Source organism: Urocitellus parryii, chromosome 4 (genome assembly GCF_045843805.1).
Source record: "Urocitellus parryii isolate mUroPar1 chromosome 4, mUroPar1.hap1, whole genome shotgun sequence".
NCBI lineage: Eukaryota > Metazoa > Chordata > Mammalia > Rodentia > Sciuridae > Urocitellus > Urocitellus parryii.
This window is the reverse complement of record NC_135534.1, coordinates 59,266,136-59,369,536: the sequence shown is the minus strand read 5'-3', so window position 1 is coordinate 59,369,536 and position 103,401 is coordinate 59,266,136. Positions and strand designations below refer to the sequence as shown.

The 103,401-nt window shown below is 40.2% G+C and overlaps 1 protein-coding gene across 1 annotated transcript; it reads left to right on the top strand.

Moving 5' to 3' along the window:
• The first annotated feature begins 1,578 nt into the window (after nt 1–1,578).
• Dnhd1 (dynein heavy chain domain 1) lies at nt 1,579–92,929 on the top strand. Its single transcript, XM_077797281.1, has 43 exons — nt 1,579–1,633; nt 1,877–2,711; nt 9,887–10,060; nt 11,927–12,130; nt 12,210–12,320; nt 14,023–14,179; nt 18,987–19,235; nt 19,330–19,470; nt 19,601–19,652; nt 23,068–23,336; nt 23,423–23,666; nt 36,691–36,848; nt 37,342–37,467; nt 37,558–37,834; nt 44,265–44,392; nt 44,493–44,691; nt 45,115–45,206; nt 45,710–45,917; nt 46,445–46,570; nt 46,950–47,047; nt 47,155–50,041; nt 50,250–50,427; nt 50,580–50,772; nt 51,335–51,623; nt 76,397–77,999; nt 78,192–78,400; nt 78,641–78,845; nt 78,924–79,026; nt 82,945–83,094; nt 83,331–83,513; nt 83,634–84,065; nt 84,215–84,686; nt 86,988–87,296; nt 87,523–87,675; nt 87,861–88,039; nt 88,169–89,134; nt 89,332–89,518; nt 89,729–89,851; nt 89,936–90,137; nt 90,980–91,071; nt 91,228–91,377; nt 91,596–92,398; nt 92,579–92,929. Exons 1-43 carry the CDS (start codon nt 1,579–1,581, stop codon nt 92,927–92,929), a joined length of 14,322 nt encoding a protein of 4,773 aa, XP_077653407.1.
• The last annotated feature ends 10,472 nt before the right edge of the window (nt 92,930–103,401 follow it).

Here is a 103,401-nt window from a genome sequence, read left to right as displayed (position 1 = left end):
ATCAGAAAAATGTGAAACATCAAAAGGTTTTGAGGCTCCGTTGCTGTCTTGAAGATGGAGGGATTGTGTAGTAAGGAAGGAAGGTGGCCTCTGGACCTGAGAGCTTCCCCTGGCTAATAGCCAATAAAGACTTTATTCTTAGAACTGTAAGAAAATGAGTCCAAATTAAGAAGAATGAGCTTGGAAGTGGATTCTTTCCTCAGATCATCCATGTGAAAACTCAGCCCAGTCAGTATCTTGATTTCAGATTTATGCTAGAGATCTGTGAGATACTACATGGGTCTTGTTTTTATGTTTTGTCTTGCATGTGGTACTGGAGATTGAGCCTAGGAACACTCTACCACTGAGCTACATCCCTAGTCCTTTTTATTATTTTTTAAAACTTTGAGACAGGGTCTCCCTAAATTCCTGAGGCTGGCTTTGAATTTGAATTCTTGAGCCCAGTCTCTAAATTGCTGAGATTACAGGCCTGCACCACCACACCCAGCGATATTTTATTAAGCTGCTTGTTTTGTGGTAATTTGATACATAGCCACAGAAAACTTGTATATTGGTGAGGGTTCTCCAGAGAAAAAGAACCACAGCCTGAGAAGTCCTACAATGTATTGTCCACCAGCCTGAGAACCAGGAAATTTTTTTTAAATCATTCAGTTGAATTTTTAAAATCAGCCACTGCTGTATTCCCAGCCCCCAACTAAATTTGGAGCACTTTAAGATGAAAGGTTTTGCTTAGTAGTGTTTCTCTTTGGGAGGTGGGATGGAGCAGATATTATGTAGTTGAAGGGATGAAGGGAGGAAGTCCCAAGGCATACCTTACTGGGACCTGACACTAATTTAGATGTTCAATAAAACGGCCACATGGATTACACCTGCGCTCCACACACTCAGGAATTTTAGTCCCCCAATCAATCGAGTCATTCTATTTCAAAGCGAAGCAGGTCCTCAGGCAAGTAGCCACGGGCAGGTTTGGCCCAGGTGCCGCCCTGGTTCAGCCCCTGGGCTCAGTCCGCCTTCTCCCAGGTTCTTCTTTCTGGCTCTGGCCTCTCGCGGTCCTCTAACGGTTCTAACAGCTGCGAGCGGAAGGAGCTGCGGGTGGGACCCTGGCTGTGGGATCCGTTTATCTTGGTTCTCCAAGAACAGAGCTGTTGCCTCTGTACCCGGTAGGACCCCCCTCCCACACATTCCCAGGAGTCCGACTTCCTCCGCCTTGGTCTTTTAGCCCACTTCTTGCTCCTTCTTCCTATGGGTTTCCCTACCGCATCCTGACGCAGCAGTTCACTGCTCCTTGGCTTTCTGTCCTCAGCATATTCTCAGCCTGTGGGCAAAGATATCTGGTGAATTAGGGCTTTGATGCCTCAAAGTGACGACTATTTCCTCCTTTCAGGAGATTACCAGCCTTCACTCTGCAAGAAGGTTCCTTGCTGTGATTGAAGTTCTCTGAAAGCTCTATCATCAGTTTGCCTCTTCAAGGGATTGCACGTGTGTGCGCCAGTCTATGTGGGAGTGGCTGTGGTTAGGGTGATCCCATGCCAGGGACCCAAGTCTAAGATCATCCATTTATGCAGCAGGTGCTCCCCAATGAAACCTCATCAGCAGATTTGGCACTCTTCCTTTCCTTCACCTCCTATACCAGGTGAGGGGACAAGGCACTTGGAGGTGGGGAGAAACTTGTACAGGGAGGGCTCCCACCTCTGACCTGGGTTTTCTTCTTAGCAATCTTTGGGGAAGCTGTATGGAGGAACTGAGGCTTAGGAATGACCTTCTACAGCTCCATCTTAGGGTCCTAGGTCCCTTCCTCCCTTTGCCCCCAGCTCCATTGATTATGCCAAGAGTCTCAGGTCCCTTTTCCTGCCCCTCTCCTGGCTGGGCTATTCAGGTAAGGGTCAGCAGCAGAGAGCCTGGAACTGGCAGTTGCCACCTGAGCTGTGGGCACGATCACTTCGACAGCAGTTGAATGCACAACTCCTCTTGGTCCTGGAAGAGAAGAAGGTAGGTGTCTCTCCTGATGAGGTAATATCAGATGCCCAAGAGTCTTGGCACTCTGTATGTGGCCTTACCAGCCAGTCTTCTGACTGGGCTGGTCAGAAGAAACAGAGGCAATTCTCGAAGGCAGTGAGGGATTCAGAGCAGCCTATGGTGCTGAAGCTCCTGCTAGCTGAGCTCCAAAGTCTCTTCTCAGCTGTGTTGCAGGACTGTAGCCCTGCAGCTTGGTGCTACCTGCATGGGGTACTGGAACTGCTGCCTCCATATCGTGAGTTGCTAGTTGGTCACCTTGATTTGTTACCCTTCCTGGAGCAGCTCTACTGCTGGGCACCCTGGGTGAAAGCCCAACTCCACCTGGACCTGTTAGATGCCATAACAAAGGCTTTTCCCCCAGACAGTTCTCTGTTAGATAGTGCCTCCCATGTTGACTGCCGTCCCCAGAAGAAGATCCATCAAAGGCTCCCATGCTCAGCCTGTCCTTTTGTGCTTGCCCAATGGGGTGGGCAGCAAGTAAAGGAGCAATTGGCCACATGGCTGCGACCAGTGACACTGCCTGAGTTACAGCGCTGTCTAGGTATTGTTGGTACTGAGGTGGCCCTAGAAGAGGCCAACTGGCTGGATGGTCTCAGTCTTCTGCCTTTGGCACTGGCAACAGACATTCCTGTACAGTATGAAACCTGTGATGCTGACATCTCAGAGGAAGAGCCTGATGGAAGAAGAGAGACTGAGTAAGTTAATCACCAAGTGGGGCTTTGGGCAGAGGAGGAGAAGAACTTAATTTATGGGTACCACTAAGTCCAGTCAATGTTACACTTTTTTTTTCTTGGTACTGAGGATTGAAGATTGAACCCTGGGGGGAGGGGGGGCTTAACCACTGAGCCGTATCCTCAGCACTTAAACATTTTTTTTTTTTAAATTTTTGAGACCAGGTCTCAGTAAGTTGCTCAGGGTCTTGCTAAATTGCTGAGGCTGGCCTTCAACTTGCAGTGCTCCCTCCTCAGCCTTTCATATCACTGGAATTACAGATATTTGCCCCCACACCCAGCTGGTCTACTTAATATCTATAGTCAGCATGTTATCAATTTTAGGGATTAGCCTGACCCCATGCTAGTGTGAGGGTTCTTCTTTTTCCTTTTTGATAGCAAAATAAACTCAGTGTCTCAATGTTAATCCTCACAGGGAAATGTAGAAATTAAAATCAGAAGTCTGCCATTTGGAAGCCAAAGCTTAAGAAAACAGTTTGACCTTCCAGTTTCCAGACTTTATTTCTCAGATGGTGCCAGAAACATCCTTAGTTCTTGTTCTCATTCATTAATAATCACTGAGCCTTGCTTCTGGGCATACCTTGTGTTGGGTTCTAGACCATAGGTTTAGGGTCCTTAGGATACTCCTAGGGAGTGCTTGTGGGAGTGGCCTTCCCCACAGATCTGTGTGAGCTAAATGCACTACAAGGCGGAGGGTGGAAGGAGGCCACTGGAGGGGATTTCATGCCAACTCTTCCAGAGTCTTCCTCCTGCCCTTCCAATCTGGATTTTCTAGCCCCTAGAATGATTTTTCCCACCAAAATCTGACTATGAGAGCTCTCTTTAGGATTTCAGAATATCTACAAAGACCTCTTCTGAGAGTTCTTTACCTTTAGTCTTGGAATTTCTCTTGGTCCTCTGGCTTAATTTTCTAGGTATTTTGTAGCTTGTCTATGACACCTTCGCTATCTAGGAAAAGGCTAGTTTTTACCTGTTTTTTTTTTCTTCAAATGAGTTAATTTCTTTTTTAAAATAATTTATTTATTCTAATTAGGTATATATGACAGAAGAACGCAAATTTTGAATCATTGTACACAATTGCAGCACAACTTTTCATTTCTCTGGTTTCACACAATGTAGCATTGCATCATATGTTCAGTCACACATGTACTTAGGGTAATGATGTCCATCTCATCTCACCTTCTTTCCTGCTCCCATGCCTCTTCCCCCGCTTTGGCTTGTCAATTTTTTTCCATTCCCCCACCCATTATGGATTAGCATCCACTTATCAGAGAGAACATTCAGGTTTGTTTGTTTTTAATTTTATTTATTTTAATTAGGTATATATGACAGAAGAATGCATTTTAATTCATTGTACACAATTGCAGCACAACTTTTCATTTCTCTGATTGCACATGATGTAGCATTGCACCACATGTGCAGTCATACATGTACCTAGGGCAATAATATCCATCACATTCCACCATCTTTCCTGCCACCATACCCCCTTCCTTCCCCTCCCTCCCCTTTGCCCAATCAAAGTTTCTCTATTTTTCCTATGCCTCCCCCCATTATGGATCAGCATCCACTTATCAGAGAGAACATTCAGCCTTTGTTTTTTTTGGGATTGGCTTACTTCACTTAGATGATGTTCTCCAACTCCATCCATTTATCTGCAAATGCCATAATTTTATTCTCTTTTAATGCTGAGCAATATTCCACTGTGTATATGTACCAAAGTTCATTATGTACAAAAGTTCATTATTATGTTCATATGTACCAATCATCTATTGAAGAGCATCTAGGTTGGTTCCACAGTTTAGCTACTGTGAATTGAGCTGCTATAGACATTGATGTGGCTCTGTTACTAAAATATGCTGTTTTAAGTCCTTTGGGTACAGACGGAGGAATGGGACAGCTGAGTCAAATGGTGGTTACATTCCAAGTTTTCTAAGGAATCTCCATACAACTTTCCAGATTAGTTGCACCTATTTTCAGTCTTACCAGCAATGTATGAGTGTGCCTTTCCCCCCCACATCCTCACTAACACTTATTGTTGTCTGTATTCTTGATAACTGCCATTCTTGATAACTGGCATGAGATGAAACCTTAGAGTAGTTTTGATTTGCAGTTCTCTAATTACTAGAGATGCTGAACATTTTTTCATATATTTGTTGATTGATTGTCTATCTTCTTCTGAGAAGTGTCTGTTCAGCTCCTTAACCCATTTATTGAGTGGGATGTTTGCTTTTTGGTGTTAAGTTTTTTGAGTTCTTTATATATCATAGAGATTAGTGTGCATCTATCTGATGTGCATGTGGCAAAAATTTGCTCCCAAAATGCAGGCTCTTTCTTCACCTCATTGATTGTTTCTTTTGCTGAGAAGAAGCTTTTTAGTTTGAATCTATCCTATTTATTGATTCTTGATTTTATTTTTTGCACTTTAGGAGTCTTGTTAAGGAAGTTGAGGCCTAATCTGACATGAAGGAGATTTGGGCCTACTTTTTCCTCTTTTAGGTGCAGGTCTCTGGTCTAATTCCTAGGTCCTTGATCCACTTTGAGTTGAGTTTTGTGCATGGTGAGAGATAGGGGCTTAGGATCATTTTGCTGCATATGGCTTTCCATATTTCCAAACAACAATTGTTGAAGAGGCTATCTTTTCTCCAATGTATGTTTTTGATGCCTTTGTCTAGTATGAGATAACTGTATTTATGTGGGTTTTTCTCTGTGTCTTCTAACCTGTACCATTGGTCTACATGCCTCTTTTGGTGCCAATACTATGCCATTTTTGTTACTATAGCCTTGTAGTATAGTTTAAGGTCTGGTATTGTAATACCTCCTGCTTCACTCTTCTTGTTAAGGATTGTTTTAGCTATTCTGGGTCTCTTATTTTTCCAAATGATTTTCATGATTGCTTTTTCTATTTATATAAAGAATGACATTGGGATTTTAATTGGAATCACATTGAATCTGTATAGTGCTTTGGGTAGTGTGGCCATTTTGGCAATATTAATTTTGCCTATCCAAGAGCTTGGGAGATCTTACCATCTTCTAAGATGTTATCCAATTTCTTTCTTTAGTGTTCTGTAGTTTTCATTATAGAGGTCTTTCACCTCTTTTGTTAAATTGATTCCCAAGTATTTTATTTATTTATTTATTTGTGGCTAATGTGAATGGAGTAGTTTTCCTAGTTTCTCTTTCAGAGGATTCACCACCAATGTATAAAAATGCATTTGATTTATTGGTATTGATTTTATATCCTGTTAATTTGCTGAATTCATTTATTAATTCTAGAAGTTTTCTGATGGAGTTTTTTGGATCCTCTAAGTACAGAATCATGTCATCAGCAAATAATGTTAGTCGAGTTATTCTTTTCCTATTTTTATCCCTTTAATTACTTTCATCTGTCTAATTACTCTAGCTGGAGTTTTACAGACTATGTGAATAGAAGTGTTGAAAGAGGGCATCCCTGTCTTGTTCCAGTTTTTAGAGGGAATGCTTCCAGTTTTTCTCCATTTAGAATAATGTTGGCCTTGGATTTAACAAGATAGCTTTTACAATGTTGAGGTATGTTCCTACTATACCTAGTTTTTCTAGTGTTTTGAACATGAAAGAGTGCTGTACTTTGTCAAATGCTTTCTCTGCATCAATTGATATAATCATATGATTCTTACTTCTAAGTTTATTGATGTGATGAATTGCATTTATTGATTTGCATATGTTGAACCATCCTTGCATCCTTGGAATGAACCCCACTCAATCATGGTGCACTGTTTTTTAAAATATGTTTTTGTCAGAAATAACATATGTATAAAATGTTTTTTTAAATACGTTTTGCCAGAATTTTATTGAGAATTTTTGCGTCTATATTCATCAGGGATATTGGTCTGAAATTTTCTTTCCTTGATGTGTCTCTGTCTTGTTTTAGTATCAGGATGATACTAGCTTTGTAGAATGAATTTGGAAGGGTTCTCTTCTATTTCATGGAATAATTTGAGAAGTATTGGTATTAATTCTTCTTTATAGGTCTTATAGAACTCAGCTATGAATTCGTCTGGTAAATGAGTTAATTTTAAGTGATACAGAATTCAGAGTAGAACAAAGACCAAAGAGCAGACTCTGGCAGGGTTCTAGGCTGGGTTTACTTTAAATTTAGAGTTGCTGAGGAATGGCTAAATGAAGACTATGACTTTTGGTTTTTTACATAAGTTTATTTTAAAATTTAACAACAGATTCCCAGACAACACTCAGCTAGCAATAAGTGACAAAAGATGTTATGGCAAGGGAGTCATAGTCATTAGAAAGGAATGGAATTTAGTATCACCATCATCTCAGGCATAAGGAACAGCTTACTTTTTGCCAGATTTCATAATTCAACCTGTGGCTAGGGGACTCTTCCCTGCAGCCTTCAACTTTAGCTCCTCAAATTTCTTTTGCTTCTCATTTATGTTTCTGCTTGAAAGCTTTTTACATCCATCTCTTTGGCCTGCTTCTTGCCTGTTTCAGAGATTTCTTTTTGCCACCTTCGTGGCCAGACCTGGAACCTATTGCCTTTTCCATATTCTCCTTCCCTAGTTTAATCTTTAATCAAGCTTGGATTCTTCAATTTTTGTCTTTTAAGTTTATGGCTAGGTCAAGTTTTTCCTGAAGTCTCAGAGCCCTAATGGTGGACAGATAGGCTGGCTCCTGGAACCCTGATGCAGGATAGCCAGTGACAATAATTTATGCCTTCAATAGCCCCAGTAGGCTCTTTAGCTTTTACAAAGAGCTTTCCTGTGCCATAAATATGAATTTTCTTTCCTTGGGGACCTTAACTGAAATGGCAGTAGTCTAAGATGTTGAGACGTGATCAGGTTCTTCTCCCTCTCTTGGAACCTGGTGGTAAACCTCTGTCTAGCTAATACATCTTAATTTACATTAAGTTTTGCAGGGCTGGCTTCCCATTCATTCATTCACTTTATAGTATTATTGGAGATATATATATATATATATATATATATATATATATATATATATCAGAAACTACTAGGTTGCTGGGCACATAAGAAGTAAACAAGACTTTCCCTTGGAGTCTTACAGTTTATTTAGGGAGATAGATATAGATATCTTTTTAAAATTTTTATATTTGATACTGGGGATTGAGCCCAGGAGCTGGGTGCCACTGAGCTACATCCCCAGACCTTTTAATTTTAAGACAAGGTTTCACTAAGTTGCTGAGGGTTTTGCTATATTGCTGAGATTGGCCTCGAACTTTAGATCCTTCAGCTGTAGCCTTGAGTCCCTGGGATTACAGGTGTGTGCCACTATGCCCAGTGTTATACATATAGACACTTTAATACAAATAAACTATAACTAAAAATTATAAATATAAAACAAAAAACCCACTGCTTTCATGTGGCTTCTCTGGGATGTGTGTTTGTATACACAGTTTGGGGAAAGCACCTCAGAGGAATTTGGTTAACAAAATAGATTAGGTTAGCAAAATATCTTGCAGGTTAGGAAGTGAAACAAAATTTCAAGGAGGCAGCAGTCAGTAGTAATAAATGCTATGGAGGCAAGAGTAAGAATCTGAAAAATATTGGGTTAATAGTAGGAATATGTTAGTGAGAAAAGTCTCAATGGAGTTTCGTGGGGAGGAAGGCAGATTGTAGTACATTTGGGAATGAATGAAAGATGAAGAAGTGGAAATCTTGATTTAGTATTTTTTCATGAAAAAATTCTTGAAGAATGAGATAGTAGAACAGCAACTTGAAAGAATTTTGGTGTCTACATAGATTCCTTTTGAAAAAGTAGAGAGTTTATAACCTTTAAGTGCTTCTTTAATAAGAAGAGGAACTTTAAAATATATCATAGAGGGGGTATAAGGGATCCAGAGCATTGATCAAGAAATTAACCTTGTAGAGAAGAAAGAGAAACTTTTTTTTATACTTGTAGATAGACAGAGTTGCCTTTATTTTATTTTTATGTGGTGCTAAGGATGGAACCCAGTGCCACACATATGCTAAGCAAGCACTTTGCCACTGAGCTACAGGCCCAGCCTAGAAAGAGAAACTTTTGTAGAGAAGAAAGAGTAACTCACTCTTTCAAACTGGGGGACAGATAAGTGTGTGGAAAGGCAACTGGCATTCAAGGTATTAGTTCATGGCTCAGAACCTGTTTCTCCAAATGGGGAAGGAAGTAAAGAATGGTGTGGGACTGGGGGTTGGCAGGGCTGGATATGGGGTTAGGTATAAGATTGAGCAACCCAAAAGAGGTGGCTGCTTATTGCTTGTACTAAGACAGCAAAGTAGAATGAGCCCACAGTCAAAACTGAATACTAGAGATTCATAGAGGAGTCAATATTTATGGTTCTTTGATCCTATCAATCTACTATATCATGTAAGACTTCAGCTGCTGAGGAAATAAAACTTGTGGAAGAGAATGAAACTTTAGTAGCAGTTATTCCATTTAAAATGTCCTGTTCTAACACAAAAGTCATAAACCCTATTTATTAATATAAACTTTAGATAGAATTGTACTTTTAACCATGGGATGACTTATCTCAGCAATTTTGTTGACCAGTATGGTAGGAGGGTAAGAAGATGAGAGTATCGGTGATGGCTTGAGGGGGTTGAAGAATACACCATAGATATTGGCTGGAAAGGAAAAGGTCTGAAGCTAGAGTTTGAGTGATGATGGGAGGAGCAAGAGTGAGCAAAAGTATGGAGACCAGGCAGGGTTGGAAAGCAGGTACAATGGGAGCAGAGGGAGGAGATAAGATCCAGAAGGTTAGCAAGGTTGACTGAAAGGAAGATATCCAGGACTGTAGGCTTATAGGGTGATGAGTTGGGAGAATAGTCTTCCCATTATTTGTACATAGTATTATGTAATACTGAGTTGACAGAAATCACACTTAAAGCAAAATGATTATTCATTTATCAGAAAGGAAGGGGTTGTCATGCACAAGTCTATGTGAATATAGCTCCATGACTGAGGTATAGAACAAACTGTATTTTCTCAGTATTTGACATCTGTATAGGTGATAGACAGGCTCTAATAGTGTCATATCACATCCCCTCTAGCTCCTCCTTTCACTGACCAAAGGTGGCAAGGCCCACCTCTAGGTATCTGACCTCTTTGCTCTGCATTTTTCCTCCTTTTTTTTTTTTTTTTAAACTCAGGTCTCAACTTGACTATGAAGTTCCTGTGGAGAAGGCCTTACCAAAGAGAAGTACTGCCTTCTTATCTGAGACTTCCTTCTTGGGTAGCCAGGTGATGACCATTCTGAATTCAGAGAAATACTTGAAGAGCATCCACTTCTTCTATCTCAATGTGGCTCCCAGTCGGCACTTTATGTAAGTCCCATATCCAGACCTTTTCTGCATTCCCAACTCCCTGATTTTCTCCCATGCTATCTAGTTCCCCTTTTTTCTCCCCATGTACATTCCTCTCCCTGTTCTTTATCCACATACTCTTCCTCTGTCTCCCAGTTTCCCTTTCTTCTGTTCAGCCTTCTCCTCTCCATTCTCTACCTCCTCTTTGCCCTTTTTCTTTTTCTTTTTTTTTTTTTACTGTTATGTGCACTTTAATTTAATTTCAAGAGACAAATCATGCCCAGATCTTTGCCCTCTTTTGCTCCTGTAGCATTTTGTCTTAGTTATCCTTTTCTTACTTTTTTCCTCTTTTTTATTCTATTCTACACTGGAGAAACATTTGGTCATAGCCTCAGAAGCAAATTTAATGATGATATCTTTCAACTCCAGTGCAAGAATCAGATGTTTAAATCTTAACAGTGTCTGGGAAGCTGTGTTTTTTCTAGGGGCATCCTACTCCTTAGACTGAATAAAAGTCTACTTTCTTAAAACTTTTATCTTTGGTGCTAGTTTTATCTCTGGGATGAAACAACTCTCCCCTTCCACATGACCTGAGGCAATCATTCTTTAATTTTCTCTCATTAAATCTTAATCTTAGTTATTTAAAAATATTTTTAAAATTTTTAAGTTTTTATCTTTTTATTTTGCAATGCTAGAGAGCAAACCTAGACCTTTGCATATAGTAGGCAAGCACTCTACCATGGAGCTATATTCCCAACTGAATATTTTTTTATTTTTATTTTTTAAAAAATATTTATTTTTTAGTTTTAGGTGAACACAATGTCTTTATTTTTTATTTTTATGTGGTGTTGAGGATCGAACTCAGCGTCCCACACATGCCAGGCAAGTGCACTACTGCTTGAGCCACATCCCCAGTCCCAATATTTTTTATTTTTTATTGCAATATAATAACTAGCTATTTATGGGGTAGAATGTGGTATTTCAATTTATGTATACACTGTGTGTAATGATCAGAGTAATTGGCATTTTTATCATTTATCAAATAATATTACTTATCATTTCTTTTCTTCTTTCTGTAACCCAGTGGTGTTCAACCACTGAGCCTTATCCCCAGCCCATTTTTAATTTATTTTGAGACAGGGACTCAGTAAGTTGTTTAGGGCCTTTCTAAATTGCTGAGGCTAGCTCTGAACTTGTGATCCTCCTGCCTTAGCCTCCCTCACCACAAGGATTATAGGCATGAGCTACCATGCCTGACATCATTTATCATTTTTTTTTGTGTTGAGAACATTCAAAATCCTCTCTTCTAGCTGTTTAGAAATAGTCAATTAATAGTTGTCACCCGTAGTTTTCCTACTGTGTTATAGAACTTTAGAAGTTATTCCTCCTATCTAGATGTATCCCTGTACCCATTAATCATCCTCTCTCTATCCTTTCCTCCCCCACACCCTCTCAGGCTCTGGTAACCACTGTTACGATGGACATTTTTTTCACATTTTAACATCTCTGAAATTGAAGTGCATCTTACAAATTGATAGGGTATCACATTGGAAGCATTTATTTTATCTTAGTGTCTCATAAAATAATGCTACAGATTACAACTGGTGGTGTCTTAAATTAGATATAAGATATCTGAGTTGGGATACACAAATGTCTTGCAACAAGCTACATGGTGTTTTTCTTCCTTTTCATCTCTCTTTGGCTTCAATTCCTTGATAATATTGTTCCATCTTTTTAGTTTAAAAACAATGTCATTCTCTTTTCCCCTCTTCCTGTCTTCTGCCTTCCTTCCTGCCTCCTTTCCCATCTTCCCCATCCTTCTCTTGTCTCTTCTTAAAATCTATACAAGTCCCTTTGGTTCCTACTAATCAGAGCTATTTTTTAAAGGCCCTACAATCTGATAGTGGTGCCACCAAACAAAGTGAATCCTGAGCACTACATCTTTTCTCCCTTTGGGATTCTGCATGTACATCCTGTGGAGGGCAGTGAAACGATGACATTGGGTACCTGGCACCACCACTCTGTTCTGTGGCAAAAACTTCAGTTCATTCCATTTTTTAAGAATTTCCTCTTGCGCAAAGCTTTAACCTGGTAGGTGGTGATGGGGCTGGGATTTGGAGGGGAAATGAATGAGAGCAATAGTAAATTATTACTGACCTGTAATTTGTAGTTGGAAGAAGAATGTGAAGTTGCAGGGGCTGTGTCGGCTCCGGACTCTCCTGGGGAATCAACTGCTTTTGGCTGTACCCCACTTTGGAGCTGGGCTGCTCCATATTAACAGGTAAAGTCTTAAAAACCCAACTTCAATGGATTTTTTAAAATTATTATTATTTGTTTGTGGTGCTGAGGATTGAACCCAGGATCTTACCCATGTGAGGCAAGCATTCTACCAACTGAGCTATATCCCCAGCCCCTTAAAAAAATATTTTGGCAAAAAATAACAACACGTTCATTGTTGAAAAAATGAAAACAAAAAAGCATGAAGGAAAAAATAAAGTTCTAATCCTACCACCCTTAAATAATCACTATGATGATTTTATTACATATCCTCCTAGTCTTTTTTCTATCACATATATAAAATGTGATCAAATGTGATCATATGTTACATAGTGTATATGTAACATGATCTGAACATATCTCCATGTAATTACATGTTCTATATTATCTTGTCCCAGATATTACACAACTATTAAATATCAAGTCTAGCAGTCTAATTCAGATGTTTGAATCCAAATTTTTTGTTCTTTCAGTGCTATTATTTCTATTCCTTTCATTTCGGGAAAATATTGGTTATCCTTATTTTTGGTACTTCTTTGCCTTCCCTTCATGATGCTTCAGCTTTTCACAAGCATATTCTGTAATAGGAGTTGGAGAATCAAAAAGCTATGGAGCCTAAGCAGGAGGTATTGAAGGAATGCCAAATGTAAAGAGGTTAGGTGAAGAAACTGGGAGTCTTGGGGGAACTGGAATCTGGAGATTGCATCTGAAGAGGACAATCACTACTCAGTTTCAACTAATTGTCATTTGGGAATATAGGTTCAGCATGATCAGCTATCTTATTTTTCAGGACTTCCTGAAGTCTACATTTTGTATTGAAATTTCTTAATTTTAACTCTCTGGCTCAAATTTTAATTAAAACACCATACTGGAGCACATTGAAAAACTTTCAGTATGAATCTGATCCATTGGTTATGAGTTTGCAACCTCTGTTCTAGGCAGTTTTCATCCTCTAGTCTTACCCAGTCCTCCTGATGTAATTGAAAGCATAAGGACTTTGGAGGGTAGAATTTAGATCCTCAATACTAGCAAGGGACTTTACTCTTTAAGCCTCAGTTTCCTGATCTGCAAACTGGGATAAAGATTTATGTTTGCACAGCTATAATGAGAATTAAATGAAATTGTGGTTATAAAGTACCAAGTTCCATGCCTTTTAGTAGGCACTGAATAAATGACACCTGTTATGATTATCCTGTCTACTTATTGAGGGCCTTTCATATTTTTCAAGGATGTTTAGAGATATGGAGTTCTCTGAGGAGAAGTGGGAAAAAGAAATGGGCTTCCTCAGAGGTGGTCAGCCTATAGAGAGGACTTGCAGTGTCATTACTTTTGATCCTAAAACTGATTTGTTGATGTAGACTTTTGGAGCCTTCAGCTTCCCTATTCCAAGGAAGAAGCCCCTTTGTCTCTTTCTGAGTTAAACCTTAGAACTTATCTGACCCTCTCTCCTGGTAGAGATGTCACTAGGTATAAACATTTTTACATACCCTGAGCCTCTTCCAAGTAATTTCCTAGCCAGAAACTCTCTAGGCTTGAACTCTTCCAGAGAACTCTGAAGAGGAAGCTGTCTCTGTTGCTTATTGGAAATACTACAATCTTTGTAAACATTTGCTCAGTCTGGGGTGAGTTGGGCTGGGAAGAAATCAAAGGTGTGTAAAGAGAGAGAGCTGGGATTCTATCCTAATTAGCTTATTCCTTGATTCTAGGCTTCTGCAAGAGTTCCACTCTGTGTCCTGGCTACCCCAGGAGCCAGATCGATGTTATGAACTCCAAGATCTGCAGAAGGCTCTAGCCAAGGAGAACTACAAGGCTCTACGGTTACTCAATCACTTTCTGAAGCTCTGTGCATCTATTCTTAAACTGGTAAGGAGCCCTAGTTTATTATAAAACTTTTCTCCCAGCTGCTCTCTGCAGAGTTCCAGTCTTCTTTTACGGGATCCTCTGTGTGACACGACTCTGTAATCAGATCAGAGCCGTTGTCCTGCCCAGCAAATCAGTCTCTGCAAATAGATGGATCAATAATAGGTGAGCAGACACTGGGACTCAACTTTTCCTGAGGGTTGGTCCTAGCCTAGGATCATGTCTGTTTTGTCAGTTGTTTGTGCTGACAATAGGGAATTAGAGTACTGAGGAGTTTAAAAACTGGAATCCTGATCTCTCATGCTGCTGGGATTATCTCTGAACCTATCTTGAATCTTTGATAGTCCACTTCAGATGCATGCAAGGATGGAATCCTTCCTAGCTATGACTTTGTTTGGCTTTTCTGACTCAAGATAGGACTACTCTATAGTATGATGTGCATTTCAAGGTTGCTTCCTCCTTGCCCCTCCACGTCAGACAAAAAGTAACCTTTAGCTGAGATCTTGCCAAGCACTTTCCTCTTCTCTGTTCTGCTTCCCTCACTCCCTTAGGGTGTTTTTTTCCTCCTTCAATAAATCATATTTTCCAAAATCTCATACTCAGGGTCTGCTTCTAGGAAAATCAACTTTAGAAAACATGCATTATTAGACCAAGCTCATTTATTACTTTATTCAAATATCTTTACAGGCACAATAATTTTTTGACCTATTTTATCTTTCAGCTTCTGAATAGTACATGTTAAATATCTCCCCTGTGACTATAGATTTGTTAATTTATTCCTTGCTGTTCTTTCAGTTTTTGTAACATGTATTTAAAAATCATGTTGTTATGTGCATAAAGATTCATAACATTATTTCTTGTGTGACTTATAAATAAAAAGTCTTCATTTTTTTTCTTTCTTTTCTTTTCTTTCTTTCTTTCTTTCTTTTTTTTGGTGTGTGTGTGTGTGTGTGTGTGTGGTCCCCGGTTAAACTCAGGGATGCTTTTCCACTGAGCTACATGCTCAGCCCTTTTTATTTTGACATGGAGTACTGGTAAGTTGCCCAGGTTGGCCTTGATCTTGCCACCTTCCTGCCTCAGTCTCCTGAGGATATTTTATATTTGTTTTTATTTTTTTCCATATTTTTATTGGCACATTATAGTTAGTACTTAATGGTGGGATTATTTGTTACATATTTGTACATGCACACAATTTAACAATACATTTAGCAATATCATTCCCCAGTTTTTTTCTTTCCCTGTCCTCCTCCCTCTCCCTAGTTCCTTATATCCCTTTTATTTTAAAGCACACTTTATTACTTTACTTTTTGTGTATCTCTCATAAATAGATGAGAAACATTTAGTCTGAGAATCTAAATCTTATAACAGGTTTATCTCATTTACTATGATTACTGATAGATTTAGACTCCATCTTGGTGTTTTCTGTTTCCTATTATTTCTAGTTGAGTCTTCATATGTTTCTGTTCTTGGATTGTTTACAGTTTTGTTGCTACCCACTGTCCTGCAGTGATTTGGATATTATATACTTTATTCTTATGATTGCTCAGGCACTATTCAGTGTCTTCTCATCTTTCTTAGTTTTTGACTGGTGATTTTGTTTCTTTTCATAGACTCTACTTGTTGATGAATGGTGGATATGTGACTCAGTTACAGGCAATGAAATCTAAGTGAAAGTAACTGGAAAAATTTTTAGAGGTAGATCCACCTGAAATGTATTTTTGGACCTTTCCTATCTTATTAGCTAACCCTTGGATGAAATTTCTGGTGATGGAAAAGCCATATCACTGTGATTAGGGTGAAAGTCATACTAAGGATGGAGAAATGGAGAAAACAAAATGATTTGACTGATATTGGGCCAAATCTATGGATTTCTTTTATTTTCTTTGGGCCATTCTGGGGACCAAACCCTGGGCCTTTGCACATGCTAGGTAAATGCTCTACCACTGAGATATATTTTCAGCCCTGGATTTCTTATTGCATTAAATAAATAAACTTTCTACTTGCTTAAGCCACATTTTTTCTAGTTTTCTGTTTCCTGCACTTGAATGCATATGTATAGCTGTTCCACTCAAATTTTTATAACAATCTCTTTCAAGTATTTTTCTAATAGTACCTTCTCAAGGAGACCCTTTCTGATCACCCTATTTAAAATTAGCACCAGGACTCCCAACCCTTCTTTCCCTTCCTTTTTTTGTGGCACTTACCACCTTTCCACATACAGTATAAACTATTCATTATGTTTTGGTCATTATTCATTATGCCCACAGAGGACAGGGATTTTTATCTATTTAATTCACTAAAATATCTCCAGTGCTTATTGCAGAATATGCCAAAAACAGGTGCTCAGTGAGTATTAGCTGAATGAATGACAAGTGTGAATTTGTATTCATTACTTTCCCCAAGCATAATAAGAACCTTAGTACTCTCCTAATTTTCTTTCTCTTCTCTCATTCTCTCCTCATTCTTTTTATTCCTCTTTTTGTCTGGCTTCCTATTATTCTTACCTTGCCATCTAGAATTTCAGTTTTGCATTGTTAAGAAGAGTATTGTTTTGTAACATATTCATATAAAATTAACAGTATTTTTCACCAATTTCTTTGCCCATTAAAGCTTCTTGAAGACAATGTTACTCTCTTGGATTCATTTTCTTTTTTCTGAAGTATCTTATTCCTTTTTTCAAAAAACATTTTTCCCTAGTTGTAGATGGACACAATACCTTTACCTTATTTATTTATATGTGGTGCTGAGGATTGAACCCAGGACCCCACACATGCTAGGCAAGTGCTCTACCACTGAGCCACAACCCCAGTCCAATTATTACTCATTTTTTTTCAGGAAGAATCTTTGGATGGTAAATTTTCTGAGTTTTTATATATCTAAGTATGTCTTTATTCATTCTTCAACTTCAATGATACTATGGCAAGGTATAGGATTTTAGGGTTAAAATTTTTTTTCTTATAATTTAGAAGTTAGTATGCCTAGTGCTGGTGTCTATCAACTATGTTCCATTATAGTAATAATTATTACTATAATTATTTACCAAGCCTGAGGACATGTTTGTGTATCATGTGCCTTGCTTAGGACTTAACTACAGTTCTGAAGACTGAGACTTGAGCACATGAATAGTGTAAACACAATCCACAGATTGAACCAATCAGTTCTAATCATGAGCTCTGTGCAGCATTGCAAGGAACAGGACAACATCAAGGGCAAAGGGTCTATCTGGACCAATATAACTTTATTATTTCTCCCTTATGTTCCTCAATAGAACTTGACAATCATCAATTCTCTGCATAGGCTTGAATCCTCCTAGATCTGTGAATAATTCCAAAGAGACTCGCAAACTTTGTCCCACATTTCCCCTCCTTCAATAGAAAGTCTGTTAGTGTCCAGAAATAGCTTCTACTAGAACATAAAACAATATTATGCTACTTAGCAGGCCACATTAGCCAGACCTAATGGTTAAGTCCATGTTCTGGAATTATTGCTGAGCTTTACTCACCTATTTTTTTTTGTCTGTTCTATGTATTGTGAAGTTCTTGGTGTTTTTTGTTTGTTTGCTTCTTTTTTGTTAAAAAAATGATATAATTAGTTATACATAACAGTAGAATGCATTTTGACACATCATATATAAATGGAGTATAACTTCTCATTTATCTGGTTGTACATGGTGCAGAGTTACACAGGCCATGTAATCATATATGCACATAGGGTAATAATGTCTGATTCATTCTACTATCATTCCTACTCCCTTGCCCCCTCCCCTCTCTTCACTCTCCTCTATTCCAACATACCTCTATTCTACCTGCTCCCCTTATTATGAATTATCATACCCATATTGGAGAAAACATTTAGCCTTTGATTATTTTTTTGGATTGGCTTGCTTTGCTTAGCATAATATTCTCCAGTTCCATCCATTTACTGGCAAATGCCATAATTTAATTCTTCTTTAAAGTTGAATAATACTCCATTGTATGTATATACCACAGTTTCTTTATCCATTCATCAGTCAAAGGGCACCTAGGTTGGTTCCATAATTTAGCAATGTGAATTTAGCTGCAATAAATATTAATGTGGCTATGTCACTGTAGTATGCTAATTTTAAGTCCTTTAGTATAAACCTAGGAGTGAATGACTGGGTCAAATGGTGGTACCATTACAAGTTTTCTGAGGAATCTCCATACTACTTTACAGAGTGGTTGCACCATTTGCAGTCCCACCAACAATGTATGAGTATACCTTTTCCCCCACATCCTCACCAACATTTATTGGTGCTTGTATTCTTGATGATTAGTGAAGTTCTATAGACACAAATTTTCTAAAGTTCCATCCTGAGGGCTTTGAATATATTCAAAATATGTGTGATAGGGCTGGCCTATTGCATTAGCACATTAGGCTTCCTCTTAAAAGATGTCCTGCATTTTGTATCTTCTCAGGTCACATAAAAATTTCTGGGCTAGGGCTGGGGATATAGCTCAGTTGATAGTGTTTCCCTCGCATGCACAAGGCCCTGGATTTAATCTGTAACACCACAAAAAAATAATAATAATTCTGGGGCTGGGGCTCAAAATGTAGCTCAGTGGTACATTTGTCCTGATTTTCAAGGCCTTAAATTTAGTCCCCAGTACTGCCAAAACAAGCAAACAAGTCAAAACAAACAAATTCTGGGGCTAATCTCAACTTAAAAGGAGCACCCTGTGTGCATATCTAGGTTCTGGGTTCTAGACCTGATTGTTTGCAGAGACCAGTGGGTGGCTATTTACTCTCCATACTTCTATCTCCAGTTAGTTTCCACTCTTTATGCTGACAGGTTCATGAGGATACATACTACATGCAACAGAAGCTGCAGGAGTATGTGCAAAACTGCAACAAGACAGGTCAAGGCTCCATATACACTCAGAGGGTACAGTGCCAGAAGCTAAAGCAGAAGCTGAAGCAAGCAGAGACATGGTTACTGCAACTGGGAAAGTTGGCCCGCCTGATCAACTACATGATTTGTCAGAGCCTTGTTTCAATCTTAGAAGATGAAATAACCTCTTTTGTCACCAACATCCTACAAGTGAGGTGGTGGGTGGAGGTGGGAAGGCATTCAAGGGCCAGGTGGTGAGAGATATATAATGACATGTAGCAACACAATCTTTCTTCTTTTACAGGCTCCAAGGCAAAAACCCTTTCTCGTATCACGGTTGGTCTTCAGTGATGATTGTGGCCAGCTATCACAAGTGCCCTGTATTGAAAATATGATCCAGATTGTAACTGGTGGCCTACAGTCTATCAAGAACTCTGCTCTGCAGGTATCTGAATTGGGCAGGGGAATGGCTATAAAAATCCCTGGTTCCTATGTCTGTTATTAGAAGTCCTCAGACAGGTTTGAATCCATTCTTTCCTCTGATTTCTTCCTCTTCTCCATATCCTAACATGAAGGTAATGCAGTCTGCAGACCTGAAGACCTCCAGGGATCTCCTGTATTCTGAAGGTATTCAAGGAGATTTAGGGAGTAGGAAGGCTGGGAAGAGGGGAAGGGAACATAAAGAGCATGAATGGTATGGGAAATGATCAGGAGGCCCAAGCTATAGGGGCAGGCCTTGGGCATGAATGGACCAGCTCTAACCTGGGAATTGCACATGTGTGTTGGGAGTTGGGAGAGTTGGGGGGTGTTCTTGCTTGCTAATTCATGTGCAGTGAGGGAGAATATAAAGAGTGTGAGTACACTGTTCTTCCCCTAGTTCATCTAAAACTCTAACATCATAGTTATATTTTATATCCTGTTGAATTAGATTGCTAGGTTAATTTGGACTTGTTTGAAGAGTTCTACTCATTCAATATTTAATTTATACAGTTCTTTTAATTTCCTATGGAATAATTCATTAGTATTATTGAGATATTCTCAAATTTGTTAACCCTCAGGGAAGGAATACATCTTTACATTTCCTTTATTTATAGTACTAATACTGTCACAAATAAAACCATGAAATGTATTCAAAATCATATCTGACATATAGATGCTTTTTAATTTTCCCATTTAATTGATAATGTCTTCGTTACAACGATTTAAAGAGGAAGTTAATTTAAGGAAAAGATGACAATGAAAAAAAAGTTCAATAAAAAGAGCCTTTTTTTTTTTCTTTTTACAAATCACAGTGGTTGGGGAACCCTTTTTCCAAAAATGAGTTTAGGTTAATTTATAGAGACTATTGATATTTGTTTTACATAGTGCATTGGAAAGGGGAAAGACTTTGGAATGAAACACATTAATTTACTGGTCTGGACAGTGGAAATAACAAAACTACCTAAGAAAAAGGATTGTTTTGAAGGTTAGAAGAGGTAATGTGTCTAGAATAGTGCTGAGTACTTAGTAATTCATGCTACAGATCTTCTACTATTATTAGTATTAAAGACTTAAATAAATCAGACTCTTCACTGTATTTTCTCATTATATGCTGCTTTAACTTCCTTGGAATTGTTTTTAAAAACTTAAATTTTTATTCTAAATTCTGAAATTTCAAATACCACCTTCAATGCCTAAGGTTATCCATTCCATTTTTTAAAGAGCAGCATAGACTGATGTTATTTAGGAGTAAAATGTCATGATATTTGTATTTTACTTTCAAATAGTTTAGGGGAGACTAAAACATAGAAGGAAAATTAGAACAATGTGACAAATGTTATTAAATCTAAGTGGATGGATAAGAGAGTTCATAGTGTCATTCTTGAAACTTTTGTATAAAACTTTAGGGGAGGGCTGGGGTTGTGACTCAGTGGTAGAGCCTAGCACGTGTGAATCCTGGGTTCAATCCTCAGCACCACATACATACATACATACATACATACATACATAAAGATATTGTGTCCAACTACAACTAAAAATATTCTTTAAAATAAATAAAATGTATTGTGTCCATCTACAACTAAAAATATACATATTAAAAAACTTCAGGGGAAAAAGATCTGCAAAATCAGATTAATATAATGGAGAAATAGAACCAAAGTTCTGATTTAAGATTGTCTCTAGATTCTTAAAAAAAATGGAGCAATTTTCAATAAAATAAATATGTAGCAGATAAAACATTACTAATAGTTTTTAAGAAACATACCTCCAACTGAGAAATCTATACTTAAATAAGACAAGATTTAATAAAAAGAACTGAAAATGTAACTCAGTGGTAAAGTGCCCCTAAGTTCCAAGCCCAGTACCAAAACAAAGACACCACCACAAATAAAAAGCCCGGTGTGGTGGCACACACCTGTAATCCCAATGAATAGAAAGGCTGAAGCAGGAGGATTATAAATTGGCGGTCAGCCTGGGCGATTTAGTGAGACTATGTCCCCCCAAAAGGACTGGGGATGTAGCTCAGGGCTAAAGCACCCGTGGGTTCTATCCCCAGGACTGCAAAATATTTGGGGGTTTTTCCTGTTTTCTGGTTTGTCTGTTGTCTTGTTATTCCCCTCTATCTCTTTACTCACAAATCCTGATACCATGTGGGTCTTGAGGCTGTGAGTGGTCTGTCCCTACTCACTTACACTTTGGAATTTGTAAGGATCCCTTGTCCCCATTTGTTAAAAATGTTAACCACTTTTGGTTTTGCTATTTAATTGCTCTATTATATTAATGTGGGGATTTTGAAACTATGTTGTTACTGTTATCTCAGAATCCCTTCTGGTGTTATTATTCTTGTTTTTATGTGGAATAGAAACTGTAAGGTGTTAGAGACAAGGGCCAAACCAGGGAGAAAAGTTAGAAGGGTATTGCAATAATGCAGTGAGAAAAGTGGTGATTTGGACTTCCCTGATAGGGCAGGTGATGGTAGATATGGTGAGAATTAGTTGGCTTTGGGTAGAAGAGTAAAAGATGACTAAAGATTTTGACTAGAAAATGTAGAAGAATGGAGTTCTCTTTACTGAAATTAGAAGACTATTGAAGAAAGAATTTTCTATGAAGTGGGGAAAAGAAATCAGAGCTCATTTTTGTCCCTGTTAAGTTTGAATGTATGTTAGATTATCTATAGAGATGTGGAGTAGGCAGTCATTTAAGTGGGATTAGAATTCAGGGAGAGATCTGGACTAGGGATAAATTTGGATACAACTAGATGGTACTTAAAAGCTATGAGGCTGGGTGAGACCTAGGGAGTGTATAAAATGGAGAAGAGATCTGAGGTCTGAGCCTCAGAAGCACTATATAGTTTAGATATGGGTGCAACAGATCTAATTTCTGAACATTTTGATGCTTTTTTGCCTTTTTTTGTTTTGGAAAAAAAAAGTTTTTACAGGAATCCTGATCTTGGCAATTAACCAGTTCCTAAAGTGTTAAGGGGGAGGCTAGGGTCAAGGATATTTGTTAGGGCAGACACTTGAGGACTGGCATGCTCAACATTCTTTCCCACTCCCCACTCTTTCTGTGGAAGCTGGAATGCTATAAACTACGCTTCCCAGACCCCCTTGCACCTAGGTGTCATATGTGATTTTGAATACATTAATTAGGTCTACATGAGATTTCAACCAGGAATTAAGTTGGGGAGAAAGGCATATATACCATCCACTCTGCAGATTGTACATAGCAGATGCAGTGTTTTATAGCTGGTTGGTGTGGCATCAACATCCCAATTTGCACATAGCACTGAATGCTTAGCAACCCATTTAACTTGTTGGAATAATTCCCTTCCTGTGACACTAGTTAGAGTAAATTCTACTCTCTGCACCTGAATTCTAACAAATTCCTTCCTGGGGTCTGATTTACTGTGTTTGTGATGTATATGTATTTATAAACTCATGGGCAGGGGATGGGGAATATGGTGTGATATAAGTGCACATACTCAGGGTGGGAAGATATGTGTAGGGGCTCTGGAAGGCACTCCAGATGTACTCCACTAAATATGCATGTGCTTTACTAGAAGATGATGAAGTCGAAGAGGAAGACTCAAACATAGAATTCCTGAAGCCCAAGTTCCTGGGTCAACCCAGCAATGCTGTTCGTATATTCTGTGGCCCTAGAATAGGATTGGTAAAGCCTTGGAAGTCTCAGCCAATTGCTGATCTCCTGGAGGTCCATGGGCACAGGCTACGGGGCCAGTACTTGCCCCCCAATTATGATCAGCTACAGGAAGACTTAGACAACAACCTTCGAATCCACCAGGCTTTAAATATACAACATGCACTGATGGAGGTGAGAACAGGTTTAAGGAATGGAATACTGCCCACCAATTTCCTCATAGCCACCCCTTCTGCTCTAATCACCTTGTCTACACTTAGGACATGCTGTGGGAGGTGCAGGATTTCTGCAGGGAACATCACTGGATAACAGATATTTATAAATTCCTGAAATCCTGGGGGCCCCAGAAGCTGGAAGACATGAGAGGCTGTCCCATCAAGAACTACGTACAGCTGGTGAGCTCCCTGAATGATTGGCAGACCCGTGTCTCCAATATGCCTATTGAGTTGCTGACAAGAGGAAAGTTGCTGCTGCTTAGCTGCCACAATATGAAGGCAGAGCTGGGTGAGTATTGCTTGTTTTCCCTCCTTTCCTCCTTATGTCTGTCCACATAGCTTGCTTTGTCCTTAGAATGTTCTTCAGGGACCTTTGGTACAGGCCCCTAATTGGACTTTTGAAGCCTCCCCAAGCTCCAGGACTTAGCCTGTTTCCTTTGGCATCAAATTTATGATCACTAGTGGCTCAGCTCATTCCCTATGCTCCCTAGAATTCACATTGCTATTGCCCCACATTTTTTTATTATTATGACATATAAGTAATTTAACTCAAATGTGACTTAATAGAAAGTTTAACTGCTCTTTGGGCTACTGAGTTCAGTTTCTTCACAGAAGTACTCAGGAATTTAGGGTACCCCTTCTCTGCATGTAACAGAGTTGGAATTTATGCCACAATATATATGTGTAAGCTGGGAGCAGTGGTGCATATCTGTAATCTAGTGGCCCCGGAGGCTGAGGCAGAAGGATGACAAGTTTAAGGGCAGCCTCAGCAATTTAGTGAGGCTCTATGCAAAATAGTGAGACCCTGTCTCAAAATTAAAAAAAAAATGGGTGGGGATGTGACTCAGTTAGCACCTCTGCGTTCTATCCCTGGTACCAAAAAATTTTGTATGTGTAAACATTTACTTTCTTTAACTGATCTTACCTCACTCTTCAGTCCTAACTTCTGTGGGTAGTGATAGAAGATCATTACCTTCCCAATTAAAGAAAGTTTTTTTCATTTAAAGCAGCCACTGATCTAATTCAGTCTGTTTTGGGTATTCGGTGAATTCAAAATTCATACCACAGTTCTGGGTTTGGGTTTTGTTGTTGTTCTTAAGTGTCCTCTGTTCAATTTTCCTTCCCTAGATGCCATCTGGCACTGAGGAGGGCTGCTGGGATGCATGCTCTTCTTTGTACAGTACTTTGTAAAGCCTGGGGGCCTCAGAAGCTGGAATGATCCCCCAAACCTGCTACATCCTTGCCTGGTCCTGACATTGATGTTTCTAGTGATGCTGTGTCCTGGTTGATGTAGCTGAGATGTGTCTTCTTGGCCTAATGGGGTCACAGAGTGATTACCCTTCCTATCTTGGCCCCTCCTTGGCTCCTTCTGGAATGGCAGATCTTTGGGGTTTTAGTAAAACCTTCATCCAGTCTCTGTCTTGAGCTAGCCATCACCATAGTATTTACTTCAGGGCCTCTAAACTCTCCATGCAGAAACCTCATCCAGGTCACTGGCTGTCACTTCTCTGCTACTTTCTGAATCTCCTGCCACTTAAGACTATCATGGACTTATAAGCTTTAGAGGTGGCTTCTTTTGCCACAACATATCATATCATGTTTTCTACTCTGTGATGGCTATTTCATGTTAGCACGAGGGCAACCCGAAAGGTGGTGGTCTCATCCCAAACTTCTATATAGAAAGTGGGACTCAACACTACTCTGCTCTCTGTTTCCTCCTCAGCTTGTCTCGGTTTCCCTCCTCTTGCTCCTTCTATCCTATTAGGTCAAAGCCCACTTGTTGATATCCCTCAGTCTCTGAGAAATTTGGTTTACCACATGATATTTCCCCTCTTTTTTCTTTTCTCCCATGGGAAGGATGTCTTATGCTATTGTGTACTAGATAAGTACCTCAGCCTAGGAGATGGTCTTGGAGAGGCTCATGATGTAAGCCATATATTTTTTTCCCTAGGAAATAGGGAGATTGTTCCCTCACTTACCCTCCAAGGATAGTGTGTAATCAATAGTATCTACTTCCTACAGAGACTAGATACTACTGGACCCATGATCCCCCAAATCTGCTTTTTTATGAAGGTGAAGAGGCCTTGGAATTAGGGCTGGGAAAGAGTGTGCCTGCCTAGCCCTCTGTGCCTGTGCTCCTTGGCAAATTGATGCACAGGCCTCATTAGGTATCTTATGGGCCACTAAAACTTGTTGCTCTTGTGCAGGGGGTTCAAGTTGGCAAGGCAGGAAAAGGGAGGGCCTGTAATTGGTCTGCTTTCTTTCTGGCCCTGTTTTGGGCGGGATTTGCTTCACCTTGATACAGAAGTCTATGCTTTCTTTCTAGTTTGTTAGCTTCTTTATCCTTAGTTCAGAATCAACTGGCCCTTTGAAAGGAGCAGGTGGGAAAGACAAGCACTGAATTTAGAATCCTGGCTCAGTTTTTCACTTGCTTTGTGACTTAAGATCTATGAGCTCCTGTTTCTTTGTTTGTAACCTGGGCATGCATTCAAGGTTACAGGAAGGAGATTTATCTGTAGTGCTTCTGGCATTCAATATGGCATGCAGTAGGAATTAGTGCATTTTAAAATTCATCTTCTTCTTTTCTGTCTACTTTCATCCTTCTTGCTGATCATATTTTATCTTCTTACCCTCTAACTCTATTCTTCTTGGACCTCCTTGCACAGTGAAGAACATACTTACACTCCAGTGAATTGGTCTTGCAGGAAACTTAGGGTGATCCTTTATTACTCCCCCCCCCTTAAATCTACCACATCCAAGGCCTCACAAAATCCTTTCCATTCTTCTGCCTCCCAAATATCTCTCAAATCTGTTTTCCTGTCCATCTCTAGCTCCCAATGCCAAGAAAACCTATTTTATCAAACCATTGCTCTTTTATCCCATAAGGTGTCACTGTTGCACTCCCTATTTGGGTTGCACTCCTATTTGCCTTTACCTGCCTGATACTATTGGTCCAAAATTAGAACCATTCTCATGGCCCAGCTGTCATGCACGAGGGGGATGCTTTGAAAAAGCATGAATGAGTTTAAATCCTGTGTTCTGTTAAATATAGAGTGTCCTTCAATAAGTTCCCTCTTGATAGGTTTTGTCAGTCTCAGCTATTGCTTATCTGTCCTCTTAACTACTACTTTCTCCAAGGCTCTGAAAGTGCCGTACCCATAATGTCTCAATTATCTGCTTTCTATATTCACTTTTATACTTTCTGGTTGCAGAGATGCTACTAGGAGATAGAATTTACTTTACATAAAATGTTTTAAATGTTTATGTGTATGTATTATATATGTACACACATATATAATGTATATGTACATTATATTTAACTATTTAATATATGTTTATAATTTGAGCAATAATAGAGTAAAGCCAGGATGCCTGAGTTTGAATTCTTGCTTTAAAACTGTATGTTTTTATTTTTAAAATTTAATTAATCAATTAATTTATTTTGGGAGGTATTGGGGATTGAACTCAGGGGCACTGGACCAACTGAGCCGCATCCCCAGCCCTATTTTGTATTTTATTTAGAGACAAGGTCTCACTGAGTTGTTTAGTGCCTCGCCATTGCTGAGGCTAACTTTGAACTCATGATCCTCCTGCCTCAGCCTCCCAAGCAACTGGGATTACAGGCGTGCACCACCACACCCAGCTTTATTTATTTTTCTAGAGCTTTATAGTTATAATATTAGTTGTGTTCATTCTGACAAACTCACCCATGCATAGATTACAATTTCAGTTCATAATTCCCCCTTTTCCCTCCCCTGTTCTCCTTCTTCTACTCTACAGATTTCCCTTTTGCTCATCTATTTATTTATATTGAATTGGTTCTTTTTATTTATACATAAAGGTGAAATTCCCTGTGGTATATTTATATATGCATATGACATTATTTTTTAAAGAAGTATTGCCTCCCCTTCTCATCCCTCCACTCTGCCTCTCAATCTTCTTTTTCTACACTACTGATCATCCCCTATATCTTCATGATACCTATCCTTCCCTCCTGTACCAAACTGTAGGCCCACCAACAAAGTACAGATGCCCCTTTTCCTGTACATCCTCACCAGCATTATTGTTATTTGTATTCTTTTGTTGTTTAAATTTTTATTTTTATATTTTAATTTAAAAACAGTTTTTAAAAATCTGTTCTAATTAGTTATATATGACAATAGAATGCATTTTGGCATATTGTACACAAATGGAGCACAACTTCTCATTCCTCTGGCTGTGCAGAGTCACTCCAGTAGTGTAATCATACATGTATATGGGGTAATAATATCTGTCTCATTCTCCCATCCTTCTCATCCCCACAAACCCTCCCCTCCCCTTGCTCCCCTCTGCACAATCCAAAATTCCTTCATTCATCGCTACTCTAAAACTGGATCAGTATCTGCTTATCAGAAAACATTTGGCCTTTGATTTTGGGGGGATTGGCTTATTTCACTTAGCATAATATTCTCTAGGTCCATCCATTTACCAGCAAACGACAGAATTTCATTCTTCTTTAAGGCTGAGTAATATTCCATTTCATATATACCACATTTTTTATCCATTCATATATTGAAGGGCATCCATAGTTTAGCTATTGTGAGTTGAACTCCTATCAACATTGATGTGGCTACATCACTGTAGTATGCTGATTTTAAGTCCTTTGTATATAAACAAAGGAGTAGGATAACTGGATCAAATGGCTGTACCATTCCAAGTTTTCTGAGGAATCTCCCATACTGCTTTCCAGAGTGGTTTCACCAAATTTTAGTCCCACCAGCAATGTATGAGTGTACCTTTTCCCCCACATCCTTGCCAACATTTATTATTGCTGTATTCTTGATAACTGCCATTCTGACTAGAGTGAGAGGAAATCTTAGAGTAGTTTTGATATGCATTTCTCTAATTGCTAGAGATGATGAACATGTTTTCACGTTTGCTGATCGATTGTATTTCTTCTTCTGAGAAGTGTCTGTTTAGTTCCTTAGCCCATTTATTGATGGCATTCTTTGCTTTTGGTATTCAGTTTTTTAAGTTCTTTATATATTATGGATATTAATCCCTTATGGAAGGAGTAGGTAGCTAATATTTTCTCCCAGTCTGTAGTCTCTATCCTCATGCTCTTAATCATTCTGTTGCTATGCAGAAGCTTTTTAGTTTGATGGTATCCAACTTATTGATTCTTGGTTTTATTTCTTGCACTTGAGGGTCTTGTTAAGAAAGTTGGTGCCAGCACTTATATGATGGAGTGTTGATACTGTTTTCTTCTAGCAGTTGCAAGGTTTCTGGTCTAATTCCTAAGTCTTTTATCAATATCTATTTGGATTTTCTGCAGGGTGAGAGATAGGGGTCTACTTTCCTTTTTCTACTAATAGCTATCCAGTATTCCCACATCTTTTGTTTAAGAGATTGTCTTTTCTCCAAAAACATTTTTGGAACCTTTGTCAAGTATCAGATGGCTGTAGGTAGGTGGATTTGTCTCTGTGTCTTCTATTCTGTTCCATTGGTCTTCACGTCTATTTTGATGCCAATATCATGCTGGTTTTGTTGTTATAGCTCTGTAGTATAATTTCAATCAGGTAATGTGATGCCTCCTGCTTTGCTATTCTTTCTCAGTATTGCTTTGGTTATTCTAGGTCTCTTATTCTTCCAAATGAATGTAAGAATTGTTAAAAACAAAAAACAAAAACAAAAAAAAAGAATTGTTTTTTTCTCATTCTGTGAAGAATTCATTGGTATTTTGATGGGGATTGCACTGAATCTATACATTTCTTTGGATACTATGGCCATTTTGACAATATTAATTCTGCCTATCCAAGAATGTGGAAGATCTTTCCCTCTTGTACAGTCTTCTTCAATTTCTTCCTTCAACATACTACAATTATCACTGTAGAGTTTTTTACCTCCTTAGTTAGATTAATTCCCAAGTATTTCATTATTATGTTTTTTAGGTTACTGTGAATAGGGTGGTTTTCCTGAGTTCTTCCTCAGCTGAATCAATGTTGGAATGTAGGAAAGCTATTGATTTTATGGGTGTTGATCTTGTATTTTGCTTGTATTTTGCTGAACTTCTAATCTCTAGAAGTCTACTGTTGGAGGGTTTTTTTTTTTTTTTTTTGGATCTTCTAGATACAGGATCATGTCATTGGCAAAGAAAGATAGTTGGACTTCTTTTCCTATTTGTATCCCTTTGATTTTCTTTTCTTGCCTCCTTGTCTTATGTTTTAAGGACTACATTGAATATAAATGGTGAGAGTGGACATCCTTGTCTTGGTCCTCATTTAAAAGAAAAAGTTTTTAGTGTTTTTCTATTCAGTATGATAATGGCTTTGGGTTTTTCATAAATAGCCTGGCCTGTACAATGTTGAGGAAGGTTCCTTCTCCAGCATATGAATGGGTACTTTTTAATATGAGTGGGTACTGGATTTGAGGTGATCATGTGATTCTTGTCCTAATTCTGTTTAAGTGGTGAATTACATTTATTGATTTACATATGTTGAACCGAACTTACATCTCTGGAATTAAACCTATTTGATTATGATGTGTTGTCTTCTGTATGTGTTTTTTAAACAGTTTGCTAATATCTTATTAAAGATATTTGTATCTATGTTCATCAGGGATACTGGTCTGTAGTTTTCTTTCCTTGATGCACTTTTGTGTGGTTTTGGTATCAGGGTTATACTGGTTTCATACAATGTATTTGGCCGTTCCCTTTCAATTTCATGCAATAATTTGAGAAAGACTGGTGTTAGTTCGTCTATAAAGGTCTGGTAGAACTCAGTTGAGAATCCATCTGGTCCTGGGCTTTTCTTTTTTGGAAGGTTTTAAATTTCTGTTTCAATTTCATTACTTGATAGTGGTCTGTTTAGGTTTTATTTTCCTGGTTCCATTTAGGCAGGTCATATGTGTCTATAAATTTGTCAATGTTGTCTAGATTTTCCAGTTCACTGAAGTATAAATTTTCAAATAGGTTCTAATTACCCTTGGAATTTCAGTAGAGTCTATGGTAATATCTCCTTTGTTATCTTTAATTTTATTGATTTGGGTCTTCTTTTGCCCTCTTTTGGGTTAGTCTGGCTAATGGTTTAACAATTTAATTTATCTTTTTGGAGCAACAACTCTTCATTGCATTGATCTGATGCATTGGTTTTATTTTATTCTCAATTTTGTTAATTTCTGCTCTGATCATAATTATTTTCTTATTTTACTGGTTTTGTAAACAGTTTGTTCTTTTTCTAAGGCCTAGAGGTGAAGCATAAGCTTATGTATTTGGGATCTCTCTATTTTTTTAATGTAGGCTCTTGGTTGTATAAATTTTCCTCTTAGAACTGCTTTCATATTGTCCCAGAGATTTTTTATATGTTGTTATTTCTGTTCACTTTCATTTCTAAGAATTTCTTGATTTCTATTCATTTCTTCTTTGGTCCATTATTATTTAATTATTTTTTGGTATCCATGTGTTTATGTTGTTTCTATTATCTTTATTCCTGATGATTTCTAGCTTCATACCATTATGATCTGATAGGATGCATGGGATTATATTGATTTTTTTTTTGCTAAAATTTTTTTTATGGCCCAGAAATGGTCTATTTTGGAAAAAGTTCCATGAGCTGCTGAGAAGATGGTAAAAGTGAGATATTCTGTAGATGTCTGTTAGGTTCATTTGCTTTATAGTATTATTTAGGTTGGAGATATCTTTATTGATGTTATGTTTTGATAACCTATTAGTGATAATAATATAGTATTATTGTGTTGAGTTCTATGTTAGATTTAATGACATGGAGGGTTTCTTTTTTTGGGGGGGGGGTAATTGGATGCATGCTTGATATCTGCTTTATCAGATGAGAAAATAGCTCCCCCCCTTATTATTCTGGGAATCTGTATGCACAGAATATTTTTTTTCCAACCTTTTACCTTCAGCCTGTGGTGTCTTTCCTTATGAGTCTCCTGTAAACAACTGTCATGTTCCTCATGACTAAAACCTTCAGGGTCACTCCAGGTGAACTGGGTTGCACGAAATAACCACACAGAGACAGAGATACCTTTTTCTTTGGGGTCCTGTGAAGGCTCCTCTGACGGTCCCCAGATAGAGAGTAAGCAAGTGCTGAACTCTTTTACTGAGGAGAAGCCATTCAAATGAGGCAAGGGGTCAGGTTTCAGGTGGTTGAGTCTTGCTTCATAATGTCTGCTGTCAACAGGTTGACTGACATCTAGGAAGTCCACACCCAAAGGCAGAGGGAGAGAAGGGGACACCAAAGTTTTTCCGTGGAACATTCTATCCCAAACAGGGCAAAGGGGTTAATATCACAAAGGAACAGGTAAGCGTAGCTCAATCCTTGAGGTGACACGCCCATGTCTGAAGATGCATCCTCAAACTTCCAAGACCAGGGCAATGTCCAGTTCACTATGAGATGTAGTGACAGTCAAAGCCTCTCCTCTATGGGAAGGAGAATGTGAATCATTCAGAGTGGCTCCCCACAAACAACATATAGTTTGATCCTGTTTTTTGATCCATTCTCCTAATTTATGTCTTTTAACTGGGGGGTTAAGACCCTTAACATTCAGTGTTAGTATGGATATGTGTTTGTGTTTTCCTACCATTTTCTTTTTTTGCTGTATTTAATACTGTCCTAATTCTCCTTTAAAAGATTATTAATTTCATTCCTACATTTGGGATCTTTGGGATTTGTTTTTGAGTTCCTCTGTGTGCAGTTTATCTCTGAGTATTCTTTGTAGTGTTAGCTTGGTGCTCATGAATACTTTGAGTCTTATCATGGAAAGTTTTTATTTCCCCCTCGAATTTGAAGCTGAGCTTTGCTGGTGTACTAACCTTGGCTGGTGTATTAACCTTGTTTCCTTTTATAACTTGGAATATCTCATTCCAGGCCATCCTTAATTTTTAGGATCTGATTTGAGGTATTAGAAGTGAGCCATATTGGTTTGCCTCTAAATGTGACCTTTTCTTCTTGTGGTCTTTAATATTCTTTCCTTATTTTCCATGTTAGGTATTTTGATTATGATATGTCTTCTAGAACTTCTTGTTTGAATAGGTCTATTTGGGGTCTTGCAAGCTTCCTGGATGTGTGCGTGTGTGCGCGCGCCTCTCATTTATGATATGGGATAAATTTTCTATAACTATCTCCTTGAAAATTTTCTTTATTCCTTTAGCTTGTATCTCCATGTTGTATTCTATCCCAGTGATTCTCAGGTTTTGTGTCTTGATGTTGTCCCAGATTTCTTTTATCTTCTGATTATGTTCTATTATTTTTTTCCCTTTATTATTTTGTGTACTCAAATTCATGTGTCCTGTCTTTAGGGCCTGAAGTTCTGTCTCAAGGGCTGAAGTTCTATTTTCTACATGATCTAATTTGTTAGTGATAATTTTAAGTAAATTTTTAATTTGGTTTATTGTATCATTTTTATGAGTTCTGATTGTTTTCTTTTTACTATTTCTATTTCTTTATTGAAGTGGTCTTTCCCCTCCCTTCATTGGGAAATTATGAATTTTGGGGGGAGATTTGTTTGCTATTTCCTTATGTTTTCAGAGTTCTTGTACTTGTGATCAATTGAGATGGATTTCCTTTCCTCTTTTTTATATGTGTCCTTTTGTTTGTAATTATCTTTTTGTCTTGGAGGTCTTTGTTTTTGATATATGAGGAGATGTCAAGGGGTCAGACCTGAGTTTCCTAATTGTTCTTCCTTGGGTCCTTGTTTTGGTTTGAAGCTTTTGTCTCCTCCATTCTTTGAGCTGGAGAATGTCAAAGCTCTGGTCAGGTTAAATTGTGTGTAGGGTGAGATTCACTGTTGCTTGTTTGAGATGTAGTTATTTCTCAGCTGCAGGATCTCTACTCTATGATCACAATCTCTTTCCAGGCCCGCTTAGAGGGGGACTCAGGAGTGGTACTAATGTCAGCAACAGATGTTCACCTTTAAGATAAATATCTGGTGTCTACTTTGACATCTGTAACACTAATTGCTGCATGTATAGGAATAATAGTGGGGTCAGCATTTGACCAAAGGACCAATAATTAAAAACCATGAATTACATTTGACAGTAGGTTGTCCAGTATATTAATAGTCACACCAACTTGAATGGGGTAGGAATTACATAGTCTAATCATTAGTTTGGTTTTTTTTTGGGGGGGGGGTACCAGGGATTGAACTCAGGGGAACTCAACTACTGAGCCACATCCCCAGCCCTGTTTTGTGTTTTATTAGAGACAGGGTCTCACTGAGTTGCTTAACACCTTGCTAAATTGCTGAGGTTGGCTTTGAATTCCTTATTCTTCTGCCTCCTGAGCTGCTTGGATTACAGGCATGTAGTTTGGGTTTTTATCACTTCTATTCTTTGTATTAAAATGTAGCTGGAGATTAATTTGTGCATGAAGCCAGGTGTGCTGTCTTTTGGTTAATTTAGTTTAGCAATAGAGTTTCTATCCGTAAACCTGTAGTATCCCTATAGTTTCCTAGCACCTCACAGAGTAGGGCAAAACAAACGATATTAAAAACTAATACAAATAGTATACAGCATTAAAATAAATATCCTGAAAAAAAATAAATACCCTGTCTCTACTATGACATCTACAACATTATTTACCACAAGCCCCAGGAATGGTGGGGTCAGTAATTGTCAACAATGAAAACAATAATCATGAACTAGATCTAGCATTAAAGCAAACAGCAGGTGTCAATTATGTCATCCATAGCAATAATGATTACATCAATGTTAATAGTGGAAGCAGGAGTTATAGAAGCCAATTAGTTCTGAAAAATGGTAAAAATACAGCTAAATAGGGGAAAAGAAAAAGTGCTAGGAAGGTAGAAAAGAATGTACAATTTGAAAATGTGAATAGAGAGAATGCAGAAGAGATGTAGCAGGTGATATTCATAAGGAAAGAGCGGAAAATTAGGAGAAGTATAGTAAAGGGAGCGTGGAAAAGAGAACAATAGAATTTGGCTGTTAGCAGAAGAGAGAAAGCCAAGAGAAATGAACAAATGAAAACCATATAAAACAAAGCAAAAATGTACACACCAAAAACCCTAACCCTCAAAATACAAGGCAAGGAAAAATGACTACATTAAAAAATGCTAAAAATGAGGGAAAAAAGTGTATATATTGCCACTAACCAAGATTTTTAATGAAAAATGAAGGAAATGTCTCCACTGAGGTAGTCAAAATGTTTGAACATGGATGGTCACTGACTGTACCCAACTGTCTTTCTTTCCATTTCTTCTTGAGCTGTATACTGAAAGAGAACAGGAGTAGGGGTTGTTAACCCCTTCCTGTTTTTGCTTTGTTCTCTGAGCTGCCAGTTGGAGTGACCTAAGACTGAAGCTGTTTGCTTCCCTTCTCAGTGGTATGAGATGGGATGGATTAGGAAGTACTGTCAGTGGAGTTTTGTCCATATAGACCAGGTCTGTGCACTCCCAGGCTTCTGCACAGTTCTGTGAGGGAAGTTCCATCAGGTGTGGCTTAGGTCTAAACAGGCCTCAGGGGCTTTGTTGGGTGGTTTCTGTTTCAACACACCCTGAGGGCTTGGTGGTGGCTGATCTCTGATGGCAGTCTGAATCTTGGAGCCTCTCAAGAATTCCATTCATGGGGCAGGGGAACTAATCCTCTACTCCCTGTGCTGCCCACAAACACAACCTTCCAGTACTTAATCCCTGAATGTATTCACACTCACCTGACTCACTTCAGCTAGTCACATGAATTACCAGACTCAAAGGAGAAGTGAGTTGGGCTTCTCTTTGGTTTTCCAACTTGACTGCCCCTGGGTACAGTCATTTTTTGTGCTTATTTCATGTACATTTTGCTAGGCCACTACATGGCAGTAATTGCAGTGATTGCTCTAATCTCTCGGCTGGCTCCTGCAGCAGCAGCTACCAGCAAGGCTGCCTCAAGATGGCTCCTGCCTCAGCTCTCCGTGACCAGTTGAGAAACAGTGATTTTCAAGCACCGGTGCATGGTGTAACCTCTGGATCTGCTAAGTTCTAGCTGCTTTTTTTTTTTTGATCCCAGGTTTTCCCATAGCAAATCTGTTTCTCCTTCCTTCCATGATGAATTAGATAGAGCCTCTATTGCTGCTGCACTGTGCTGGTGCTACAGGAGGCTCAACTTTAATTCTTTCCTTTTTGTTTGTTGTACCCAAACTTCTGAGCCCCTAAGACACTTTGAATGTTCAATATTTAATTTTAGTGAAATCCCTCCTTCGTCCACTTCTCTGAGAAGCAATACTCCTTTTGCTTGAATCCTGAGCCACAGAACTACTAGGAGTACAGCCTTCATCTACTCCCTGTATAATGTTGATCAAATTTCTTAACCTCTCTGAGTCTCAATTTGCTTATTTGAAAAATAAGAACAATAACAATATTTATCTCAAAGGGAATATGTGAGGATAAAATGGGTTAATGCAGGTAAAGTACTTGAAATGTTGTCTGGTACATAATGAGTACCCTATACTGAATTCGGTGGTATACTGTGTTTCTATATTTTATTTTGCTATTCTGTGCATATTTCAGCATCTCTGAACTTAAGTGTCTTATGATTGATGGCATGTCAGAGTTTAGATTGCATCTTTTTTCTTTTTTTAGTTATATATAAAATAATGTGTTGGGTTTTTTTTTTTTTTTGACAATTAGTGATACCTTAGATTTTGATGAAGTATCATATGGGGTATTATTCCTGCCTTCTGAGACAGTGAAGGGCAGCTTCCAAGATTATTTTCTGACCCCATGTCCTTTTTTCCTTTAATCCTTAAAGCAAAAGGCAGATTACACATTCTTTTTCATACTTCCTCTTCTAGAGCAGACAGACTCCAAAAGAGTACTGATAGGGCCCCTGCTATTCATGAACATGTCATCTCCATGACCTTGAAAATACTGTTTCATCTACTCAGAGCACACACTACACAACACATCCATCTCCAATGTTCTCCTCTCTGAGGAGGTCTTACCAAGTTCGTTCAGGCCCCCTCTCTTTTACTATGCCAGGTTGACGGTTTCTGGGCACTCACAGATGAATTATCTCCTTCCAAGTACCCACTTGTGATCATTCATTTACATATCTGTCTCTGCTATTATATTGTGAACAAACTTTCTGTCTTGCCCATTCACTTTCGTCTACCAATGTGGAACACTGCACTCCTTGCTCAGTGTCTAGCCAGTGAATAGCAGCTGGCTAGACACTGAGCAAGGAGTGCAGTAAGCATTCAGTGAGTGAGGAAACGAGTTCATGGTTTGGCCTCCCCTTCAGCCCACTCCCACTCGGGACCCGTGACACTCCCAATATGTTTCTTTTTCATGCATCCCCTAACACCAGACTCTCCTGTCTCCAGAATCCAAGCTGGACAGCATGAGGAAGGATATTCTTGCTCAGGTACAGAATGAAAGCCGGATCCGCAGTCAGAAACTAATGACAGAGCTCACAGATTTCGTGCGAGTGTTCCAAATCATCAACTCAGACATTCATGCCATTGCCCAGTGCTGCCAGAAGGTAGGTTCTTCCCATCTGTCTGTCCCAGCTTATCCAAGGCCCATCCTTCCCAGAAGCTCAGGAAACTCTTCAGGTCTCTGCTGAACTTCCTAAAGGGCTTGATGTTCTTATGTATTCACATAAATGATCTGTCTTTGCTAATTCTTGCCCTGTTCACATGGCACATAGTTTCCTGGTGTCGGGAGGAGATACTAGTGTAAGGAAAAAGGTAGGATCTTGCTTTCAGAGATACTGTTCTGCTCTCTGTGACAGCTAGTCAGATAGGACAATGTTGCCCAGTCATTAGGGTTATGATCTGGTGGGAGAGAAACTGCCTCAGAGAGACCTGGGTCAGAGGGGGATCTGATCCCCTATTGTCCCTGATTCCATTTGTTGAAAGGCAGCAGTTTGTCCTAAAGCCTCTACTCTAGAAGGCAGGAATGCTCCTTGAGGATGGGCCTAAAGAGTTTCACAGGGTTGTGGGGGTACTGGTCTCATACTGTAATCCCTGCAGTTGAATGAAGCCAATGAACAGTACATCCAGCTGGAGGAGAGAATGGAATATATCCAGTCACTCCTGGAACTCATCCGCAACCATTTTAGCTTCTATAGTGCTGAGAATGAGAAATTGGACATCTCGGTAAGAGGGGATTTCAGGGAGTCAGCCATCCTACCTGGTCCCCATCCTCCACAACCACGTCTATGCCACTTCCCTCTGCTTGTTCCACAGCTTCTGGATATGTGGGAGGCATTTCAGTTTGAGAGAAGCCAGGCCTCAGAGATCCTGCTCAGCAAGCAACATGCCATTGTGCCCAAGCTACAGCAGCTGATGGCAGCAGCATTGGCACAGTTAGAAGGTCTGCTGCAGAAAGCCCTGTCTGGTCCCTTCATGGACCCTGAACAAGAGCAAAGGAGCATTGAGAACCAGCTTATTGCTTTGGAGCATCAGTACCAGGACACAGTCAGCCACCTCAATGAACTACACCATGCTTATATGACCTTTACTGGTACTGAGGACCACCCCCCCCATTGTCCCATGATCAGTCTCTGAGATAAGGTTGGGACTCAGTCATGTGTCCTGTGTGATTCTAAGCAAGTCTTAGGAATCTTATACCTTCATTGGTCTCTTTTATAAATGAACAAAACCTTCATATATCGGGTATTTTAGGTATTGTACTTAGGTGGGACTATAGAGGGCTCAGTCTGGTAGGGAAGGCAAACAGTTGAATGTTTCATTAGAATGTGATGGAGCTAAATACTATGCAGGAGAATTGTGTGCCATCACTGTAGAACTAAGCCTTTGTGTAGTTTTGTTCAATGTAGTTCTATATGAAGGAGCAGCCCCCCCCAAAGGAATAATGTCTTTTTATATATATATTTTTTAGATATACATGACAGTAGAGTGTATTTTGACATATTATACATACATGGAGTACAACCCATTCCAATTAGGGTCCTACTTTTGTGGTTGTACATGATATGGAGTTACGCTTTGTGAATTCATATATGAGCAAAGGAAAGTAAAGTCCAATTCATTCTTTTGTCTTTCCTATTCCCATTCCTTTCCCTTCCCTTCATTCCCCTTTGTCTAATCCAGTGAACTTCTATTCTTCCCTCTCTACCCTCCCTTTTTGTGGGTTATCTTCCACATATCATAGAACATTTGGCCTTTGTTCTTTTGGGACTGGTTTGTTTCATTTAGCATGATATTCTCCAGTTCCCTTCATTTCCTGGCAAATGCCATAATTTCAACCTTCTTTAAGGTTGAGTAATATTCCATTGTGTATATGTACCACATTTTCTTTATCAGTTCATCTGATGAAGGGCACCTAGGTTGGTTTCATAGGTTAGCTATTGTGAATTGAGCTGCTATCAACATTGATATGGTTGCATCACTACAGTATGCTTATTTTAGGTCCTTTGGGCATAGACCAAGGAGTGGGATAACCAGATCAAATGGTCATTCCATTCCAAGTTTTCTGAGAAATCTCCAGCTGCTTTTCAGAGTGGTTTCACCAATTTTCAGTCCCACCAGCAATGTATGAGTATATCTTTTCCTTCACATCCTTGCCAACATTTATTGTTGCATGTATTCTTGACAATCGCCATTCTGACTAGAGTGAGATGGAATCTCAGTGCAGTTTTAATTTGCATTTCTCCAATTGCTACAGATATTAAATATTTTTTTCATGTATTTGTTGACCAATCATATTTCTTCTTCTGTGAAGTGTCTGTTCCTTTGCCTATTTATTGATCAGTTTATTTGTTTTTTCGGTGTTAAGTTTTTTTGAGTTATTTATATATCCTGGAGATTAATGCTCTCTTTTAAGTGCAGGTGTTAAAGATTTTCTCCAATTCTGAAGGATCTCTCTTCATATTCTTGATTATTTCCTGCTGCTTTCCTGGCAACCTAAATACTCAGACCTTTTAGCCCACCCAGGGACATCATTCCCCGGGTTTCTTGCACCTAAAACAGGGGTCACTCCAGGTAAACTGAAATAACTGGGCCCGCGAAATAACCACACAAGAGACAGAAATACCTTTTTCTTTGGTTGTGTTGTGACAGCTCCTCTGACCTTAAGGGTCTGCAGAAAGGGAGAGAGAGAGAGCCCACACGTGCTGATCCCTTTTATTCAGGAGAAGCTATTCAAATGAGGCAAGGAGTCAGGTTTCAGAGGGCTAGCTTCATGATGTCTGCTGTCAGCAGTTGACTGACATCTAGGAAGGCCACACCCAAGGGCAGAGTAAGAAAAGGGGACACAGAAAGGGGGTTTCCATGGAACATTCTATCCCAAACAGGGCAAGGGGTAATATTACAAAGGAATAGGTGAGCATAGCTCCACCCATGGGGCTGTAGGAAGGCACGTCCATGCATGAGACACAGTCCTGGAACCCTAGAAGACCCGGGCTATCCAGCTGCCACACCTTTCAGCAGAGTCAGACCCAGTCACATGCTGGTTTGGCCTCCCACAGTTTCCTTTGCTGTGAAGAAGATCTTAGTTTGATACCATCTCACTTATTGATTCTTGATTTTACTTTTTGTGCTTCTGGCGTATTATTGAGGAAGTTGGTTCCTGAGCTGATGTGATAAACATTTGGGCCTACTTTTCTTCTATTAGATGTAGGGTCTCTGGTTTAATTCCTAGGTCCTTGATTCACTTTGATTTGATTTTTGTGCACGGTAAGAGATAGGAGTTCAATTTCATTCTACTACATATGGATTTCCAGTTTTCACAGCAACATTTGTTGAAGAGGCTATCTTTTCTCCAATGTATGTTTTTGGTGCCTTTGTCTAGTATTCGATAACCACATTTATGTGGGAATGTCTCTGTGTCTGCTAAAGAATGACGTTTTGATGTTACAGTAGCCAATATGGTCTAGAGGGAAGGCTGCTGAGGGCCTCACCAGCCCACAAAACAGGACAGATGTGTTCATTTAGCCCTTCTATACAGTCGAGCAGGTAAGCTAGTTCCCATCTGTAAAACAAAAACAAAAACATTGTGGGCTGGAGTTTCTTTTTTCAGATTTGTCTCTTGGAAAAACACATTATTTGTGAGTTGCTCCTTTGCCAACTACCAACTACTACCATATCTTCCTGTGAGCATCCCCAATCTCAGGGCTGTTTGGTCAGATAAGATAGAGGACACTCTAGAACCACTTTCAAGCTTCTTTAGCAGTGTAGTGAGAAGCCCTTAGCATATACTCTTACCTGATGTGGACCACAAACCTTGACCTTTTCTGTAAGGGGCTGGGATAATTTGTGAAAAATCACAGTAGAGAATTCAGGCCTTGTGGTTTTAGGCCCAAAAAACCCAACAGCATTGCTTTTACTTCTTTCCTCCATCCCTATCTCCTCACCAAACTCCCAGTTAAAATGACCTAGGATTTTAGATCCAGGTGGTTTAATAACTGCCCACAAATTTTAAATCATGGTTCTTCTGTTTTAGTCATTACTTTTAGAGTTTGCTTTATTTTATAACCATGTGAACAACTATTTTGACATATGAGGTTTACTGGTTTTGTTTACTTACTACCATTTATTTTAAATACCACATCTTTTAATTCCTTCCTCAGATGGCTTAGAGTATTTCTCTGAGTATTTTTTCAAAGAAGGGAGTTGTAGACATTAAAATTGTTGTGCTCCTTATATGCTGAGAATGACATTAAAATGTCACAATTTAGGTAAATATTGACTTTTGAAATCACAGATTTGTTTTCAAACTTTGATACTGAATCATTGACTTCCAACATTTAGCATTGGATCAGATATACCTGGTATCAGTCTGATTTTTCTTTTGTTTCAATTTATCAATTCTTTTATAATTACTTATATGTGCTATGGTCTCTTTATAGAATTTTTTACTGTATGTTGACTTTACTAGATCTCTCTTTCATTTATTTTCTTCATTCTCACACATTCTTTTATTCCTTTCCTCTGAATTCTAGATAAAAATTATGAGCTTGTATTATAAACTTCTATCTTCTATGTATCTAGTTTATCTTTTTCATTGTATTTTAAAGTACCCATTTATTCTATATGTATGCATGCTTATGTATACATGTTCAGGCATGCAAGTGGGTGTTTATGTGTGTGTATACATGCTTATGTATCCTAGCTATATTTGCTGAAGATGACAAAAGCAAAGATACTCCACTAGCAAGAGCCACGTTGTGCTCAGATCTATTTCTAATACTGTTTCCCACTGAAAGGAACCAGGGCTACTCAGAGTAATGGATGATTCTGAGAACTGTGGTAGGGAAAGTACAAGATGAGTCTGGAGTATCTTTTATACCAGAAAGTAAGGAAGTGTTAGATTAACAAAGTGATGGTAGCTTGTCACAAGGATATGGGAGGGATGTCAACAGGCCAAATCTGAGACAATCTGAGCAACTAAGTAATATAGTAACAAATTCTAAATTATCAAAAAAACTCCAGTAATTTATTATACATCGTAATGTTAAATAAATAAATAAAGATAAATAAGTATAGATTCATGCTTACAGTAGAATACCAAGAGCTAACTGGCAAATGTGAAGAGAGGGCTGGAGTGGTAACATTCTGTAACTGTTACTGGAGTAAAGATCTGGTTAATCAAAGCAAAAGACAAAGGGTTAGCTAGGTACATCAGTACTCACCTGTAATACTAGTGTCAGGAGGTTCAGGTAGGAGAATTTCAAGTTCAAAGCCAGCCTGGGAAACTTAGCAAGACCTTATCTCAAAATTGAAAAATAAGGAGGGTTGGGGATATAGATCAGTGGTAGAGCACCGTGGGTTCAATTCTCAGTAATAGGGGAGAGGGGCTTAATTTGTTGAGGTAGGGAAAGTTACTATTAGAAAAGCCAGCTCAACAAGAAGAAAGAGGACTACTATTACAGAGTCATTCTTGCTAGGAGACTGACTGAGTGTGGCTTATATTGGTGGTTGGTGGGTGTGCCCAGACTGGTGAGCACCTTCCAGCTTCAAGAGGGCTGGATGATACATATCTTATCCTGATTACTTAGCCATGAGGTGTTTTCGGTTTCTATAAGTCTCAAAAACAAAGACCATTATTTCTTTTGGAGGTTCCTGCGCTGATTAGCTACGTATTTATTATACAATGGACCAGAAAGAGATGGGGATAACTACCCCAAGGTCCTCTTGACTGTCAAACTCTTGGTAAGGAAAGAGAACATCCTTTCTTTATACACACTATAAACTCCTGGCAATTAAATTAAAACATCCTTCCTCAGCTATGTGAAACAAAGGCACAAAAACATCCCAACACTTGATTTCATAGACCATCATAATAAATATTGGATCAAGTAAGGATCATCAATGGATGACAAATCTGGGGCAAGTTTGATGAGGAGCAGAATTAAAACCATTTTAGAGTCAAACCCGAATAACTGAGGAAGCAAAAGAAACAGTAATTAATTAGTGGAGAAATTCAGCAATTTAATCAAAATTAAGATCACCAGTGAAAAGCAGGCATATGTCTCCTGATATCATACAGGAAGGAAGACACACATCACCTATGCTGTGGTCCAGCTGAGAATTGAATAACATCATGAAAAAAAATCATAAAAATACAGTTTGAAGAACTTTCTAGTAACAAAAAAAGGAAGAATGAGGACTATATGGTATTTCAAAAATGTTTGTTACAAAAGACAAAAACTATGGAAATGTTCCAGATTTAAAACTTAAAAGACATGACAAATAAGAGCAATATTTGACCCTAAATTATATATTATACCTGAGGGGAATCAGTGCTATAGAGAATATTATTAATTGACAAAATTGGAATGAGGAATATAAAAGTATTGTAGTTGTGATATATTAATTAATTAAAATTAATTTAACTCAATAACTTAGTAAGGCCCTAAGCAACTTAGTGAGATCCTGTTTCAAAAAAATAAAAAATAAATAAAATTAAAAAGGCTAGGGATGTAGCCCAGTATTAGAGTGCCCTTGAGCTTAATCCCCAGTAAAAAAAAAATTAATTTGATAATCATCTTATGATTATATAAGATAGTATTCTTATTCTTAGAAAGTACACACTTTGGGTATACATTTTGGGAATAAAGGGATAGCCAAGATTTATGTAACTTATCCTTAAATAGTTCAGAAAAAATTTGTATTTGTGTTCTCATGCCCATATACATAGAGAGCATGTAAACACAAATAATAAAGTAAATGGTTAAATTTTAATAAGTCTACCCAAAATTATTCACTTGAGTATTTTTCCTTGTAAAACTGAAATTTTTGAAATCCTTTCCAGATAAGACATTTTAAAATGCAATGGAAATTACTGAATAGATAATATGAAAATGTTCACTGAAAAAAAAGAGAGAGAAATGTGCTAATTCAGTAGCTTGTGAGATGAATGGAGGAAATAATTGCCAATGGCAAACACAATAAGGAGCTTCACTATTTATCCCTATGCAGGCCAGATTTTCTTTCATAGTTATCTCCCTGGACTTCCCTTAGGCTATTCATTCACTGATTCATTCACTCAGCAGATATTCGTTATATGCCTGCTGTGTACAGGCTTGAAGTACATTAAAGAACAAATGACAAATCCCCATTTTAGTTGGAAGAAAAAGACAACAAATAATAAATATAAGATAAAACTAAATTATATAGTGTATTAGAAAGTGATAAGTGATCCAGGGAAGAAAAAAACTGTTGAGAATGCTAGGAAGGGAAGATAGCAGTTTTTATGGGACAGTTACATAGTCCTCATCATGAAGGTGCTATATGAGCAAGGACTTGGAACTGGCATGGGCATGAGCTGTGTTATTCTCTGAGGGAATAGTGTTCCAGGAAGAATGAACTGTAATCACTCACACACACACACACACACATACACACACACACACCACTTTTTTTCTGATATTATGGGCTCTTGACTGACCATTCCCCAACTAGCTCAGGTCTTAGCCAGCCCTATTTCACAGGAGATGACAGTCCAGTGCCTCTGCCAATCTGTGGGACTCGTCCTATCGTACTGCAGCAACACATATGGCACCTGTACCGAGTGATCTCTGAAAACATCAGTGAATGGAAGTGCATGGCTTTTGCCAAGGTGCTAATACACCTCCTTAGAACTTTTGCCTGGGAATAAGGATTGCAAGGGTGGGGTTAGAGGAGGGTTTCAAGCTGAGAGTGAGCCCTTTTTCCTTTAGTTCAACCTGTCTATGGCCCAGGAAAAGACAAATAGCTGGCTGACAGAGGCAGCACGGATGAGCACCACCCTGGGACTGCACAGTCCAGTGCTGCAACGCTGCATGCGCATGCTGGAAGAGTTCCGTAGCTATCTGCCCTTGCTTACCAAACTGGGCAGCTTGCAGCTGCAGAACCCTAACTACCAATCCCTCCTGAGAGGTATGTTTGGTTAGAGTCAGAGGGGAGAGGTAAGTGGGGATGCAGAGTATAGAGCAATGTAACAACTTAATTCTTTGTTGTTTTTGCTGAAAACATCTTTCCTCCCTAGATTTCTCCCCGCTTTCCCCCCAAATACCATAATATTCTTTCTCCAACAGATAAGAAAATTCTAATCTCCTTTCTGTAGGCTACCCTTTGCTGACTTGGAGGGGATGATAGTGGCTGGGCTTTGCTTGGGGTCTTGGTTCTGAGCTCTGTACTGTGCTTTGCATCTTGGGTTCTGAGCTTTTGTGCACTAAGATCTGCAGTCTGGGCTGGGCTCTGGGTCTTGCATCTGGACTTGTGGTAGAATTAAACTCTAAAACATGGGTGGGATTCTGTCACATGCTGGGTTTTCTTCTGACTTGTCTCTTCTACCTCTAGCTTTAGGGCTGAACATTCACAATATGGAACTCCTAACACTGGGCCAGCTGCTCGCTTCTCCGCTGCTGGAGTTTGCAGATCGAATCAACCAGGTGGGGGTCCACAGGAGAGAGTTAAAAGAGGTGGTCCAAGCCCAATACCTGTAATAGAGTCAATCAAGGGCTAGTAGTTCCTTGAAACACAGGGGCAGTAGATGTTGGCATGTAAGAACAAGTCCTTAAGTCTTCAGATGATCTGATGGGTGATTCTAGACACTATATGACTGAATGTTCTCCCTAGGAGAAGGAAATGGGTAGCAACCTCTAAGTGATAGGCACACAGAACAGCAGATGTCCCCTAACATTTACCCTGTCCCAAAAGAGAACAAGCTGATCAAAGTGTTATCTTCTCAGTGAGAGCCTTGCACAAAGGTAGGTTTTAACCTACCTGGGCTATCTTTGAAGCCTGATGGTCTCACTCTTCCTCCATCTCTGAGACTTTTACTTCCTGAACCCTGTCCCTTGAGTTTGTCTCAGACTCAGTCCCTAAGTCCTTGCTTTAAAGCTTTCTCCTCAGCCATCTGCCAGTCCTGGCATCTGAGACCCAGGTGTTCCAGGTCTGGCAGTGTGAGAATGAACGAATTCATGCACAAGAGAGCCTGAAACAGCTGCAGAAGTACTGGGAAACGTGCCATCTACGCCTGCTCAACTTTATCCTGCATGTACCCTATGAGCCCCCAGCCTCAGAGCACTCTAAGAGGCAGGCCCTCCGCAACCCTCAGTGGGAAATAGTGGGCAAGGACAGTGGCACCTTCATTCTTTCAGGTGAGACTCAGCTCTTGTGACCTCATGAATGCCTTCTGCCTGGGACCATTTTCGTCTATTACATCTACCAAGCCCTGCCATATCTAGTTTCTTTAGCTAGGGCCCAATCATTACTGGGTAGCCTGAGGGATCAGTCTTCCATGTAGCTCTTATACTCTTAATCTCCATGGGATATCTGTCCCCTGCCTACACACACAAACACACACACACACACACACACACACACACATACACACACACACACACATAAACATCTTCCTCCTAGCCAAGGCCTGGCTCCTTCAGAGATGGTACTTTCTTTTCTGGATGTAGTAAAAAATAACCATTCCTTGTGATTATTTTGTCTTTCAATGCTTTGTCCTCTAGATTGCACCCTAATGATTCATCCTCATTCACTCATTCTTTCTTTCACTCATACCCTCATTAAACTTACCAGCCTCCTCTGTGCCAAACACAAGAGACTCTGAGGTTTACAGAGAGTAGCCCTGTCCCATGGAATAATGCCACCTCAGCTTTTTCCTCCACAGACTATAGTAGCTTACAAGATTCTATACATGGAAGTCTTCAGACGTTGTTTAAGATACTGGCCATCCAAAAGTCAGGAGACTTACACAAAGTAGCTTTGGAGTGGGTGACCATCATGAATAGCCTGAGTGAGTGCAGGCCTTTAGCTGGGCTGATGGATGGAACCTGAGGTGGGATGGCCAAGAGGGATGGGGGTAAGAGGTGGAGGCTGAATGGAGAATATCTGAAGGACAGATTGAGAATCTCCTTCAGAGATATTTCTTCACATGGGGTGACCAGGTCTTTATTTACAATGAATGTTTTATTTCCCCTAACAAGGTGGGGTGACCAGGTCTTTATTTACAATGAATGTTTTATTTCCCCTAACAAGGTCCCTGGGTCCTGATGAGCAGAGTATTTTGGTTGGGCTTATGGGGGGGACCCATGAGGCCAGGAACAGGCTGGACCTACTTGCAGAAGCTAGTACTCTAGTGTCTCTCTCCAGTGTCCCTCTGGCTGCTTCCATAGGTGCCCTGCTAGAGGTGTGGGTGATGTTCCAGCAGAAGTGGATTTTTATAAACAAAGTTCTACATGAGATGAAGATCCAATTTCCCAGTGCTGATCTGGTAGGGAGTGGAGTGGAGGCAGAGTGGGCAAAGGCTCCTGAATAGTGGCGGAGTGGGGAGTTGCCATTTCACATTTACACTCATTTTTACCCTCTCCTTCACCACAGAATGCTCGTTTCAAGGTTATGGATGATCAGTATCGGACCCTGATGCGCATCTCTGTAGCTGACCCCATGGTTCTGTCACTTATAATGCCCAATGCCAAAAGGAGCCCTTATTTCCAAGGCCAGCATCTACAACAAATGCTGCAAGCAGGATCAGTGGAGCTGGAGAGCATCATCATGGCTCTAGAGAGTGTACTCTATGGTGTATGTGCCCAATTCCCACGCCTTTTCTTCCTTAGTGATAGTGAACTCGTGGCCTTGCTAGCTGCCCCTCTAGAGTCATGTGAAGCCCAGTTGTGGGTCAAACGCTGCTTTTCTCATGTGCGTGCTGTGAACTTCCAGTCCATCCCCCAAAATAATGAGAAAAACATGGATGACCAGGAGTCAAGTCCAAACAGACAAACTCAGGTAGAGACACTGGCTGTGCTAGGGGAAGGTGGGGAGGAAGTGAAGCTGCAGCAGCCCCTTCTTCTGCATCCAGATCTCCCCAAGTGGTTGGCCTCTTTGGAGAAGTGTCTGCGTTTGATACTAGTGCACAAACTGCAGGATTGTGTGGCTGCCCGCCTTACTCTTGTTAAAGGTGAGGCCTTTAACAAGCTGCCTCAGCAAAACCAGTTGGCCCTGCAACTAAATGTCCAACACTGGCTAGATTTAATCCAGGCCTTCCCATGGCAATGTATACTGATAGCAGAAGAAGTGGTGTGGCGAGCTGAGATGGAGGAGGCTCTGCTTGAGTGGGGGACCCTAGCCATGACTTCCAGGCATATAGGCAAGCTAGAGGTACTGGTGCAATTTATACGAGCCCAGAGGAGCTCCAAGGGTGGACAGCCTCTGCCCTCTGTCCGCCGAGCCAGCCTGTTTAGTGCTCTACTGGTTATGGCAGTAACTCACCGGGATATAGCACAACTGCTAGAGAAGCATCACGTCAGTGATCTGACAGACTTTCACTGGGCCCGCCAAATCAAGTATCACCTGGGTTCACCTCATTTGATCCCCAAAAGTCCCCTGCAGAGTCTTATGACTACAATATCTAAGGAATCCTCTCTGACACCAGCTGCATGCTGGATAGATGTGCTGGGCCGGTCCTTCCTATACAATTATGAGTACTTTGGTCCCAGACTGAGGCCACTACCCAGCCTGCTGCCTGAGAGGCCAGTGCTGGTTCTATTATTGGCCCTGGAGGAGGTGGCTTGTGGGACTCTACTGGGCCCTGACGGTGTGGGTAAGAAAGGGTTGGTGAATAGCCTGGCACAGGCTCTTGGCCGCCAGCTGGTAATGATGCCCTGCTTGCCTCAGACAGAAGTCCGATGCCTGAGCAACTACTTGAATGGTGCTCTGCAGGGTGGTGCCTGGCTGCTATTGGAGGCAGTTCACCACTTGCCTCCTGGCTTGCTGTCTGCCCTGGGCCAGCGCCTGGCTGAACTGCAATACCTCTGTGCCCCACTGTACCAGGAGGCTTCCCAAAGCACCAGCACCATAGATCCCACTAAGCCTCAGCTTCTTGGCACTGGCTTCTTTGAGAAACATCATGTGTCTGTGTGCTTCGGCTACGGCTGTCTCCTGACACTGCGTGCCCTGAGCCCTGTTGTGCCTGCCAACCTGCACCAGCTACTGAGGCCTGTGGCACTAGCACTGCCTGACCTACAGCAAGTAGCAGAGCTGACCCTGCTGGGTGCAGGTATACGTAATGCCTCACTCATGGCTACTCGCCTATCCAAATTCTTCTCCTTAGAGCGTGAGCTGGTGTCTGGGCATCTGCCCTGCCGCTTGCCACTGCTCAAAAAGATACTAGAAGATACAATACAGACACTAAATGAGACCAGTAAGGAGGAAGTCAACTTCCAGCATTCCAGCAGCCAAGCAGCCATGGAAGAAGCTGCCCTACTGCGTGCCCTGCTACACTCACCACTGTTCAGCATCCTTGATGGGCCCCACTTACACAACCTCCAAGAGCTGCTCAGTGGCATTTTCCCTAGTGCTAGCCAAGTGTTAGCAGAGCCTATGGTCCACAGGCTGATGAAGCCATTGGTGGTGGAGGAACTGCGGCAGGTAGGACTGTATCCTGGCTCTGACATTTTGGGGTCTCTGGAGCAGCTGAGTCAGGCCCTGAGCCGGGCCTCAGGCATTCTCCTCCTGGGCCCTGCAGGCAGTGGAAAAACTGCTTGTTGGAATGGCTTATTTAAGATTCAGAATCGGCTGGCAGCTATGGAGAATACCTCAACTCAAGGCTGCCAACCTGTGGAAATTACTCACCTCTACCCCAGTGTTCTCAGTTCCCAGGAGTTTCTAGGAAACCTAGAGGGCCCCTGCTGGCACCATGGTGTCTTTCCCAGGCTGCTTCGTGCCCAACCTCGTTGTAATAGCATGGGCCCAAAGGAGCAGGGAGAAGAATTGATGGGGATGCAGCACTGGATAGTATGTGATGGGGCCTCTAGTGCTGCTTGGCTGGACTCCATTACTTGCCTCCTGAGTGACTCTTCCCAGCTTAGCCTCCCCAACGGTCAACAGATAGCACGACCCCCAGGTACGTTTCTCTTGATGGAGATAGCAGATGCAAAAGGCATGTCCCCAACAGTGGTGGGCCATTGTGCTCTAGTCTGGTGTGGTGGGGAGCAGACTTGGCAGTGTATGCTTAGCATCTTGATGACAGCCCTGCCCCATGAATATCGCTTACAGTCCCAGACAATCACTGAGCTCAACCACCTGGCTGAAGTTCTAGTGCCTGCAACATTCAGATTTCTTACCCGCAAGCATGCCAGTTCTCTATTGCAGGTACATGGGCAGCAGGCTGTTTGTCCAGGTGTGGCAGAAGTCACCAGCCTGGCACGTATCTTGCGTGGTCTGCTTGACCCCCACCTGCGCCTAGATGAGGAAAAGAAGGCACATTCAGGTGGGAAGATGGAAGGCTGATGTGAGAGGGACGGGGTCTCTAGGGTAGCTGGGATATAGCTGGAGCCAGAAATATGGGGTCTTGGTGGAGCTGGGCCAGGAGACTAACAGTGAGAAGTAATATGGGCAACTTCTACTGCCCACCCTCTTCCCTGACTCCTACGTTTTGCCTACTTGGACTCCTGTTTTGCTTGTGGTGACCATTGCAGAAGACCTCAGCTCTAGTGATCCTGTGACCCAACACTTAAGGTCTTCAAAAAGTGGCTCTCTGAACCAGTCCCAGGCTGACAGTGATGATATGACAAATAAGCACCGGGAACACTTGCTGGTTGTCAGCAGTTTCCTTTTTGCCCTGATTTGGGGCTTTGGAGCCCACCTCCATTCCAGGTACATATAGGGGTAGTGGATGGGGGATGAAGAAGGCTGAGATGGACTCACCCATGGCAGTTAAAACTCATATGACATCACTGTGGGTATATGGTATATTGTATGTGTCACAGATGGAACTGACACTTTTGCCTGTGTGTCCATCTGAGCAGACTTTGGCCCCTCTTTGATACCTTCATGAGGAGTTCTATTAGTTGCATCTCCAACTACCCTGAACCACCACAGTCAGCCTCAGTGTTTGATCTACATGTAAACACCGAAGATGGGACACTAGTCCCCTTCACGGGCCAGTACCTGAGCAGTCGTGTCAAGGGAACTCTGGGCACCTTCTACCCATCTACCCAGGTATAAAGCACAGTGGGTCAGCAGCTAGGGTTGGGACTTGTGGCTACATTAGGAGCAGTCCATGTTGAAGGCCCATCTGAGGCCCTCTTGCTTCTTTTCTTTCTTTTGGTTTTTCTTTCTCCTCCTCCTTCTCCCCCCTCCCCTCCCCATCCTCCCTCCTCCTCCCGCCTCCTCCCCCCTCCTCGTCCTCTCTCCTCCCTGCCCCCCACACCCCTAGGTTGAACTCAGGAGTACTAGGGAGTTCTTTATCAAGAATCTATATTCCCAGGCCTTTTTATTTTTATGTTTTTATTTTGAGATAAGATCTTGCTAAGTTTTCTGGTGATGTCACTAATTTGCTGAGGCAGAACTCAAACTTGCAATCCTCTTATCTTAGCCTCCCAAATTACTGAATTACAGGCATGCACAGTTGTGCCCAGCTCCCATTCTTTGATTTTCAGTTCATAAGAGAACACTTGTAATGTTCTCCAAGTACAGCTTTAAGATAAGCCCCCATAGAACTGTATTTTCAATGATAACTGCCCTATCCCTTGCCTCAGTAAGCCTTGTTTCTGTCCTGCAGACTGAACGGCTCTTATATGTGGTGGACCTGCTTTTGTCAAGGGGACAACCAGTGCTCCTTGCTGGAGAGGCAGCAACAGGAAAGTCAGCCTTTCTGGAGGCGCTTGTGAAGCCAAATCACTCTTACATATCTAGTAACATCCACCCTGCCTTCAGTTCTGCTCACCTTCGCCTCTTGCTGAGCAGAGGGATCCAGGGCCAAGCACAAGCTAGTCCATGGCCCGGGCGTCAACCTGATAATAAAAGCTCTCTCCTCTTCCTGCTGGAGGATCTGCACCTGGCCACTTCTGGTGAGGAGCTGGGAAGAGGGAAGGAACTACTGTCATCTCATGAGACTATAAAATTCTTAGCAATTCTCGTACAGGCTAGGCAAGTGCTCTACTGCTGAGCCACAACCTCAGCCCTCAGTTTTTCATTATTAATATCTTATCATTCTACATATGTTCCCTGAGCTTCATGAGAATGGAAATTTGTCTAATTCATTTTGATATATCTGACGTGAAGTAAATGCACAATAAGAGTTTATAGAAGAGATAAAGGAAAGGAGAGAAATTATGATGTAGGTTTGGGATATTCAATTTTAAAAGTTCTAAAGTGTTATAGCTCCAGATGATGACATGTTCTAAATATGATCACAGGGATAAGTATAAGAGGTTTTTGAAGTCAGGGAAGTCAGTGGATCAAGGCATTGGATGGGTTTCCAGTCAAACACTGAAGTCCTTCATGGGATATATTAGTGCTTAAATAGTAGTAAAAGGTACAATTTACTATGTACTAAAACTTACAAGCTTTATATCTCATTTAGGGTTTGTAAAAACCTGGTGATATGGAATTTATTGATTACTTTCAAGATGAGGAATGTTATACCACATGAGCAGAATCCAAAGGAGATCTGCATCTGGTGTCTGGGCATCTGCCTTGTCGCTTGCCACTGCTCAAACAGATATTAGAAGTATCTAGTGTGGACCAGCAATTGCTGGGCTGTGCACTGATTTAAAATCTCTAGAGCAATTGTCATTCAGTGAAGAGATTGGAGCATACCTAAACCTAAACCCTGCCTCTAGGAGTTCGACCTCCAGGATTAACCCCCCAAGGGTGGAGCAAGCATCATACTCCAGATAACCCTACCTAACCTCAGAGAAAGGAAGCTAGAATCTTTTGAACTCCAACAGAAACAATTGTTCAATTTTTCATTGGGATCCTTTTTTTCTTTTCTTTTTATTTTTTCTCTTACATTTCTACCATTTTTAAAACCAATTTTTTTCATGCATCAATTTATTGAGAACTAGGATTAGTATATTTCAGTTTTGTATTCTTTTATTTTTACTTTTTTCTGTTTTTAATTTTTTTAAATATATACTATGTATATATTTTTCTCTCACTTATTCATGCCCCTCAATTCTCTTTCTCCCTTTTCTTCTGCTAACTGTCAACCTCTACTATTCTCTCTTCACACTTCCTATAATTTTTTTATGTCTATTTTCTCTCCTCCTCCCTCATAAACATCACGTCCTACAACATTTCTGTTCTCTATATGTCCAGCATTTGAGATTGTAAACCTTTTTGCAAACTTACTGTTTTTATTGTAGTCAATAATTGATCATATTATTTCTGTTTATTGCAACAAAATTGTAGATGTCTTAGGAGGAGCTACTTGGTTTAAGGCTGTATATTGTTTGCATTGGTTGCTGTTATTTTTTTTTTCTCTCCCCCTTAATGGCAAGGTACTGGAAACATTCAGGAACAATATAAGTCTACAGGATAGAAACTGTACTGCCTCAGACCCATACTTATAGATAAGTAGCCACACAAACAATATGAAAAGGGAACAAATCCCCCCAAATGAAACCAAGATGCTTCAATAATAGAATGCAGTCACACCTCAGTAGAAGAAATGTCAGAGAAGGAGTTTAGAATGTACATAGTTAAATTGATCTGTGAGGTTAAGGATGATGTAAGAAGTAGAATCAGAAAATTCGGGAGGTGGAAGATCACTTCAAGCACTAATCTGCAACATAAATAAAGAACTTAAAAAACTAATTACCAAAAAAACAAATAACCCAATCAATAAATGGGCTGCTTCTTCATAGTAGAAATCACAGTTGATCAACATACATGAAAAGAATGTTCACCATCTCTAGCAATTAGAGAAATGCAAACAAAAATTAAGATTTCATCTCACTCCAGTAAGAATAGCAATTATCAAGAATATAAGCAACAATAAATGTTGATGAGGATGTGGGGAAAAGGTATACTCATACATTGCAAATTGGTGCAATCATCTTGGAATGCAGTATGGAGATTCCTCAGAAAACTTGGAATGAAACCACCATTTGACCCAGCTATACTACTCCTTGGTATATAACCAAAGGCTTTCAAATCAGCATTCTTCAGTGACGCAACCACATTTATGTTGATAGCAGCTTAACTCACAATAGCTAAACTATGGAACCAACTTAGGTGTCCTTCAACAGATGAATTAATAAAAAAAATGTGGGGGGGATCCAAGATGGTGAGCTAGAGCAAGGCTGCATTCCTTGTTGCTCCATGACATGGGATTCAAACAGTGGGAATACTGTTTCTCTGCAAGTTATTAGAGGATCGCCAACAGTTGCTCATGCACAGGACCCCCGGCCATCGTTCCTTGTGGACCCCCATCTACCAGCATGGGGCTCCCCTGGTTGCATCCATCTTGGGATACTTCAACTACTGCCATAGTCGCCTGCAACTGGGGACACCGGACAGGGTATGGAGACAGCTGCCAGCCATAACCCTGCATGCCACAGAGCTTCATCTTTGAACATGCTGCCTAATGCCACTGCCTGGCCTGACCTGACACTTCATCTCCTAAAGTAGCCGCCTCCATCTTGGGACACCTTTGTCGCAGACTTTGATTATCCTTGCTACCACCAGCACTATCTTTACTTGGGGCAACCCCCAGCTTGGGACACAAGCTGGGGCCTAGAAACAATATCAAGATACCTATAGTCTCTCAACTCTCCCCTCTCCCCCGCAGCTACTAACCTGGCAGAGTGTTTGCAGCTATATGGCTGGTCCATACCTCTCAAAGACTGGTTCTGATCTGCCTGATACAAAACAGCTCTCTGTGACAGGTGCACAGGCCCCAGAGCACAGCCCGCAAGACCTCCAAAGAGAAAGGCTCCTGATTGGGAAGTAGAAAGGGAGTGGTGAGTGAGATACAGTTTAGAGGCTAAAGTAGGGACCAGGAATTGTGAGGTCTACAGGCAATATAAGGAGATAAGACCAGGCACTCACATCATATGTGCGGGCTCCAAAGGAGATTCTTGGGGTGCAATCTGTCAATAGAGACAGCAAGTGCTAGATCCAGTATCAAGGAATTCCGCCACCAAAACCAACTCTTCAACCATAAAAACCTTCACCACCCTGAGGGTGGAGATACCAGCAAATGACAGAGAACTCCACCTATGGGATGAGAAGGGAAGCAGGAAAGATACTGAACTCTGACAGAAAAAAAGCCTTTAATTTTTCTTCGAGTTTTTTTTTCTTTTCTCTCTCTCTTCTCCCACCCTCATATCCCCAACATTTGTGAAACCAAGTACTTTTCATGGATTAGGCTACTGGAATGTCTGAATAGTATATCATAGTTGCATTGTATATTCTTTTATTTCCTATTTTCACTTTTTTTCTTAATTTCTATATTTGTTTGTTTTTTTGTGCTCTCTCTATTGTATTTTTACTTACTTCTCTCCCCAATTCACTTTTTCTTATTTCTTCTGCTACTAGATAATTTCTTTTGATTCTTCTTTCATGCTACCCAAGATCTGATAACTCTATATCCTCACCTCCTACCTCCTTAACATTTGATCCTACACCCCACCCCAGATTCTCTCTTTGTCCACCATCAGAAACTGTAGACCCTTTTGCAAAACTACTGTATATATTATAGATAATAAGTGAACTCATCATTTCTGTATATTGTGACAAAATCATAAATGTCTTATTAGCAACTATTTGGTTTAAGGCTGTATATTGTTTGTATTGTGATCTGTTAATATTGACCTCCCCCTTAAAGGAGAGGTATTGGAACCCTGCAAGGACACTATAAATCTATAGGGTGAAAACTGTAACACCTCAGAACTGCAGAGCTAGAAGGGAAGACTTACATAAACAACATGAGAAAACAAAGGAAGAAAGTGCCCCAAACAAACCAAGATACTACATTATTAGAATCCATAGCCAGCACAGGAGAACAAATGTCAGAGAAGGAGTTCAGGATGTACATGATTAAAATGTTCTGCAAATTAAAGGATGATATAAGAGGACAAATACAGGTAGCAAAAAATCATTTTGATAGAGAGCTACATAAGCAAATGCAGGAAACAAAGAAATTAAAGGGATACAGATAGGAAAAGAAGAACTCAAATTATCACTACTTGTCAACAACATGATTCTATACATAAAATTAATAAATGAATTCAGCAAAGTTGCAGGCTATAAAATCAATACCCATAAATCAAATGCATTTCTGTATATCGGTAACTAATCCTCTGAAAGAGAAGAAAACAATCCCATTTACAATGCAAATGAAAACTACTCATTTCACTAATACAATTATTATTTTACACTTACCAGACATATATAGAATATTTCATACATAAGTGATACAACACACTTTTCAGCAGCACATGTATCCTTCTCTAAAATAGACCACATTTTGTGCTGGGGTTTTAGCTCAGTGGTGGAACACTTGCCTAGCATGTGTGAGACATTGAGTTCGATCCACAGCACCACATAAAACTAGATAAACAAACTAAAATTATTATGTCCATCTATAACTAAAAATATTTTAAAATAAAATAGACAAAATTTTAAGTCTATTTTATTTTAAATAAACAAAGCAACTCTTAGCAAATAAAAAATAATAGAGATAATACCTTGCATTCTATTTGATCATAATGGAATGAAATTAGAAATCAAGAATAAAAAATAGAAACTAAAAAATAGAATCTAACACTGAATATACACTATTGAATGACAGATGGATGGCAGAAGAAATCAGGTATGAAATAAAAAAAATACGTAGAATAAATGAGAATAGTGACACAACATATCAAAATATCTGGGACACTATAAAGACAGCTTTAAGAGGAAAGTTCATTGCATTGAGCTCATTCATTAAAAGAATAGAAAATAGTCAAATAAATAACCTAACATTATATCACATAGCACTAGAAAAAGAGGAACAAATCAAAACCAAAGCATACAAGACAAGAAATGATTAAAGCCATAGCTAAAATCAATGAAGTATAAACAAAAATTATTCAAAAATTTACAAAAAAAGTTTTAACTTTGAATAAATAAATAAAATTGATAAACCTTTAGCCACACTAATGAAGAGAAAGACAAAGAAAACTCAAATTACTAAAATTTGTGATGATTATTTGACTGGAATAAGATGAAATCTTAGTGTAGTTTTATTTTTTTTTAACTGGGGATTGAAACCAGGGATACATAACACTGAGCCAAATCCCTGCTCTTTTTATATTTTATTTTTGCACTGTCTCACTAAGTTGCTGAGGATTGCTTTGAACTCAAGATCCTTCAGCATAAGCCTTCTGAGCCATTGGGATTACAAGCATGCACCACTATGCCAGCTCTTTGTATAGTCTTGATATGCACTGATTGCTAGAGATGTTGAACATTATTTCTTATATTTGTTGGCCATTTTTTGTGTTTCTTCTTTTGAGAAGTTTCTTTTGAATTCTTTTGTCCATTTATTGATTGGGTTATTTGCTTTTGGTATTCAGTTTTTTGAGTTCTTTATGTATTATGAAAATTAATCCCTTATCAAAGGAGTAGGTAGCCAAAATTTCTCTAGTCTGTAGTCTCTCTTCTCATGCTCTTAATCACTTCCTTTGCTGTGCAGAAGCTTTTAGTTTGATGGTATCCAACTTACTGATTCTTGGTTTTATTTCTTGCACTTGAGGGTCTTATCAAGGAAGTAGATGCCAGCACCTATATGATGGAATATGAACACTATGTTTTATTCTAGCAGTCGCAAAGTTTCTGGTCTAATTCCTAAGTCTTTTATCTGTATCAATTTGGATTTTCTGTAGGGTGAGAAATAGGAGTCTCATTTTTTAAAATATATCTTTCCAGTATTCCCAGTACCTTTTGTTTAAAAGACTGTCTTTTCTCCAAAATACATTTTTGGAATCTTTGTCAAGTATCAGATGGCTGTAGGTAGGTGGATTTGTCTCTGTGTCTTCTATTCTGTTCCATTGGTCTTCACGTCTACTTTGATGCCAATATCATGCTGGTTTTGTTGCTATAGCTCTGTAGTATAATTTCAGATCAGGTAATGTGATGCCTCCTGCTTTGCTATTCTTTCTCAGTATTGCTTTGGTTATTCTGGGTCTTTTATTCTTCCAAATGAATGTAAGAATTGTTTTTCTCATTCTGTGAAGAATTCATTGGTATTTTGATGGGGATTGCACTGAATATATTTCTTAGGATACTATGGTCATTTTGACAATATTAATTCTGCCTATCCAAGAATGTGGAAGATCTTTCCATCTTGTACAGTCTTTTCCAATTTCTTTCCTCAACATACTACAATTATTACTGTAGAGTTCTTTTACCTCCTTAGTTATATTAATTCCCAAGTATTTTATTATTATGTTTTTTAGGTTATTATGAATTGGATGGTTTTCCTGAGTTCTTCCTCAGCTGAATCAATGTTGGAGTGTAGGAAAGCTATTGATTTTATGGGTGTTGATCTTGTATTTTGCTTGTATTTTGCTGAACTTTTAACCTCTAGAAGTCTACTGGTGGAGTTTTTTGGATCTTCTAGATACAGGATCATGTCATTGGCAAAGAAAGATAGTTGGACTTCTTTTCCTATTTGTATCCCTTTGATTTTTTTCTTGCCTCCTGGTTTTGTCTTATGTTTTGAGGACTACATTGAATATAAGTGGTGAGAGTGGACATGCTTGTCTTGTTCCTCATTTAAAAGAAAAGGTTTTTAGTGTTTTTTCTATTCAGTATGATGATGGCTTTGGGTTTTTCATAAATGGCCTGTACAATGTTGAGGTATGTTCCTTCCATCCTTAGCTTCTCCAGCATATGCATGGGTACTTTTTAATGATTGGGTACTGGATTTAATCAAAGGCCTTTCCCCCATCTATTGAGATGCTCATGTAATTCTTGTCCTTAATTCTGTTTAAGTGATGAATTACATTTATTGATTTGCATATGTTGAACCAAACTTACATCTCTGGAATTAAACCTATTTGATTATGATGTGTTGTCTTTTCTGTATGTGTTTTTTTAATCAGCTTGCTAGTATCTTATTAAAGATATTTATATCTATGTTCATCAGGGATACTGGTCTGTAGTTTTCTTTCCTTGATGCACTTTGTGTGGTTTTAGTATCAGGGTTATACTAGTTTCATACAATATATTTGGCCGTTCCCTTTCAATTTCATGGAATAATTTGAGAAAGACTGGTGTAGTTCTTCTGTAAAGGTCTGGTAGAGCTCAGTTGAGAATCCATCTGGTCCTGGGCTTTTTTGGAAGGTGTTTAATTTCTGTTCCAATTTCATTACTTGATAGTGGTCTGTTTAGGTTTTATTTATCTTTCTTGTTCCATTTGGGAAGGTCATATGTGTCTATAAATTTGTCAATGTCGTCTAGATTTTCCAGTTCATTGAAGAATAAATTTTCAAATAGGTTCTAATTATCCTTGGAATTTCAGTAGAGTCTGTAGTAATATCTCCTTTATCATCTTTAATTGTATTGATTTGAGTTTTCTCTTTCTTTTCACTAGTTTGGTTATCAATCTTTTTTAAAAATCACACAAAATTTTTAATTGACAAATGAAAATAGAATATAATCAATGTGTACAATGTGATTATTTCATAATATACATTGTGTAATGGCTGTCACAATCAAATTAATTAACCATCACTATTGATGCTGTATGGTAAATCTTCAGAATTTATTCATCTTATAACTGAAAATTTGTATCCTTTGACTAACATCTTTCCATTTCTCCCACACCTCAGTCCCTGAGAAATATAGTTTCTCTGCTTATATTATTCATCTTTTTTATGCTCTGTATGTAAGTGAGGCCTTGCATATAAGACCTCAATAAAAGTTTATATATTAGTATTCTTACTTTTCAGTTGAGGAAACAGAGATTAAACAAATTTTGACTCAAGAGTGGATAAGTTGTCTTAATCAAAAGCAAACCCTGTCAACTATTTATTTTAGTGCTTCTCTCACAAGTGAAACTTAAAAACCAAGCATTCATGTGCCCATAATCAACACATAGCCACATCTCTCTTCCAAACTGCTCACCACCCCACTTTCTCTAGTTGCATAATCTAGGGACATGCTTCTCCTTCCCAACACTTCTTAGGAAAAAAAGGAGTGGTACAGTCAAGAGAAAATTATTTCCAAGAGAAAATGTTCTAGTTCTAGTTTATGGTGCCTGGAGTTTCATAATTTGCAATTCCAAAGATGTTTCTAAAAGGCTAATCTTATGGGGTTACTTATCTATTAAAACTATTATTTTATCTATTATCTTTGTTAATTCTCCAAAGACTTCAGGATAAACATCTTAGTCCCTGACTTTTAGTACCTCCAGAATCATTTCTTGGAACCTTCCCATATATATGTTGAATCATTCACAGTTCCATACTCTCTCACCTTTGAGCATTTTTGAATATTTCTTTCTCTCAACTCTCCACCTAATCCCTATCCATTTTCTTTGTCTAGTTATTTTATGTTCTCCAGGACTTAGTGTAGAAGTCATCTGCAGAAGTCTTCCAGATGCTCCCAGGTTCAGATAAGTCTCTGTTCTCTTTCATTCTATGGAATGCTTACCCAATTCCATACTAGGTCTACTTATTATTGGATTATCTGTTTACTCTTTTCCTCCTGTGCCCTAACCTCCTTGGACTATAAGGCACCTGAAATATAGTAGTTGTCTTGTCCTGCAGGAAGGGTAGGATGAATCTTTTTTTGTTTTTAAAGTTGGTTCTTTTTGGTTATATATGACAGTAGAACCTATTATCCAAGCATGGAATATATCTTATTCTAATTCAGAACCCAGTACATCTCCTTCTCCCCTCTCTCCACCCTCTTCTCCCTTCCCTCTATTGATCTTTCTGCCATTTATCCATAGTTATTTTTTAAATTAATTTCTTATGGATGTATATGATGGTGTGGAAATTTATGTCAGATTCATTTTACTGTCTTTACTTTTCCTATTTCCCCTCCCCTCCCTTCATTCCCCCTTATCTACTCTAGTGAACTTCTATTCTCTTGCCCCTCTCTTATTGAGGGTTAGCTTCCTCATGTTAGAAAAACATTTTACCTTTGGCTTCTGGGGATTGGCTCATTTCACTTATCATGACAGTCTCCAGATCTATTTACTGGAAAATGTCATAAAGTCTTTCTTCTTAATGATTGGATAATACTCCATGTGTATTATATATGCCACATTTTCTTGATCCTTTCATCTGTTGAAGGGCAGCTAGGTTGGCTTAGCTATTGTGAATTGTGATTTTATAAACATTGATATGGCTGTATCACTATAGTATGCTGATTTTAAATTCTTTGAATATATATCAAGGAGTGGGATAACTGGGTATAATGGTGGTTCTATTCCTAGGGTTTTTTTTTTTTTTTTGAGGAAACTCCATACTGCTTTGCAGAGTGGTTGTACCAGTTTGCAGCCCCACCAATAATGTCTGAGTGTAACCTTTTCCCGTATCTTCACCAACATTTATTGTTACTTGTATTCTTGATAATTGCCATTCTAACTGGAGTGAGATGACATCTCAGTGTGGTTTTAATTTGAATTTACTAATTGCTAGAGATGTTGAACATTTTTTTCATATATATGTTGACATTTCTTAGAAATAAAAGAAGAAATCTTTGAGAAGTGTCTGTTTAGTTCCTTTGTCCACTTATTGATTGGTCTATTTGTTGTTGGTGTTTTTTTCTTTGTGTGTGTGTGTGTGTGTGTGTGTGTTTTGGTGTTAAGTTTTAAAATTTCTTTGGGGCTGGGGATGTGGCTCAAGCGGTAGCGCGCTCGCCTGGCATGCGTGCGGCCCGGGTTCGATCCTCAGCACCACATACCAACAAAGATGTTGTGTCCGCCGAGAACTAAAAAATAAATATTAAAAAAAAAAGCAGTTACTTGATTAAAAGTAATTTAAAAAAATAAAAATAAAATAAAATTTCTTTGTATATCCTGGATATTAATGCCCTATCTGAGGTGCAGGTGGCAAAGATTTTCTCCCATTTTGTAGGCTCTCTCTTCTCTTCATGTTCTTGATTGTTTACTTTGCTGTGGAAAATGTTTCAATTTGATGCCATACTATTTATTGATTTTTGATTACACTTTTTGTATATTGGGGGTCTTATTGGATTTATCAATTTTATCTTGTTGAAAACCATCTTTTCATTACATCTGTGCTGTGCATTTTTTATATTCTCAATTTTGATAATTTTGGTTCTGATCCTAGTCATTTTCTGTCTTCTACTAGCTTGGAAATTAGTTTTTTCTTCTTATTCTAAGAACTTGGGGTGGAACATAAACTTATTTATTTGGGATCTCTCTATTTTTTTTAAATATAGGCCCTCAGTGGTATAAATTTTCCATCTTAGAAATGCTCTCATATTGTCCCAGAGATTTTCATATGTTGTATCTCTATTCTCATTAGTTTCTAATAATTTCTTGATTTCTACTAATTTCTTTGGTCTATTCTTCATTTAGAAACCATGTGTTTATATTTTTCTATTATTTTTCTTGCTATTGATTTCTACCTTAATTCCATTATGATCTGATAGGATGCATGGGATTTTAACAATTTTTAAATATATGGTAAGATTTGCTTTGTGACCTAACTTGGAAAAAGTTCCGTGTGCTGATAATAAGAAGGGAGATTCAGCTGTTTTGAGTGGAGATATTCTGTAGATATCTGCTAGGTCCACTTGATTTCCAGTATTATTAGGTTGGAGACATCTTTATTGATTTTATGTTTTGATGACCTGTCTATTGGTGATAAGAGTATGTTGAAATCACTCTGTATTATTGTGTTGAGGTCTATCTTTAGATTTAATGTCATGGGTGTTTTGTCTATGAGTCTCCTTTTAAGAGAATATAGCTCAATATTGCTTTTTGATCCAATCTGCTAATTTATGTCTTTTAATTGGGAATTTGGGATCCTTAACATTTCATGTTAGTATGGATGTGGGATTGTGTTTTCCTTTTTTGCTGTCTTGATTCTCCTTCAGTAGATAGATTACTCTCCTATTGAACTTCCTCTGTTTGAGAGCTCTGGGATTTGTTTTTCAGTTCCTCTGAGTGCAGTTTATCTCTGAGTATCCTTTGTAATGTTAGCCTGGTGCTCATAATTTCTTTTAGTATTATCATGGAAAATGTTTATGTCCCCCTTAAATTTGAAGCTGAGCTTTTCTGAGTATACTAACCTTGGCTAGAAGTTGTTTTAAGTTCTTTTATAGTTTGGAACATCTCAATTCAGGCCCTCCTTGAGTTTAGGATCTGATTTGAGATGTCAGATGTGAGCCAAATCAGTTTGCCTCTAAATATGACTTGACATTTCTCTCTTGCAGTTTTTAATACTCTTTCCTTATTTTCTATAATAGGCATTTTGATTATGGTATGCCTTGGAGAGTTTCCCATTTGAATAGGTCTATTTGGGATACTGTAAGCCTCTTATATGTGGATATGTCTCTCTCATTTCTGATATGGGAGAATTTTTCTGTAACTATTTCCTTAAAAATGTTCTTCATGCCTTTAGCTTGTACCTCCGTGTTCTATTCTATCCCAATGATTCTCAGGTATGTCTTGATGTTGTTCCAGATTTCTTATATCTTTTGATTATGTTCTATTATTTTTCCCTTTATTATTTTATGTATTCAACTTCATGTGTCCTGTCTGTAGGGCCTGAGGTTCTGTCTTCAAAGGCTAAAGTTCTATTTTCTATCTTTTTAAAAATTTAATTGATTTTATTTTTTAAAATACATGACTGAGGAATGTATTACAATTCTTATTACACAATTTTTCATATCTTTGTATATAAAGTTTAATCACACCAATTCATGTCTTTATACATGTACTTTTTTGGCATTACAATTCTTATTACACATATATACCACAATTCTTCATATCTCTGTTTGTATATAAAGTATGTTGACACCCAATTTGTGTCTTCATACATGTACTTTGGATAATCATGTCCATCATATTTCACCATCCTTGTTAACCCTTTGCCCCCTCCCTTTTCTTCCCACCCCTCTTCCCTATCTAGAATTCATCTATTCCTCCCATGCTCCCCCCCCCACCCCACTATGAGTCAGCCTCCTTATATTAGAGAAAACACTCAACATTTGTTTTCTTTTTTGGGGATTGGCTAACTTCACTTAGCATTATCTTCTCCAATGCCAACCATTTTTATCTGCAAATGCCATGATTTTATTCTCATTTATTGCTGAGTAATATTCCATTGTGTATATATGCCACATTTTTGTAATCCATTCATCCACTGAAAGAACTTAAATCCATTCATCCACTGAAGGGCATCTAGATTGGCTCCACAGTTTAGCTATTGTGAATTGTGCTGCTATAAACATTGATGTGGCTGTGTCTCTGTAGTATGCTGTTTTTAAGACCTTTGGGTATAGTCTGAGGAGAGGGATATCTGGGTCAAATGGTGGTTCCATTCCCAGATTTCCAAGGAATCTCCATAATGCTTTCCATATTGGCTGCACCAATTTGCAGTCCCACCAGCAATGTATGAGTGTATCTTTTTCCGCACATCCTTGCCAACATTTATTATTGTTTGTCTTTCATAATAGCTGCCATTCTGACTAAAGTGAGATGATAGAGTAGTTTTGATTTGCATTTCTCTGATTGCTAGAGATGATGAGCATTTTTTCATATATTTGTTGATTGAGTATATATCCTCTTCTGAGATGTGTCTGTTCAGGTCCTTGGCTCATTTGTTGATTGGATTATTTATTTTTTTTGGTGCTTGGATTTTTGAGTTCTTTATACACCCTAGAGATTAATGCTCTATCTTATGTGTGAGGAGTAAAAATTTGCTCCCAGGATGTAGGCTCTCTGTTCACCTCACAGATTGTTTCTTTTGCTGAAAAGAAACTTTTTAGTTTGATTCCATCCCATTTATTGATTCTTGGTTTTAATTCTTGTGCTATAGGAGTTGTGTGTGTGTGTATGTGTGTGTGTGTGTGTGTGTGTGTGTGTGTGTGAGAGAGAGAGAGAGAGAGAGAGAGAGAGAATTTTTTAATATTTATTTTTTAGTTTTCAGTGGACACAACATCTTTATTTTATTTTTTTGTGGTGCTGAGGATCGAACCCAGTGCCTTGCACATGCCAGGAGAGCGCGCTACTGCTTGAGCCACATCCCTAGCCCAACTATAGGAGTCTTATTGAGGAAGTTGGGGCCTAATCCCACATGATGAATATTAGGGCCTACTTTTTCTTCTAATAGACACAGAGTCTCTGGTTTAACTCCAAGGTCCTTGATCCATTTTGAGTTAAGTTTTGTGCATGGTAAGAGATAGGGGTTTAATTTTATTTTGTTGCATATGGATTTCCAGTTTCCCAGCACCATTTGTTGAAGATACTATCTTATCTCTAGTGCATGTTTTTGGCACCTTTGTCTAATATAAGATAATTGTAATTATGTGAGTTATTCTCTGTGTCCTCTATTCTGTACCATTGGTCTACCAGTCTGTTTTGGTGCAAATACCATGCTATTTTTATTACTATTGCTCTGTAGTATAGTTTAAGGTCTGGTATAGTGATGCCACCTTCTTCATTCTTCCTGCTAAGGATTGCTTTAGCTATTCTGGGTTTATTATTTTTCCATATGAATTTCATGATTGCTTTTTCTACCTCTATGAGGAATGCCATTGGGATTTTGATCAGAATTGTATTAAATCTTTATAGTGCTTTTGGTATTATTTTGATAATATTGATTCTGCCTATCCAAGAGCAAGGTAGATCTTTCCATATTCTAAGGTCTTCTTTGATTTCTCTCTTTAGGGTTCTGTAATTTTCATTGTATAGATCTTTCACCTCTTTCATTAAGTTGATTACCAAGTATCTTTTTTTTTTTAAGGTCATTGTGAATGGGGTAGTTTTCGTCTTTTCCTTCTCAGAGGATTTGTCACTGATATACAGAAATGCCTTTGATTTATGGGTGTTGATTTTATATCCTGCTACTTTGCTGAATTCATTTACTAGTTCTAGTAGTTTTCTGGTGGAGTGTTTTGGTTCTTCTAGGTATAGAATCATATCGTCAGCAAATAGTGCTAATTTAAATTCTTCTTTCCGTATACATATCCCTTTAATTTCTTTCATTTGTCTAATTGCTCTGGCCAGTGTTTCAGGATTATGTTGAATAGAAGTGGTGAAAGAGGGCATCCCTGTCTGTTCCAGTTTTTAGAGGGAATGCCTTCAATTTTTCTCCATTTAGAATGATGTTGGCCCGAGGCTTAGCATAGATAGCCTTTAGGATGATATGATATGTTCCTGTTATCCCTAGTTTTTCTAGTGTTTTGAACACAAAGGGTGCTGTATTTTGTCAAATGCTTTTTCTGCATCTTTTTTTTTTTTTTTTTTTTTTTTATTGGTCGTTCATAACATTACATAGTTCTTAATACATCATATTACACGGTTTGATTCAAGTGGATTATGAACTCCCGCTTTTACCCCGTATACAGATTGCTGAATCACATTAGTTACCCTTCCATTGATTGACATATTGCCTTTCTAGTGTCTGATGTATTCTGCTGTCTGTCCTATTGTCTACTATCCCCCCTCCCCTCCCCTCCCCTCCCCTCCCCTTTTCTCTCTCTACCCCTTCTACTGTAAATCATGTCTTCCATTTGTATTCTCTTGACTTACCCCTCCTTACCTCTTATATGACATTTTGTATAACCCTGAGGATCGCCTTCCATTTCCATGCAATTTCCCTTCTCACTCCCTTTCCCTCCCACCTCTCATCCCTGTTTACTGTAAATATTCTTCTCAAGCTCTTCGTCCCTACCCTGTCCTTGTTTACACCCCTTATATCAAAGGAGTCATTTGGTATTTGTTTTTTAAAGATTGACTAGCTTCACTTAGCATAATCTGCTCTAATGCCATCCATTTCCCTCCAAATTCTATAATTTTGTCATTTTTTAATGCAGAGTAATACTCCATAGTGTATAAATGCCACATTTTTTTTATCCATTCATCTATTGAAGGGCATCTGGGCTGGTTCCACAGTCTTGCTATCGTGAGTTGAGCTGCTATGAACATCGATGTAGCAGTGTCCCTGTAGCATGCTCTTGTTAGGGCTTTAGGGAATAGACCGAGAAGGGGAATAGCTGGGTCAAATGGTGGTTCCATTCCCAGCTTTCCGAGAAATCTCCATACTGCTTTCCAAATTGGCTGCACCAATTTGCAGTCCCACCAGCAATGAACAAGAGTGCCCTTTTCCCCGCATCCTCTCCAGCACTTATTGTTGTTTGACTTCCTAATGGCTGCCAGTCTTACTGGAGTGAGATGGTATCTTAGGGTAGTTTTGATTTGCATTTCTCTGACTGCTAGCGATGGTGAGCATTTTTTCATGTACTTGTTGATTGATTGTATGTCCTCCTCTGAGAAGTGTCTGTTCAGGTCATTGGCCCATTTATTGATTGGGTTATTTGTTATCTTATTGTCTAATTTTTTGAGTTCTTTGTATATTCTGGTTATTAGGGCTCTATCTGAAGTGTGTGGAGTAAAGATTTGTTCCCAGGATGTAGGCTCCCTATTTATCTCTCTTATTGTTTCTTTTGCTGAGAAAAAACTTTTTAGTTTGAGTAAGTCCCATTTGTTGATTCTATTTGTTAACTCTAGCGCTATGGGTGTCTTATTGAGGAATTTGGAGCCCGATCCCACAGCGTGTAGATCATAACCAACTTTTTCTTCTATCAGATGCCGTGTCTCTGATTTAATATCAAGCTCCTTGATCCATTTTGAGTTAACTTTTGTGCACGGCGAGAGATAGGGATTCAGATTCATTTTGGTGCAAATGGATTTCCAGTTTTCCCAGCACCATTTGTTGAAGATGCTATCCTTCCTCCATTGCATGCTTTTAGCTCCTTTATCAAATATAAGAAAGTTGTAGTTTTGTGGATTGGTCTCTGCGTCCTCTATTCTGTACCATTGGTCCACCCGCCTGTTTTGGTACCAGTACCATGCTGTTTTTGTTACTATTGCTCTGTAGTATAGTTTGAAGTCTGGTATCGCTATACCGCCTGATTCACACTTCCTGCTTAGTATTGTTTTTGCTATTCTGGGTCTTTTATTATTCCATATGAATTTCATGATTCTTTTATCTATTTCTACAAGATATGCTGTTGGGATTTTGATTGGCATTGCATTGAACTTATAGAGAACTTTTGGTAATATCGCCATTTTGATGATGTTAGTTCTGCCTATCCATGAGCAGGGTATGTTTTTCCATCTTCTAAGGTCTTCTTCTATGTCTTTCTTTAGGGTTCTGTAATTTTCATTGTATAAATCTTTCACCTCTTTTGTTAGGTTGATTCCCAAGTATTTTATTTTTTGGGGGGATATTGTGAATGGAGTAGTTGTCCTCATTTCCGTTTCAGAGGATTTGTCGCTCATATACAGGAACGCCTTTGATTTATGCGTGTTGATCTTATATCCTGCCACTTTGCTGAATTCATTTATTAGCTCTAATAGCTTCTTTGTAGACCCTTTTGGGTCTGCTAGGTATAGAATCATATCATCTGCAAATAGTGATAATTTAAGTTCTTCTTTTCCTATTTTTATGCCTTTAATTTCTTTTGACTGTCTAATTGCTCTGGCCAGTGTTTCGAGGACTATGTTGAACAGAAGTGGTGAGAGAGGGCATCCCTGTCTTGTACCAGATCTTAGAGGGAATGCCTTCAATTTTTCTCCATTCAGAATGATGCTGGCCTGTGGCTTATCATAGATTGCTTTTACAATGTTGAGGTATGATCCTGTTATCCCTAATTTTTCTAGCGTTTTGAACATAAAGGGATGCTGTACTTTGTCGAATGCTTTTTCTGCATCTATTGAGATGATCATATGGTTCTTATTTTTAAGTCTATTGATGTGGTGAATAACATTTATTGATTTCCGTATATTAAACCAGCCTTGCATCCCAGGGATGAATCCTACTTGATCATGATGTATAATTTTTTTGATATGTATTTGAATCCGATTCGCCAGAATTTTATTGAGGATTTTTGCGTCAAGGTTCATTAGAGATATTGGTCTGTAGTTTTCCTTCTTTGATGTGTCTTTGTCTGGTTTCGGAATCAGGGTGATGTTGGCCTCGTAGAATGAATTTGGAAGTTCTCCCTCTTTTTCTATTTCCTGAAATAGCTTGAAAAGTATTGGTGTTAGTTCCTCTTTAAAGGTTTTGTAAAACTCTGCTGTATACCCATCCGGTCCTGGGCTTTTCTTAGTTGGTAGTCTTTTGATGGTTTCTTCTATTTCCTCTATTGTTATTGGTCTGTTTAGGTTGTCTATATCCTCCTGGCTCAATCTGGGCAGATCATAGGACTCAAGGAATTTATCTATGCCTTCACTATCTTCTATTTTATTGGAGTATAAGGATTCAAAGTAATTTCTGATTATCTTCTGTATTTCTGAAGTGTCTGTTGTGATATTGCCTTTTTCATCCCGTATGCTAGTAATTTGGGTTCTCTCTCTTCTTCTCTTCGTTAGCATGGCTAAGGGTCTGTCAATTTTATTTATTTTTTCAAAGAACCAGCTTTTAGTTTTGTCAATTTTTTCAATTGTTTCTTTTGTTTCAATTTCATTAATTTCAGCTCTGATTTTAATTATTTCTTGCTTTCTACTTCTTTTGCTGTTGTTTTGCTCTTCTTTTTCTAGGATTTTGAGATGAAGTATGAGATCATTTATTTGTTGGTTTTTTCTTTTTTTGAGGAATGAACTCCAAGCAATGAATTTTCCTCTTAGAACTGCTTTCAATGTGTCCCATAGATTCCGATATGTTGTGTCTGTGTTTTCATTTAACTCTAGGAATTTGTTAATTTCCTCCTTGATGTCTTCTAAAACCCATTGATCACTCAGCAACCTATTGTTCATTCTCCAGGTGATGCTTGCTTTTTCCTTTCTTCTTTTATCATTGATTTTCAGTTTCATTCCATTATGATCAGATAAGATGCATGGTATTATCTCTACCCCTTTGTATTGTCCAAGAGTTGCCCTGTGACATAGTATATGGTCTATTTTTGAGAAGGTTCCATGTGCTGCTGAGAAAAAAGTGTAGCTACTTGATGTTGGGTGGTATAGTCTATATATGTCAATTAAGTCTAGGTTGTTAATTGTGTTATTGAGTTCTATAGTTTCCTTATTTAACTTTTGTTTGGAAGATCTGTCCAGTGGTGAGAGAGGTGTGTTGAAGTCTCCCATGATTATTGTATGTTGGTCTATTAGACTCTTGAACTTGAGAAGAGTTTGCTTGATGAATACAGCTGCACCATTATTTGGGGCATATATATTTATGATTGTTATGTCTTGTTGGTGTATGGTTCCCTTGAGCAGTATGAAGTGTCCTTCTATATCCCTTTTGATTAGCTTTGGCTTGAAATCTATTTTATTAGATATGAGTATGGACACTCCTGCTTGTTTCCGCGGTCCATATGAGTGATATGATTTTTCCCAACCTTTCACCTTCAGTCTATGTATATCTTTTCCTATCAAATGCGTCTCCTGTAGACAGCATATTGTTGGGTCTTGTTTTTTGATCCATTCTACTAGCCTGTGTCTCTTAATTGGTGAGTTTAAGCCATTAACATTTAGGGTTATTATTGAGATATGGTTTGTTCTTCTATCCATATTTGTTTATTGATGTTACTAAACCTGATTTGTTATCCTCTTTGACTACTTTCCCCCCTTTACTGTCCTACCTCCCATTGTTGGTTTTCAATGTTGTTTTCCATTTCCTCTTCCTGTAATGTTTTGCCAAGGATTTTTTGAAGAGATGGTTTTCTAGCTGCGAATTCTTTTAACTTTTGTTTATTGTGGAAGGTTTTAATTTCATCTTCTAACCTGAAGCTTAATTTCACCGGATACACGATTCTTGGTTGGAGCCCATTGTCTTTCAGTGTTTGAAATACGTTATTCCAGGATCTTCTAGCTTTCAGAGTCTGTGTTGAGAGATCAGCTGTTATCCTGATTGGTTTACCCCTAAATGTAATCTGCTTTCTTTCTCTTGCAGCTTTTAAAATTCTCTCCTTATTCTGTATGTTGGACATCTTCATTATAATGTGTCTAGGTGTGGATCTCTTATGATTTTGCACATTCGGCGTCCTGTAGGCTTCTAGGATTTGGGATTCTGTCTCAATCTTCAATTCTGGGAAGTTTTCTCGTATTATTTCACTGAATAGACTGTTTATTCCTTTGGAATGGAGCTCTGTGCCTTCCTGTATCCCAATGACTCTTAAATTTGGTCTTTTGATATTGTCCCATAATTCTTGGATGTTCTGCTCATGGTTTCTTAGCAGACTTGCTGAGCTGTCTATGTTCTTTTCCAGTTGAAATACTTTGTCTTCATTGTCTGATGTTCTCTCTTCTAAGTGATCTACTCTGCTGGTAGTATTCTCAATTGAGTTTTTAAGTTGGTTTATTGTTTCCTGCATTTCTAGAATTTCAATTTGTTTGTTTTTTATTACCTCTATCTCCCTGTGAAATTGATCTTTTACTTCCTGGATTTGTTTGTCAATGTGATCTTTCATTGTCTGATTTTGCTGTCTCATGTCTTCCTTGAGACTCCAGATCATCTGAAGCATATATATCCTGAACTCTTTATCTGATATTCCATCTGTTGCAGCTATTACCTCTTCTAAAGTTGAGTTGACCTGCATTGCTTGTGGTCCTTTCTTTCCTTGTCTTTTCATACTGCTCGCGTTTCTTTCTGCTTGGTGCAACTGTTGTGTTTTGAAATTTACCCCCTATTTATTTATGTTGCTCTTCTATACTTGAGAAGTCTCCCTTGCAGGTGCGGGCGGCGGCTGTGCCCCTACTCCAATTGGGGTGACGTGTCTACCACGCTGGCAGCTCTCTGGGCCTGTTCCGGGAGTGGAAGGCGGCTCTGCTCTGTCCCTATTCCAATTGGGGTGTCGTGACTACAATGCTGGCAGATTGCTGGGCCTGTTCCGGGCGTGGGCGGTGGGCTTGGCTGGCGGGATTCCACCTAATGGCAGTCCCTAACCTCCCTGCTTGCTAATTAATGGCTTCTCTGAGGCGCCACGCCTTCTGTAGCTGCGGGGCAGGCCGCGCGAATCAGGTGGCCTGGATCTCCGGGGTCCTGCTGCTGGCTGTTTTGATGTTGCAAGCTGTTGGAGAGTGGTGGTGTATTCTTCAGCTTTCCCGGATGGTGGCCACTGACTGCCTGGATGGAGTGTCCGCTGTTTTGATGTTGCACTCTGAAGGAGAGTGGCGGTGTATCCTTCAGCTTTCCCGGATGGTGGCCGCTGACTGCCTCGGCGGAGTGTCCGCTGTGGGGGATGGGACTGTAGCGCTTCCTTCCCCTTCTGAGAACCCGTGCTCGGCCCAAGGGTCCGTGCGGGCTTGGCTGGTGGGATTCCACCTAATGGCCTTCCCTAACCTCCCTGCTTGCCAATTAATGGCTTCACTGAGGCGCCACGCCTTCTGTAGCCGCAGGGCAGGCCACGCGAATCAGTTGGCCTGGCTCTCCGGGCCCTGCTGCAGGCTGCTGGGATCCCTGGCACTCTATCACTTTGATTTTTTCTGCTTCTGCTTGCCCCTCCCCCAGCGCTGGCTAGCCAGGTTTCCTTTTGGCTGCTACTGGGAGGAGGGGTTGGAGGTCAGGTGTCTCTGGTTTCCCCCTAGCCTGTATGGAGGCTCAGCTTGATACTCCCTCTCCCGGCAAGCCTAGGAGAGATTTTATGCGAATTCCCGCTGTCTGGGGGGTGAGCTGAATGACACCGACCTGTTTTGATGTCGCACTCTGAAGGAGAGTGGCGGTGTATCCTTCAGCTTTCTCGGATGGTGGCCGCTGACTGCCTCGGCGGAGTGTCCGCTGTGGGGGATGGGACTGTAGCGCTTCCTTCCCCTTCTGAGAACCCGTGCTCGGCCCAAGGGTCCGTGCGGGCTTGGCTGGTGGGATTCCACCTAATGGCCTTCCCTAACCTCCCTGCTTGCCAATTAATGGCTTCACTGAGGCGCCACGCCTTCTGTAGCCGCAGGGCAGGCCACGCGAATCAGTTGGCCTGGCTCTCCGGGCCCTGCTGCAGGCTGCTGGGATCCCTGGCACTCTATCACTTTTTCTTTCTGCATCTTTTGAGATGATTATATGATTCTTACCTTTGAGTCTATTGATGTGATAAATTTCATTTATTGATTTCTGTATGTTGAACCAAACTTGCATCCCTGGAATGAATCCCACCCAATCATGGTGCACAATCTTTTTGATATGTTTTACTATTCGATTTTCCAGAATTTTATTTTATGTTAATTTTTGCATCTATGTTCATTAGAGATATTGGCCTGAAGTTTTCTTTCTTTTATGTGTCTTTGCTTGGTTTTGCAATCAGGGTGATATTGGCCTCATAGAATGAGTTTGGAATTACTGCCTCTTTTTCTATTTCCTGAAATAAATTAAAGAGTATTGGTATTAGTTCTTCTTTAAAGATCTTGTAGATCTCAGCTGTGTATCCATCTGGTCCTGAGCTTTTCTTGGTTGGTAATCTTCTGATGGCTTCTTGTGTTGTGGTCAATTTGACTCTTGAACTTGAGAAGAGTTTTTTTTTTTTTTATGAACATAGATACACCATTGTTTGGGGTATATATATTTATGATTGTTATGTCTTGTTGGTGTGTGGTTCCCTTGAGCAGTATGTAATGTCCATCTTTATCCCTTTTGATTAACTTTGGCTTGAAGTCTACTGTATTTGATATGAGGATGGAAACTCCTGCTTGCTTCCACAGTCAATGTGAGTGGTATGATTTTTCCCAACCTTTCACCTTCACTCTGTGTATGTCTTTTACTATCAGATTAGTCTCCTGGAGGCAGTATATTGTTGTCTTTTTTTTAAAAATCCAATCTGCTAGCCTATGTCTTTTGATTGGCGAGTTTAAGCCTTTAACATTTAGGGTTATAATTGAGACATGGTTTATATTTCCAGCCATATTTGTTTATTTTTGTTATTTAACTTGACTTGGTTTTCCTCTTTGATTAGTTTTTCATTTAGTATACTACCTCCCTCTGCTGATTTTCATTGTTGTTTTTCATTTCCTCTTCATGGAATATTTTGCCAAGGATGTTTTGTAGTACCAGTTTTCTATTTATAAATTCTTTTAACTTTTGTTTATCGTGGAAGGTTTTTATTTCATCTTCAAGTATAAAGCTTACTTTTGCTGAACACAAGATTCTTGGTTGGCACCATTATCTTGATTCTTTAAACTACTAAAATTATAAAAAAAGAAAGAAAAGAAAACTCATCAACATAGAATTCTTTACCTAGCAAAGATACCCTTCAAAAATGAGGTGAGGTAAAATATTTTAGACACATGGGTTGAGAAAGTTCATGGTTGCTAAAACTTCACTATAATATTAAAACAATGTTTCCCAGGCAAAAGGAAAATAACAGATATATAGAAAATAATGGAGAGTATCAAAAATTGTAAATATGTGGATACATATAAATGACTTTTTCTTCCTGTAGTTTCCTTAAAAAGACAGATGATCACCTAAAACAAAAATGATAGCATTGTTAGATGGTTTGTTAATGTAGATAGAAGTAAAAGAAAGAATAGATGCAACGGTAAAAGGATGGGGTAGGGAGAAACAAATTGAATTATATTGTTGTTAGTTTCATATTTGTGAAGTAACATGTCATATGGTAAAATATGAAGTAGGAAGGATGAAATAGGAAGTAATATGAAGATCAGATATGAAGTGTGAAGTGATATAATATTAACTCTAACTTTGGTAAGTTAAAGAAGGCATATTGTTAGGCCTAGAAAAATTACTGAATAATAATAAAAATAAGGAGTATAGCTAAAGAGCCAATAAATATGAGATAATAAACATTTAAGTTATGCAAAATAAAGCAATAAAGCTACAGAGGAATTAAAAATAGAACAAATAGAAAACAAATAATATGATGAACTTTAAACCAGACATATCATCAATTACATGAAATATAAATGGACTAAATAAATATAAAAGGCCAATGCTGTCAGACTAGATAACACAGGAAGACCTGATATGTGCTGTCTAAGAAATGCACTTTAAAGATAAAAACACAGGGCTGGGGATGTAGCTCAGAGGTAGAGTGCTTGTCTAGCAGGTGTGCAGCCCAGGTTTGATCCCCAGCATAATAAACAGATTGAAAGTTTAAAAAAAAAAGGCAGTGCTTAGAGATAAGGTTATGGCTTTAAATGCCTATTACAATATAAATAGAATGCATTATATAGAGTACATAATAACAAAGCATTTTAAGACAGAGTACTATTAGAGATATCAGGACATCTCATAGTTAAAAGACTTATCAGAAAGACATAAAGGTTTTATATATATATATAAATGAAGTGAGAAAGTTGTTAATACTCTAAATAGAACAATACATTAAACCCACCAATTACAAAATGCACTTTTTTCCAAGTACATAAGGAATATTCACAAAGATAGATCACATGCTGGGTTATAAAATGAATCTCAAAAAATTTCAAAGGATTAAAATTTTATGGAGTATTTTCTCTGATCACAACAATAAAAATCAAGTAACAATGAGATACCTAGAAAATTCCCAAATTCTTTAAAATTAAACAGCAGACTTCTAAATAATTCATGCATCAAAAAAGAAATGATGAGAGAAATTATAAAATATTTTTAATTCAATAGTAATTAAAATAATGCATATCAAAATGTATGGGATGCATCTAAAGTGGTGCTTAGAGATAAGGTTATGGCTTTAAATGCCTATATAAATGGGAAAGAAATTGGAATCAGTTATCTAAGTTTTCAACTCCAGAATCTGGAAAAAGAAAAAAAAAAGTTAAACTCAAAACAATTAGGAGGAAGTAAATAACAAACATTAGAACAGAAAGCAATTAAATAGAAAAACAAACTAAATGGCATAAAACAAATTTTTATTTTTATTTTTTTCTTCCATATTTTTGGTGTATTATAATTACACATGGTAGTGGGATCTGTTGTTACAGATTCATACATGGTATGATGAAACAATATAATCTGGTTAATATCATTCCCTAGTATTTCCCCTCCTCTTTCCCCCTGTTCCATTTCCTCTACTTTACAGGTCTCCCTTCAGTTTTTATGAGATTCCCCTTCACGCTTTTCCCTCCTTTTTCCCTCTCTAGCTTCCACATATGTTTATTCATTCATCCACTTATGGACACCTAGGCTAGTTCCACAATTTAGCTATTGTGAACGGTGCTACTATGACTATAGGTATGCATGTATTGCTATAGTACGCTGACTTTAATTCTTTAGGATCAATACCGAGGAGTGGTGTAGCTGGGTCATATGGTGGTTCTATACCTAGTCTTTGAGGAGTCTCCGTACTGATTTCCATTTATAATCCTACCAACAGTGTAAAAGAAGTATACATGTGATATAACTACACTCTGACTGAAATCATTGCACTGCCCCCCTAATTGTGATCTGATCCATTTCTCAACCATCTCCGCTTCCAAATCTTATTACACTATTCATTTTCCTTCAGTTAATGAATAATTGGTCATAGAGGTAGGATCTGGGGAAAAAAAAGAGAGGAAATTGCTCAATTTTAGGAAATTGTGGGGCAGAGAGAAAATGACTTGCTGAAATATTGCCACGGCCCAACACATCAGGTACACAAAATCCCTTTAGAACTGGGTATCCTAGAAGCAAAGCCAGGAAGTAAGAATAAGAGGAACAGGAGGACATTTTCATGTGGACTTCCAGATGTTCTCACTGTTGTTCTTCATATTCCACAGACCCAGAAAAGAGCTGCCAGCCAGTACTGGAGACTCTGCGTCAGGCCATGGATGGCACTGTGTATGCCCACAGCACCTTGGAATTGCAGACACTGCAGCCTATAGTCAACTTCCTTGCCACTGCCACAGTGCCAGGATGCTGTGAGCGCCCACTCTGCCCACGCCTCTTTCGTCTCTTCACAGTGCTGGCCCTAGAGAGCATGACCCAGGCTACCATGCTGAGCAGACATGTGCCTAGCCTCCAAGCCTGGCTTGAGCGCTTCCCCTTTGTGGAGAGAGAGAGTGTTCTGGCAAGAGCCCTGGTCAGGGCCTCAGTAGAGGCCTGGGAGGCTATGTGTAACTCCTTCATGCCTTCACCCCTCCACCCACACTACCACTTCTCTCTGCACTCTGTGAGCCATCTTTTGGGAAGCCTGCAGCTATTGCCTACCAGAATAGGCTCACGGGGTTTCGTAGATTTTCCCAACCACCAGGAGCACTTGCGCCTTGTATCAGGCTTGCGTGGCACTCGCCTAACTACTATGATGGCTGTGCGGAGCATGGTGCGTCTTTGGTTACATGAGGCACAGAGAACTTTTTGTGACCGGTTGAACAGCCCTAAGGAACGCTCTTTCTGTGCCAAGCTGCTCCTAGAAGTAGCTCAGAATGTTTTCTGTGGTGGGCCAGGGCCCCAGTACTTGGACAAGGACCATGAGGAGGAGGAGGAGGAGGAGAGGGTACCTGAAGTGGAATCTGAAGGGGAGTTGGCCCAGTGGGAGGACTTAAGCAATAGTAATAGTGAAACAGATGAGGAAGAGGATCCCTATGGCCTTCAAGCCACAGCAGGCTTACATTCCAGGGAACCAAGTCTAGCACCATCCATAAGGCCAGTACAAAGGGAGATTACAGAAAGCACAAGTCACAAGATACAGCAGGAGGAAAGCAAAAGGGCTTCTCACAATGAGTTCCAGTCAAAGAAATCCAAGAGTTCGTTGCAGAAATCACCCCAGATAGACCTGATTTCACCCCTGTTGTTACCAGTATTACTACTCTGTCCCCAGGAAAAGCCCTCAGATCTGGTCTTCAGTCAGGAGTTGATACTGGGATCCAACTCTGAGAGCCCCAACTTATACATGGAACGGCAGTGGGAGAGCCTTGAAAAACAGTTGTCCACCTTAGCTGCTCAGCTGGGGCTGAGCCCCCACCTTGCCTGGTGCCACTCCATGGCCCAGCATGTGGCCCGCCTGGTCCGAGTTCTGGCCAAGCCCAGGCAGCATGGCCTATTGCTCTCAGGAACTCTGGGTACTGGGCGCTGTACTGCCATCACTCTGGCCTCTAGCATTTGTCAGGCCCACCTCTTCCATCTGCCATCTAGATCAGAGGAGGAAATTCTCCAGTGTTTGAGAGATGCCAGCTGGCATGCTGGCATATTAAACCAGCCAGTGGTCTTACTGGTACCCAAGAGTGTCGATCTCACTACCCTCCATCACCTAGTAGCCCTGGCAACCTCAGGCAGTTTCCCTGACCAGTACACAGAGGCAGATCTGGACAATATTGAAGAACATGTACCGATGGAGAACCTTGATATCAAAAACAACACTAAGAAGGAAGTGGCATTGCAGTGGTAAGTCCTAAAGCCCCATACCTGGGTCTGCTCTGCTCTTACTCTGTCCTGCCCAAAAGGCTATAAGGAAATCTATGTGCTATTGTGAAGGCTCTTAAGATGAGGGCTAAGTGGTCAGGATTGGAACTGGGACCCAGTAGGGCAAACAGGGGATAAGAAGAAGACAGCCGCTGACTGACTCCTGGCCCACAGGTTCTACCAGCAAGTGTGTAGCCACCTGCACATGTTTTTCCTGATGGGAGATTACCAGGCCCACAAGCAGCTGCCCTCCACCCTTTACCTGAGGCTCGTTCAACTAGCCACTGCCAGCATTGACTACTATGAACCCTGGGACCAAGCTTCCTTAGTCAGGGTAGCCCAGCACCACCTGGAGGGTGCTCAGAGTCTACCCCTTGATGATGGTGAGCCTTTTTCTTGACCTTACCAGTCATTTCAACTAGGTTCTAATTAGGATTATTATCTAGGCCAGTGTCTGTCTATCTCTGATTCTCGTGTGTGTGTGTGTGTGTGTGTGTGTGTGTGTGTGTTACTGAGCTCCCTTCACATTTTCTAATCTCCTTTCCTGAGCTAGAATAGAAACCCTTACCTTTCCCACTTTCCTATGGGCTTACAAGTCCAGGCTAAAGCCATACCCATTGCAGACTGCTTGAAGTACCCAGATCTCCAGGCCTCTATTTCCAGTGTGGCCAAAGCCATGGCCCTCATCCACCTTTCGGCTACCTACTACCATGAGCACCTGTGCCCTGCATTGCCACTTGTCACCCCCAAGACTTTCCTAGACCTTCTGGACACCTTCATGCTGCTGCGGCGACAGATGACCCTTAAGTTAAAGAATAGGGCCCAGCGGTAAGTGGCCCCATTCCCTGACGTTTACCTCCTTATGCCCCTTAAGTCCACTCACTGTGTGGTGCATTGTACCTTCAGAATCTATAATGCCCTAGAGAATCTGAAAAAGCTGATTGAGCAGCACAGTACCCACAACAACCTGGTCTACATTTTGGAACAGCAGCTAAAAGGCTCTCAGCAGGTAAGAGGGAGAAGACTGTCAGATTCATAAGGTTGTGTTAATGCAGAGTACAAAAGAAAAGTTGGAAGGAACCAATGAGAATGAAGCTTAGTTCTGATTTCCCTAAAGTCCCTCTTAATTTCTCCAGGTGATCTCTCTAATCCTGACTATCTCCTCCTTAAGAACTCTGGCTCAAAAGTTTTATGACACAGCTGAGACTAGATTGATTCTTCATAACACATGAAACTCAAGTGTCTGCTTCTGGTAGCTCCTCGTGTCTTGATTATGTGAAGTTCAGTGTGATCCCAAGATCTCCATATACACTCATGAGGGATTCAGCAGGGATATCAATATCATGGCCACCTCCCACTCTTATCATTTTCCCTTGAATTCACTAGCACTGCTAGTCAGCTCATCTCTTGTAGCCATCCTTTTTCCTTATACCACTTTGTCCTATACCTCTTTCTTCCAAAAAGCACCAAATATATAAGGCTGTTGTGTATAGTAAGGAGATGTGAATGGATGAGGGTAGTAGGGGAAAATTTACAGCATATCAAAGAAACAAGCATATTTAAATATTACACTGTACATCAATATCCTAAATATCCTTACTCGCCCTCTACTGGGCGTTTCTCGGTGACCAACTTTTCTATATCACGCCCATCTCCCAACACCTGTACCACATGTTATTCACTTAATTTTTCTTTCAAAGTTCCCTGAATACATTTTTTCATGGAATAGAGATTTTTTTCTGTCCAAACCCCAAATCCTTTCATTTGTTATATAGAACAACCATCTTCTTCCAGCAAATCTGAATAAAACTGGTGGGGTGTGGGTCACCATATCTTATATGGGCAAATATTTGCAGTTAAAGGTATTTTCCCAAACAAAATAAGTCTTGTTTTGTTTTTAATAAGAGGTATTTTGAAATAACACTTTTCTTCCTACGGCATAAGACCTTGGAAAAGGTTCAGGGACCACTACAAAGAAGTGAAATAGTGCCCAACTCACAATTGGGTAATCTAATTGGCTTTTTAGTAGGCTTTCAGGCCTTAAAAATCCTAATGCATGGCTCCATATGGCTCTTCCATATGGGTGCCCTCCAAATATCACTTGGGGTTGCACAGCTCGAGAGGCCTGGCTTATGTTGTGTCTACCTACATAGTTTCCATAATGCTCTTTGAAACTGTGCCGCCTGGAATTCTCAAGGTACTGGAATCCTCTTACTATCCACTAGCTAGGATGCCTAGCTTAGATTACAAATAAAGATTCAGCCAAGTTGTAAAAGAAAAAAAAGAAAGGAAGGGACAAGAGACTACTTCCCCATATTTCCCAAATTCCAGTTTCTTTCTTGTCCTGGGTCCTACTTTTTCCCAAGATGATTCATACTAGGAATTATTATTTTGGTTTAAGAGTACAGGCATTCCTTGATCATCTACATCAGACCACAACACAAGAAGCCCCATATCTAGATAAAAGATATTCATAGTCTCAGGGATCATTCAGAATCAGATGCCTTGGTATTTTAGTCAGGATTTTTTTTTTTTTTTTTGGTTCTGTAACTAAAAGATCTGACTATAACAATTGTAAAGGAAGAAAAGTTTAAGATGGGGGCTCACAGTTTCAGAGGTCTTAGTCCACAGAAGACCAGCTCCATTCCTCAGGGCTCTAGGTAAGGCAGAACATCATGGTGGAAGAGTATGGCAGAGAGAAGCAGCTCACATGTTGATCAGGAAGCAAAGAGAGAGGTCTCCACTTGCCAGATACAAATATATATCCCAAAGCCATGCCCCCACTTTTTCTAGCCACACCCCACCTGCTTCCAGTACCACTCAGTTAATCCCATCAGGGATCAATTCAGAAATCAGGTTAAGGCTCTCATAACCCCATCATTTCTCCTCCAAACCTTGCATTGTTCCATATATGAGCCTTTTGGGGATACCTCACATCCACACTAACACTTGGTGATTCACTCAACAGCCACAATAGTGTGTAATTTTTCTAATATTCCACATCCTAGGAAATACCCCCACTAGGCACCTAATCATTTAAGCCAAATCCCAGGAGTCATTCTGTGATCTTCCATTTCTTTCTCATCTCATATTCAATTGGCTCATTTGTTCATTACTGTATTCAACAAAATTAATCAGAACCTATAATCATTTTGTCTAGGCACTTACTAATATTTACGTATATTTATGTCTACATTTAGATTGATACACAGGTAGACAGACAGATGATAGTTTCCTTGCCACAAGGAATCCAAGATGGCTATCGTTTTTCCATTTTCTGATGAGAAAACAGAGATCCAAAGAGGCTAGAGAAGCTTCCTTAAACTTATAATATCATGATGAGGATTAAATGAGATTTTGCATGTAAAGCCTTTAGAAAGGCTGTCATATAGTCATGACTTAATATGTTTGTTATTATTAATATTAGGTCAGATTGCCTCCTAATAAGAGGAGATAAGACACTGCCCTTGACTTCATGGTGTCTACAGTTTTCCAGAGATATAGATTCATCAAGGAAATATCCAAACAGTATGGTATGACAAAGTCCAGAGGGGGCTGACGTAGTAAGAATTCTAGAGAAAACAGTGTGGTGATATACCTGTAATCCCAGCAAATCAAGAGACTGAGGTAGGAGGATCACAAGTTTAAGACTTAACAAGGCCCTAAACAACTTAGCAAGACCCTATTAAAAAAAAAAAAAACTCTTTTAAAAAAGGGCTAGGGATGTGGCTTAGGTTTAATCTCTAGTACAAAAAAAAAGAAAAGAAAGAAAGAAAGTACAGTGCCCCCAGAATGGTACTGATGTTGAAGCTTAAAGGCTAGATAATATTTGGCCAGATGTAGAGAGAGGTGGGAAGGAAAAATGTTCCAGGCTAAAGTAACAGTTTGTGTAAAACCCTAGAGGCAAGAGAACACATGCCATTTTGGAGGACCTGAAAATTGGAGTGGCTGGAGAGTAGTATGTTGGGAGAGTTAAAAAGATGAGATTGGAAAAATGAGTAGGTCAAGGTGGTCAAGGTGGCATTGTCAATCAAACAAAGGGAGAGGACACCCCTCATAGGAAGGGACATTTCAGAGGGGGGGGGCGTGTGTTAAAGAACATTATGATGATGAGACTCAGTTTTTAGAAAACCAGTCAGGCAGCAGTGTGGGGAATGAATTAGGGGAGAGAAATAAAAGACCATTCAGGAATTTTGTGCAGGTCAGGAGAGAGATCCTGAATGTGAGTGATGGATGTTTGGGATGGAAGTGGACATGAGAGAAATATTGGGGGTGTAATTGTAAAAGACCTCAAAGAGCCTGGGTTTAGGAGAATAGAGGTAACAATAAGAATTCTTCCTTGAGAAATCTGAGCATATTTTGCCACAGTTCTCTGAGAACAAGAATGCAAGGAGAGGTAAGATTGCAGAAGAGCTGAGGCATAACCAATACATTCATTTTGGGGGCATGAGGAATCTGAGGGGCCTGTAAAACATCCAAGGAGAGGTTTCCACTATGAAGATGGGTACACAGTGTAGGGCTTGGCAGTAATATAGCTAAAGAGGAATTTGACAGTATTTAGAATATAATAGAAGCCATGAAATTAGGGATTTAGGAAGAATTTGTCTAAAAGAAAGATCTATCTTCTGTGACAACTGCTGCTAAGGGGTCAAATAAGATAAATAGCATAGCATAATAGTTACATGCTCAGACTTTAGAATCAGATTTTCTTAGCCTGTATGGTAAACAAGATGCAAGGAAAGCAACTACCTACAGGGGGCTGCATTATCAGATGCCAAGCAGTAAGTGACAGACCAAGAGCTCAGACTCATTCTGTGCCTACTCAAGAGTTCAGTTTTGTTATCCTGCCATGCCCATGGGGTCTCCCCCTGGCATGTTCCCACACAGCCCAGAATCTGGAGCTACAGGGCCTGATCTCTGTTCACAGAGCCTCATCAAATTTCGGCAGCAGCTAGAGCAAAGCAAGCTCCTGTACAAGCGGCAGATAGCAGAGTGTCGTCATCAGGAGCACCTAATTGAGAACCTAGCCAAGCAGCGAGATTCCCTGCAGTCTCAGTATCAGGCTTTCCTGGAGAAGGTATGTTTTTCCTGCCATGTGCCCTCTACTTGTCTTTGCTTGGGAGAGGATAGCCCCTAACAGGATGCTCAGTGGAAGGGTTGGGGAGACTCATGATGGAGTCTCCAGGGGGAGGGGGCAAAGGTTATCTTGGGGAGTGCCCTTCATGAGAACTCCTAGGAGAAAGTTAAAAAACATCTTGAAAGGGAAGCTCATCTCTCAGAAGCTCACTTCAGCAAGCACCTCTCCTCATGTAGATGGGCAAGGCATTTCTGGGTCCTCTGAGTCAGCTGCAGGTGGCTGACTTTGAAGAGATAAGGAGCTATCGAGCACCACCAGAATCTGTCATCCGGGTGACTGATGCATTGTGTGAACTGTTCCACCATGAAACAGGCTGGACCAATGCCAAGCAACTTTTATGCACTGAAGATTTTTATCAGGTAGGGATAATGAAGGAACGGACGGGAGGCACACAGGATAGACTTGGCAGGGATAGACTTTTGGGTCAAGGTCCAGAACATCCATGTCTTCCCCTCTCCCCTGAACACACTTCCTCCTAGGAGCTGGTATTCTTCCCCAAGGAGAAGATGAAAGACTCAGAGCTGATAAAATTAGAACAAACTCTGAAGGATCCAGGCATGAGTGATGCAGCTCTGAGGGCAGTAAGCATACCCACAGCAAACCTGGCAATCTGGCTCCGGGCTGTTCTGCGTTATGGACTGGCACAGCGCCGGGGTGTGCCCACGGGCCTGCTGCTGAGGCAGGTGGAGGCAACACTGGCTCGGGAGCAGGCCCGCTTAGGCCAATTCCAGTTTCAAGCCCAGGACATGCTGGAGAATATTTTGGCCCTGACTAAGAAGCTAGAGGATGCCCAGATTTCCCACAGCCATGTGGTACAGACTCTCAATCAGGCACAATGTGGCCAGTATCACAAATGGCCCATAAAGTCTACACTGCTCACACCCATGAACAACTGGTGTGCACAGCTCCAGGTAACCAACCCTCTCCCATATGTCTTCTTCCTTGTTCATTTCACACCCTGCCACCCTATGCCCTAACTGCTTCCTGCCCCACCTTCCTTGCTTTCCTCCATACCTCTCCTCGCTGGCCTAAACACCCTCTGGTCTTCCCTTCATGCCAGAAGTTGAGGGGACACTGCAAGACTATGTTTGGAGATGCCCTCCTGTGTTCTGCTGCCATCACCTACTTAGGTCCCTTCCCACCTCTCCGTCGCCAAGAGCTACTGGACAAGTGGCTGGCTCTGTGTAGGGGCTATCAGGAGACCCTGGGTCCAGATGATGTGGCACAGGCACTGAAGCAGAAGCAGAAATCTGTCATCATGCCTCAAAAAAAACCCCTGTTGCCCACATGCTCTCCCTTCAGTATTCTGTCACTGCTAAGCTGTGAATCTGAACAGTATCAGTGGGACCGAGACCTGAAGCCCCAGGCAAAGTCGGCCCGCTTGGCAGGCCTGCTTCTGGGGAGTTCCACTCACTACTATAGTTGCCGTTGGCCTCTGCTGCTTGACCCCAACAATGAGGCACTCATCTGGTTGAACCCACTGCCTCTGGAAGATAAAAGATGCTTGGCACAAGCCCCCACTGAGCGCAGAGGTAAGGCAGAGACAATAATACATGCTTCTGGGATATCTGAACTGCCCAACCCTCTGAGCCTTATGTGATCTTCCCTAGCTAGAATATCCCAGATTTTATCAGCCTATGCTATATATATATTTTTGGTTCATATTGCAATGAAGACCAATTCATGGTCTTCCACTTCTCAGGTTTCTTTGGCACTATTAGAAACCTTGCCCTCACCCCAGAGTTTTAGTACTCAGATTTGTTCAAAAATTCTAGAAGAACATTTTTAATGATTCTGTTTAGATTAGGAATCACATCTGGGTGGCGTGTTGGAAGAAAAATTTGCTAGAAGGAAGAGGGGATGTTTTATCTCCCAGAAAATGGGGTTGGTGTGCTGCATTCGTGAGGAAAAATAATGTGAACTCTTGGAAAAAGGTTCTTTGAAGATGTCATGAGGGCTGGGGCTGAGGCTCAGTGGTAGAGCACTTGCCTAGCATGTGTGAGGCCCTGGGTTCGATCCTCAGTACCACATAAAAATAAATAAATACAATAAAGGTACTGTGTTCAACTACAACTAAAAAATAAAATGAAAAAAAAAGATGTCATCAATTTCTGAACCTTGAAATAATATCACCCTGCTCTTTATATGAGTGGGCTCTAAATCCCATGACAAGCATCTTATAAAATACAGAAGAAAAGACATACACAAAAGAGAAGTCCATGTGAAAAGGGAGACCAAGATTGGAGCTTTTTGGCCACTAGCTAAGGAAAGTCTGGAACCACCAGAGGTTGGAAAAAGGCAAAGAAGGCTCCTCTTTAGAACCTTGGCAGAAGTATATCCTGCTGAAACTTTGATTGCAGACTTCTGGTTTTCACAACTATGAGAAAACTAGTTTCTGTTGTTTAAGCTACCAAGTTTGTGGTAATTTGTTACCGTAGTCCCGGAAACTAATACACAATATATCATGCAAGGTATCATCTGTCCTTCCAAGTATCATGTCAGAGTTGCTGCTGATTTTCAGAAATATGAAGAGCCAAATGTGATAGGCAGAATTTTGGTCTCTGTGACCTTTGCCTTTTGATGTTATTTCCAGGATTATGTTATGTTACATAAAAAAGAGTTTGAAGAGTTGATTAAAATTACTAATCATTTGACATTAAGATAGAGATGTTATCCCAGATTATCTAGATGAGCCCAGTATAATCAAATGAGGCCTTCAGAGCAGAAAGGAAGAAAGAAAACAGTCAGATTTGAAACACAAGAAGGATTCAATGAACTGTTGCTAGCTCAAAGACAGTGGGGGCTACAGGGCAAGTGTGAGAAATTAGAATAGTATGTGAAAGAATAAGTAGGCATGGGGCATGTATCTGAAGTTCCAGCTACTTGAGAGATTGAGGCAGGAGGATCACTTGAACCTAAGAGTTCAAAACCATCCTGGGCAACACAGCAAGATCCCATCTCAAAACAAACAAATAAACAAATAAAAAAACAGCCTAGAAAAGGACCTCAAGCCCCAGATGAGATGGGAAGCCCCATCTGACACTTTGATTTTAGCCCAGTGTAGCCCTGTGCAGAAAATCCAGCCATGCTGTGGGTTAATGGGTTGAATAGGTGAGACTGCTAACCTATAGAAGGGTAGAGAATAAACTGGTGTTATTTCAAGCTGCTAATTTTGTGGTAATCTGTTAACAATAAAAAAAAATGAGTGCACTGAACTATGGATCTGGCAAAGAGAATCAGTTTGGCCCAGGAATTATCTGGGCAGCATAGCAAGGGGTCAAGGGAGTTGGGAATGGTTGTTGATTAGCCAACTATCTGTGTTTACCACACCACCCATGATTTAGCTAATTCCACAGTTTACAGACTTTCACTTACAAGTTACTACTTCCAGGTACTGATTTCCAAATTAGTGAGGATTCTTTAAGTTGTTAGTACCAGAATTATCTCAAGTTAAAAAAAGCAGGGAGCAGGGGAGGCACTGACTCTTCTAACCAACCTATAGAAAGGGCAGAAACGGAGCCAATTTCAGAGATGACTAACTCCCTCCCTTAATTTTAAAGTAATAATAATAATAAGCAACATTTATCGAGCACTTACTAGGCACCGGCCTAGGTGTTTTCTATGTGTCATTGTATTTAATCTTCACGGTAATCCTATGAGGTCATCACTAATATCAATTCCATTTTGTTGATGAGGAAACTGAGTCACAGAGCTTAAACAGCTTTCCTAAAGTGTCTTACTTCCCTCATAGAATGGAGTCCTTGGATGAATAGTGCTCCACCAGAGTCCAAATCCTCCTCTCAGAAATGTTTCTGTGCATCTTTCTGTCACAGGGAAGAGTCTAATGACAAGTCAAGAGAGAGAGAATAAAAATGAGGATGTAGAAGAAGATAATGATTGTGACGAGAGGAATAAGGCTAAAGACCAAACCGAAGAGCAGAAGGCAGAAGAAAGTAAAAATGAGGAACAGGAGAAAGAGCAAGAGCAAGGGGAGAAAGAAGAAGAAGAGAAAAAGAACAAGGCAGAGAAACACGAGTCCAGCCTACCCTCGGAATCTCAGTCTTCACCTCGTCTCTGCTTTAATGTGCTCTCAGGTGCTAACCCAGAGTTGGGTCCTCAGCTTTTGGAGGCAGCTGCCAGTGGTAAGAACTGATGCCACCCACCATTACCCCCTCTTGTCCTCCCCTGATTCTGTGACCCCATATACCTCTCACATCCCAGTCTGACTTCAGTTCCCATCCTTCATCCCATTATGTTGAAAAATCTCAAAGGAACCCTATTTGTTGGAGGATAGCTGCTCAGGGTCAGCTCTTGTGGGTACCATGGGTGCTGGCATTGTGGGTGGGTTGTCCTTGCTTCCCCTCACAGGCCTGCCTGTGCTTCTGACCAACATGGAGCTGGGCCTATGGTGCCAAGAACTACAATGGCTGCTTCAGCGGGAGAAGCTGAGTCTACCCAAGGTGCAGCCTGGCTTCTGTCTCTATCTGAGCACTACACTCCCACTCTGTGCCTTGGAAAAAGGTGAGACCCAGAGGGCACATTGCTAGCACAGTTTTGTGGGCACACTAGGATCCCAGGACCAGTATTTAGAGGGCTTGACTCAACCTGAGCAGGCTCAGAATGTAGTAAGGAGCCATACCCCTTGTCTGCCCCCTCCTTGGCTCTGCCAAGGGTGAGGGTTTAAGCACATTCCATGTGACTCCAAGTGCTAGGTTATGAACTGCTAAAGGGGCTGAATGTCCTGGATTTGTCCCTGAACATGGAAACACTAGAAGAACAGATGCTGCATGAAATCCTGTGCAGGGAGCATCCTGAGCTTGAGGCCCGCTGGCAGGACATAAAAATCAGAGCCCTGGATGCCTGTGAAGATGTGGAGGCTGCTGAGGTGCCTGGGGGTCCAGTCTGTGGGATAGAATAAGCACTGGAAGGGCCTGGGTGTAGAGGTGGAGATGAATGTAGATATTTGGGGACTGTGGGAAAGGGCCAGATCCACCTAACAAATTACTATATACAGGAGCGGTTGCTGACGATGATGCTGATGCAGAAACAAACCCCTCAGAAACCAGCTAAGTTTCTGCGGGATATGGTGAGGTCCCAGGCAGAGATATGTCAACTGCGTGCTCATTGTGAGGAGCTAGAAGGACAAAAACTGAAGGAGATGGAATTGTGGGTATCCTACCAGCATGTAGTTAGACATGGAATGGCCTTAGTGAATGCCCTAAGCCCACTGCAGAACTTGCTCCCATTTTTCCGGATGAAACCAAAGGACTGGCTGGTGGTCACAAAGAAAGCTCTAGACAGCATGAAGCCACATGATATAAAGCATGGGGAGGACCTGGCCAGCCATCTACTGCAGATAAAAATACACCTGACCCACCAGCTGCTGGGCAGCACTGTGGCTTCACTAGGCCTGACCCAAGTACCCTTGGTGGGTACCTTGGGTGCTTTGGCTCTGCTGCATGTGACAAGGAAGGCATCAAAGCTAGAAAGCTTGGCACTCTGGCCTGGACTGGCAACCTCTACCAGCACTGAATACAGTAAGCCAGACCCAGGTGTGGTTCGGCCAGCCTGGCTAGGGCCAAGAGCCTGGCAAGAATGTGGGATGTTGGAGCTGCTGCCTCCATTTGTTGGGCTGCGGGCATCCCTAGCAGGCCACTCCAATATTTGGCAGGAATACCTGTCGCTATCATCCACAGTGCTGGGTCCTGCACCTGGGCCAGGTCCTGAGCCACTCAGCCTCATCCAGAAGCTGATCCTGTGGCGTGTGCTGCGACCTGACTGCCTGGCAGGTGCTTTGGCAGACTTCACCACCAGTCTCCTGGGGAGGCCCCTGGATGAAAATCTGGCTGCTCACACCATGCCCCTTGAACAGAGTCAGGCTACTCAGCCCATACTGATCTTATTGCCTTCGACTGGCCACCCCACAGCCATCCTGCATCCTCTGACTGTCATCCAGAAATTGGCTGCTGAGCACGAACAGGTTTGGACCTAGTCTTTTGGTCACAGAGTGACTGGGCCTCTGGGGGCTGGGAGAAGGTGTGGATGCCCTCTCTCAGCATTCTCATGGATCTTTCTATATTACTGAGGTACTTTTTGGATCATTGTGGTATTACTTTGAGTCTCTTGGGTTGCCTTGGGATTGCTTTGAGTCATTCTTCTGTCTCTATTTGTCTCCAGGGGCAGAAACACCTGCAAGTGATAGCCCTGGGCTCTGAAGTTTGGGACCCAGTCTCAATTGTGGTCAACACTCTATGCCAAGCCATGTTGGAGGGGTACTGGCTAGTGCTGGATAACTGTCATCTGGTGCCCCACTGGCCAAGAGAGCTGATCCAACTCTTGCTGCAGCTGATAGGCAGTGCCAAAGGTGAGTTTGTTGCCTAGAAATGGCTTTCAGGACCACACCCTAACTTGGGCTACAACTTGAACTCTCAAGTTCACTGTCAAATTTCCTAGGTCCAGGCCTGTGCTCTTGGCCATGTGTCTGACTCCTGATTCCTCAGTCTCTAATCTAATCCCTAGACTTGCGTCTGATCCAATACCTAATGACTGATCTCAATCCCTTGTCTAACTCTAGTAGTTTCAGAGATGGAATTGGAACTGCTTTCAACCCAACCTGAAAGAAGGAATGTGGTTACTGTCCACAAAGATTTCCGTCTTTGGCTTATTGTTTCTGCAGAGGCGACTTCTTCCTTGCCAGGTAAGGAGTATCCCCCAACGGTCTCAAATTAGAAAGGGGAAGGCAATTCTGCTGTGCTGACTCAGCACTCTTCTTCCTCTCCAGCTGTGCTGACTCAACACTGCATGCCTGTTTTCTGGGACCAGTCCCTGGAATTGGGCCGCATCTTGATTGACAGTATGGAGTTAGCACAGCAAGGACTCTACATGAAACCTTTTGACCAGGCTCTATCTCTGCTCCTCCTACATGGCCTCCTGCTACACCGACAGCTCTATGGAATGAAGTTGCAGGCACACAGGGGGCTCTGGTGAGGGACTCGCTTATGCTCTTGAGTCAGTCACTCAGAAAACACTGAGTATCTTCTACACACTAGGTTGAGTAAAACTGGTTCATCTTCCAAAGAGTGAAGGAAAGATGAATTCTAGGAAGGCTTCTCTGAGGACTTTTAGGATCTCACTTTAAATTGAATCTTAAAAGTTGAGGCGAATCAGAGCCTTTCTGAACAGAGGAAACTAAGTTCAACAAAAAGTGATTTCAGTATAGTTGAGGTGAACCTGCTGGGTATTGAGTAGGGAGAGGCCAGGCTCATCACAAAGGACCTTTAAGACCATAGCAAAGGGATCTGATGTTATCCTAAGAATAGTGAGAAGCCACTGAAGGTATTAAAGTAGAAGAAAGAATGTGATCATGTTTGTCTGTTGGAAAGACCACTGATTGCAGTGTGGAAAGTGGAACAGAGGAGGTGGTATTAAAAGCAAACAGAATAGTTTTGGGAGGTTCTACTAGTCTCCAGGGAAAAAATCATAGTATGGTTTGTAGGGACTAGGGTGGTAGTCACCGTAGAAATAGAGAATAAATTGGGGATGAGGAAGAAGGAGTCAGGAATGAATTCCAGATTTCTGACTTAGACAGTTGGGCAGCTGGTGATACCTCACACTGGGATATATGATAGAAATGAGAAACACATTTCATGAGGGAATATGATGACTTTGGTTGAAAGCAAGTTGTATTCAATGTGCCAAGTGATAATGACTAGTAAACCCTGATGAGCCTGGAGCTCAGAAGATAAGTTTAGGCAGGAACAAAGACTTGAGGCTCTGCAGCATATTGGTGATATTTGAAATCTGACTTCCTGTTCCCCTCCGTCAGGAGTCAAATGACTCTGATAAAGGCCCTTAAGACCCAAGAGCAGTTGTGGACCAGTCTCAGCAATCCCAGTACTGCCATGCAGGAGCTCACTGGTGAGACCCTTCCTGTCCTCCATGCAGCCATCTGCCACCAGGAGAGCCTGGAAAGGGTGGGGGTGGGAGTTTTGAGACTGGGACCTAATTTACAACTTTGGTTTGGGGAAGGGTTGTGGGAACTGGAAGGGATGGAACTAAGGGTTCCATTTTCAGCTTCAGTTTTCTATGGGGGACCTGTGAGGGACACTAAGGACAGAGAGGTCTTAATTAGCCTCACAGAAGCCTGCCTGAGCTTCAGCAGCAAGAGTTGGGTCCAACCACATACACCTCAGTATCTGCTGGCCACTGTGATGCCCAGCTCAGGTAAGCTCCAGTCAATAAATATCTGTTTGAGGGCCAGAAATAGTGCAGTGAGATGCCAACCCCACAGGAATGTGGATGGTGGTGCCAGTAGATACACAAAGGGGCAAAATTCACATAGTTATAGGGATGATAGCATAAGGGATCAAAGGAAGGCCTACTTCCTTGGGAGTGGGGTGTGGAGTCCATCTTATTCCTTACCCCTCACTTCTATCTCCAAGAACTAGAGAAGCTAGATGCTATTGCAGAGTGCAAGGCCCAGATGCATCTACTGCTCATACCGTCGGACCCTCGGATCTGTGGACTAAGTGAGGGCCCCCAGGCATGGTTGGTGCGCCGCAAGAGTCATGCCATCCAGAGGGCCCTGCAGCATAGTTTACCCTGGTGGGTTCCTAACACTCAAGGATGCCCTTGGCGTGCAGAAAGGCGGTTGCTTCAACGCCTAGTGCAAGCCAAACGCAGGCTGGAGTCATTGCAAGCCTTACTGACCGACCACACTGGTCTAGGGAAGTCTCCCCTAAGGGCAGTGCTGGGGCCAAAGGCTCGGCCTCCAGTGGAAGGCTTCCTAGAGAATGAAGTGATGGAACTGAGTCAACTGGTGAGCATTTTACAAAATGACCTTGACTGCCTATTGGGGCAGCTAAAAGGCAAACCCCCTTGCACCTCCTACCGCTGTGCTGCGGTGGCCCAAGCTCTCTGGACTGGCCACCTACCCCAACCTTGGCGACCCCATGCACCCGCTGGTCAGCAGCCACCCTGGCAATGGCTGCGACAGCAGTCACGTCGTGGACAGCTATTAATTCGCTACCTGGATGCAGGCAGAGTTGCAGACGCAGACACTAGAGTACCAGGGCGCATCTTTCATCTGTCAGCCTTTAGCCACCCACGCCGCCTGCTGCTGGCACTGCGTTGGGAGGCTGTCCTGCAGCAGCAGGTGCCCAGCTCGAATCTTTCCGGCAGCCAAGGCCCCGGTCATCTCTCACGTAAACGTCAGAAGCTGAACAACAACCCTCTGTGCCTCCGGGTACCTTAGCATCCCTTCAGTTCCCCATTCTGTCCCCTTAAAGTCCCTGATTATACCCCATCCTGTTGGTAATCTTGCCCCTCAGTAACCCTAATCATCTCTCCAATCTCACTTTACTATGACACAGCCCCCCACCCTGTCATCTTTCTAGTCTGCCTAACCAGCTCTTGGCACCACCAGGTGGAGAATGGCCCAAATCCCAAGGTTCCACAGACAGGCCTACTACTGATTGGGCTACAGCTCCTGCATGCCGAGTGGGACCCAATAGATGGGGCTCTGCAGGACAGTTCTTCCAGCCAGCCCAGCCTTCTGCCTCCTGTCAGCGTCACTGCACAGGCTGGGTACATCAATGACCTGCCAGTCCCAGCTGGCCTGGCTGTGTACTCCTGCCCTGTGTACATGGCCGGGCCCCTTGGTTCCACTAAGCTACACAGCAGGAACATCTTGATGCACCTGCCCTTACCCACGAAACTCAGCCTTGCTACCTGTATCCAACGGAGAGTCCATGTGTGCAGCCCACCCTTGACTTGAGCCCTCCACCAAAATAAAGCTACAGTGGTTACATGAATGATTTCTAGGACTTGGAAAGATAGTGATGTATACACAGAAGGTAAAATGTTTCACACTGAGAGAAAAATACAGTGTGTACAATTGAAGCTATGGAGGAGGCATTGTGTGGCAATAGGGGAGAGGAGAGTGGTGGGCACACTCTGAAGAGAGGGGCCAGGTGATAGCCATGTATCTGAGGAGTTAGACAAATCTGGCAACTGCTAACACACAGAACCCTTGTCTGGGTAGCTCTCTGCTGTGGTCTCAGCTAAATTCCCAAGGGATATTTTTGAAGGGAGAATATTAAAACTCAAAATCCTTTTTAAAGGCATTTAGTGGTATTATTGGGAATGTCCCAGTCCTACCCTAACATCCACACCACATCACCCACAAAGGATTCTCTGAGTGAATCATACACATGAAAAACAAAAGCCAAATAAAATACAAGACCCTATGTTCATTTAGCAATTATTTATTGAGCACTCTTTCATATCAAGTGTTGTTCTGGGTGCAGATGAGGTGGTTCTATTGTAAGGGCAACAGGCAATAAAAGGTAAACATATAAACAAGAACAAAAAAATGTTTTTGCAGTACTGGAGGTTGAACCCAGGGACACTCTACCACTGAGCCACATCCCCAGGCTTGTTTATTTTTATTTTTTTGGTACTAGGAATTGAATCCTGGGGTATTTAACTGTGGAGCCATATCTCCAGCTCTTTTTTATATTTTATTTAGAGATAGGGTCTCACTAAGTTGCTTAAGACCTTGCTAAGTTGCTGAGGCTAGCTTTGAACTTGCAATCCTCCTGCCTCAGCCTCCCAAACCACTGGGATTAATGGTGTGTACCACCACACCTGGCTCCCAGCCTTTTTTGAGTCAAGGTTTCTCTAAATAGCCCCAGCTTGCCTTGAACTTGTTAGCCTCCTGAGTTACTGGAATTACAGTTATGTGTCCCCATGCCCAACATATAAAGAAAACCAAATAGGTTGATGTACTATAGAATGACTAGAAGGGAGTAGTTAATATAGTTTGAGTGGACAGAACAGGTTCCTGAATATTTGATCATGAGCTACTTGGAAGATTTAGAAGGAATATTCAGATAAAACCCTCAATAGATGCAAAAGACTTGAGGTATTAACAACTTTGGAGTGTCTAAGGAACTGAACATAAAGCTAGAGCATGGTGAATAAGGAGTAAAGTGATCTGAAGTTATGAAAAGGCATAGAAAGGGGTAGATCACATGGTCATGGAAATGAGCTTGTATTTTTTCAAAAGCACAATGAAAATCTATTGGAAAGCAGTATGTAGGAGACGACACCTAATTTGCATTTTTCAAGTCAGTCTGGCTGTTCTACCGTGGATTGATGGTAGAAAAGCCAGAGTATCAAGAGGAAGATCTATTTGGGTCCAATTGAGATAATTCAGGGAAGGGATGATGAAGTGTGGACTAGGATGAAGCGGAGATGGGAGAATTAACAGATTTAAGACATATTTTGGCCAAGTGTGGGTGGTGGCATATACGTGTAATTCTAGAGACTCTGGAGGCTGAGGTAGGATAATCCTAGTGACTCTGGAGGCTGAGGTAGGATAATTCTAGTGACTCTGGAGGTTGAGGTAGGAGGATTGCAAGTTGGAGGCCAACCTCAGCAATTTACACCCTGTCTCAAAAAATAAGGGCTGGGGATGTAGGCCAGCAGTAAAGCATCCCTGGGTTCAATTTCCACTACCAAAACCCAACAAAACTCTGAAGGAAATCCGTAGGACTGATGGATCAGATGCAGATAGTAAAGGGAGAAGAAGAATCTGGGATGACTCCCAGATTTGAGGTAAACAAGCAACTGGGTTGATCATGGTATTATTAGCCAAGATAGAAAATTTGACTGAGCAAGAAGCTGGAGGTAAGGAATCAAGAGTCCAAGATCTTTGATCAGTATTAGTTGTGTGATTGCATGCTATCCCAGGGCAAGCCTGTCTGGTAAGGCTTACAGTAGAGTATGGCAGAGCTAAAGGCTTACATGACTTTCTCTCCTTGAACCCAGACACCAAAATTTAATATGTGCAACTTAGCTTCCTCAATTCATGGCTAGGTTTCAACTCCAGGGTGGGAGGAAATGCAAGCATAAGTACAAACAAAGTATCTCACAGTTGACTGAGGTGCAAGTAATGTCCTTTAATAAACCATAGGCAGAGAGGCAAATGCTCCCACTTTTTTTCAGAAACCCATTTCCTTTTTATATATATATTTTTTTATTGGTTATTCAAAACATTACAAAGATTGCAGAATCACATCGGTTACACATCCACATTTTTACATAATGCCATAACAGTAACTGTTGTATTCTGCTACCTTTCCTATCCTCTACTATCCCCCCTCCCCTCCCCTCCCATCTTCTCTCTCTACCCCATCTACTGTAATTCATTTCTCTCCTTATTTTTTCCCATTCCCCTCACAACCTCTTATATGTAATTTTGTATAACAATGAGGGTCTCCTACCATTTCCATGCAATTTCCCTTTTCTCTCCCTTTCCCTCCCACCTCATGACTCTGTTTAATGTTAATCTTTTCCTCCTGCTCTTCCTCCCTGCTGTTCTTAGTTGCTCTCATTATATCAAAGAAGACATTTGGCATTTGTTTTTTAGGGATTGGATAGCTTCACTTAGCATAATCTGCTCTAATGCCAACCATTTCCCTGCAAATTCCATGATTTTGTCATTTCTTAGTGCTGCGTAGTACTCCATTGTGTATAAATGCCACATTTTTTTTATCCATTCATCTATTGAGGGGCATCGGGGTTGGTTCCACAGTCTAGCTATTGTGAATTGTGCTGCTATGAACATCGATGTGGCAGTATCCCTGTAGTACGCTCTCTTAAGATCTTCAGGGAATAGTCCGAGAAGGGCAATAGCTGGGTCAAATGGTGGTTCCATTCCCAACTTTCCCAGGAATCTCCATACTGCTTTCCATATTGGCCGCACCAATTTGCAGTCCCACCAGCAATGTACAAGAGTACCCTTTTCCCCACATCCTCGCCAGCACTTGTTGTTGTTTGACTTCATAATGGCTGCCAATCTTACTGGAGTGAGATGGTATCTTAGGGTGGTTTTGATTTGCATTTCTCTGACTGCTAGAGATGGTGAGCATTTTTTCATGTACTTGTTGATTGATTGTATGTCCTCCTCTGAGAAGTGTCTGTTCAGGTCTTTGGCCCATTTGTTGATTGGGTTATTTATTTTCTTATTGTTTAATTTTTTAAGAGAAGTATATGATTTAGATTCCAAGTATTTGGAGATTTTCTATAATTTGATTTCATTATGATCAGAGAACACGCTCTATTTGATTTCAATTCTTTTAAAACCATTAAGATTGGTTTTGTGGGCCATGCTATAATCTATCTCAGTAGATATTCCATAGTATTTGGAAAGAATGGTGTTGTGTTGCTTCGAGGTTTTTTATAAATGATGATTAGATCTTGTGGGTTGGTGATGGTGTTTTGTTCTATATACTTGCTGGTTTTCTAGTTGTTTTATCAATTGTTGAGAGAGGGGTGCTAAAGTCTTCAACTATAATTGTGGGTTTATATACTTCTTTGAGTTTTTTAAGTTTTGTTTCACATTGCACACTCTGTTGTCTGGTATACACAATTTAAGATTACTGTCTTCTTGGTGGATTGACCCTTTTATCGTTATAAAAATGTCCCTCTTTGTCTCTCTCAAATTTCTTTCCTCTGAAATCTATCTGATATTAATAGAGCCACTTTTGCTTTTTTTTGATTGGTTGCATATTTTTCAGTCTCCTATTTTAATTTTTTGTTTGTTATTTTAGTTAACATGACAGTAGAATGTATTTTGACATATCAAACATACATGGAGTATAACTACCCATTTTTATGGTTGAACATGATGGGGAGTCGTGTATTCATATATGAACATAGGAAAGCTATGCCTGATTCATTCTACTGTTTTTCTTATTTTCATCCCCCCACCCTTCCCTTCATTCCCCTTTGTCGAATCCAGTGAACATCCATTCTTCCCCGCCCCTCCACTTATTGTGAGTTAGCATCCTCATATCAGAGAGAACATTCGGCCTTGGTTTTTGGGAATTGGCTTATTTCACTTAGGATGATAGTGTCTGGTTCCACCCATTTACCAGCAAATGCCATAATTTCACTTTTTTTATGACTGAGTAATATTATGTTCTGCCTACGTACCACATTTTCTTTATGCATTCATCTGTTGAAGGGCATCTAGGTTGGTTCCATAGTTTAGCTATAGTGAACTGAGCTGCTATTAACATTGATGTGGCTGCATCATTGTAATATGCTTATTTAAAATTCTTTGGGTATATACTAGGAGTGGGATAACTGGGTCAAATGGTGGTTCCATTCCAAATTTTCTGAAGAATCTCCATACTGCTTTCCAGACTGGTTGCACTAATTTGCAGTTCTACCAGTAATGTATGAATGTACCTTTTTTTGTTACATCCTCACCAAAACTTATTGTTACTTGTATTCTTGATAATTGTCATTCTGACTAGAGTGAGATGAAATCTCAATGTAGTTTTAATTTGAACTTCTCTGATTGCTAGAGATGTTGAACATTTTTTCATAGATTTGTTGATGGATCATATTTCTTCTGTGAAGTGTCTGTTTAGTTCCTTTGCCTATTTATTGATTGGTGTTTTAGTCAACTTTTTTACTGCTGTGATTACAAGACCCAACCAGAGCAACTGCAGAGGAGGAAAAATTTATTTGAGGGTTCACATTTTCAGAGGTCTCAAGCCATAGGCAGCAGGCTCCATTCCTTGGAGCATGAGATGAGGCAGAACATAATAGAGAAAGAGTGTCATGGAAAGAAGCAGCTTATATGATGATCAGCAAGGGGGGGGGGGAGAGAGAGAGAGAGAGAGAGAGAGAGAGAGAGAGAGAGAGAGAGAGAGAGACAGAGAGACACAGAGACATCTCCACTAGCCAGATACAAATATATACCCCAAAGCCCCAACTCTTCCAACCACACCCCACCTGGCTTCAGCCAGCGCTCAATTAATCCCATCAGGTGATTAATTCGCTGACTGCATTAAGGCTCTTGTAATCCAATCATTTCTTCTCTGAACCTTCTTGCATTGTCTCACACACGAGTTTTGGGGGATACCTCACATTCAAACCATGACAATTGGTTTATTGTTTTGGGGGTGTTAAGTTTTTTGAGTCCTTTATATATCCTGGAGATTAATGCTGTGTGAGGTGCAGGTGGCAAAGATTTTCTCCAATCTGTATCAGCCTCTTATTTTAAATTTATATTCAAAGTAAGTTTCTTGTAGATGTCATTGCCCATCAATGCTGTTCCTTAACTGATGTATTTAGATAATTAACATATAATGTAATTATTGAAAAGTCTTTCATTTTATTGTTTTCTGTTTATTCTCTCATTTTTTGTTTCCGTTTGCTTTTTTACTACCTTCCTGTGGATTAATTGAATACTTTTAGAATTCCATTCTGGGATATTCATAGGTTTTTAAAAAATTTTTTAGTTGTAAATGGACACAATACCTTTATTTTATTTATTTTTATGTGGGGCTGAGGATCAAATCCAGTGCCTCACATACGCAAGGTAAGTGCTCTACCACTGAGCTACAATCCCAGCCCACTATAGATAGTGTTTTTAAGTTTATATCTTTGTATAGCTTTTTAGTGTTTACTCTAAATATTACATTATATACACACACTTTAACATGATCTACCGGTGTCATTATTTTACCAGTTCAAGTGATGTTTGAAACCTTACCTCCTTTCACTCTTCCCAGTTTAAAATGTAATTGTTTTAAGTATTTCCTCTACATACACTCTGAACCACATCAGATAGTATTACAATTTTTCTTCAACTATTATATACATAATTCAGAAAACTCAAGAGAAAAGGGAAAATCTTTCTGAGGGTCACATAATTGTGGGTGCCACAGAGCTCTGGAGGTTTAATCGATCAGCTCCTGCTCCTGACTCATGATCAGAAACAAGTTGGTCAGGAAGCCTCTCTGCAGCCATGGATGACTTTTAAAGATACTGTAAAGACATCCAGAGAATCAGAAGGTAGCAATACATCAAATTAAATTACCCTCACTAGCTACAACATAAAATCACTGGAGAAGGTGCATATTGACAATCCAAGGTACAAAGGGAAAGAACCTAAAAGTTTTGTTTTTTTATTTTTTGTGGGGCTAGGGATTGAATCCAGGGCTTTGTGCATGGGAGACAAGCACTCTGCCAACTGAGCTATATCCCCAGCCCCCTGAAAGTTTTAAAGAAACATTTGCATGCCTAGCAAGAAAACCACTACAAGAAACAAAACAAAACAAAACAAAAAAACTCCTCATGGTAACAGTTCTAAGACATGGGATTGTTTCCAGATGAGAACCCACAGGTGACTCACTCACTTGCTCAGTCCTTCTGAGACTAAGATTACTTTCATCAGCACTGAGCCAGGAGTGGAGGCTGAAGTCACCACTGCAGATGCTGAGGTCAATTATTTTAACAAATGTATTATCAGTTTTTTTTTTAAATAGGAAAAGGAAAGCTAGTTATATTTATACATATTTTTGCTTACCACGCTTTCCCTTCCTTCCTGGCATTCTGAATTGTCATTTCCTTTCTGTTGGAGAGTTTCTTTTAGCCATGCCTTTTTAGTTTAGGTCTTCTGGCAAAGAATTTACCTAGTTTTTCTTCATCTGAGAATATTCAAATTTCTTCTTCATTTCACATAAAAGTCAGGGTTGGCAGTTCTTTTCTTTCAAACATAAAACTTGATGCCATTTTTCTATAGCCTTCATGGTTTCTGATAAGGAATGTGCTATCATTCAAATAGTTTTTCCCTTATAGGTAAGATGTCATTTTTAATTTAGCTGCTTTCAGTATTCTTTATACTTAGTTTTCAGAAGTTTAATGGTCACATATTTTGGTATGTATTTCTAATATCTTTACTGTTTGATGCTAACTCTGCTTTTTGTATCTACAGTTTTTGTCTCAGCTAACTTGCGGCTTTTCAGTCATTTTTGGAGTGTCTTCTTAACCTCACTCTCTTTCTCATCTCCCTCTGGGAGTTTGATAACATGTTAGAACTTTTGTTACAGCCCTTATAGATTCCTAAGTTTCTGTGTATTTCTTTCAGTTTATTCTCTCTCTCTCTGTCGCTCAAATTGAGTAATTTGTATTGTTCTATCTTGTATTCTTTCCTCTGTTCCCTCCATTCTGCTGTTCAGTTACCCACAGAGCTTTTAAATTTAGTCATTATTTTTCAATTTTAAAATCTCTATATTTAGTTTTTCTTCTATCATTTTTTGCTGAGGCTTTTCACCTTTTTCCTTGTTGCAAATGCATTCAGAATAGCTTTGGGATGTTTTTTCATGGTTGTTTTAAATGCTTGCCTGACAACGCTAACATCTTATTGCCTTAGTTTGGCATCAGTTGTTTTTTCTTCATTCAGTTTGAAATCTTCCTGGATTTTGGTATGACAAATGATTTTCAATTTAAACTTGACTTTCTTGTTTCTTTTTGAGTCAGAGTCTTGCTACTTTCGCCCAGGCTGACTTCAAACAGTACTAAGTTCAAGCAATTCTCTTGCCTAAGCCTCCTGAGCAGCTGGTATGTTTCCATACCCAGCTCTGAATATTTTTGTGTTAAGCAACTATGGATTATATTTAAACCCATCTTAAGAGTTTCCTTGGATACTACTTAGCAGAAGAAAGGATTTTGTTTAGTTACTGCTAGGAGGAAGTAGATATTCAAGTTTCCAATTCAGCCTCTGTTGACACCTGTGGGAGATGACATTACTTCTGGGTGAAGATTGGAGTTCTAGCTTGGGTTCTTCACATGATCTCCACTGACACAGTGGTAGTGGTCTTGTTACTTCTATCTTCCTCTGACATCATCCCATTAGAGAAAGGAAGGGCTCCTCTTTGCTGCTGGTTAAGGATAGAAGCTACCCTGTGATCTCCACTGATACCAGTGAAATGATAGAGGGCTCATTATTGGCCAGAAGATTTCAAGGTCCGGATCCCTACTTGACCTTCTCTGACCACTACTGCAGTAATGGATACTGAGGCACTTTACAGCCCCCTATGGATGAAAGTCAAGTTTACCTTCCTCTGCTTTTCCTGGTGTAGAGAAAATGCGATCATAAATTCTTCTATGGATTGAGCTTAGCTTAAAGACATCTATATCGTGTCTCTGTGTGTGGTTTGTTTGATTTTGGTTTTGCTAGGCTGTCCTTTCCAGGTCTTTCTATAGAGAGTGCAGACTTTGTTTGGGGTTTTTGCTTGGATTTACCTCTTGACATTTCTGCATTGCTGATTTCTTAGTTCCAAGCCTGATTTATATGAGGGGGAAAAAAGATAACCCAGAGAATATACCACAATGTCATTCTTTGTGTCCTGAGATTGCCAGGTGATCTGTTTCTCCACCTTTCAAAGGGTTTTTTGTTTATTTTAAATTTTGTTTTGTTTTTGGTACTGGGGGTTGAACCCAGGACCTCACATGTGTTAGGCAAGTACTTTATCACTGAACTACAGCCCCAGCCTTTTTTTATTTTTTGAAATTGCTTGTTTTTTACTATTAAGTTGGCTGACTTATAATTAAGTAGAATAACATTCATGGTTCATTCTGATTGAAAAAAACAGAAGCTTTATTTTTCTTAGGGTCATTATCACTGTCAAGAAGAAAATCAAGGTCATAACAGATTCTTTGTAGATTATACTAAGAATTAATGTAGCTTAATCACACCCTTTTTACTTTCTAGGTTAATTAAGCAAAATGAAATGGTGATAAATTTTCTTTGAAACTTACAAACACGTGATTTTAGAATAACTGAATACATTAACCTCAAGATAAAACCATATTCTAAAATCATCATTTTAAATTTAAAGAAATAGATCCTTACAAGATAAAAATAGCCCATAGGCTATACTGCTGTTTTTTCTTTCTTTCTTTCTTTCTTTTTTTTTGTTTAAACAAATATGCACCAATGTTTCAACAATAAGGCAAATACCATGAATGTGAAAACTGATGTCTGCAATATACCACATTTAGAACTCAGGAGAGGTGAATTAGACAGGAGATAGTCATTCTAGTTAAACAATCAGATAACCTTATAACAAGTTGGTTTGCTGAATCAAAACTGTCCTTTTTTTTTTTTTCTTGACAATTAGAGGTCCCCTGTTGTCTCCAGACTCTTGTTTTATGTTTTATGTGAGAAGCAACAGAGATTGGACCTCCAGCAATGACAGTACACAATGTTATCTCCCAGCTCTTCCATGTCAAAAGCATGTACTATCTTGGGGTTGTCTTTCTGGCTGTGAAGGTTTGCCATTGCTTTATTGTGAAGATCTTTAGCACAGACTATTTTGTAAGCTAGGTAACCAATTACAGTGGTTCCAGCTACAGGGTAACTACTGCAATCCATTCAACTCCTGCACTGGAATGGGAAATCAGACCCTTGTTCCCAGGACATATGCATAGGACACCAATCAAAAATGCAATACCCCAGCCTTTTTTGTTGAATTTTGAGACAGAGTTTTGCTAAGTTGCCCAGGCTGCCTCCAAGCTTCCTATTCTCTTGCCTCAGCCTTCTAAGTAGCTTGCATGCACCACTACAACCAGCTTCAGCAGTGTTTTTAAATGCGTGTTTTATATAATATACAGTATTTTCAGATATACTTAACAGGAGGAATAGGGAAAAGTTCATCTAGTCCAGAAGTCATCTCTGTCTTTGTATCTGAAGTCTAAGTGTATAGTTGTACCTTGCTTTTTAAAATCAGTTTCATAATCACTGCCTTTAATTAGAATGTTTATTTACTTTAAATTGAATGTTTTGGTTGAATTTTAGGTCTGTCATTTTGCTATTTGTTTTCTATTTGACCCATTTATTTTTTTCCTTTCTTGCTTTCCTATGTGCTTTTAATAAAAAAAAAAAAATCTAAATACTTGTTAAAGATGGTAAGGTAATCAGGCACAGTGGCATATCCATATAATCCCGGCTACTCAGGAGGCTGAAGAAGGATTGCAAGTTTGAAGCCGCCTTGGCCACTCAGCAAGACTCTGTCTCAAAATTTAAGAAAGGACTGGGAATGTAGTGGTGGAGTACTTGTCTAGAATGTGTAAGTTGCTGGGTTTGATCCCCAGTACTGGAGGAAAAATAAGTAGGGCAGAAGTCTTTCAAAGGAGGCCATGGCAAAAGGTACATACAGGCTTTACTGCATTGGGGTCTTGCAGTGGGGGACAGAGATCAGATTCAACTTTGACTTCAACAAGAACACATGGGGATTTATAACCATGGAGGATGATAGGGGTCAGGGGGTGAAAAATTATTAAAAGGAAGCATCAAGGATAAGGGGGTTTTAGCTAAAATGACTTGGGTACGGTTCCTGTTTAAGGTAGACCACTGTGACAAAACAGCAGAAGGTAATCAGA

Bases quoted from the DNA above. Each gene is read 5' to 3' on its own strand.
- Dnhd1 (XM_077797281.1), top strand. From the start codon at position 1,579: ATGAAACCTCATCAGCAGATTTGGCACTCTTCCTTTCCTTCACCTCCT. The intron at 23,337-23,422 runs GTGAGAACAGGT...GTCTACACTTAG, and splicing joins TACAACATGCACTGATGGAG to GACATGCTGTGGGAGGTGCA. The intron at 83,095-83,330 runs GTATGTTTTTCC...CTCCTCATGTAG, and splicing joins ATCAGGCTTTCCTGGAGAAG to ATGGGCAAGGCATTTCTGGG.